The sequence below is a fragment of the Lepus europaeus genome, chromosome 7, assembly GCF_033115175.1.
Source record: "Lepus europaeus isolate LE1 chromosome 7, mLepTim1.pri, whole genome shotgun sequence".
Classification (NCBI taxonomy): Eukaryota; Metazoa; Chordata; class Mammalia; order Lagomorpha; family Leporidae; genus Lepus; species Lepus europaeus.
Window position 1 is genome coordinate 132,169,762 of NC_084833.1, and position 123,517 is coordinate 132,293,278.

Below are 123,517 nucleotides of genomic sequence, written 5' to 3' on the forward strand. Positions count from 1 at the left end.
AAATCCAATTGGAAGAGGATGACACATCCACCTCCCAGTAATGCTTGCCAGAGGTGAAGGTCTGAGCACCCCACACAGCAAAGCTCTCTGCTCTCTGGGAATGGCTGGGGACACCGCGATGTTCTTCTCCAACTATTGCACTTCTGAGGTCCTCAGAGAGCCTTAAGTAGTTGCGGGCCACTTCCTTCTTCAGACCATGATCCACTGCAGAAAGAGGAAAAAAACTGATCAATGAATGTTGTTTCTATGGCCTGAATACAAATGTTTTCTGCCCATGGAATCACTTCCCTTGACTTTACAAGGAAAACTAACAGGAGAGAGGAAGCACAGTGAATTGAGATTTGCTCAACTGAGAAACTGGAGGGTTCAAGTGGCTTTACAGAAAAAAAATCAAATAGCAGAAAAATAAGAAAAAGAACTTGGACATATCACACACTGTGTGAAGTAGGGTTTTGGTTGGTGTGGAGTGTTAATGGTTTCAATAGTTTTGAATATACATGTTAATATTTCTTTGAAAAGAGAGACACAGAGACAGAGAAGTGTTCCATCTGCTGGTTCACTCTCCAAATACCCACAACCAGGGCTTGGCCAGGCCTGAGCCAGGAGCCAGGAGCCAGGAGCCAGGAGCCAATCGTGGTCTGCCACATGGGTAGCAGGGATCCATATATTAGGGAAAACATCTGCTGCCTCCCAAGGTGTGCATTAGCAGGAAGCTGGATGGAAGCTGGGATGGGACTGAATCCCAGGCACTTTGCTACGGGGTACAGGTGCCCAAGATTCTTACTGCTGTGCCAAATGCCTACCACTGGATAGCATGTATTGAGAGCAACCTACAACTTGTACTTTCTTGGCTAGAAAGCTGTTTTTTGAGTTTTGTGTTTAATTCCATTAGTAAATAACCCTGTTTGAAATATGATACTTATTAATTGGGAAATAAGCTATACATCTGAATATTTCAACATAAAACACATGTCCCAATAAGTAATATCTCTAAAGAATGTCCCGACTTCAGCTTATCTGTTCCCAATCTGGGTTTCAAACCTCTGCTGTCTGAACTATTGTCTAGTGCAGGCCTAACATCATTGCACTGCGTTCACAGATCTCTCGCCATTTAATTGTTTTCAGAATCAGGAGATAGCATTGGAATGGGTCTGCTTTTGACAATTTCTCATTTTTGGGGTTGGTCAAATCTTTCTGAGTTTATCAATGATAATAGCTACTTTAGCAGTATGTGATAAATATACTTGGCATATAGGACAAATTAAAAAATCAAGTGCCATATTCAAACTTTAAGAAATGCAGTGAGATGGGGCCGGTGTTGTAGCATAGTGGTTCAGGCTGCTGCCTATGACACTGGCATCCCATAAGAGAGCCAGTTAGTTCATGTCCCAGCTGTTCCACTTCTGATCCAGATCCCTGATAATGGCCTGGGGAAGCAGCAGAAGATGACCCAAAAGTTTGAGCGTCTGCAGAAGATACTCCTGGCTCTTGGCTCCTGGCTTTGGCTGTGCTAGCCATGGTCATTGTGGCCATCTTGGGAGTGAAACAACAGATGAAAGAGCTCCCTTACTGTCTCTCCCTACAAAAATTGCAGTGAACACAGTCAACATACAGTCTTGACTGCCGTGCTAAGAATTGAGCATTGTATCCCTCCTTAATCAAATCACCTGAATATCTTCCCATACTCTGCTTATGTCAGCATGCTTATTTACAAAGTTCAGCTTTGATCACTGTAATGTAAATAAGCAAAGTGAGAAGACACAGTTTCAAAAAAAAACCTATAGGATTTTCAGGGAAGGTGAACGAGATAAAATGGGAAATGGCTCAGGCACAAAAGCAGTGAAGAAGAAGGAAATTAGGGCTGGAAGGATGGAGGCTGAAGCTCACCTTTGAAGTTGTATAGCATCTCTGTGAGTCCAGTGATGTGCCATAACGTCAGCTCTGGGTTAACTGGCTGGGGATTGAGTGTCTGTACCAGTTCTGCTCTGTAAAGAATCACACCAGGGACACTCCAGGTCAAAGGGCAATCACAGGGTCAAGACAACATTACCAGATGCAAGTCCAAAGTATTTCATCAGGGATTTTCCCATTATTGGCTAATAAGAATAAATTTTATTCACTTTCTTTGGAGAAATAAAATTAGTACTTTTATCTAAATTTCACATCAAAGCCATTTGCCTCTTTCTTCTCAGACATTATCCACCCTGTGGAATGACAGTCATTCCATTCCCGCCATACCCCTCACTTGACTTCAGGGAAAGCAGAGATCCTGGGTAGCTTACAGAGAGCAGGGCTTTTAGGCAGAATCTATGGGAATTCAGTCAACAGACATCCCCGACAGTACAGCCAATAGGATCTGCACTGAGCCAGGAGGCTGTGAGTTTTCTGCCAAGCAAGGGAATGGAATTCCAGACTGGCAGCCATGGTCCTGAGGGAGCTGAGGTGGCTGAGGCCCCCATCCAGCCTGCCACTGGGACAGGCTGAGAGGGCAGGACCTGCTCACTGCTGCTCCCAGGAGTGAATCCTCCCTCCTCCTCCCCTGCTGTGGGAATTCCTCTTTCCTGTGGCTTTTTTCCCTTTCCCTCTCTCAAGGGTGGGGCCTCCTCTGGGATTTCTCAGAATAATCTGTCCATAAAGGTTGGTTGGGGTAGTTCCAGAGGAAGGGGAGGAGAGAAGGTGAAACAAAGCCCAGAAAGTCAAATCATTGTTTTTGCATATGTGAATTCAGCCACATCTCATCTGGCACCAAAGAGTAGAAAACCTCAGGATCCCTTATCAAACAAAACAGGAAATAGTCAGGGAGATCCAAGTTAATCACTCAAAACAGAAGCATCTGCTACATCAACAACAGCACAACTTTCTTACACATTGGAGATTCTTACTGTAAACTTACCTTTCTAATACACTCCCCATATCCTGCAAGAAAAAAAATAAAAAAAAAATTAGTCATGAGAACTCTCTCCTCTGTGCTCTATAAAATTCTTGCTTAAGTATTTTTCAATAATGTATTTTCTTCTGATTCTCTGCAAAGAGGTATCAGAGTCTGTTAATAACAGACTAAGAGCTGATCCAAGAAGGACTTCCTCTGTGTGCATTAAGAAGATGGCATTCAGGACGCAGCTGTGCAGCAACGTAAAAAGTTCTAGGTTGCAGGGTCACTCGCCCCCACTCATATTCCAGAGAGAGGTCTGACCTCTACTGACATTTATTGCAAAGCGGGGAAACCTCTGAAAATCAGAGTGCACTGGCATTGATTACCAAAACTTGCTTAGGCAAAGGTCAAGGCCTCAATGTCTTCAGAAAATACTTTTTAGTTTGGGCACCACAGTGTTTATGGAGGCAGGAGTAGGGAATTTTTTTTTTTTTTTGGTCAAGGGCAATTGGATAGTGATGCCATCATACATAGACATTCCAAATTAACAGCTGAGAAATAAATATTCTGTAGATTTTTTAAATTTTCTGGGGTTGCCTCGGCAAGGCCAAAACAATTGGTTTCCCAGACCTTCTATAACACTCTGGACATTCAGCACCCCTGAAGGGCAATATAGATTGAAAATCAATTTAAAAATGTAACCATTTTGTGCTCACTGAGCTCCTGGATAATTTTTCCTACAGTAATTTTCTTGCTTACACTGCAGAGAATTTTATCGAGTGTGAATTATGACAGAGGAAAGCACGCAAATGATTATCAGATTATACAGAACCAAGTGATCGGGCAAAAATAAAGATGCAGGGCAACAGACCCGAATCCTGCCGCGGAATAAGTCGTGATATGTGCAGGTAATATTTTCAGGTTCTTATGACCTTGCCCAGGAAAGCACTTCTTTCCCTGAACAAGGGCTTTCCCGGCTCACCTGCAGTAACTCCAGGTCAGGCTTCCGGCATGCCTCAGCCAGCTCTCTGTACGTTTCTTTCACCTGGTGTTTCTGCTGGGTCATTCTCATCTCACTGTCCTTGAGCTGCTGGGAAATCTCCTGTGCTTCTCTGTGCAGGGCCTGCAGCTGCAGTTGCTCCTCCTCGTAGAGAAGTATATGCAACTTCTGGTACTGAACTTTTATCATCAACTCCTTTATGGACACATATTCCTGTGGAGATATTGGGTTAAAGATTACATATCCTGATGCTGAAGAGAAAATTGGTACTGGCAATATTATTTCTCCATTTGCCTGAGACGCTGACATCCCTAGGAATGCCTCATCAAGTTCCTGCTGTTCCAGTTCCCATGCATCTACTTGCTAACGTGCCTGGGATGGAAGCATTGGAGGACCCAAGTGCTTGGGCATTACCATCCATATGGGAGACCCTGATGAAGTTTCAGCCTCCCATCCTCATTCTGTGCCAGCCACTATAATTTAGGGAATGAATTAGCACATGGATGCTCCCCTCACCCTATCTTTCAACTAAATAAAATTTTCAAAATGTACTTCTCTTCTCCAGACTTTCTGCCTCACCCATGCAAAACCTCTTGAGTACATGCAAGTTTTTTCTGTGCGTGCCTCCTGTAGGTTCTTAGCCTTTTTCTCTGCTTAAATCAAGACTCACCAAAGGATCTCAGGTGTCCCCACTCTTCTCTTTCTCCCTCCTTTTCTGAAGCTTCTTCAGGATTTTGACCCCATCAACTATTTTGACTGTAGTAGTAACCTTCTTAACTTTGTTCTGTTCCTTTGCCTGATTCTTCTAAATAATTAAACATATTTAGGTGCATTCCCCATCATGCAAAGTAGTGTAGAAAGACTTCATTTCCTTCATAGATATGATTCTACTTCTCACTGCTTCTTCATAGCCATACTTAGTGCTGTCTTTAGTGCTGGAGAAGGTTTATGTAAACCTTCAGGGTTGGACTTGGAGTATCTGTGATGATCTATCTCCACTACGCCCTGGTATACTTCTCACTACGTGTCTTGGCTGGCACAGTATTTGTGATTACTGAGTTATCCTTTGAAACCACCACTTCTTCTGGGAGGAAATCACGAACTCTTCATGGTAAGCAGAATTTGCTAAAGCAGTATGGTGATTGTAAAGCATTATAGTAACTGAAGAACATCTTTTTCATTCTTACCTTGAATGAATGTGCCTTTTTAATTTCCTGCATCACATTGTTTTTCAATTCCTGGAAACGTTCCCATAAAGTATTCATTTCCTTTAAAAGTTTTTCCTGCAGAATAATTATGAGATTTAGCAACATGGACTGTATTCTTACATATTTCCCTCCCTTACTTATTGGAAATGGCAGTGTTACTTATTGGAAATGGCAGTTAAGAGACCAGTATTGAGCCTACTAATGTTTTTTTCTTCTGTTCTCTTTTTCTGATAATAGTAAATTTGAATAAAGTAGAGTGGTCACATCTTCCCAAGTTCACCTAATTTGAGTTTTAGCTTTGGGATATTAAAGGTGGTAGAAAATTACAACAAGGCTGTCTTAGTGTAGCGAGCTCATTGGCCACCTGCTAGACCAGTATTCCATGTGGGCACCAGGTCATGTCCTGGCTCCTCCACTTCTGCTCCATCTCCCTTCTGACGGCCTGTGAAAGCAATGGAAGATGACTCAAGTGCTTGGACATCTGACACCCTCATGAAAGACCCAAAAGAGGATCCTGAGTCCCAGCTTCAGCCTGGCCCACCCTCGAAATGAGGACATTTGGGTTAAAAACCTCAAAATGGATGCTAATTCTCTCTCTCTCTCTCTCTCTCTGTGTGTGTGTGTGTGTGTACATCTGCCCTTGAAATAAGTAAATAAATCTTAAAAATAAAAGAAGAAATTATGATAGAGATTTTGAATGAAGTCAATAAAATCTACTGCCTTAGAAACAGTGTTTATGCCACTTGGCTGTGAAGCAGTCACAGTTGCAGCCCAAGCCCAAGTTTCTGCTGCTGACCACTTGCACTGGACCTGCACCGACTGCACATGTGTGGACAGTGCTTCAAAGTGACTCCCCTTCAGGACAGCCCAACCCAATTGTGCCTATGTTGCCACATTGAGCACCACCATGGAAGGACACATTTACATCTTGGGATTCACGGGGAAAAATCACCACCCTCACACTCCCCATTCTCATACATTTCCACTCCATTTCCATAAATCCCCATCTTTCTGTCTAGTTTAGGATCCCAGAGAATCCACATGGCTCTGGAGGCATTACTCACCCGGGACTCCTCAGCAGCACATTCCACCATGGTGTGGCCATGTGTCTCGGGCTGTGGGCATTCAGAGAGAGGCTCACAGTCTAGACTCTTGTCAGCATCATTGAGGATCCCTTCTGCTTCCATCTGTGCCACAGGGTACTGCTCCTGCAACCTGCTGACCTGGTTCAATTGGTACTGTCTGGAAGCAGCAGCCAGCTTCTTGAGCACATCATTGGTTTTGAAGTTGGTCTTCTCTGACATCTCCTTACACATGGGGCAGCACATGGGAGTCTCAGCTTCCTCCCAGCTCAGACAAAGACAAGATCTACAGAAGTTGTGCCCACAGTCTAGGGTGACTGGGTCTAGGAAGAAGTTCACGCAAATTGGGCATGTGAGTTCCCGCTGGAAGACTTGCAACGTGGCTGGATCCATGACTCTAGTAAGATCCTTTAAGAAACAGAAACCAATAAAGTTGTTCTACCCCGATGAGAGAAAGCAAAGCTCTGCATACAGTTTCTCCCCCTACTTGCCCCCATAGAAAAATAGACACCATGAATGGAGATGTCCTGGGTCTACAATCTGACAGAACTAAGAAAGGAATACATGTATTATGGTTGTTTAAAGTAAGAACCTGGGTTGGTACTTGGCACAACAAGTTAAAACCCTGGCCTGCAAGGTCTGCAGATGTCTGGCAGTTTGAGTCCTGGCTGCTCTACTTCAGAACCAGCTCCCTGCTGATTTACCTGGGAAGGGAGCAGAGGATGACCCGTGTCCCTGGGCCATTGCCCCCACCCACAAGGAGTCCCAGAAAAAGGTCCTGGCTCCTGGCTTCTGATTGGGTAAGCTCTGGCCATTGGGACCTTTAGGAGAGTGAAACAGAGAATCAAAGACACTCATTCTCTCCCTGTCTCTACCTCTTTATAAAACTATTTCTTTCAAATAATTAAAAAAGAAACCCTTCAACTAAATAATGAAAAAGTATGTAACAAATTTCTTTGGAGAAATTTAAGATTATGCAAAAAAAACATGAGATGATTCCAAGGTTTATTTTCATTAGCTCATTGGCTTAGAAACAACACAAGATCAGTATTTCTTTCTGAATCTCTCTTCTGCCTCCTCCTCCTACTCCCCCCCTCCTTCATCTTCTCCTCCTTCTCCCTGCCTCTCTCTCTCTCTCTCTCTCTCTCTCTCTCTCTTTCCCCCTTTCCTCTCTGCTAGTCATTGGCTTTAATGGTCACAAAACCACGGGGCTCCATACTAAAATTCTATATCCGCTGTCTTCCAACTCACAGAGGGACTTTTCTGAAGAAATCAATTAAGAGATTAGGATTAATCTAAGGTCATTTGATTTAACCTGTGTTAAGCTGAATGCTCGACTTCTAAAACATTAAGCAGGTGGGTTTCTTTTTTAACTTTAACCCAAGGCCTTTTCTTCAAGTAATAAAATGCAAAAATCATATTCAGTTTGAGAAAATATGATTGTCCCAGAGTCAGTTCATGTCGTCAGAGAGATTGTCACATTCTGGAAATGTGAACAGTCAACTACAGCAATGGGCAGCAATTGCCCTATTGTGTTTTCAATATTTATTTACTTATTTGATGGTTAGAGTCACACAGAGAAGAAACAAAGGCAGAGAGAGAGGGGGAGAGAGAGAGGGGAGAGAGAGAGGTCTTCCATCCACTGTTTCACTCCCCAATTGGTTACAACGGCTGGAGCTGTGTCAATCGAAGCCAGGAGCCAGGAGTTTCTTCTGGCCTCCCATGTGGCTACAAGGGCCCAAGGACTTGGACAATCATCTACTGCTTTCCCAGGCCACAGTAGAGAGCTGGATCAAAAGTGGAGCAGCCAGGACTATATCCAGCACCATTATAGGATGTCGCCACTGCAGGCGGCGGCTTTACCTGCTATGCCACAGTGCTGGCCTCTGCCCAATTGTCCTTTAAATCAAGCCCCCAAAATGATAATGAACACTGGATTTCCTTCCAATTCTAGAATACCCATAGATGCAGATAATGAGGCATGGATGATTCATCCTTATTTTCCCAAAGAGACAGATGTCATATCTTGGGAGCACTTTTCTGTTGGTTGGCTCTACTTTGAATATTTTCCACAATTAGTCTACAAAGCAAGGTAGCACACTCTTAAATAATGGTTTTCAAATTATTTCAACACATTTAGGAATATTTTGATTTGTATAAAGGCTACTATTCACTTCTCAGTGACCACAGGAAATTGGTTCCGCCAGACCTGGGCAGATAGCAAAATTCACAGATGCTCAATCCCTTATATAAATGGTATGGTGTGGAACTTGCTGTGGCTTAGCAGGTAAAGCTGCCACCCGCAGTACTGGCAAGCACATATAGGTGTCGTTTGAGTCCCGGCTTCTCCACTTCTGATACAGCTCCCTGCCTGTGCATGTTATAGAAGGCAGCCCAAGTCCTTAGGCCCCATAGGAGACGTGCAGGAAACTCCTGGCTCCTGGCTTCAGATTGGCCCAGCACCAGCCATTGTGGCCACTGGGGAGTGAACCAGCAGATGGAAGAAATCTCTCTCTCTCTGACTTGTACTTGTGTAAAAATTAAAAACAGAAATCTTTAACAACTTACAATCTAGTAACGCATAAAGACATGGAATACAAAGTCAAATAATTTATCACACAAATCAATATAAACGAATGTTCTAATCATGGATACTTTCCTTACTGATATATTTTCAGATGAGTAGGAAAGCCACAGCGTAGCTTTGAGAAAAACATCTGTAACCTGATCATTAAGCTTATAGTATTTTTGTAAAAGAAATTGAACATGAAAACCCATCCTCTAAATTTGATACTCACAGTGTGTGGTTGAGAAGTCTCACCTTTGGAAGTGCAGATGTGGTTGGTCTTTCAGCTCTCCAATGCACAGCTGCTTCTAGTTCAAGATCCTCTCTTCTGGTCTAATCTACTCTGGGTGTGTCCCCTTTAATAGGATTTCACCTGACCCACCCACCAAACACACTCACTGAGAGAACCTCGGTCTTCAGAACTCATTGGATTTGCATGATGAGGTTACAGGGAAGGTGGGAAAGTGATTCATTGGATTAGCACGGTACAGAAAACAGTACCCAAGGGCTAAGAGACAAGCAAAATGTCGACTGGGTTTGGGAGATGTGGGGAAGTTGACCAGATGCAAATGGTTCCTCAAGAAGTATTCACTGAGGGCTGAGAGCGCCAGGCTTTGGAACAAGCTGACACTGGCAGAACATGAGAGGGTGGTGGGAGAATGGCAGAAGTCTCTGTGGCTCTCCTCTGTCTCAGAGGAACCACCTCTTCCATGCTGCCACTCCCCTTGCAAGACTTTGGTCCTGTTGTAGATTACATCACAAACCTCCTGCACCCATAGTTAGGCGCTTTCAGATGCTGCTCCCTGGGTTGTTCCAATTCTGTGAATGTCTGCCATTATTTTTTTTTCCCCAAAGTGCCCCCAGATCTCTGCTCCATGGTCACAGATGTTTCCTTAAATGGTTAACTTAGGTCTTCTGCATAGTGTGTTAGGTCACTACTGCTCACAATGCTGGCCTTCCATGTGGGAGCTCTGGTTTAGTCCCAGCTGCTCCACTACCAATCCAGCTCCCTATTTTCATGCCTGAGGAAGCAGTGGCAAATAGCCCAAGAGCGTGACCGTCTGCCTCCCACTGGGAGATCTAGTATAAGCTCTGGCTCCTTCCCTGCTCAGACTAAACTATTAGTAATCACCCAGGATACACCATGATATTTCTGTAGAAAATCATTTTACACATTCCACAACAGGATTTTCTAAAGGCTTCCTTGCCAGAATGTCAGCATTTAATGCATATGGCATCAGAAAAATAACAGAGAATTATTAATTTATAAGATACACAATTACAAAAGGCAAAAATTTTATAATTAATTTTAATTTTTTCTCCTTTTTTTGACATATAGAGTTAGACAGTGAGGGAGAGAGAGACAGAGAGAAAGGTCTTCCTTCCATTGTTTTTCACCCCCTAAATGGCCACCATGGCCAGAGCCAGGAGTCAGGTGCTTCCTCCTGGTCTCCCACATGGGTGCTGGGCGCCCAATAACTTGGGCCATCTTCAACTGCCTTCCCAGGCCAAAGCAGAGGGCTGGACTGGAAGAGGAGCAACTGGGATTAGAACCCATTGCCCACAGGGGATGCTGGCGCTGCAGGCAGAGGATTAACCAAGTGAGCCATGGCCCCGGCCCCTGTAATTATTTCTTAGACACATGGACCTGACCTGAGAGCAATATAGGACTGCTTATCGGTGAGTTATAAAATAAAAATTCCTCTATTTTCACGGTTTAAGGTAAAAAACTTGAATCCCTTTCTTTGGACCCAGTCCTCACCTGACGATTGGAATTGGTCCTCTGCAACTTCCAGGGATGGATGCTGGGTATGGTAGGTGTTCTGAGTTCCCGGGGCTCTGAAGGATCAGGAGGTTTCCACAGTCCAGTCAACACCAAGTCTCAGAGCTGAAGAAACCTTGACTGGGTGAGGTCTTTATATGAAGAGGAGCAAGCCTCGCCCTGATGTGATTATTGAGGCACTCAGGCCTGGGGGGAGGGGCACTGTGTCCCATCATCCTTTGGGTAAACTCCTTTCCAGGGTATTTGGTTAACAGCAATTGGATCAATCTCAAATTGCAAAAGTGCTCTTGATTGAAATGCTTAATTATTTGAGAGTTGATATTTGTAAATATTTGAAATCCAGATATCCTCTTATTATACCCACCAAGAGGTTATTATGTCCAAAAGCCTATGTTAATAGAAAGGCAAATTATATTTTGACACTCACAAATCAATACAAGGAAGTTATGAATAGGGTTGGACATATCAATAAATATCAAGGAAAGAACATCTGGAGATATAACACTGAAGAAGCTCCTGGGTCAGCCTGAACAGCCCAAACTGTCCAGCAGTTTGTAGAGTGACATAGCTGATGGGAGATCTCTTTCTCACTGTCTCTCCCCCTCATCCACCAGTGAAGGCTATTTATATATAATAAATTATAAATGATAACTAACTACTCGTGTAAAAGCATTTTAATAAGACATACATTTTTTCTTAGAGTTCCCAAAATTGCTAGTAGTTATGTAGTTTAAATGAAAGGATTTCATTGTTATGTGAAAGAAATCCATATGGGGCTGGTGCTGTGGTGCAGTGAGTTACCACCCTAGCCTGAGGCGCTGGCATCCCATATGGGTTCCAGTTCAAGACCCAGCTGCTCCACTTCCAACCCATCTCTCTGCTATGGCCTGGGAAAGCAGTAGAAGATGGCCCAAGTCCTTGGTCCTCTGCACCCATGTGGGAGACCTGGAGGAAACTCCTGGCTCCTGGCTGAGGATTGGTGCATCTCTGACCATTGCAGCCAATCGGGGAGTGAACTATCTGATGGAATTCCTCTCTCCCTGTCTCAGTTTCTCTCTCTCTCTCTCTCTCTCTCTCTCTCTCCCTCTCTGTCTCTCTGTCTCTCTCTCTCTGCCTCTCCTCTCTCTGTGTAACTCTGACTTACAAATAATTAAACAGATCTTAAAACAAAGAAAACTCTAAAATGCCACTCATTTGGTAATTTCAGTTTCATGAACCTGTGGATGAAAGGATTATGAGAATCAGAGAGGCCCATTTGTCTCGTGAGTGATGATTGATGGATTATGTACATATGAATTGTATAAAGTTAAGCCAGATGCAGAAAGGACCATGGAGCACAAGTGGAAGGTGAAGATCTTATCTAAAGTGACACCAAAATAGAAATGGGACTTGAAATGACAGTGATTATCAGAAATTAAATGGAAACTTTTTTTGTTTTTTTCCAAGATTTTATTCCTTTAATTAAAGTCAGAGAAACAGAGTGAAAGAAAAATAGAGACAAAGAGAGAGAGAGAGAGAGAGAGAGAGAGAGAGAGAGAGTTCACTCCACAAATAGTGGCAATAATTTGGCTAGTCCAAGCCAGGAAGGAACCAGAGCTTATTCCAGGTCTCCAGTGAGAGGCAGAGGGCCCAGCTCTTGAGCCATTTGCCACTGCTTTCTCAGGAATGAAAGTAGGCAGCTGGGCGGGAATTGGTGCCGCTGGGATGGAAACCAGAGCTCCCACATGGAAGGCCAGCCTTGTGAGCAGTAGTGACCTAACACACTATGCAGAAGACCTAAGTTAACCATTTAAGGAAACATCTGAGACCATGGAGCAGAGGCCTGGGGGCCATGTTGGGGAAAAAAATAATGGCAGACATTCACAGAATTGGAACAACCCAGAGAGCAGCATCTGAAAGCGCCTAACTATGGGTGCAGGAGGTTTGTGATGTAATCTACAACAGGACCAAAGTCTTGCAAGGGGAGTGGCAGCATGGAAGAGGTGGTTCCTCTGAGGCAGAGGAGAGCCACAGAGACTGGCACTCTCAGCCCTCAGTGACAATTTCTTGGGGAACCATTTACATCAGGTCAGCTATTCCACATCTTCTCCCAAAGCCAGTCTATATTGTGCTTGCCTCTTAGCCCTTGGGTACTGTGTTCTGTGCCTTTTAAATCCAATGAATCTCTTTCCCACCTTCCCTGTAACCTCTTCATCAAAATCCAATGAGTTCTGAAGACAGAGGCTCTCTCAGTGAGAGGGTTTGGTGGGTGGGTCAGGTGAAATTCTATAAAAGGTGATGTACCCAGAGAAGTTTTGACCAGAACAGATGATGCTGCACTGCCTGTAGTTGTGCATTGGAGATCTCAAATGACTAATTCCATCTGCCCTTTCAAAGGTGAGACCATTCATAGCACACACCTGCATGTTCAATTTGTTTTACAAATATACGTTAAGTTTAGTGGCCAATTAACAGATGGTTCATCAAAGAAAACATGTGGCTTTTGTATTTATTTTAAATGATATCAGTATTGAAAATATCCATGACTAGAACATTCAGATATATTGATCTGTGTGATAAATTATCTGACTTTTAATTCCATGTCTTCATGCATTACTAGGTTTTAAGGTTTACGGATTTCTATTACCAAACACACAACTTACAAAGGAATGCATGCACAGTGTGCTATGCACATCGGAAGCTTCAGAATGTATGGCTTCTACCAAGCATAGAGAGAAGACTTTCAGAAAAATATATTGAGTGTGTTCTGCATATTTAGACATTTCTCTTGTCATTACATCCTTAACATTACTTTACAATGAGAGGATACAGGGGAATCCTATACCATTTATATAACGGATCGAGAATCTGTGAATTGTGGTATCTGCCAACGTCTTGTGGCAGCAATTTCCTGTGGTCACTGACAAATGAATAATAGTTTTTATGGAAATCAAAATAATCCTAAATGTGTCAAGATGATTTGAAAACCCTTATTTTAAGGATCTACTTCCTATCCCTGAAAAACCTTTGCTTTGTAGATTAAATATGTAAAATATTCAAAATAGAGCCCAGGAAGAGAAACGTGCTCCCCAGAAATGGCATCCACCACTTTTCACAGCAGAACTGATTCCTTTGGGGGTCATATAATAGTTTGTTGGAGGGGCTGTCTTGTTTCTTGTAGGATATTAACAGAATGCCTGATCTCTACACAGTAGGTGCCAGTAGTGACAACCAAATATATTTCCAAGCATCAACAAATGTCCTCTGGAGGGAAAGCTACTTCCAGTTGGAATTATTGAATTAAACAATTGGAGAACAAATACAGGTTCTTCAAATCTAGATGAACATACAGGGCAGTAACGCATAAGATCATTAGTAGGTTTACTTATGAAAACATAAGTGTGGGCCTGAGCCATGGCTCACTTGCTTAATCCTCCTCCTGCAGCACCAGCATCCCATATGGGTGCCGATTCTAGTCTCAGTAGCTCCTCTTCCTGTCCAGTTCTCTGCTGTGACCCGGGAAGGCAGTGGAGGATGGCCCAAGTGCTTGGGCCCCTGCACCGGCATGGGAGACCAGGAGGAATCACCTGGCTCCTGGCTTTGGATGGCATAGCTCTGGCCATAGTGGCCATTTGGAGGGTGAACCAACGGAAGGAAGACCTTTCTCTCTGTCTCTTTCTCTCACTGTCTAACTCTATCTGTTAAATAAAAAAAAAATAAGTGCACCAGCAAATTAGTATCATTGAGAAAGGAAACACAAACCAACCGGCATCTAATATGGATGCTGGTTCTAGTCCCAGATGCTCCACTTCTGATCCAGCTCCCTGCTGATATGCTAATTGGGGAGAGTAGCAGAAGATGGTCAAGTGCTTGGGCCCTTGCATCCATGTGGGAGTCCTGGAGAAGCTCCAGGCTCCTGGCTTCTGCTTATCCCAGACTTGGCCATGCACCATTTGGGAAGTGAACCCCTGGATGGAAGATTCTCTCTCTCTCTCTCTCTCTCTCCCTTCTTCCCTCCCTCCCTCCCTCATTCTTTCCCTCCCTCTTTTCCTCCCTCCCTCCCTCCCTTCCTCTCTGTGTCTGCCTGAAATGACACCTTAACAGACAAGAGGGACCCCATCTTGAGAAAGCAACCCCACTATGGATCTCAAGTCTGAAACTAAGTAAGGTCTAAAACTAAGACAATAACAACAGTACACTACATCCTGATTGGCAAAACCTAGAAATCTTCCACTGTCTTTCCAGGCCAAAGCAGAGCACTGGACTGAAAGAGGAGCAGTTGGGACTAGAACCGGGTGCCCACAGGGGATGCTGTTGCCGCAGGCAGAGGATTAACCAAGTGAGCCATGGCCCTGGCTCCTATAATTATTTCTTAGATACATGAACCTTACCTGAGAGCCATATAGGACTGCTTATCACTGAGTTATAAAATAAAAATTCCTCGATAGATGAACAAATATTTAAAACTGAAATCCTTATTCAAATATCACCACTCATATATATATATAGAAATAGAAATATATATAAATATATATATAAAACTACAAGCCGTATATATACACAATATATACAATATACATATACTATATATATTTTATATAAGTATGTATATAATTGTATATAAATATGTATTTAAATAAATATATATTTAAATAATTTAATTTAATTTAATTTAATAAAATAATTTAATTTAAATACACGATATATATACACAATATATATAAATATGTATATGAAACTGTAAGCAACCCAGCACTAGAATCCTCCTTAGTTTAAACAACTACAACGGGGGCTGTGCCATGGTGCAGTGAGGTAATCCTCCGCCTTTGGCACCAGCATCCAATATGGGTGCCAGTTCTAGTCCTGGCTGCTCCTCTTCCAACCCAGCTCTCTGCTACAGCCTCAAAAAGCAGTGCAAGATGGCCCAGGTGCTTGAGCCCCTGAACCTGCATGGGAGACTGGCAGGAGGCACCTGACCCTGCCTTTCATTTGGCATTTCTCCAGTCATTGCAGCCTTTTGAGGAGTGAGCCAATGGAGGGAAGACTTTTCTCTCTATCTCTCCCTTTTACTATCTCTAACTCTACCTCTCAAGTAAATAAATAAAATCTTTGAAAAAAATTAAAGCAACTACAACTGATATTCCACCCAGAATAATAGATGAAGGAAATTCATTATGTGCTCCAAATATAAAATAACAATTAATGTCTATGGAAATAATGACACTCAATAAAATGTTACAATTGTAAATAAATATATACAAACATTAAATGCACGGAAGGTCACCACGAGTAATGAAACTGAAATTTCTACAATTATTACAACAAGAAAAATTACAGGAATTTTAGGAACTAAAAAGAATTGTGGACTTAACAGATATCTACAAAACTTTCCATCCTACAATCACAGAATACATATTCTTCTCACTAGTGCATGGAACATTCTCTAGGATTGACTACATGCTAGTTCATAAAATAAGTCCAAAAGAATTTAAAAAATCAAAACCATACAATGCATCTTCTCATACTGAAATGAACTGAAGCTGGAATCAGCAGCTCAGAATACCTAGAATATACACAAACACATGGAAACTGAACAATATGCTCCTGAATGAACAGTGAGTCATTGAAATCAAAAGACAACAACATGGCTTATCAATATGAATACATTAATAAGCAAAACAGTAGTATATTTGGCACCTGAGATTGGGCCTTTAATAACAGGGATTCCCCAAAATTTATTAAAAAAAAAACAGCAACATAAGAGCTGGCTTCCCAGGGGTAGTAACCCTGTTCATCCTCCATCTCTGCACATCCTCGCCTATCCATGCTCTGGGCTGTAGCTGGGCACCCAGTCACAGCTAAGGGAAGGGGCTCCACTGTCAAAAGCACAGCTGCCCAGGGTGCCCTGTTGCAGCTGGGGGACAGGGCAGTTTCATGTGGCATGAGACCTGGATTGGAGGGTACATACTCCTCTGGCTCTACAGGCTGGGCCTTCCCACTGCTCCAGCAAGGGCCCGGGCTGGGTGCCCTGGTTTGTGCTTGCCTAAGGAAGGGGCAGGGACTGAGACAGCTGAGATGGGATCCAAAACCCCAGACCTTCCTCTCCCCTGTTTTGGGCCTGCTTGGGTGCTCACAGGGACTGAGCCACTCCCACAATGCTTGCCAGCAATGTGTAGTGACTCCCTGTCTGGGCGAATTTCATGAGGGAAGGAGGGAACTTGCCTAGGCAGCTCAGGGCTGGAGCCTGCCCCACCCTGCCAGAGAAAAAGCCACAGCTGCTCTGCTGCTTGTAGGCTTTTCATTCAAAACAGACAAACAGCAGGATTTGGACAGGTGTTTCCAATGGTAGCTTTCAGAAAAAGCATGGATTCGTTTCCTTTTGTGGTCTCTGTCTTTAAGGATGTGGTGTTAGTGCTAATAGAATTCAGAGAGATGAGATTTTCACAGAGGGCTAGCTTCTAAGTGTCCTAAATTGTCTATAATGTATTTTAAAGCCAATTTGCATATTTTTTAAGGTTAAAACTTTAAAAAAAAGCCATTTATTTCTAAAGATGGTTAAAGAGGTTCTGAAAATTTTGGCTTTTCTCCTGGGTTTTTGATTTTTGAATTGAGTGTGCTTTTTCTTTTTTGTTTTTATTAAACTTTTATTTAATGAATATAAATTTCCAAAGTACAGCTCATGGGTTACAATGGCTTCCCCCTCCCAAAACTTCCCTCCCACCCACAACCCTCCCCTTTCCCGTTCCCTCTCCCCTTCCAATCACATCATGATTCATTTTCAATTCTCTTTATATACAGAAGATCAGTTTAGTATAAATTAGGTAACGATTTCAACAGTTTGCCCCCATATAGCAACACAAAGTGAAAAAAAAAACAAAAAATACTGTTGGAGTACTAGTTATAGCATTAAATAACAGTGTACAGCACATTAAAGACAGAGATCCTACATAATATTTTTTTCAAAAATTAATTAATTTTCTATGCCATTTCCAATTTAACATCAGGTTTTTTTTTCATTTCCAAATATCTTTATATACAGAAGATCGATTCAGTATATAATTAGTAAAGATCTCATCAGTTTGTACCCACGCAGAAACACAAAGTGTAAAAATACTGTTTCAGTACTAGTTATAGCATCACTGCACATTAGACAACACATTAAGGACAGATCCCACATGGGATGTAAGTACACAGTGACTCCTGTTGCTGGCTTAACAATTTGACACTCCTGTTCATGGCGTCAGTAATCTCCCTAGGCTCTAGTCATGAGTTGCCAGGGCTATGGAAGCCTTTAGGGTTCGGTGACTTTGATCTTATTCTGATAGGGTCACAGTCAAAGTGGAAGTTCTCTCCTCCCTTCAGAGAAAGGTACCTCCTTCTTTGATGGCCCCGTTCTTTCCACTGGGATCTCACTCACAGAGATCTTTCATTTAGGTCTTCTTCTTTTTTTTTTCTTTTCCATGGTATCTTGGCTTTCCATGCCTACAATACTCTCATGGGCTCTTCAGCCAGATCCAAATGCCTTAAGGGCTGATTCTGAGGCCAGAGTGTTGCTTAGGACATCTGCCATTCTATGAGTCTGCTGTGTATCCCACTTCCCATGCTGGATCTTTCTCTCCCTTTTTGATTCTATCAGTTAGTATTCACAGACACTTGTCTTGTTTGTGTGATCCCTTTGACTCTTAGACCTATCCAAGCCATCGAATGTGAACTGAAATTGATCACTTGGACTAGTGAGATGGCATTGGTACATGCCACCTTGATGGGATTATATTGGAATCCCCTGGCACATTTCTAACTCCACCATTTGGGGCAAGTCCGATTGAGCATGTCCCAAATTGTACATCTCCTCCCTCTCTTTTTCCACTCTTAAATATAACAGGGGTCACTTTTCAGTTAACATTTAAACACCTAAGAATAATTGTGTGTTAATTACAGAGTTCAACCACTAGTACTAGAACAACAACAACAACAACAACAAATACTAAAAAGGATAAAGTATTACATTGTACATCTAGAGTCAGGACAAGAGCTGATCAGGTCATTGTTTCTTATAGTGTCCATTTCACTTCAACAGGTTTCCCCTTTGGTGCTCAGTTGTCACCGATCAGGGAAAACAAATGATATTTGTCTCTTTGGGACTGGCTTAATTCACTCAGCATGATGCTTTCCAGATCCCTCCATCTTGTTGCAAATGACTGGGTTTCATTGTTCCTTACTGCTGTATAGTATTCTATGGAGTACATGTCCCATAATTTCTTTATCCAGTCTACTGTTGATGGGCATTTGGGTTGGTTCCAGGTGTTAGCTATTGGTAATTGGGCTGCAATAAACATTAATGTGCAGATGGCTTTTTTATTAGCCAAATTAATTTCCTTTGGGTAAATTCCAAGGAGTGGGATGGCTGGGTTGTATGGTAGGGTTATGTTCAGGTTTCTGAGGAATCTCCAGACTGACTTCCATAGTGGCCTAACCAGTTTGCATTCCCACCAACAGTGGGTTAGTGTCCCTTTTTCACCACATCCTCTCCAGCATCTGTTGTTGGTAGATTTCTGGATGTGAGCCATTCTCACCGGGGTGAGGTGAAACATCGTTGTGGTTTTGATTTACATTTCTCTGATGGCTAGTGATCTTGAACATTTTTTTTTTTGCTGTAATCATAATCAGAATTTTATTTTTTTTAACTTTTATTTAATGAATATAAATTTCCAGTGTACAGCTTATGGATTACAATGGCTCCCCCCCCCCCCAAACTTCCCTCCCACCCGCAACCCTCCCCTCTCCCACTGCCTTTCCCCTTCCATTTGCATCAAGATTCATTTTCAATTCTCTTTATATACAGAAGATCAATTTAGAATAAAGATTTCAACAGTTTGCACCCACATAGAAACACAAAGTGAAACATACTGTTTGAGTACTAGTTATAGCATTAAATCACAATGTACAGCACATTAAGGACAGAGATCCCACATGAGGAGCAAGTACACAGTGGCTCCTGTTGTTGACCCAACAAATTGACACTCTAGTTAATGGCGCCAGTAACCATCCTAGGCTGTCGTCATGAGTTGCCAAGGCTATGGAAGCCTTCCAAGTTTGCCAACTCTGATCATATTTAGACAAGGTCATAAAGACAGAGTGAGGATAGTAACCAATGATCCTAAGAGTGGCATTTACCAGGTTTGAACAATTATACAGCATGAAGTGGGGAAGAGGACAATCAGTACACACAGGTTGGGAGTAGAGCCATTGGTGGTAGAGTAGAGGTTATGATTATGAAGGAATGAGGCCCAAGTGCACTAGACAGGTCCTAGAACAAAGGACAGAGTCATTATTAGAGGAGCTAAGAAAGGTGCTGTCTAAGCTACAAGTAATTTTTCTGATTGAGAGGCAAATACAACCTGATAGAAGGGGCTTGATAATAATCTGGTGGGCTTTAGGCCTTGTAAATTCAGAGGCCCAGGCCTATCTGTCTCTTCACATGGGGTATATCCTAAGGGAGGTGTGAACCTCCTAGGGGAAGGCACTCTGTTGACTTTCATTACTTGGCTGGCCTGGGAGGAGAGCTGGCCAGGTAAAGGCAGGGGGCATCTCTAACAAGAAATTTACAGTTCTGCCTGCAATGTTGCTGACCCTACTTGACCATCCCCTCAGCTGCAGTGGTCACTTTGGGAGTTGGGCTGAGTGAAGGGCTTTTCAGCTTAGAGCCAATAAGATCTGTGGCTCTGACCTGGGCATCCTTCGACTCCAGGGCAGGTCCATTTCCAGTGATCCAACTCTTGGCAGAGCTGCCAGGGCTCTTCATAAGCTGACTTCTGCTGAAGCCCAGGTTACCACATTGAAAGCCACTGCAGTGGACTGGCCTGTTGGGTCTCCTTGAGGGCAGATCACTGTACAGATCAGCCATTAATAGGCCTGCCACCCATTGCTTCTGATGCCGAGCTTTCCTTTCCTCCTGGTTTGTGTTAAAGCAGACCAGAGGATGCAAGTCAAGGGAGTGCCCGTTTCCCATCTCTAATCTTCGGTGGCCTGAACTACAAGTCTATAGTCACAGGCATGTTCTGTAGTAGTTTTTCTAAGGTAGACAATGCCCATGAGGAAAATTATATTCTCACTTTAAAACTTTCTTTCCCTTTGGTCTGAAAGGGAGGTTTTTTCTACTTACTGTATACTTTGCTGATGGCGAAGTGAATCTAGCTATGAGATTATTATTTAAGTTCTTATTTTGGCTATGCTATTATAGAAAAATGTTAGCCATCTCTTTTATAAGGTCTAAAGGTTAAATTGTGCATCCTACAGATTCCTTCATAATAGAATTAGTTTCCTACCTTGAAGAGAATAGAGAAATGAAAGAACAAGTTGGGCTTAGAATAGAGAAATGAGGGAGCAAGTCCTAGATCGCTTGCTGACAATAGCAATATCACATGAATACTTAGCAAACCGTTTCAACCATTAGATAACAACTTAAGAAAACATTTACCAGAAGGTCCAATGCCTTCTATAAATTTTAAGAATCATGTATTTGAAAACACCTCTTAAATATCTAACATGGTGTAGTTTGTTTAGCCAGTAAACTTAAGCACAACCATCTAAAATGTTTTTAGTTTCTTTCTACCAACAAGTCTAAAACATATGATACACAGATTCAGGTCCCACAAATTAAAATGTATCTTTGATTGATTTTAGCAGCTTAAATTTATGGACAATCTTATCTATAAGCCATTTAAAATAGAACTCTTAATAAAATTTCCCCATGTGGACATACAATATGTACACACATATAACATAGCATAATAGACCAATATAGCAATTTTAATACTAGCTTTTAAAATCTTTAACTCTTCTTGTAAATTGCCAATTGATTTGAATTGCTTTTTCTTTTTAGTAACCTCAGTTAACCATACTTTCTCTCAGTTGGTACTGTTAATACATTATTGGCTTCATCTGTTTACAGAGCCATCCCAAAGTACTGAATACAATAAAAGTGGCTGGAAAAAGTCCATAGGAACCTATAGGAGGACAGCTAAACACAGAACCAACAACGCTTTAGTTTTATGAGCAGCAGATCATATATAACTGTGGATGACAAAAGACTTTAAGTCGCCATGTTTAAAATTATAAACTCATCAGCCAACAAGAGGCACTTGCTTACTTCACAGTATTTTTGAAAGCACCTGTAGGATTTTACAAGTATTTAACCCTTTAGGCCTCTGGGGCTTTCTCATTAAGATAACTATCATGTCTAGTAACACAAGATCATTAGACTTTTTAATTCTCAAACATTTGTATTAATAGCATTTTCCATTATAGAAACTTAAAGTCTGGTACCACAACACATCTTGACAGTCCTTCTAATATAATCCAAATAGGTGTCTTTATACGATGAGAGACATAGGTCCTTCGATTTTTTCAGTTGGGCCCAAACTGGAAAAACCAAAGTCCAGGATTTACTGGAAATTTTAGAGTCCAGATTGTTTGAAACTTTGATTTTTTGAATGCCTGTCAAGAATGCCAAGAAGGCTCAAAATCCAAAATATCTGGTTAAAATAAGATTTCTTAAAATCATGACATAACATAGACCAAATTTGATCATTGTTACAAGGTGATGATTCAAATTTTTGAAAAAAGCACATATTTAAATAACCCATAGCTCTTAATAAAAATTCAGCTGTTTTTGAACAATTAGAATTTAACAGACATCAAGAGAACAGAATAGATTACTTTAACACATTGCTTTAACAGAGCATCAGAGTTTAATTCTATGTCAAAGAGAAATTGAGCTTCCTGTGATCTTTTGCTGTGAGGTTTCCTTCCTTTACCTTCTTTCATATTGGTGACCATGTTTCTGTGTTTCTGTGTGTAACACATCTTTAAGCATCTTTTGCAGGGCAGGACGAGTGGCAACAAATTCTTTCAGTTTCTGTTTGCTATGAAAAGTCTTAATTTCACCTTCATTCACAAATGAGAGCTTTGCAGGATATAGTATTCTGGGCTGGCAGTTTTTCTCTCTCAGTACCTGGGCTATGTCTCGCCATTCCCTTCTAGCTTGTAGAGTTTCTGATGAGAAGTCTGCTGTGAGTCTAATTGGAGATCCTCTAAGAGTGATCTGACGTTTCTCTCTTGCACCTTTTAGGATCTTTTCTTTATGTTTCACTGTGGTGAGTTTGATTACAACATGTCGTGGTGAGGATCTCTTTTGGTCATGTTTATTAGGGGTTCTATAAGCTTCCTGTACTAAGATGCCTCTGTCCTTCTCCAAACCTGGGAAATTTTCTGCTAGTATCTCACTGAAAATGCCTTCTAATCCTTTCTCCCTCTCCATGCCTTCAGGAACTCCTAGAACCCGAATGTTGGGTTTTTCATAGTATCCTGTAGATTCCCGACATTATTTTTTAGATTTCTAATTTCTTCTTCTTTTCTTTGGTTTGCCTGTTTCCTTTCCTGTTCTCTGTCTTCTAAGTCTGATATTCTCTCTTCTGCTTTGCTCATTCTGTTTTTAAGGCTCTCTAATGTGTTTGTCATTTGATCTATTGAACTCTTCATTTCATTATGATTTCTCGTCACTATCAGAGTTTCTTGTTCCACTAGTTGTTTCATTTCATTTTGATTCCTCCTTAATATTTCACTTTCACGAGAGAGATTTTCTATCTTGTCTATTAAGGATTTCTGTAGTTCAAGAATTTGTTTTTGAGAAGTTCTTAATGTTCTTATCAATTTTTTGAGATCCGCTTCTTGCATTTCTTCGATCTCGTCATCTTCATAATCTTGAATTGGGGTGTCTTTTTCATTTGGGGGCGTCATAGTTTCTTCCTTGTTCTTGTTAGCTTGGTTTTTGCGTTTGTTGTTTGGCATGTTGGAGATATTTGGTTTCTTCACTGTGGTGTTTTTCTTGTTACACTATGGCTCTATATTAAGTGGACTGTCTGCTTTCAGTGGAGCCTTAGAGGCTTGAGATGAGTGTGGACTGAGAGCTGTGTTTGGTTCCTCAGGGCTGAGGGTGTGTCAAAGATGACACTCCCAGGTTAGGTGTGGTAAATCTCTCTTTCTTTTTTTGATTTAAAAGGGAAGTAATTCCGCACAGCTGAACGTAATTGGAGGTAGTTAGCATGCAAATGATATACCCACAGGAGCCAGAGATCGGAAGCTCTTTCCCAAGGACCACACAGGGAATCTCTTTTGCCCTCAGTGTGGGCTCCAATTCTCCTGCAGTCTCCCACTTGGTTGCCAAGTTAGATGCTAATCTCCTGTTATTTCACCCCTCCCCACAGAGTCAGGTTTTTCTGCTAGGCTCAGGGCTGGTGCAGACCTGAGGTCGCCCTTCTTATGACGTATGTCCAAAATGGCGCCTGCTCTGTCTTGCTCGCCTTTGAGAGGTGAGCGGAGAGAGAGAAACTTGTGTCCGTATCAGTCACTTTTTTTATTTTTTTCTCTCTCTTCTAGTTAGCCTGGTGAACTTTTCCCCACGGAGTTTCAAGCCTCGTTCCCTCTAGCCTCCTCTTTCCGCTTGCCTGCTGGTATCTCGGGCTATGGAGGTTCGGCTCACCTCGCGTTCCAGCGCTGGTGCGTTGAGTCTGCCGCTGGTGTCCCGAACTTGGGCTCCCACGCTCTCCACGCAGGTCCACTGTGAATCACTAGTTCCGGAAGAGTTTCCTCTGCTGTTTCTTCCCCTACTCTTCCTTGACCCTGCAGTATCTCCACTTATATTAAACTTTCTCTCTCCCCGGACTAAGTGTGCTCCCTGCCTATTCTGCCATCTTGCCGCCCCCTTGAACATTTTTTCATGTGTCTGTTGGCCATTTGGATTTCCTCTTTTGAAAAATGTCTATTGAGGTCCTTGGCCCATCTCTTAAGTGGGTTGTTTGTTCTGTTGTTGTGGATTTTCTTGATTTCTTTGTAGATTCTGGTTATCAACCCATTATGTAGTATAGTTTGCAAATATTTTTTTCCCATTCTGTCGGTTGCCTCTTCACTTTCCTGACTGTTTCTTTTGAAGTACAGAAACTTCTCAATTTGATGCAATTCCAAATGTTAATTTTGGTTTTGACTGCCTGTGCTCCTGGGGTCTTTTCCAAGAAGTCTTTGCCTGTGCCTATATCTTGCAATGTTTCTCCAATGCTCTCTAATAATTTGATGGTTTCGGGTCGTAGATTTAAATCTTTAATCCATGTTGAGTGAATTTTTGTGTAAGGTGAAAGGTATGGGTCTTGCTTCAAGCTTCTGCACGTGGAAATCCAATTTTCCCAGCACCATTTATTGAATAGGCTGTCATTATTGCAGGGATTAGTTTTGAATCTTTGATCAAATATAAGTTGGCTGTAGATGTTTGGATTGATTTCTGGTGTTTCTATTCTGTTCCATTGGTCTATCCATCTGTTTCTGTGAATATAGTTCTGGAAGTTTTAGCCAGAGCCATTAGGCAAGAAAAAGAAATCAAAGGTATACAAGTTGGAAGGAATAATGAAACTATCCCTATTTACAGATGATATGATTATTGAGCGTATCCAAAACACTCACAAAGATATTATTGGAACACATAGAATTTAGTAAATTAGCAGGATATAAAATCAATACCCAAAAATCAACAGCATTTGTATATACAGACTGTGCCACAGCTGAGAAAGAACTTCTATTATCAATCCCATTCACAATAGCTACAAAAATAATACTTTGGAATAAATTTAACCAAGAATGTCAAAGATCTCTAGGATGAGAAAAACAAAATAAAACATTAAAGAAAAAAATAGAAGACACAAAAAATAGAAAAAACTTTTATGTTCATGGATTGAAAGAATCAATAACATCAAAATATCCATACTTCCAAAAGTAATTTATAAATTGAATACAATACCAATCAAAATACTAAAGACATTCTTCTCAGGTCTGGAAAAAAATGATATTGAAATTCATATGGAAGGAAAACAGCAGCTTCCTCTTGTGTGGTGTGGTGTGGTGTTATGGGCCCTCCTGCCTATTCTGTCCATGGAGCTTTCCTGGAGCATCATTCTGAAAAACAGCTGTGAGAGAAAGACAAAAGCCACCTAGCATCAAGGAGTTGTGAGTGGCTTTTCAATGTTCCAGTTGTACAAACTCAAGAATGTGGTTGAAAGAAAAAGAACCAAGGTGATGGGGCAAGTACTTGTTTTCTTACCTTATATGAAAGTGCAGCCCAGGGGTGGCTGGTGAGGTCATTCAGGGAGCAGGAGTGAACCAGTGCATGGGAGAGACTCTATCCTTCTCTCCTTCTCTCCCTCTCTCCCTTCCTTCTTCCCTCCTTTTTCTCCATCAATAAATTAAGGGGAAAAAAATCATATGGAAGTACAGAAAACCCCAAATAGCTAAAGCAATCTTATACAACAAAAACAGCCACAGACATCACAATACCAGATTTCAAAGTATACTACAGGGCAGTTATAATCAAAAGAGCCTGGTACTGGTACAAAATGGATAGACCTATGGAACAGAATAGAAATACCAGAAATCAATCCAAATGTTTATAACCAACTTATATTTAATCAAGGAGCTAAAAACAATTCCTAGAGCAAGGACAGTCTACTCAACAAATGGTGCTGGGAAAACTGGATTTCCACATGAAGAAGTATAAAGCAAGACCCCTACCTTACACCTTATACAGAAATCCACTCAACATGTATTAAAGACCTAAACATATGAACTGACACCATCAAATTATTAGAGAACATCGGAGAGACCCTGCAAGATATTGGCATTGGCAAAGACTTCTTGGAAAAGACCCCAGGAGCACAGGCAGCCAAAGCAAAAATTAACAACTGGGATTAGTTCAAATTGATAAATTTCAATACTGCAAAAGAAACAGGAACGTGAAGAAGCAACCAACAGAATGGGAGTAAATATTTGCAAATTATGCAACTGACAAAGGATCTACAGAATCTACAAAGAGATCAAGAAACTCCACAACAACAAAACAAACAATCCACTTAAGAGATGGGCCAAAGACCTAAACAGACATTTTCCAAAAGAGGAAATCGAAACGGCAAACTGACACATGAAAAAAGATAGGATCACTATCTATCAGGTAAATGCAAATCAAAACCACAATGAGGTTTCACCTCACCCTGGGTAGAATGGCTTTCATACAGAATTCAACAAACAACAGATTCTGGTGAGGATATGGGGACAAAGGCACACTAATCTGTTGTTGGTGGAACTGAAAAATAGTAAAGCCACTGTGAAAGACAGTTTGGAGATACCTCAGAAACCTGAATACAGCCCTACCATATGACCCAGCCATCCCACTCCTTGAAATTTACCCAACAGAACTTAAATTGGCATAATAAAAGACCTATCTGCACCTCAACATTTTCTGCAGCCAAATCACAATAGCTAAGACATCGAATCAACTTAAACGCCCATCAATGGAGTAATGGATAAAGAAATTATGGGATACATACTCTATGGAATACTACACAGCAGTAAAAAAAATGAAATCCAGTCATTTGCAACAAAATAAAGGAATCTGGAAAACATCATGCTGAGTGAAATAAGCCAGTCCCAAAGGGGCAAATATCATATGTTCTCCTTGATTGGGGACAGCTAACTGAATGCCTAAAAGGAAACCTATAGAAGTGAAACTGACCTTAAGTGAAACAATGAGTTAGGCCGGCGCTGTGGCTTAACAGGCTAATCCTCTGCCTTGTGGTGCTGGCACACCGGGTTTTAGTCCCAGTCAGGGCGCTGGATTCTATCCTGGTTGCCCCTCTTCCAGGCCAGCTCTCTGCTATGGCCCGGGAAGGCAGTGGAGGATGGCCCAAGTCCTTGGGCCCTGCACCCACATGGGAGACCAGGACAAGCACCTGGCTCCTGGCTTTGGATCAGCATGATGCGCCAGCCGCAGCAGCCATTGGAGGGTGAACCAATGGCAAAAAGGAAGACCTTTCTCTCTATCTCTCTCCCTCACTATCCACTCTGCCTGTCAAAAAAAAAAAAAGAGAAACAATGACTTGATCAACCCTTGTCTTGACTATCAAGGAACAGTTTACTATTTTATTCTATTTAGTGTTTTCTTTTTCCATTTAATACTATTGGTTGAACTCTTTAATTAACACACAATTATTCTTAGGTGTTTAAATTCCACTGAAAATTGATCCGTGTTCAAAATAAAAGTGCGAATAAGAGAGCACATTCTCACTAAGACTTATTCCTAATGGTAGAGCTAGAAACGTGCCATGGGACTTCAAATCCCATTAAGTTGGCAGGTACCAAAGCCATCTTACTATTTAAAATGATCAGTTTAAGTTCATAATTGATCATGAAGATAAAATTAAGTGTCAAAGTATTCACATAAGTAAGACCAGTGTCTGCTAATAATAATTGATAGAATTAAAAGGAGAGAACAATTCAACATGGGAATCAGGATACACAGCAGATGCACGGAATGGCAAATGCCCTAAACAGCACTCTGGCTTCAGCATCAGCACTTAAGCCATCTGGATCTGGCTTAAAATCTCATGAGAGTTTCTCAGGCATGGAAAGCCAAGACACTGTGGCAAATAATGACCTAAATGGAAGATCTCTTTGAGTGAGATCTCAGTGGGAAGAATGGGCCATCAAAGAAGGAGGTACCTTTCTCTGAAGGGAGGAAAGAACTTCCACTTTGATTATGGCTTTGTCTAAACAAGGTCAGAGTTTGTGAATTAAGAGGCTTCCATAGCCTTGGAAGCTCATGACAAGAGTCTAGGGTGATTACTGACATAAATAAGAGTGTCAATTGCTAAGTCAACAGCAGGAGTCACTGTGCACTTACTCCCCATATAGGATCTCTGTCCTTAATGTGTTGTTCTATGAGAATTAATGGTAAAACTAGCCTTCAAACAGTACTTTATACTTTGTGCTTGTGTGGGGGCTATCTGTTGAAATCTTTACTTAGTATATACTAAGATGATCTTCTGTATATAAAGATAATTAAAAATGAATCTTGAGGCTGGCACCACAGCTCAATAGGCTAATCCTCTGCCTGAGGCACCAGCACCCCAGGTTCTAGTCCCGGTCTGGGTGCCAGATTCTGTCCTGGTTGCTCCTCTTCCAGTCCAGCTCTCTGCTGTGGCCCAGGAGTGCAGTGGAGGATGGCCAAAGTCCTTGGGCCCTGCACCCCACATGGGAGACCAGGAGAAGCACCTCGCTCCTGGCTTCAGATCAACACTGTGCACCGGCCACAGTGGCCACTGGGGGTGAACTAATGGAAAAGGAAGACCTTTCTCTCTCTGTCTCTCTCACTGTCCACTCTGCCTGTCAAAAAAAAAAATCTTGATGTGCATGGGATGGGAGAGGGAGTAGGAGATGAGATGGTTTTCAGGTAAGAGGGTGGTTATGGGGGGGTCCACTATAATCCAAAAGTTGTACTTATGAAATTTATATTTATTATATAAAAGTTTTCTTAAAAATGTATATACCACTGAAAGTAATTTGCAGATTCAATGAAGTCTTAATCAAAATATCACTAATATTTTACTCAGATCTATAAAAAAGTTTCTAAAATTTATATGGAAATACAAAAGACCCAAAATAGCTAAAGATAACTTACAAAACAACAATGCCAGAGGCATCACAATACCATATTTCAAGACATTCTACAGGGTAGTTATCATCAACATAGCATGATATTGGCAGAAAAACATATGTGTAGAAAAATGGAACAAAATAGAAATGCCAGAAATCAATCCATACACCTACAAACAGCTTAATTTTGACAAAGGAGCTAAAATCAATCCCTCAAAAAAGTACAGTCTCTTCTATAAATGGTGATGGGAAAATTGGATCTCCAAGTGCATAAGTATGAACCAAGTCCTCTACTTTAAAACTTACACAAAAATCCACTCAAAATGGATGAAAGACCTCAACAAATGACACAATACAATCACATTATTAAGAGCACACATTGGCAGAACTCTCTAAGACATTGGCAGAGTCTTTACGTGAGAAAGACTCCAGAAGCACTTGAAATCAAAACCAAAGTTAACTAATGGGATTACATAGCTGAGAAGCTTCTGAATGCAAAAAAAGCACTCAGCCAAGTGAAGAGGCAACCAACAGAATGGTAGAAAATATTTGCAAACTATATAATTGATAAATGGTCAATATCCAGAATCTACAAATAGTTCAAGAAATTTAACAACAATACAAACAATCCAGTTAAGAAACAGGCAAAGGACTTGAATAGGTATATTTGAAGAGAAAAAATTCAAATGGCCAACAGACAGTTGAAAAAAATGCTCAAGATCACTAGCATTAGAGAAACACTAAATTAAAACAATAATAATCAGATTTTTGCTTTACCTTAGTAAGAATGACTCGCATACAAAATCAACAAATAACAAATGCTGGCAAGGATGTGGGTAAAAAGTATACTAATCCACCTTTGGTGGGAAATCAAGGTGGTCAAGCCACTATGGAAGACAGTATGAATATACATCAGAAATCTGAATAAAAACCTAAAATATGATCCAGCCATCTCACTCTTTGGAATTTCTCCAAACCAAAAGAAATCAGCATATTAAAGAATTATCTGTACCCGCATGTTCATTGAAGATCAATTCACAATAGTTAAGATACAGAATCAACCCAGATGTCCATCAACTGATAACTGCATAAATAAATTATGGTATATATACTATGGTGCAAAACTAAGCTGAAAAAAGTGGAATTTTGCACTTTGTAATAAAATGGATGCAACTTGAAACCATTATATTTAGTGAAATAAACCAGTCCCAATAACACAAATGTCATCTTTCTTCTCTAATCTATGATAACTACAATATAATGTATTGGAATGACATGGGCATTCTAAGGTTCCTTGATTGTTTACATTCCATGTAACTTCTGTTAAAGAGCAGTGTTTATTCTTCATATAATTTTTTGTACTCTTTGCTTAATGTAGTGTTAACCTTATGAGTACAACAAATTTTATGAGCATAAAGTAAATTGAAAAAAGGATCTTTGTAAAAATTTAAAGTAAGAATACATCAGGGAGGAGGAAGAAGAGTTGGAGCTTGGGTGGTAGGGAGGTTAAAATGGGAAATGTCACTGTTTTTCCAAACCATTCTCTCTCTTCTCTCTCTCTGTATATTTGATATACATGAAAATTGCAAAACTTAAATACAATTTAAAAATAAAATAAAAACAATATTAGAAATTTATGGGATATAATCTTATAACTTAATATATTAGTCTTAGGAGTTCCTGAATGTGTGAAAAGACAAAATTGTTTGGAAGGCATTCTCCATGAAATGATTACAAAAACCCATCTTGATTTGGAGAAAGAAGTGGATGTCCAAATGCAGGAAGCACAAAGTACCTCTAATAGACATTATCAGAAAAGATCTTCACCATTGCAGTCAAACTTTCATCAGTGAAACATAAAGAAAATATTCTTAAATATGTATGGGAGAAATGCCAGATTACTTTCAGAGGCTTTCCAACTAGAATCACCAGAATCTGAACAGGTGAGGAGAGAATGGAGATATATAACTCAAGTCTTAAGAGAAAAAAGAAACTGAAAATCCAGAATACTTAACCCTGCAAAACTTTCATTTATGAATGAAGGTGAAGTAATGGCTTTCCAAAACAAACAGACATTGAAACAATTTGTCATTATTCATCCAGTCTTACAAAAGATGTTTCAGGATATGCCATACATAGAAACACAGATAGTCATCATTATGAGAGAATGTGAAGACAGAAAATCTCACAGTGAAAATACAAAGGAAATAAAAAATAAACAATAGGAATATTTGTGGAAAATGTCAGGGCCAACTCATTACTTATCAATAATATCCTTGAAAGTAAATGGCCTCATTTCTGCAGTTATAAGATACAGACTGGTTGAGATTAAAAATCAAGACCCATCAATTTTCTGCCTTCAAGAATCACACCTTATCAACAAAGACAAATGAATGAAAGGATGGAAAAAGATATTTGGTGTTAATGAAAAAGAAAAAAAGCAGTTGCATCCATCCGAATATCAGGAAAATTGACTTTAATGCAAAAACTGTTAATAGAAATAAAGAAGGATATTATGTAATGATGAAAAGATCCATTCAACAGGATCATGTAAATAAAATAAGTGAGCATAAACCCAATTATAAGGAGTCTGGGTATTTGAAGAAATGCTAATGAGTACAAAGGGAAACAGACTCCAATACAATAGTAATGGTGATGTCCAACATCCTACTTGCATCAATGAACAGATCTAATAAACAAAATCAATGAATAAATAACAGAGTTCACTGACACCATGAATCAAGTGGACCTAACTGAAATATGGAGAACTTATTACCCCACACTTGTAGAACACAACATTTTCTCATCTATATATGGAACTTTCTCTAGGATAGATCATTTACTAAGCCACAAAACATGTATCAGCAAATTCATCATAGTATGCATCTTCTCAGACCACAAATGAATGGAGTTGGAAATCAACAACTCAAGAATCTCTAGAACATATGAAAACACATGAAGGGTGAAAAACATGCTCATGAACGAATAGTGGGTCATAGAGGAAATCAAAAGAGAAATAAAAAAAAATTCTGGTACAAAACGATGATAAGACAACACATTGAAACTTAAAAGACATGATGAAAGCAGTGCAGGGGCCAGCATCATGGCTCACTTGGTTAATCCTCCACCTGTGGCGCTGGCATCCCATAAGGGCACTGAGTTCTAGTACTCAAAAAGTAATCTATAGAGTGAAACTGACATTTTGAATTGTGATTTTTAAGAGCACTTGGCTCTACTGTTGAGGTTTAGTGGTTTTGTTTTTGTTTTTATTTTCGTTCATACTGTTTGTTTAACTCTTTACTTAGTGTATGCCTAATCTTATAAGCATATCAAATGGAAAGTAGATCTTTGTAAAAACAAAAATGGGAATAGGATAAGGAGGAGGAAAAAGGGTGGGTGTGTGTGAGGTAGGGTGGGAAGAACTAATATGTTCCAGGATCTTTATGAACTATGTGAAATTGGCATACTCTAAATAACATTTTAAAAAATGAAGACTTCTATTTGTGGTCCTTTTTATTCTCATGATAAAACATTTTATGCACATAGAGATGTAGAGAATAGTGTATAACTTTGTACTAGCATTCAGACCACTCAAATACCCCAGATGGTTTAGTCCATTTCTGATGTAAAGATTTCAATGGTTAAATTCTTGTACACCTTTTCTTTTTTTTTTCATTTTTGTTTTTTTACAGGCAGAGTGGATAGTGAGAGAGAGAGAGACAGACAGAGAGAAAGGTCTTTTTGCCACTGGTTCACCCTCCAATGGCCGCTGTGGCCGGCACATCGTGCTGATCTGAAGCCAGGAGCCAGGTGCTTCTTCTGGTCTCCCATGTGGGTGCAGGGCCCAAGGACTTGGGCCATCCTCCACTGCCTTCCCGGGCCATAGCAGAGAGCTGGCCTGGAAGAGGGGCAACCGGGATAGAATCCAGCACCCCATCCAGGACTAGAACCCGGTGTGCCAGCGCTGTAAGGCGGAGGATTAGCCTGTTAAGCCACGGCGCCGGCACGTACACCTTTTCTTAAAAGCTGTGTTTATTCAATATCTAGTCTCTGGATTTATGGTTGTACATTGGCATTTCTAAGAAGCCATGGTTGACCCCACCCAGAGTGTTTTCTCTGTTGGATCATCACAGTTGAGATGCTGTATACCTGACCACAGGGCAGACACATAAGAAACCATGGTCCTTTACCCTAAGAGGAATAGGAATTAATAAAATTATACAATCTTCAGGATTTTTAAAAAGATTTATTTATTTGAGAGCTTCTTTGGAGGTTCTAGCATGGGAGTGCAGCTACTCATATACCCTTGACCAAAGACCAGTTCTCCTCTAGCGGGGAAGGGCATCCTCTTTGACTGAGCGCGCAGCTTCGGGAGGGATGCACATGGAGTGGTGAGGGAGGAAGGGGACACCCGCTTAGCCAGCCAGATCAGCCGAATCAACCCTGGCGATCAATGGGTGACAGATGTCGCAGCCAGATCAGCCTCACATCCAAGATTTATTTATTTGAAAGTCAAAGTTACAGAGATGGTGAGGCAGAGGGAGAGAGAGAGAAGGGGGAGAGAGAAAGGGTCAAGAGAGAGAGAGAGGTCTATCATCTGCTGGTTCACTTCTCAAATGGCCACAATGGTTGGAACTGAGCCATTCTGAACCCAGGAGCCATAAGATTCTTTTCAGTCTCCCATGTGGGCGCAGGGGTCCAAGCACTTGGGTTATCTTCTGCCTTCCTAAGCACATAAATAGAGAGCTGCATTGGAGGTGGAGTAGCCAGGACTTGAACTAGCACCCATGTAGAATGCCAGAACTACAGGTGTTAGCTTTACCCCCCACTACACCACAACAGTGGCCTCAATGTTTAGTTTTTGTTAATCTTGAAAGCAGACTCAGAGGTGCAAAATGACTTTCTACCTAATGGTCTAATCCCTGAAGGCTCATAACAGCTGGATCAGGAAAGCTTAAAGCCAGGAGTCTTGAATTCAATCTGGGCTTCCCATTTGAATGGAGTGATCCAAATATATAACCCATCACCTGCTGCCTCCCAGTATGTGCATTATCAGGAAGCTATAATCTGAAGTGAAGCTTGACTCAAATCCAGGTATTCAGACTGGGGTGTGGACATCCTAAGCACTTTATTAAGCACCGTACAAAAGACTTTTCTCCAAATCAACCCATTTTCAATCTGAATTCATCATATAATGCTCATTCACAATATTCCATCACTTCAATCTTGTGACCAATTGTTTCTTTTTTTTTTTGACAGGCAGAGTGGACAGTGAGGGAGAGAGACAGAGAGAAAGGTCTTCCTTTTGCCATTGGTTCACCCTCCAATGGCCACCGCGGTAGGCGCACTGCGGCCGGTGCACCACGCTGATCCGATGGCAGGAACCAGGTGCTTCTCCTGGTCTCCCATGGGGTGCAGGGCCCAAGCACTTGGGCCATCCTCCACTGCACTCCCTGGCCACAGCAGAGAGCTGGCCTGGAAGAGGGGCAACCAGGACAGGATTGGTGCCCCGACCGGGACTAGAACCCGGTGTGCTGGCGCCGCAAGGCGGAGGATTAGCCTAGTGAGCCGCGGCGCCGGCCAGACCAATTGTTTCTATTGAGTGGCCCCGTGTGACCTGTTCTTCATCACCAGACATTTTTTGCTACAACAAACCTACAAAGCTCTTTCATTCTTCTGGATTCATCAGCTTCTTAAAGTTCACTCATATTAACAGGCTTATAAAAATATCAGAGACAATATCTAGTGATATACAATGATCTCAGACTCCAAATCTCAGGACATCAGTTGACACCAATTTCTTGGCTGAATACAGTTCAAAGTGATATGGAGACCAGCTGGCTCACATTAGCCAACAGTGCTTTCTTCTCTGAACTTTCTTCCTCTTCTTACATTTCCTATACACTCACTCTTTCTCTGGCATCAAGTCCTACATAAGACACTCATACATCCTACTGTCTCAACTTTGTTTTGCAGAAAAATAAAACTAAGATGGAAAGAAATTCAAGCAGGTCAAAACATCCCCTACTCTGATCAAGTCATATGTAATAAAATGAAGCCCATATGGAAATTCAGGCTCTTTCAGTATAAAGTAAAACAAGACACCATGCTAGTAAATGTATAGTTACCTGGCTATGCCATCATCAGTCAGCAAACTGAACTGTGTCTCACTTAATAGAATCCATAACACATGTAGGAATCAAACACCAAATCTAAAAATCAGAGAAATTAGTAGACTTCCGAATTTAACTGTACTCTTCCTGTCCCTCAAGGTTATTTGTAAATAAAATACATGCCAATGAGGTTTAGAAGAAAGGAATTTATTGAGGCTCTAGTGATTAAAAACATTAGAAAAGCAATAATCACATTATTAATAAATAGAAGTTAATTAGAAAAACAATAATTTCATCTAGACTTAAGAAATGGCTTCTAAAGGCACACCACATTATTTATAGTCTAACAATGATGGTTATAAGGAAATAACTGTCATGTGTTAATACTTATACATGGATCAAGGAGCTAATGATTAATATGTTATTGACCCTACTAGCAAGTTTCTGTCAAGTTTCCCAAATCTGATCAGTCTTTGATTTCTACCACAAGATTGTGCTCATCTGTCTCATGGAACTTCATGATTCAAATAACAAGAGAATCTCGTTGCCTATTGTTACTGTCAAAAATAATAACTCACTTAATGACTTAAACAATGGAAATGTATACTATCACTATCTGAAGGATGGACATTAAATCATGTTCTGGCTCAAGCTGAAATGCAAGGAGGTCTGTGCTTCCTCCAGTCTCTAGGAAATCTCTGCCACTTCCAGCTTCTGGTGGCACCTGTCATTGCTCACAGTTATATCACTTTCCTTTTTATCTGCATGATGATATCAATTTTCATTTTCATTGAGTATAAACCTCTATTTGCCTTTGGATTGTGAAAACAATTGTGATTGTAGGCAGGACTAAATGTAAAACCCAAGTTAACCCAATCACATATATAATATAATCACATATATAAATATATATATGTAATTACATATATAAATTTTTTCAACATAATATTCCAAAGTTAAATGATAAAAACATAAACTTAGTTAAGAGCCTAGAAAAAGTCCTCAGTCAAGCACTATTGTGGAAAATTAGTTAACATGGAAGCTGTCCCAAACAAAACAGCAGTCCAGCAAACCACTCAACCTCACTGAAACTGCCTACAGCCACACCGTTCATTTTCTCTTAAGTCTCTGATTATACTGAGATTTAACTTGATGAACACTTGGAAGAAGCTGAGGGGAATTGAGCAGGGATAATGAATTCTTCCCAATGGGTTGTATTGGAGCTGGAAGAGATGACATGCAGGATTGTCCTCCAAATAGGAAATAAAAGAGTTATTGCAGCTAGAAGATCATCACACCATTTGTAGCCCAGTAATCAAGGAATGGCCATGCAAACTGGGTAAATTCTCCATCCTGAGTATAAAGCAAGAACTGAGCTGAATGTGAATCTGATTAAAATTCAGAAAGGACTATGTAAAAATTGGAAAGAGATGAAAACACACATTTAATAAAACTGAGCATCACCTTTGGAGGGGAATACGACTAAAAAATAACAAAATCATTGTAAAGTTACATTAATACATAAGTGCATTCATGTGCATGCTTCTCTGTTGCAAAGGGATCGACTTCTTTCCAAGTTCTTTTCTCTGGGCAAGACAGAATCAAAGGAAGAAAAGTAGAAAAAGGGGGATCATTTATGAAATAATTTCAAAGGGATTGGACACTCAAAAAAAACACAAAAATTCAGATAATGAGCATTGCAATTTATAGAATTTGAGGTTGCCCTTTATAGAATGAGGGTGATGTGTGGGACAACTTCTACTTGAACATTCAAAAAGATCTTGGATAGTTTCAGACATGCACATGGATAAATTGAAAATTATCATATGAGTATACAGGTGACCACAGTTTAATTGCCTCTGCTAGATACAACATTCACCATCCAGGACTGGAGAACAATATTATGGCTGGAACACATGTCAGATGACGTGCCTGTGGTCACATCATGGTTTGTACTACAATAATGTGAGGAAAGAATCCTAGGCAGACAACAAAACTGCTATACAACAAGTGACTTTGTAATTGATGAAGAGGGTATTCCAAATGACTATTTATGATAACTGTTAACTTATTTGTTAGCAAAATTTATAAATGAAAGCACAACTCATTTAGTTGGTCCCACTTTAATTGGAAATTAAAAATGCAGCTTGTATAACAATATAATTTCTGGATAATGGTTAACCAGTTTGCCACAATTCATCATGTGAATTGCCTAATAATTGCTGAGGTGAGGTTACACCAAATAATTTTTCCAGACACACTACATTTTCAGAGATTCCTCTGTAATCCTGCCAAGTTTTGCAAAATTTTGGATTAGAGTAAAGGGTTTTCCAAATACATTACAGTCATAGGATTTTTCCTTTGGTGAGTTCTTAGTTAAACATTGGCAGATGACTTATGGTATTCTCATTTCTGATCTCTTCATGGGAACTGAATACTTATTCATTGGAGAGGGATTTTTTTAAACATTCAATACATTGATTTTTTTTACCCCTTATGACTTCTCTGATGATTTCTGATATCTAGTTTCCAGCTAATGGTTTTATCATATTTACTACATCCAAAGGATATCACCTTTTGTGCATTCTGTATCTATGTAAGTTTGAATTCCAGGAAAATATTTTTTCTGCATTCATTACACTCCTAATAAAACTCTTGTGTGATTCTATGATGTATAATGATTGATTTCTGACAATTTTTTTTCACACTAATAATATTTACAAGCTTTCTCCCTTATGAGAGTACCTGTTGTAATGGTTGTGATTTCCAGCAAAAGGATTTGTCACAATGGTTTCTTTGATTTGGGGAAAAAGCTTCTCCACGTTCAGTATGTTCTTAAGGTTGTTCCCTTGTTTCAATGCCATGTGTTGAGACATTACTTTACAACAAAAGGCTTTTACATTCATGAATTTCCCTGTGAATTCTATGATGCTATAAAATGTGATTTTGGCAAAGAGATTTCCAACATTCATTGCATTCTTGAGGTTTCTTCCCCACGTGAATTCTCTGATGTCTGATGTGATGTGACTTCTGGAGAAAAGATTTTCTACATGCATTGCATTCAACAAGGTTTTCCTCTATATAAATATGATTGCAGAAGTGTGTTGAATTTTGGTTAAAGCTTTCTTAACTCATTACATTCATAAGGTTTCTCCCTTGCGTGAATTCTTTTATGTTTTATGAGGTCTGACTTATGGTAACAGGCTTCTCTACAGTCATTGCATTCATAAAGTTTCTCCCCTGTGTGAATTCTGTGATGCATTATAAGTTGTCAATTATGGCCAAAGGCTCTTCCACAGTCATTGCATTAAAAAGACTTTAATCCTGTGTGAATTCTCTGGTCTGTTATATGTTGTGATTTATAGCAAAAGAATTTTGCATAGTCATCACATTTATGAGGCTTCTCCCTTGTGTAAATTCTGATGCTCAATGAGGTCTGACTTTTGGCCAAAAGCTTTTCCATAGTCAATACCTTCATAGAGTTTCTCCCCTGTGTGAATTCACTGGTTGTGTTTTGATTTACAGCAAAAGGCTTTTCCACAGTCATTATATTCATGATGTTTCTACCCTGTGTGAATTATCTGATGAATTGAGTTGTGACTAATCCTAAAGGTTTTTCCACAGAACATTCATAAGGTTTCCACCCTGTGTGAATTCTATGATGTTTGATAACATCAACCTTTTGGACAAAGGCTTTTCTACAAATATTAAATTCGTAAGATTTCTCTGCTGTGTGAATTGTTGAAAGTATTATGGGGCTGGCCAAAGGCTTTTCAGTCATTCATAAGGTCCCCCCCACTTTGTGAATTTTCTGATGTTTCATGAGGTCTGACTTAAAGCTAAAGGCTTTTCTACAGTTATTACATACATAAGGTTTCTCTTCTGTGTGAATTCTCTGATGTATGATGGGGCCTGACTTCTGGCAAAAGGCTTTTCCACAGATATTCAGTGATTACATCAGGTGTTTCTCATGTGCGAATTTTCTGATGTTTGATAAGGGCTAGCTTATGGCCAAAGGCTTCTCCACAGTCATTACAGGTTTCTCCCCTGTGTGAATTCACTGATGTATTATGAAGCTTAACTTCTGAACCGAGGTTTTTCTAGTCATTACATTAAGATTTCTCCCCTGTGTGTATTCTCTGATGCTTGATGAGATCAGACTTCTGGCCAAAGGCATTTCCACAATCATTACATTCAAAAGGTTTCTCCCTGTGTGAGATCTCTGATGCACTGGAAGTTTGATTTCCAGTGAAAGGCTTTTCCACAGACATTATATTCAAAAGGTTTTTCTCCTGTGTGAATTCACTGATGTTTACCAAGGTCTGACTTGCATAAAAAGGCTTTTCCACAGTCATTACTTACACTCATAAGGTCTCTCTCCTGTGTGAATTTTCTGATGCATTATGAGGTTTGACTTGCGGTCAAAGGCTTTTCCACAATCATTGCATTCATAAGGTTTCTCCCCTGTGTGAATTCTCTGATGCATTGAGGCTTGATTTCTGACCAAAGACTTTTCCACATTCATTACATTCAAAAGGTTTCTTCCCTGTGTGAGTTCTCTGATGCATTACAAGGTTTAACTTCCAGTTGAAGGCGTTTCCACAGTCATTGCATTCATATTGTTTTTCCACTGTGTGAATTCTCTGATGTTTGGTGAGGTCTGACTTCTGGCCAAAGGCATTTTCATAGTCATTACATTCATAAGACTTCTCCTCTGTGTGAATTCGCTGATGTTTGCCAAGGTCTGACTTGCACAAAAAGACTTTTCCACAGTCAACACATTTATGAGATTTCTCTTCTGTGTGAATTCTCTGGTGTGGTATGAGGTGTGATTTCAGAAAAAAGGCTTTACCACAATCATTACATACATGAGGCTTCTTCTGTGTGTGAATTTTCTGATGTCTAATGAGATCTGACATCTGGTGAGTGGTTTCTCCACATTCATTACACACATGGGGGTTTTCCTGTATGTGAGTACTGTGATGGATGGTATGGAAGGATTTACAACTGGATGATTTTCCAAAAGATTTATATGCATAGGCTTTTTTCTCTATGTGTGGTCTCTGATTTATTGCAAGTTGTGATTGGTAAATGAGAGCTTCCACATAACTAATATATTCATAAAATTTCTCTGTTATGTGGGTTTGTTGATCTATGCTGAGGTTAGAATTTTTAGGGAAAGGTTTTACTATTTGAGCTGTTTTTCCAAAACTGATAGTATACTTATGACAGGTTTCTCTTAAATGAACTCTGTTAGATTTATAGAATATCTTCTTCTTTGTCAAGATTTTCCCTTGTCCAATATGTTCAAATGGCTCCTTAACAGTTTGAATCTTGTAATGCTAAGAGGCTCACAGATCTGGAGTAAGGTCCCAGATATTTTATTGGCATCAAATTTCTCTCCAGCTTGTAGCTTATCAAGTCCACTGGGGGGTATACATTGGAACATACATTGCATTCCTCAGGTTTCATTCTTGAATAATTTCCCTTTTTGATAATCAGTTTTGGAATATGGATTGAACTTACATTAAGTGTTTTTCTTAATTCAACTCTCTTGGGAGTGGTTGTCTTGTTATTTTTCATAACATCCTGATTCAGATTTTTGTCCTGACTTTCCTGGTTGGTCTTAATCATGTCATCCTTTTTCATGGCAACTGAAATGAGAAAAAAAAAAACAACCATATCAGTGAAACATAATTTTCTCCTGGCATATTCATGTAAGTAGAATGAAGCTATTTTTTATCCAAATAGCATAGATTTTTAACAAAATTGCTACAAGATGTTCATATGAAAAATATATAATTTTTTCTCCTTAACATTAATATATTAAATTGTGCAAATAGATTTCCTGATGTCAAATCATGATTCTGCTTACTACCTGATTTTTTTTCAAGTATGGCAGAATTGCTTTTGTGGTAAGATGTGTGTGAATTCAATGCTTAGGAGACCTGCATCCCAAAGTAGGGCCATTTGATTCCTGGCTGCTCTGCTTCTAATACAGTTCATGTGCTTGAGACCCTGTAATACACCAGTGTAGACTAGGGATTTCCAGGGCTTTGGCTTCATACTAGTCCGACCTTAGTCTTGTAGGCATTTGGAGAGTGAGCTAATAGATCTCTTTCTCTCCTTCCTCAAATGCCTTTCACAAAGATGAAACAATTATATATGATGTTAAAGAATGGACAAATATTAAGTAAAACTTCACCCATGCTTAGAAACCATTTTTTCCCTGTTCTTTTTCTCCCATTTATATTTATAAAAATATCGTCTCTGGTATTTCAACCATAAATATGGGAAAGTTTTACTGCATCATTTACTTGCAGGTGGAGAAGAATGAAATGTGTCTGCACTCTAAGCAGGACCACATTTAAGAAATGACACTTTAATCTGTTTTTATCTCTTGTTCAGTCTTTCTAGGAAAACAAAATTTGTGAAATTTTTCAAAATAAAAACTCTGCTTTTATCTGCACTCTATGACAGCTTCCACATATTCCTATGGAAACCTGATGTCTTCAGCTTCTTATAACTATAATAGGTACAGAAAAGTCCCAAGATATCCCCTTGGGAATAAATTCCCTACTGTTTTATAGAATTTGTTTCTGTATCTCAGGGTGTGTCCACCTTCTTTGAAAATGTTTTGTAACTCATTCTGAAATCACCAGCACTGGCTATTTCCTCTTAATTCTTTCTCTAAGCACTCCTGTGTGATAATTTGAGTTTCTGGGGACTTTTGACCAGTTGTCTCCTATTTTCACTTCCTATGCCCTTTTATCATTTTGTTGTTTTTCAATGATGTTGAAAAAATAAGAATCCATACTTCAAACTCTTCTTCTAAACAAATCTGAGCCGTTCAAGATGAACCCTTGAGGTTACTTGACCTTGTTACTCAGAATTTCATGACTTTCTTGATGAGTCTAGGACACTTTATTTTCATGTCCCTATATAAGTTCATGATTACCTTTATGAATTCTGATATCACAGCACAGAGGCTTACTCCAGATCATTTTTTAGCATTCACTTATTTTTTTACTTACTTGAGAGTGAGAGAGACAGAGAATGTGATACAGAGAGAATGAAATAGAGGGTTGCCAGCCACAGGCTCACTCCTCAAATGTTCCCAACAATTTAACACTTTCTTATTTATTTGAGAGACAAAAAAGAAAAAGAGACTAAGAAAGGGAGAGTTCACATTTATTGGTTCTGCCCTGAGATGCTTAAAATATTCAGTTATGTGCATGGCCAAAGCCATGAGTGGGAACTCAGTTGGAGCAATTAGTAAGAAATAAATTTCTGTAATTGCCCAATTAACAAGCACTGAAGGAATTAATAAATGCTTAAAGGAAAAGGTAGAAAAGTGTAGAGAAGGACAAGTTAGAATTTGGGAAATGAATCTAACCTAGAAAAAAGCCTTCATAACAACAAAAAAGATTGGAATTTTTTTTTTAAATCAAAGAACATCTTCACCAAGAACAAAATAATTATGGAGATATTGGTATCCCTAAATACTCTACAATGCCTGTGTCTGATATACAAAACCAGCTGTCATCAGCAGTAAGTCTTGGGAAAAATTCATGGAAAGAGCACAGTCAACATCTGCTGCACTGTTTTTGCCTTGGCCTCCCTACCCAGTATGTGCAGACTGACCTGGAAGGCTCTGATTTAGGCATTCTTCCACCATCCATGGCACTACTTCTTGCTCCAACTTGGAAATCAAATCAGGTTTGGTCATGCAGTATCCTAATAATGGAAACAATGTAAGACTTTGTGAAATAAATATCTTGGGTTATTTAAAGAACTACAGCTTGGTCCAGGTGCTAGGCAACAAATGTTCCAATTTGAATCCTTTCCTAGATGGAAGACATTCAGATTATTCATGTTCTCAAATTCCATACCTGTCAATAATTAAACTTTTTAATTTAATTAACTTGTTTGTAAACTAGCAAGAAAGGTTCCCATTTGGTATGTGATGGGTGTCACTTACCCAAGGAGAAAGAGATACTGTAGGTCTCCAGCATCACATCCCTGTACAGGATTTTCTGAGCATTATTCATATTCTGCCATTCCTCCCAGGTGAAATACACAGCCAGGTCTACAAATCGTATCATCATCTGTAACAGAACACTTCTGCTCAGCATATCAACTCTGTCACAAAACAAGCATTCACAGAGTTGTATATCTTGTATATGGGAATGAAGAAAGAAGGAAAGGATGAGGTTTCATTTTAGACTTGAACTTTTAGACAGCCACACAGAAGTGTTCAACAGGGAGTCAAACTTAATGTATAAAAGCCATAAAAAATGTCCCAGCTGGAGGGATACAGGAGTTTTGGATCACAAAGGGCCACATCTGTCAAGGGGAATTATACTACAGACTGAAAGGGATACAATATTGACCCTTGGATGAGTAGTGTTCAGGAGAAGAATATAGAAGTATTCAGGGAAAAAGACAATGACCCATCACTGAAGCTATGATCGAAAAGAACAGAGAAGAATTTCCAGAAAAACATCATTCACATTCACTTCAAATATGGCAAAGAAAAGACATTTTAAAAGAGAGGCCAGGCATTTAGCTTAATGCTTATCATGCTAGCTAAGATACACTAGTTCTACCTCTTAGTGCCCAGCTTGGATTTCCAGTGCCAGGTCCAATTCCTAGCTCTCAGAATGAGGGAGGCCTATACTACATTCCTGACTCCTGCCTCAGTCCTTCCCCACTTCTTTTTTTTTTTTGACAGGCAGAGTGGACAGTGAGAGAGAGAGAGACAGAGAGAAAGGTCTTCCTTTTGCTGTTGGTTCACCCGCCAATGGCCGCTGCGGATGGCGCATCTCGCTGATCCAAAGCCAGGAGCCAGGTGCTTCTCCTGGTCTCCCATGGGGTGCAGGGCCCAAGGACTTGGGCCATCCTCCACTGCACTCCCGGGCTTTCCCCACTTCTGTTTGGTATGATTATTTAGGGAGTGAATAAGTATATGGGAGCTGTTTATCACTTAGTCCATCAGCTTCTTTCTCTGCCAAGCTCCTAAATATTTTGAAATAGGAGAGAAGATTCAAGCAAGAAAAAGAATAGTAAATAGCTTTTGGCTTTGTCTATGCATATTCTGCTAATACAATTTTGAAGAACTGAAATAACATTACACCAAATTAAAGTGAAACAATGGAATTATTTGCCCAAAAACAGATCTTGGGAGTCTACATTTACGACTGAGAGAAATGCACAAAGATTTATTTAAGAACCTACAGTTGGCACCAGTATTGTGGTACAATGGGTTAAGCCTCCACCTACACTGCTGGCATCCCATGTGAGCAGACACCATGAGTCCTGGCTACTCCATTTCCAATCCAACTCCCTTGATAATGTGCCTGAAAGAGCAGTCAAAGATGACTTGAATATTTGGGCCCCTTCCCAAATATGAGAGACCAAAATGGAGTCCCAGGCTCCTGGTTTGGCCTGGCCCAGTCCAAGCCATTGCCACCATTTGAGGAATGAACCAGTAGATTGAAGATATCTCTTTCTGTCTCTCCATCTCTCCCAATTTCTGTAATTCTGCCTTTCAAACAAAAAAAGTCTTAAAAAATAAAATAGCCTGCACTATATTCTTTTCCTCATATTCCTGACCTCATCCCTGAATCAAGCTCAGCTCCTCAAAACTATTAGACTGTCTTACTCTAACAATTCAAAAACAAACTTAACTGATTTGTGTTTTAGTAGTAGATAACTCTTACCCTTGCAGAATGCTAAATATTTATTTCCAGGATTGCATTAAAACACTCCTCACTACATCATTTATTTGACAATAAAGATTGTTTCAGACACCATGACCCCCATTTAGCATATTGTACTCTAAGTTACCACTCAAATCATGTAACATATGTTTTTCTATGGCAAGAGAAAGACAAAAGACCAAATTGTCTTATCTTAAATGACTATAATGTTTCATTACCATGCCACATTCATCATTCATCTTGTTTGTATATTCCCTGAGAATAATTTTATGTGTATTTTTATTTTAATTAATAAATTCTTATAAATTTCCTGAAATGAAAACATAACAAGCTAAGGAATATTTTAGAAAACCACTTACAGGTGAAGCATTAATTTTCTTTGCTCATAGAAATGTGTGCAGGTGTCAGAACCACACCTGGAAGAGAAAGTGAATGGAAGGAGTTAAAAGAAGTCTTTATCTGGTTTCCTTCTACATTGATCTATAAAAAAACAATAATATGATAGAGTAAATAAAGAATAATTAATACATTACCTGAGAAAACATAAACTTCACAGTGGAGGGATAAAACTTTAAACACAGAAATGCATAATAATGTGCACCCACTTCTATTAATTGGCAGAGATTAAACTGAAGTTATCATTGGTTCAATGAAAGCATTGTCTAATTTTTAAAATAATAATATAGTGAAAAATAAAACATTAAGGGTTATTGTTCAAATAAATGAAGTTATCAAAGAGATAAGCATTATGTTGTCACTAAAATGTATATTTACTGTATATTTACTGTAGTACACTTTTCCAGTAATGATTCCAAATAACATTCCCTGTATTCATCCCTTCACAAGACCTTGTATTTCACCATTTCACTTGCTTTACCCATGAGATATTAATAAATGTGACAGAAACAGATAGTTTGCAAAAATATTTGCTTTCTCAGATTTTCCTTACTTGACAAAATTATCTTCTGGAAAACTCTGGGTCCTGCCTGTGGAACAGGTATAATCTAGCCAAGATTCACAAAAAATCACCATTTGAGTGACTGCTCCAATCTTGATTCAATTCTAGTTTCCTGCAAAAGCACATCCTGAAGAAAATCACCTGAAAAGCGATGTCTCAAATAGGTGTTAGCCTTTGAGCTGTGTTGGAGACTTGAATTGAGCTATTTTTTAAATAAAATTACTTATTCAAAAATCAGATAAATCTTCTCTAAACCAAGATCTTCCAGTTTAAAGTCACCACAAATGCATCGTGTCTATAGATATGCTTACTGTGAACATAACATGTAATGGAAGGTGGGATCCATATGGTCTCTTGCCAAATAGAGTCTCCATGATTCAGACAGGACAGGGCACCACCTCTCAGCCACACACACACAGAGAACATATTCCTGGCAACAAGGTATCTGGAGAAAACACAAAAGAGGATGCCTTGCCTCCAAACTGGCTGTGTCACGACATTTCACTGTGTCACGACAGGGGAGAAGAAAATTAGACCTGGATTCAAATAGCACCAAATCTCTTTGCTCTTACTGAATCTTAAACTTTTTGTCATATTTCTTCATTTCCTGTATGTCTTTTGAATTTACTATAACAGCTTCTTGTTTAGATTTTAAGTAATTCTTATAAATTTTACTAAAAAAAGTGTCCCTACTGCTACTCACTGTCATGCTTAAATTCTATACATCATTCAATTTAATGCTTATGAGCATAGTTAATTAATGATTATATTTGTAATTGCCACATATGATAAATTTAGTTAATTTACTTATTTTTAGTTAAAAGAATTAAACTCAATCAAATATTAGTCTCAGAACTGATTCATGGTATAATTTATGTGTTCTGGAGGCTTTTCAGATGTTGATTACACTTGCCTTTAAAATACAGTTTTTAAAAATCCTGTGAAAGATAACTCCATGTGCACTAAACTGGTAAAATCCAGGGCATGTGTTGAAAAACACACATAATGGTAAATTTGGAAAAGCTGGTAAGTATTATAAATGGTTGGCAAAGAGCTTAAAAACCAACAATGACTCACTATGTCATTATTTTAGTATATATAAATGCTGAGAAAATCAGAAGTGTTTGTTAAAATTTCTTTTTTTTTCCTTTGTCACTGAAGTCTTTATTCTCATGGATGTTACTGAAAGATTAACCATATAATTCCCATTCAAAAAGAGAACAATTTGAGACTGGAAAATTCTGTTAAAAAAAGAGGAACAGTCTGCTGTGTATCCCGCTTCCCATGATGGATCGTTCTCTCCCTTTTTGATTCTATCAGTTAGTATTAGCAGACACTATCTTGTTTGTGTGATCCCTTTGACTCTTAGACCTATCACTGTGATCAGTTGTGAACTGAAATTGATCACTTGGACTAGTGAGATGGCATTGGTACATGCCACCTTGATGGGATTGTATTGGAATCCCCTGGCACATTTCTAACGCCACCATTTGGGACAAGTCCGATTGAGCATGTCCCAAATTGTACATCTCCTCCCTCTCTTTTTGCCACTCTTATATTTAACAGGGATCACTTTTCAGTTAAAACTTAAACACCTAAGAATAATTGTGTGTTAATTACAGAGTTCAACCAATAGTACTAGAACAAAACTAAACAAAACAAAATACTAAAATGGATAAAGTATTGCATTGTACATCAACAGTCAGGACAAGAGCTGACCAAGTCACTGTTTCTCATAGTGTCCATTTCACTTCAACAGGTTTCCATTTTGGTGCTCAGTTAGTTGTCAACTCATAGAATGGCAGACGTCCCAAACAGCACTCTGGCCTCAGAATCAGCCCTCATGTGGGATCTGTCCTCAAATTTCTACTACAATGCACTAGATTTATGATTTTCAGAATCTACTTGCCTATATATAATGTAGTTCTGTGCTAGCTTTGAGTAGCAGAAAGGCTTTTTTTTGTTGTTTATTAAAGATTTATTTTTTATTTTAGAGGTCAAGTTACAGACAGAGAAGAAGAGATAGAAAGAGAGGTCTTTTAGCCACTGGTTCACTCGCAAAATGGCTGCAACAGCTGGAGCTAGACAAATACAAAGCCAGGAGCTAGGAGCTTCCTCCGGGTCTCCCATATGGGTGCAGGGTCCCAAGCACTTTGGTCATCTTCCACTTCTTTCCCAGACAATTAGCAAAGAGCTGTATTGGAAGTGCAGCAGCAATGACTAAAATCAGCATTCATATGGGATGATGGTGCTTCAGGTGAAGGTTTAACCTACTATGCCACAGTGTTGGCCCAGTGATAAATTTTAGTAAGACATCCTTCATGTAGATTAGTCTATAATATTGTAATATTGTAAGGTAAGGTTTAGGTTTTATTTTCCACACATCAGTATTTATCTTTTGGCAACTATAAACATTGAATATCATGTATATGTATTTATATGTACATATTTTGTAGCTGCAGATTTTGTCATTCTTTCTAATACTCTTTTTTTATTAAACATTTATTTAAGGAATATAAATTTCCAAAGTACAGCTTATGGGTGACAATGGCTTCCCCCTTCCCATAAATTCCCTCCCACCTGCAACCCTCCCCTTTCACGCTCCTTCTCCCCTTCCATTCACATCAAGATTCATTTTCAATTCTCTTTATATACAGAAGATCAGTTTAGTATATATTAGGTAAAAATTTCAGCAGTTTGCCCCCATATAGCAACACAAATTGAAAAAAAATACTTTTGGAGTACTAGTTATAGCATTAAATAACAGTGTACAGCATATTAAAGACAGAGATACTACATAATTAAAAAAAAATTAATTTTCTATGCCATTTCCAATTTAACACCAGGTTTTTTTTTTCATTTCCAATTATCTTTATATACAGAAGATCGATTCAGTATATAATTAGTAAAGATCACATCAGTTTGTACCCACGCAGAAACACAAAGTGTAAAAATACTGTTTCAGTACTAGTTATAGCATCACTGCACATTAGACAACACATTAAGGACAGATACCACATGGGATGTAAGTACACAGTGACTCCTGTTGCTGACTTAACAATTTGACACTCCTGTTCATGGTGTCAGTAATCTCCCCAGGCTCTAGTCATGAGTTGCCAGGGCTATGGAAGCCTTTAGAGTTTGCTGGCTTTGATCTTATTCTGATAGAGTCATAGTCAAAGTGGAAGTTCTCTCCTCCCTTCAGAGAAAGGTACCTCCTTTATTGATGGCCCCGTTCTTTCCGCTGGGATCTCACTCACAGAGATCATTCATTTAGGTCTTCTTCTTTTTTTTTCCTTTTCCATGGTATCTTGGCTTTCCATGCCTACAATACTCTCATGGGCTCTTCAGCCAGATCTGAATGCCTTAAGGGCTGATTCTGAGGCCAGAGTGTTGTTTAGGACATCTGCCATTCTTTGAGTCTGTTGTGCATCCTACTTCCCATGTTGGATCCTTCTCTCCCTTTTTGATTCTATCAGTTAGTATTCACAGACACTTGTCTTGTTTGTGTGATCCCTTTGACTCTTAGACCAATTATGAACTGAAATTGATCACTTGGACTAGTGAGATGGCATTGGTACATGCCACCTTGATGGGATTGTATTGGAATCCCCTGGCACATTTCTAACTCCACCATTTGGGGCAAGTCAGATTGAGCATCTTCCAAATTGTACATCTCCTCCCTCTCTTTTTCCACTCTTAAATTTAACAGGGATCACTTTTCAGTTAAAATTTAAACACCTAAGAATAATTGTGTGTTAATTACAGAGTTCAACCACTAGTACTAGAACAAAAACAACAACAACAACAAATACTAAAAAGGATAAAGTATTACATTGTACATCTAGAGACAGGACAAGAGCTGATCAGGTCATTGTTTCTTATAGTGTCCATTTCACTTCAACAGGTTTCCCCTTTGGTGCTCAGTTGTCGCCGATCAGGGAAAACAAATGATATTTGTCTCTGTGGGACTGGCTTAATTCACTCAGCATGATGTTTTCCAGATTCCTCCATCTTGTTGCAAATGACTGGGTTTCATTGTTTCTTACTGCTGTATAGTATTCTATGGAGTACATGTCCCATAATTTCTTTATCCAGTCTACTGTTGATGGGCATTTGGGTTGGTTCCAGGTCTTAGCTATTGTGAATTGAGCTGCAATAAACATTAATGTGCAGATGGCTTTTTATTTGCCAAATTAATTTCCTTTGGGTAAATTCCAAGGAGTGGGATGGCTGGGTTGTATGGTAGGGTTATGTTCAGGTTTCTGAGGAATCTCCAGACTGACTTCCATAGTGGCTTAACCAGTTTGCATTCCCACCAACAGTGGGTTAGTGTCCCTTTTCCCCCACATCTTCTCCAGTATCTGTTGTTGGTAGATTTCTGAATGTGAGCCATTCTCACCGGGGTGAGGTGAAACATTGTTGTGGTTTTGATTTGCATTTCTCTGATGGTTAGTGATCTTGAACATTTTTTCATGTGTCTGTTGGCCATTTGGATTTCCTCTTTCAAAAAATGTCTATTGAGGTCCTTGGCCCATCTCTTAAGTGGGTTGTTTGTTTTGTTGTTGTGGATTTTCTTGATTTCTTTGTAGACTCTGGTTATTAACCCTTTATCTGTAGTATAGTTTGCAAATATTTTTTCCCATTCTGTCGGTTGCCTCTTCACTTTCCTGACTGTTTCTTTTGAAGTACAGAAACTTCTCAATTTGATGCAATCCCAAATGTTAATTTTGGTTTTGACTGCCTGTGCTCCTGGGGTCTTTTCCAAGAAGTCTTTGCCTGTACCTATATTTTGCATGTTTCTCAAATGCTGTCTAATAATTTGATGGTTTCAGGTCGCAGATTTAAGTCTATAATCCATGTTGAGTGAATTTTTGTGTAAGGTGAAAGGTATGGGTCCTGCATCAAGCTTTTGCATGTGGAAATCCAATTTTCCCAGCACCGTTTATTGAGTAGACTATCCTTATTCCAGGGATTAGTTTTGGATCTTTGATCAAATATAACTTGGCTGTAGATGTTTGGATTGATTTCTGGTGTTTCTATTCTGTTCCATTGGTCTATCCATCTGTTTCTGTACCAATACCATGCTGTTTTGATAACAACTGCCCTGTAGTATGTCCTGAAATCTGGTATTGTGATGCCTCTGGCTTTGTTTTTGTTGTACAAGATTGCTTTGGCTATTTGAGGTCTTCTGTGTCTCCATATGAATTTCAGCATCATTTTTTCCAGATCTGAGAAGAAGGTCTTTGGTATCTTGATTGGTATTGCATTGAATGTATAAATTGCTTTTGGGAGAATAGACATTTTGATGATATTGACTCTTCCAATCCATGAGCATGGAAGTTTTCTCCATTTTTTGGTATCCTCTTCTATTTGTTTCTCTATGGTTTTGTAGTTTTCACTGTAGAGATCTTTAACATCTTTAAGTTTATTCCAAGGTATTTGATTGTTTTGTATGTATTGTGAATGGGATTGATCTTAGAAGTTCTTCCTCAGTCGTGGCATTGCCTGTGTATACAAAGGCTGTTGATTTTTGTGCATTGATTTTATATCCTGCTACTTTGCCAAACTCTTCGATGAGTTCCAGTAGTCTCTTAGTAGAGTTCTTTGGGTCCCCTAAATAAAGAATCATATCATCTGCATAAAGGGATAGTTTGAGTTCTTCCTTCCTGATTTGTATCCCTTTCATTTCTTTTTCTTGCCTAATAGCTCTGGCTAAAACTTCCAGAACTATGTTGAATAGCAGTGGTGAGAGTGGGCATCCCTGTCTGGTACCAGATCTCAGCGGAAATGCTTCCAACTTTTCCCCATTCAATAGGATGTTGGCCGTGGGTTTTTCATATATTGCTTTGATTGTATTGAGGAATGTTCCTTCCATACCCAGTTTGCTTAGAGTTTTCATCATGAAAGGGTGTTGTATTTTATCAAATGCTTTCTCTGCGTCTATTGAGATTATCATATGGTTTTTCTTCTGCAGTCTGTTAATGTAGTGTATTACGTTGATTGTTTTGCGGACGTTGAACCATCCTTGCATACCAGGGATAAATCCCACTTGGTCTGGGTGGATGATCTTTCTGATGTGTTGTTGCATTCCATTGGCCAGAATTTTATTGAGGATTTTTGCGTCTATGTTCATCAGGGATATTGGTCTGTAATTCTCTTTCAATGCTGCATCTTTTTCCGGCTTAGGAATTAAGGTGATGCTGGCTTCATAGAAAGAATTTGGGAGGATTCCCTCTTTTTCGATTGTTCTGAATAGTTTGAGAAGAATTGGAGTTAGTTCTTCTCTAAATGTCTGCTACAACTCAGCAGTGAATCCGTCTGGTCCTGGGCTTTTCTTTGTTGGGAGGGCCTTTATTACTGTTTCAATTTCTGTGTCAGTTATGGGTTTGTTTACGCTTTCTATGTCTTCCTGGCTCAATTTAGGTCGGTTGTATGTGTTCAAGAATCTGTCCATTTCTGATAGATTTCCCTGTTTGCTGGCATACAAGTCCTTGTAGTAATTTCTGATGATTCATTTATTTCTGTGGTGTCTGTGTTATGTTTCCATTTTCATCTCTGATCCTATTGATTTTGGTCTTTTCTCTTCTTTTTTTAGTTAGTTGGGCCAATGGGGTGTCAATTTTGTTTATTTTTTCAAAAAACCAGCTCCTCATTTGGCTGATTTTTGGTAATGTCAATTTGGATTCAATCCTGTTGATTTCTTCTCTGATTTTAATTATTTCTCTTCTCCTACTGGGTTTGGGTTTGGTTTGCTGCAGATTTTCTAGATCCTTGAGATGACTTGAAAGCTCATCTATTTGGTGCCTTTCCAATTTCTTGATGTAGGCACCTATTGATATAAACTTTCCTCTTAGCACTGCTTTTGTTGTATCCCATAGGTTTTGGTATGTTGTGCTGTTATCCTCATTTACTTCCAGAAAATTTTTGATTTCTCTTTTAATTTCTTCTATGACCCATTGTTCATTCAGGAGCATGTTATTCAATCTCCATGTGTTTGCACGTGCTCTAGGGATTCCCGAGTTGCTAATTTCCAATTTCATTCCTTTGTGGTCTGAGAAGCTGCATGGTATGATTCCAATTCTTTTGAATTTGCTGAGACTTGCTTTATGGCCTAGTATGTGGTCAATCGTATAGAAGGATCCATGTACTGCTGAGAAGAATGTAAAGTTTGGATGTAGGATGAAAAGTTATTAGATATCTGTTAGATCCATTTGGGCTATAGTGTCATTTAAATCTACTGTCTCCTTGTTGATCTTCTGTCCTGATGATCTGTCTATCTCTGAGAGTGGAGTATTGAAGTCCCCCAGTATTATTATATTGGGGTCTAAGTCTCCCTTTAAGTCCCTTAACAAGTCTTTTAAATAAGCTGGTACCCTGTAATTAGGTGCATATACATTGATAATCATTATATCTTCCTGTTGAATTTATCCCTTAATCATTAAATAGTGCCCCTCTTTGTCTCTCCTAACAGTTTTTGTGGTAAAGTTTATGTTGTCCGATATTAAGATGGCTACGCCCACTCTTTTTTCATTTCTGTTGGCATGGTATATCTTTTTCTAGCCTTTCACTTTCAGCCTGTATGGATCATTGTTGGAAAGATGAGTTTCTTGTAATCAGCAAAAAGATGGGTTTTGTTCCTTAACCCACTCAGCCAATCAGTGTCTTTTAACTGGACAGTTCAGGCCATTAACATTCAATGTGACTATTGAGAAGGAGTAACTTTGCCCTGTCATTTGCCAAAGATTTTTCCTAATATATGGTTTGAGACTCCTGTGATCTTTTGCTGTGAGGTTTCCTTCCTTTACCTTCTTTCATATTGGTGACTGTGTTTCTGTGTTTCTGTATGAAACACATCTTTAAGCATCTTTTCAGGGCTGGACGAGTGGTGACAAATTCTTTCAGTTTCTGTTTGCTGTGAAAGGTCTTTATTTCACCTTCATTCACAAATGAGAGCTTTGCAGGATATAATATTCTGGGCTGTCAGTTTTTCTCTTTTAGTACTTGGGCTATATCTTGCCATTCTCTCCTAGCTTGTAGGGTTTCTGATGAGAAGTCAGCTGTGAGTCTAATTGGAGATACTCTGAGAGTAATCTGGAGTTTCTCTCGTGCACATTTTAGGATCTTTTCTTTATGATTCACTTTGGTGTGTTTTATTACGACGTGTCTTTTGGTCATGTTTATTAGGGGTTCTATAAGCTTGATGCAGGACCCATACCTTTCACCTTACACAAAAATTCACTCAACATGGATTATAGACTTAAATCTACGACCTGAAACCATCAAATTATCAGAGAGCATTGGAGAAACCCTGCAGGATATAGGCACAAGCAAAGACTTCTTGGAAAAGACCCCAGGAGCACAGGCAGTCAAAACCAAAATTAACATTTGGGATTGCATCAAATTGAGAAGTTTCTGTACTTCAAAAGAAACAGTCAGGAAAGTGAAGAGGCAACCGACAGAATGGGAAAAAATATTTGCAAACTATACTACAGATAAAGGGTTGATAACCAGAGTCTACAAAGAAATCAAGAAAATCCACAACAACAAAACAAACAACCCACTTAAGAGATGGGCCAAGGACCTTAATAGACATTTTTTGAAAAAGGAAATCCAAATTGCCAACAGACACATGAAAAAATGTTCAAGATCACTAACCATCAGAGAAATGCAAATCAAAACCACAACAATGTTTCACCTCACCCCGGTGAGAATGGCTCACATCCAGAAATCTACCAACAACAGATACTTGAGAGGATGTGGGGAAAAAGTGACACTAACCCACTGTTGGTGGGAATGCAAACTGGTTAAGCCACTATGGAAGTCAGTCTGGAGATTCCTCAGAAACCTGAACATAACCCTACCATACAACCCAGCCATCCCACTCCTTGGAATTTACCCAAAGGAAATTAATTTGGCAAATAAAAAAGCCATCTGCACATTAATGTTTATTGCAGCTCAATTCACAATAGCTAAGACCTGGAACCAACCCAAATGCCTATCACAGTTGACTGGATAAAGAAATTATGGGACATGTACTCCATAGAATACTATACAGCAGTCAGAAACAATGAAACCCGGTCATTTACAACAAGATGGAGGAATCTGGAAAACATCATGCTGAGTGAATTAAGCCAGTCCCACAGAGACAAATATCATTTGTTTTCCCTGATCGGCGACAACTGAGCACCAAAGGGGAAACCTGTTGAAGTGAAATGGACACTATAAGAAACAATGACCTGATCAGCTCTTGTCCTGTCTCTAGATGTACAATGTAATACTTTATCCTTTTTAGTATTTGTTGTTGTTGTTGTTTTTGTTCTAGTACTAGTGGTTGAACTCTGTAATTAACACACAATTATTCTTAGGTGTTTAAATTTTAACTGAAAAGTGATCCCTGTTAAATTTAAGAGTGGAAAAAAGAGGCAGGAGATGTACAATTTGGAAGATGCTCAATCAGACTTGCCCCAAATGGTGGAGTTAGAAATGTGCCAGGGGATTCCAATACAATCCCATCAAGGTGGCATGTACCAATGCCATCTCACTAGTCCAAGTGATCAATTTCAGTTCACAATTGATGGCTCTGATAGGTCTAAGAGTCAAAGGGATCACACAAACAAGACAAGTTTCTGCTAACATTAACTGATAGAATCAAAAAGGGAGAGAAAGATCTAACATGGGAAGTGGGATACATAGCAGACTCAAAGAATGGCAGATGTCCTAAACATCACTCTGGCCTCAGAATCAGCCCTTAAGGCATTCGGATCTGGCTGAAGAGCCCATGAGAGTATTGTAGGCATGGAAAGCCAAGATACCATGGAAAAGGAATAAAAAATAGAAGAAGACCTAAATGAAAAATCTCTGTGAGTGAGATCCCAGCGGAAAGAACGGGGCCATCAATAAAGGAGGTACCTTTCTCTGAAGGGAGGAGAGAACATCCACTTTGACTATGACTCTATCGGAATAAGATCAAAGTCAGCGAACTCTAAAGGCTTCCATAGCCCTGACAACTCATGACTAGAGCCTAGGGAGATTACTGACGCCATGAACAGGGGTGTCACATTGTTAAGTCAGCAACAGGAGTCACTGTGTACTTACATCCCATGTGGTATCTGTCCTTAATGTGTTGTCTAATGTGCAGTGATGCTATAACTAGTACTGAAACAGTATTTTTACACTTTGTGTTTCTGCGTGGGTACAAACTGATGTGATCTTTACTAATTATATACTGAATCGATCTTCTGTATATAAAGAGAATTGGAAATGAAAAAAAAAACCTGGTGTTAAATTGGAAATGGTATAGAAAATTAATTAATTTTTTAAAAAAATATTATGTAGTATCTCTGTCTTTAATGTGCTGTACTCTCTTATTTAATGCTATAACTAGTACTCCAAAAGTATTTTTTTTCACTTTCTGTTGCTATATGGGGAAAACTGTTGAAATTTTTACCTAATATATACTAAACTGATCTTCTGTATATAAAGAGAATTGAAAATGAATCTTGATGTGAATGGAAGGGGAGAGGGAGCGTGAAAGGGGAGGGTTGTGGGTGGGAGGGAAGTTTTGGGAGGGGGAAGCCATTGTAACCCATAAGCTGTACTTTGGAAATTTATATTCATTAAATAAATGTTTAATTAAAAAAAACAAACAATGAAATCCAGTCATTTGCAACAAGATGGAGGAATCTGGAGAACATCATGCTGAGTGAATTAAGCCAGTCCAAAGGGACAAATATCATATATTCTCCCTGAGTGCCGGCAACTAACTGAGCTCCAAAGGGGAAACCTGTTGAAGTAAAATGGACACTATGAGGAACAGTGACTTGATCAGCTCTTGTGCTGACTGCTGATGTACAATGTAATACTTCATCCATTTTTGTATTTTTTTCTCTGTTTTGTTCTAGTACTATTGGTTGAACTCTGTAATTAACGCATAATTATTCTTTGGTGTATAAGCAAAACTGAAAAGTGATTCCTGTTAAATATAAGAGTGTGAATAAGAGAGGGAGGAGATGTACAATTTGGGACATGCTCAATTGGACTTGACCCAAATGGTGGAGTTAGAAATGTGCCAGGGGATTCCAATACAATCTCATCAAGGTGGCATGTACCAATGCCATCTCAGTAGTCCAAGTGATCAATCTCAATTCACAATTGATGACTCTGATAGGTCTAAGAGTCAAAGGGATCACACAAACAAGACAAGTTTCTGCTAACATTAACTGATAGAATCAAAAAGGGAGAGAAAGATCTAACATGGGAAGTGGGATACATAGCAGACTCAAAGAATGGCAGATGTCCTAAACATCACTCTGGCCTCAGAATCAGCCCTTAAGGCATTCGGATCTGGCTGAAGAGCCCATGAGAGTATTGTAGGCATGGAAAGCCAAGATACCATGGAAAAGGAATAAAAAATAGAAGAAGACCTAAATGAAAAATCTCTGTGAGTGAGATCCCAGCGGAAAGAACGGGGCCATCAATAAAGGAGGTACCTTTCTCTGAAGGGAGGAGAGAACATCCACTTTGACTATGACTCTATCGGAATAAGATCAAAGTCAGCGAACTCTAAAGGCTTCCATAGCCCTGACAACTCATGACTAGAGCCTAGGGAGATTACTGACGCCATGAACAGGGGTGTCACATTGTTAAGTCAGCAACAGGAGTCACTGTGTACTTACATCCCATGTGGTATCTGTCCTTAATGTGTTGTCTAATGTGCAGTGATGCTATAACTAGTACTGAAACAGTATTTTTACACTTTGTGTTTCTGCGTGGGTACAAACTGATGTGATCTTTACTAATTATATACTGAATCGATCTTCTGTATATAAAGAGAATTGGAAATGAAAAAAAAAACCTGGTGTTAAATTGGAAATGGTATAGAAAATTAATTAATTTTTTAAAAAAATATTATGTAGTATCTCTGTCTTTAATGTGCTGTACTCTCTTATTTAATGCTATAACTAGTACTCCAAAAGTATTTTTTTTCACTTTCTGTTGCTATATGGGGAAAACTGTTGAAATTTTTACCTAATATATACTAAACTGATCTTCTGTATATAAAGAGAATTGAAAATGAATCTTGATGTGAATGGAAGGGGAGAGGGAGCGTGAAAGGGGAGGGTTGTGGGTGGGAGGGAAGTTTTGGGAGGGGGAAGCCATTGTAACCCATAAGCTGTACTTTGGAAATTTATATTCATTAAATAAATGTTTAATTAAAAAAAACAAACAATGAAATCCAGTCATTTGCAACAAGATGGAGGAATCTGGAGAACATCATGCTGAGTGAATTAAGCCAGTCCAAAGGGACAAATATCATATATTCTCCCTGAGTGCCGGCAACTAACTGAGCTCCAAAGGGGAAACCTGTTGAAGTAAAATGGACACTATGAGGAACAGTGACTTGATCAGCTCTTGTGCTGACTGCTGATGTACAATGTAATACTTCATCCATTTTTGTATTTTTTTCTCTGTTTTGTTCTAGTACTATTGGTTGAACTCTGTAATTAACGCATAATTATTCTTTGGTGTATAAGCAAAACTGAAAAGTGATTCCTGTTAAATATAAGAGTGTGAATAAGAGAGGGAGGAGATGTACAATTTGGGACATGCTCAATTGGACTTGACCCAAATGGTGGAGTTAGAAATGTGCCAGGGGATTCCAATACAATCTCATCAAGGTGGCATGTACCAATGCCATCTCAGTAGTCCAAGTGATCAATCTCAATTCACAATTGATGACTCTGATAGGTCTAAGAGTCAAAGGGATCACACAAATAAGACTAGTTTCTGCTAACATTAACTGATAGAATCAAAAAGGGAGAGAAGGATCCAACATGGGAAGCGGGATACATAGCAGACTCATAGAATGGCAGATGTCCTAATCAGCACTCTGGCCTCAGAATCAGCCCTTAAGGCATTCGGATCTGGCTGAAGAGCCCATGAGAGTATTGTAGACATGGAAAGCCAAGACACCCTGGAAAACAAACAAACAAAAAACCTAAATGAAAGATCTCTGCAAGTGAGATCCCAGTGAAAAGAATCGGGCCATCAAAGAAGGAGGTACTTTTCTCTGAAGGGAGGAGAGAACATCCACTTTGACTATGACCCTGTTGGAATAAGATCGAAGTCAGCGAACTCAAAAGGCCTCCATAGCCTTGGAAACTTATGACTAGAGCCTAGGGAGATTACTGACGCCATAAACAAGAGTGTTGAATTGTTAAGTCAACAACAGGAGTTACTGTGTACTTACTTCTCATGTGGGATCTGTCCTTAAATTAGGGTCCAATGTGAAGTAATGCTATAACTAATACTGAAACAGTATTCTACACTTTGTGTTTCTGTGTGGGTCCAAACTGATGAAATCTTTACTTAATATATACTAAATCAATCTTATGTATATAAAGATAATTGAAAATGGATCTGGATGTGAATAGAATGGGAGAGGGAGTGGAAGATGGGAGGGGTGTGAAGGGGAGGGAAATTGTGGTGGGGGGGAAGCCATTGTAATCCATAAACTGTACATTGGAAATTTATTTTTACTAAATAAAGAATTAAAAAAAGATTCATTGGTGCTGGTGCTGTGGCATATAGGGTAAAGCCACTGCCTGCAGTGCTGGCATCCCATATAGGAATCAGTTCGAGTCCCGGCTGGTCCACTTCCAATCTAGCTCTCTGCTATGGCCTGGGTAAGCAGTAGAAGATGTCCCAAGTTTCGGCCACTGCACTCACATGGGAGACCAGGATAAAGTTCCTGGCTCTTGGTTTCAGATGGGTTCAGCTCCAGCCATTGTGGCCATTGGGGAGTGAACCATCAGATGGAAGACCTCTCTTTCTCTTTCTCTTTCTCTTTCTCTTTCTCTTTCTCTTTCTCTTTCTCTTTCTCTTTCTCTTTCTCTTTCTCTTTCTCTTTCTCTTTCTCTTTCTCTCTCTCTCTCTCTCTCTCTCTCTCTCTCTGCCTCTGCCTCTTTGTAACTCTGCCTTTCAAATAAATAAAGAAATATTTAAAAATTCATTAAAAAAGAATCATTTACTTTCTGCACATTAATAAGTTCTTACGCTCTGCTGCATTAATGTCTCTTTAAGATTATAAATTCATAATACATTGGCTTTTTCCAAGTTAACTTCTAACCTTATAGGAATATAAACTGCCAGCACTTCCACCAGTTTGAGATTAATACCTACAGAGACAAAAACTATAAAATCCAAGAGAATTAGGCTGGTGCCATGGCTCAATAGGCTAATCCTCCACCTGTGGCACTGGCACACTGGGTTCTAGTCCCAGACAGGGCGCCAGATTCTGTCCCCATTGCCCCTCTTCCTGGCCAGCTCTTTGCTATGGCCCAGGAGTGCAGTGGCGGATGTCCCAAGTCCTTGGGACCTGCACCCGCATGGGAGACCAGGAGAAACACCTGGCTCCTGGCTTTGGGCCAGTGTGATGCGCCGGCCATGGCGCACTGGCTGCGGCGGCCATTGGAAGGTGAACCAATGGCAAAAGGAATACCTCTCTCTCTCTCTCTCACTGTCCACTCTGCCTGTCAAAAAAAATCCAAGAGAATCAAATGAGAATCAATCATTAAAGAACAAGGTTCTGTTTTCACTGGAGTAGGCCAATTAGAACACACTTTAATAAAATGACATTTTAAAAGTCAATCCTAACCATTTTCTTACTTAGAATTTGAGATAATTTCATCCCTCTACTCATGATTCAACTATAAATTTTAATTCCGTGTGTGTGTGTATGTGTGTGTGTGTGTTGTGTGTTGTGTGTGTGTGTGTAAGTGTGTGGGAAACATGTTAGGAAATCTTTTGAAATTAGTTATTTTATTCTCTAAAGAGTTACAACAGTGGCTGACGCTGAGCACAGCATGTTAAGCTGCCATGTGCAGTGCAGGCATCCAATATGCACAATGGTTCAAGTTCTGGCTGCTCCACTTCTGATCTATCTCCCTTCTAATGCTCCTTGGAAAGCAGAAGATAGCCAAGTGCTTGGGACCCTGAACTCACATAGGAGACCAAAATGAAGTTCATTGCTCCTGGCTTCAGCCTGGTCTAGCACTGGCCACTGCAGCCATTTGGAGAGTAAATATGGAATCTCTCTCTCTCTCTCTCTCTCTCACTCTCTCTCTCTCTCTCTCTCTCCCTCCCTCCCTCCCTGCCTCCCTTCTGACTTTCAAAAACCAAAGAAAGGAATAACAACAATTTATTGGGTAGCTAGAATGATTTTGGTATTCTTCTAACCATGTTCCCTTGGATGAGAAAGACTTTGACACAGCAGTTTTCAGGAGATTTATTGGAAAAGGCTGCTTGGAGCAAAAAGCAAGATCAGCAAATGAGAAGCTGAGCCATGATGCAGTCACAACAGAAGCCTCAACTGAACTCACAAGAAGATGTGAGATTGCAATGCCCCTTCAGAAAAAGAGATAAATTACCAATTTGAGATAAAAGCAAGACTTTGAACTTCAGCCAGTCCTTAGGAATAGTAGCCACTCAGGAGAACAGAACTATGAGTGACATGGAGATAATATCTAGGAGGGGACTCAGAGGAAGACCATTAAGATCTAACACTACTGGCATGTGGCAAAATAAGGACAGTATATTTTTCCTGATAAACTCATGTTGGCAGCAAGCCACAGAACAAGTTTTATTAGAGTATTCTCATAACAAACTTATGAAATGAATAATTTTATCATGGCTATTTTATAGATGTGACAAATGACCTTAGAAAGTTTAAAGCTTAAGTAACATATAATTCATATAGTGAATTGATAATAAGGTCAATATTGGAGTTCTTATGTCTGTAAATTTTCCATTATTCCTCATTCTCTCTGAAAGAGGGAGAGGAGAAAAAAGGTCATACACAGGGGAGGGAGTGAAGCTTCTACAATATGGTACAAGGCATGGCATGCAATGGACTAAAATTTCACATTGTGGCATCTATGATATTATAATCACCCTGACAAGACCAAGAGTTCAATTGCAAATGTGAGGCCTAATTATGCACCTTCCTCTTGGTTAACTTTCAGAAGGAAGTCATCCACATATTGTCACAGGCGGGTGTCAGGTAGTAGTAAGAGAGAGCAGTTAGAAACTGTCAACACAATGAACTGGTGGTAGACTACTGAATCATGCCTTAGAAGCTTCATAAAGCTGTATCTTGGCCTCCAAATGTAAAAGTGAATAGCACTTGTTACAGACACCAAAAAAGACATGGATTCCACATCAGTAATAGCAAACTTAAGGCATAGGCATCTGAATATCTTAGAAGATACTGACAATGTCTGGTAAAAGGCACCATGACCTTGCTGAGGTTGTGGTAATCAGCAGTGTGCCTCCTTTTCTCCAGCTTTGACAAGGGGCAAGACTGATGAGTTACAGAGATAAATTTCAAAACACATGCTTTCAATGTGTGGTGATTAACTGAGGCAATTCCTATCATGGCCTGATTGAGTGGTGATGCTGTAGAGGGGCTTGAACTGTGCAGGCTCCTAGTGGGCATACCCCATCAGTACAAAGCATAAGGCTTGGTGGAGAAGAGATGTTCCAGACTGTTCATGCCAAGCAAGAATCAAAAATGGTAAATGAGAGGTGGGGAGGAGCAACATGGGGGTCCATAGTAAAAGGAAGAGTCCTGCCTTAATATGTTGACCATGCAAGTTTCCTAAGGGCTTGTCATCCTCTTTGCCAATGACCCAGCAGGGGTGCATCACCACACTGATGAAGTGATGCCTGATTCAGTTCCCAATAAGGTCACAATTATCTATGCTATGGGTCTAGTAAATGGGTGATTGTCACCTACAGGGGAGCCTGTGGGGTGTATGAATGACTGTGCCAGGGGAGCCACATCAGTGCCAAGGGGTGTCTGGAGCAACACATGAGGTTGACCTGAAATGAGCCAACTTGGGTACCCCTTCAGGACAGCATCCAGTAGTGATCACTTTGATGTGAATGGCCAGATTGGGTACCAGCATATGGAAAAATGGATGAAGAGATTTCAGGGAGAAAGCTCCTGGTGGTACAATGCTAGTTGCATAGTTTTGGGTGGCAAGAAAGCACAGTATGAAGCTGCTGCTGTGAACACTTCATTGGGTGGTTGTGTTTGGGTATTTTCTGGGGTGTTGAGGGTCTGCACAGCTTAACTTCAGGGACTATGGCCATCAGGGCCAAGAGAGTTGTTTTGGCCTGTGGTAGGAGTCCTCTTAAAATAATAGAGGGGTGAGCATTGGGGAGCAGCATGTAAGATGGCTCTTTGGAGACCCACATCCTATATTAGAGTGTGTGGGCTGGAGTTCCACTCCACTTCCAATCCAGCTTCCTACTAAAGTGTACCTTAGGAGGTACCTTAGGTTCCTATCATCCATACTGAGTTCTGGGATCTCCATATCACAAAACCTGATGTTTTCACATCACAGCCTCACTCAATCTCAAATACTGTGAACAGTTGGAGAAAGTAGAGTGGGTGAGAGATCTCTGTGCCTTTAATGTGAATAAAATGAATTTTCAAAGTTTAAGAAAACCTCCTGCATCCATGTGGTAAGACTGGGACTATTCCAGTTGAGCCCCTTTCCCATGGGGATGGCAGCTGCATAGACTAATTGAAAAATGCCTAAATGCCTCTACTTAGGCATCACTGTTTGACATAAAGAAATTCATGATGGAATTTGCTATGTTCACGAATACACACTGCAGCAAAATAATACCTTATGTCCAACCACTTTGCACTGAGGACCCCTTCAACTGTGCTTCTCAGATGATATGAGTCTCTCATGTGGGTTACAGGGACCCACATACTTCAGCTATCACTCCCTCTAAAAGTGCATATTAGCAGAAAGTTGTAATTGGAAGCACTCCAATATGGGATGTGGGCATACTAAGCAGGGTTGTAACACAATGCCAAATGTGGATCCCTCCATGAATTTCTGAAGTGCTTCCATATATCCAAGGCTTTCAGAGAAATGAGACAGAGCCTCCTGGGTCCAGCCTCTTTACTAGATAGTCCCTGCTTCTCCCCAACATCCCACACTGCTTCACATGTGTCTCTCTGTGCATGCTCACTTCTGAGGTCTTTTCATGCAGACAGGGAAGAGCAGCAGAGCATAGCAGAATGGGTCTGGGGGATGGGCAGATTAGGGAAAAACTGGGCTCTGACAGTTTCTGCCTGCTTCCTGCCCAGCTAGAGGCATATCATGGTGGGTGTTGGGTCCAGCAAGTGACACCACAGTTACCAAGTGGCCACTCAGTGCTCAGTGACCACATCTGAAGTAGAGGCAAACTGAACATCCACATGACAAAAATTGATATATAATATTATATTACACCAGCCATGAATTTCAACTTAAAATGAATTGAAGGCTTACAAAGAAGACCTGAGAATTTAAAACTCCTTACAAATGGAAGCAAATTCATTCACATTATTCTCAACAATGACTGTTCAGATGTGACACTAAAAGCACAGGTGACAAAAGCAAAGATTAGACTACAAAAAATCTAAAAAACATTCTGCATACTAAAGGAAAAACTGAACAGATAAAACAAGAAATGGAAGAAAATATTGCAAAACCTCAGTCTGATTAAGGGAGTAATACAATGAACACAGGCAACTCAAAAGCAAATATTACAATAAAAACACACAAAGGATTGTTCAGTTTTTCTGCTGAAGATACACAAGTAGCCAACAGATAACTGAAAAGGGGCTCAACAACTGCTAATCAAGAATACATTGCTAATCAAGACCATAATGGTTATCACCTCATATATGTTAAAAATGACTATTATCCAAAAGTAAAGATAACATTGGACTAGATGTGAAAAAAAGGGTTGTTGGATGTGGAAAAAAAGGAATAAATTATTGGTGGGAATGTAAATTTGTACATCAATACAGAAAACATTATGTAGATCTTCAATCACAGTTAAATACAGAACATATGACAAAGCAATCTCACTACTACACATGTATCCAAAGGAAATCAAATCAGTATCTCAAATAGACATCTTTATCTACACTTTCATGTCAGCATTATCTACAAAAACAAGATATAGAAACAACATTGTCAACGGATGAATAAAGAAAATGTGATACACACACACAAACACACACATAAGAATCACAGTCAACCTTAAAAAGGAAATCCTGCCATTTTGTCAAAATACGGATCCAAAAATGTGAATGTGGACATTAGGCTATTAAATAATGCACAGAAAGATAAATGCCACACAATCTCACTCATATGTGTTATCTAAGAAAGTCACACTTAATCACAGAACAGAATGGTGGTTGTCGGGGCTGAGAGTGAAGGAAATGGGAAAATGCTAGCTGAACACACATTTGCAGGTATGAGAAAAAATTAACTCACGATCTTAATATTCAGCACAATAACTAGATGATTACACTGTTATATACTCACTACTTACAAATGTCTTAGGTATTCTTTTAAAAACACAACAATGTAAGGTGATGGATGTATTAAATTGTTAATTGCTAATCATTTCATGATGTATAGGTACAAGAGGACTCTAAGAACTTAACTAATAATCTCATAGCTAGATTCACATCGCCATCAGAGAAGTATACAGTAAGTAGAAAAAAAAAACCTCCCTTTCAGACCAAAGGGAAAGAAAGTTTTAAAGTGAGAATATAATTTTCCTCATGGGCATTGTCTACCTTAGAAAAACTACTACAGAACATGCCTGTGACTATAGACTTGTAGTTCAGGCCACCGAAGATTAAAGATGGGACACGGGCACTCCCTTGACTTGCATCCTCTGGTCTGCTTAACACAAACCAGGAGGAAAAGAAAGCTAGGCATCAGAAGCAATGGGTGGCAGGCCTATGAATGGCTGATCTGTGCAGTGATCTGCCCTCAAGGAGACCCAACAGGCCAGTCCCCTGCAGTGGCTTTCAATGTGGTAAGCCTGGGCTTCAGCAGAAGTCAGCTTGTGAAGAGCCCTGGCAGCTCTGCCAAGAGTTGGATCACTGGAAATGGACCTGCCCTGGAATCGAAGGATGCCCAGGTCAGAGCCACAGATCTTATTGGCTCTAAGCTGAAAAGCCCTTCACTCAGCCCAACTTCCAAAGTGACCACTGCAGCTGAGGGGATGGTCAAGTAGGGTCAGCAACATTGCAGGCAGAACTGTAAATTTCTTCTTAGAGATGCCCCCTGCCTTTACCTGGCCAGCTCTCCTCCCAGGCCAGCCAAGTAATGAAAGTCAACAGAGTGCCTTCCCCTAGGAGGTTCACACCTCCCTTAGGATATACCCCATGTGAAGAGATAGATAGGCCTGGGCCTCTTAACTTACAAGGCCTAAAGCCCACCAGATTATTATCAAGCCCCTTCTATCAGGTTCTATTTGCCTCTCAATCAGAAAAATTACTTGTAGCTTAGACAGCACCTTTCTTAGCTCCTCTAATAATGACTCTGTCCTTTGTTCTAGACCCTGTCTAGTGCACTTGGGCCTCATTCCTTTGTAATCATAACCTCTACTCTACCACCAATGGCTCTACTCCCAACCTGTGTGTACTGACGGTCCTCTTCCCCTCTTAATGCTGTATAATTGTTCAGACCTGGTTAATGCCACTCTTAGGATCATTGGTTACTATCCTCACTCTGTCAATTTGTTGGGTCAACAACAGGAGTCACTGTGCACTTGCTCCTCATGTGGGATCTCTGTCCTTGATGTACTGTACATTTTGATTTAATGCTATAACTAGTACTCAAACAGTATGTTTCACTTTGTGTTTCTATGTGGGTGCAAACTGTTGAAGTATTTATACTAAATTGACCTTCTGTATATAAATAGAATTGAAAATGAATCTTGATGTGAATGGAAGGGGAGAGGGAGCGGGAGAGGGGAGGGTTGCGGGTGGGAGGGAAGTTATGGGAAGGGGAAGCCATTGTAATCCATAAGCTGTATACTGGAAATTTATATTCATTAAATAAAAGTTAAAAAAAAAGTTTATGAAAAAATGTAATTAAAGATAATGTAAATTGTCCATAACTTTTGTAAGTCCCCTCACATGTCAAAACATTAGGTTTCATATCTTGAATACACACAAATTTTGTCAATCATACTCTGTCAATCTTGGAAAAATTAAAACAAGCAAAAAGAAACTGACTCCTTTATTAAAATATAAATCCAAAATAACTTAGTAAACTAGACATATCTTTGGGATTGGGAAGGCTTTCATGGAACAGAAATAATTTTTTTAAAACACACATAAATTTGAGTAGCCAAAATTTCTATTTTGAAAGTGACAATACAGATGGCAGCCTGTCAGGGGAGCCTGTAAGGGTTAAGATGATAATTCCCAAATTATAGGGTCCTCCTGCCCTTCTAAAACCTGGATAAATAAAAACTTCTGTTGTTTCCTTACCCAATCTATGTTGCTGTGTTGTTGTTAAGAGAACTAAAGTGATACCCCCTAGAAAAAGCTGTGCGAAGAGGTCAGCATCCTGGAAGAGACCCTGAAACCAACGTGTTCAGAAAACTTGGGAGAACCAGGTCCCCATGGGGAAGGAAGGAGGAACCAAGGGCTGCATAAATGACAGCTCCTGCTCCACATGAACCCCATACCCAGAGCCCACATTCTCCCTAGTGAGCACCCCCGTCCTCACAGCAAAATCTGGGGTGACGTGGAGCCGCTGCCACACAGCTACTCATCTATGGCTCCTGGGTCCGAGAAGTCTCGTTAGCAGGGAAGGAGCAGGGCGTCGGGGGTAGCGGGTGCTGGTGCAGCCCCCAACCCATGGATCTGAGAGGACTGAGTGAGGCCGTGTACCAGCGCCCACAGATTCTGGAGGCGCTTATCCTCCTGGCCTTCGGCTCTGCCTTCCCACTCTGTACACTGCGGTCCACACACTCACCATGTCGGCTCTCAGCTTCCTAGATGTCCAGCGTCTCGGTTGAGCAAAGGTGGAGAGCCGCAGAGTCCGACTTCCCTTGCGAGCCTCGGGAGCCTCGCGGCAGCAGAGACCTCTCCCTCTCCACGCTCCACCTCAGATTGTGATGTCAAGACCCCGCGGGATGACTTTTCATGGACGTCACCATGCCTGAATGGACAGCTTGCATGGCCTTGAGCGAAGCAGCTTCACAGAAGAAGAGCCGATCAGCATTCCCCCAGAGCATGGACCTGCAACCTCAGGTGGTGCTGGATGGGATCAGCTGGAGGGCCTCTCACCTCTGCACTCCTGCTGCTCACAGGGCCACCCAGTGTCACCCAGTCCTTCTCCCTGGTGGGTCCTGCCTGGAGCTTGTGGTAAGTAACATGCTTCAGGTCTGTTTATCAGCTTCTGGGCCTTTCTTTTTCCTCATATTTCTGCTCATTTTTCTGATGGGTCTTTTGTAATACTTTTTGATGTTGATTTGAAGAATGCTTAAAGACATCACATGAGTTAATCTTTTTTTCCTTTTCTTCTGTCAATATTTGTTTTCCACTCTGCCCATTGACCTTTACTATTTTTTATTTGTTTCTTGCTGGTACATGGTAATCTAGTAGATTTTAAAAATATTAATCTTTCTCACAGTCTCATTAAAATCATTTTTCAATTGTATCTGTTTTTAGATTTTATGGATTCTCTCTAAATAAATATCTCCAATTTATTGTTTAGAAATTGATCTTTACTCCTTATTTTTCTTTTTGCTCTTTCCCCTTCCCTTGACTACTCCCCAGTAAGAAGTTGGAGACAGTGGAGGCATCCTGGTCTAGGTTTACTTACAGGGAAAAAGCTATCAATGATCCTGTATTAATTGTGTTGTTTGTTATAGAATCCTTTTAAACAATATTAATCCCAATAAGAAAGCCACTGATTTTTTACTATGCCACTAGCAGATTTTTAATTACATGCTAATTTATAAATGCTTCTCAACATTTAATCTAAATGGTCATGTGTTTCTCTCGAGTTTTTTCACCTACCTGGAAAATATATATGTCTCATTCAGAAATGTTAACCACTTTTTGCATTTTTTCTTATGTGGCACTTGTTATTCATTATATTTTCATATGTGGTTTTATTTATTATAAAAATACTAAGAATATATGCATCTGTTTAAGAAAGAGAGGCTTATACTTAATTCATATTTCAGGTTCCGGTCAACTTGCATCATTATCAATGTAATGCTGGCTTTCTAAAAAAATCTGAAAATGTTCTCTGCTTATTTATATTTCAGTACATATGGGAAATATAGGCATGGTTGTTTATTCCTTAAATTGTTTGGAATACTTTGTTTCTATAATTGAAGTTTTACTCCTGAAACTTTTATTGGTTAGTAGTCTTCAAATTAGGATTCAACTTTCTCGGTTTAACTTGGAGTTTTCCTATTTTACATTTGTTATATTGGATTTTGGAAATTTATATTTGTGTTTTTGGAATTTGATTTTCAAAGTGTTGTGGATTTTGATCTCTAGTAAAATTTGTACTCATAAGAGTTTTACAAATTTTTTCTAGCATCTTGACAACGCAATATTCTCTGTGAAGAATTGTTTTGTTTTGTTTTATTTTGTTTTGTTTTGTTGACAGGCAGAGTGGACAGTGAGAGAGAGACAAAGAGAAAGGTCTTCCTTTTGCCATTGGTTCACCCCACAATGGCCGCTGCAGCTGGTGCGCTGTGGCCGGCGCACTGCGGTGATCTGATGGCAGGAGCCAGGTGCTTATCCTGGTCTCCCATGGGGCACAGGGCCCAAGGACTTGGGCCATCCTCCACTGCACTCCTGGGCCATAGCAGAGAGCTGGCCTGGAAGAGGGGCAACTGGGACAGAATCCGGTGCCCCGACTGGGACTAGAATTCGGTGTGCTGGCGCCGCAAGGCAGATGGTTAGCCTATTGAGCCATGGCGCCAGCCAAAGAATTGCTTTAATACCTGAAACTTATTCTTCCCTGTGTTACTTTAATTACTTTTACTCATAGTTTATTAATTTTGTTAATAATAATGCATATATCATTTGTGGTACTTTTTAAATAACATTTCATATTATGACATAAATACACTATGGAATACTACTCACAGTGAAAATAATGAAATTCTGTCTATTGGAAAAAAAAATGGGTGCAACTAGAAACCTTCATCTCAATGTGAAATAAGCCAGCCCCAAAAAGATAAATACTGTATGCTTTCCCTAATTAGTGGTAAATAATAGAGCATAAAAATGTAATATATAGGAGTGAAATTGATTTTAAGCTTCAGTGATTATTTACAACCCTTATCTCTTATGTTGAGTAATATTTTTCCTCATACTATTTGTTAAACTCTTTACTTGCTGTATGGTAAATCTTATGACTAATAAGAAGAGTGAAAAAAAATCATGTCTACTATATCATTTTGCTTGCTTTTATTTTATATACTTTCCTCTTTTTCTTTTTTTTGAGATTTTATTTATTTATTGAAAAGATAGAGTTACAGACAGTGAGAGGAAGAGACAGAGAGAAGAGTCTTCCTTCCATTGGTTCACTCTCCAAATGGCCACCATGGCCGGATCTGCACTGATCTGAAGCCAGGAGCTTCTTCCAGGTCTCCCACACGGGTGCAGGGGCCCAAGGACTTGGGCAATCTTCTACTGCTATCCCAGGCCATAGCAGAGAGCTGGATTGGAAAAGGACTAGAACTGATGCTCATATGGGATGCTGGTGCCACAGGCAGAGGATTAACCTGCTGCATCACAGTGCCTGCCCCTCATGTTTTTCTTTTTAATTGTTGAGAAGGAGTTGTGATGATTGATTTTTAGTGTTTCATTCTAATATAATCAGGGTATAATTTTCTCTAGCATGGATTTATCTACAGCCTATTTATCCCCTCCTCTCTTTCTGAACCTTGTATGTGCAGATCCTGTCCACCTCCCAGTGTATCCACTCCCATGTGCCTATGGATTACAAGTATTTCCATTCCTATGCCTGATACACATTGGTTCTAATTAGTAAATTATTGCTTCATCCATTGGAGAATAATTCTTCATATCTATATTACCAGATAATCACAGTATATCAACTACAGTTTACATATCTGTAAAATGGCTAGAGTTCCTGCAAATAGATCATGTTTGTGCAAAAACTTGAAATCCATGTATACATTTTTTGTATAATACACATTTTCTATGGCCCAGTGCTGGCCATTGCAGCCTTCTGGGGAGTGAACCAGCAGATGAAAGGTATCTCCCCACCCCTGGTGTAACTTACTTTCAAATAAATAGTCTTTAGAAAAAGAAGTTTGGGGGGCCGGCACTGTGGCTCACTTGGTTGATCCTCCATCTGCGGTGCCAGTATCCCATATGGGCACTGGGTTCTAGTCCTGGTTGTTCCTCTTGCAGTCCAGCTCTCTGCTGTGGCCTGGGAAGGCAGTGGAGGATGGCCCAAGCCCTTGGGCCCCTGCACCCACATGGGAGACCAGGAGGGGGTTCCTGGCTCCTGGCTTTGGATCGGCGCAGTGCCAGCTGTGGCGGCCATTTGGGGAGTGAGCCAGCGGAGGGAAAACCTTTCTCTCTGTCTCTCTCTCTTACAGTCTAACTCTATCTGTCAAATAAAAAGAAAGAAAGAAAGAAAGAAAGAAAGAAAGAGAGAGAGAGAGAGAGAGAGAAAGAAAGAAAGAAAGAAAGAAAGAAAGAAAGAAAGGAAGGAAGGAAGGAAGGAAGGAAGGAAGGAAGGAAGGAAGGAAGGAAGGAAGGAAGGAAGAGAAGTTTGGGAAGAGATTAAAAATGTAATATAGATGGTTCTTATCTAATGAGGGTTCAGTTAGGTATTTTCTACTTTTTGATGGTGCAAAAATGATACATATTTAATAGAAGCCATATTTACAACTTTAATTGTGATTTTTCCTTAGGCTCATAATCTATGCTATGATGCTCTCTCTGGCAATTCTGGGCAGTGGCAGCAGGTCACAGCTCCCCATCATCAGCCACATGATCATGAGGGCAAGCAACTGATCCTTTACATGTGATGTGTTGTTGAGGTCTAATATTCAGTAAAACAAGTTACTGAATGATTTTTTTCTTTTAATGATTTTTCCAAATTCTTAAAAAGAACAACATAAAATTGAAAAAAAAAAGAGAGAGAGAGAAAGCCTGTGGATCAGTGAAAGACAAAGTAGAGCAGGATGAGCTGCAGGCTGGTTTTGCTGTTTCTACACGGATCCTTGGGAGTCAGGAGACCCCTTTCCTTTTTTCTTTGCCATTGCCACTTGTACTCTTTTTTATTTCCCCTTGGAAGTCCTAGAGTCACACTCTTGGGAATCAGCACCATCTCCACCTCCCCAGCAATCAGCTTCTGTTTCTGCTTGTTCCTGGAGCCCTAGTTACCAACAGGACCTCGAAGCTTCTGCTTTGCAGCTCCTGTGATGATTCTTTCTGATCTTGGTGATGTCCATGCCTTCTTTCTTTACTGCTTCAGCAGCGCCATCAGGACCTTCACCACCCAAGTATGCATCTGGTTTCACTTTCACTCATGGGCCAGGTTGTCACAGGAGATGGGGGGAACTGTTGACTTGGAGGGTTGTGTTTGGCAGTCCATGGCCCATTTCTTGGGCTTTGGAGGTGTGGTGCTTTATGTGGCCTCTTTTCTACTTGCATCAGGAAACAAGATCCCTGCTTGTTGGGACTGTGTCTTCTCCTTGATATCTAGGGAAGCTAGTGGGCAGAGTAGAGGTAACTGGAAGGTTAATGTCCAACCTGGGAGTTGCCTTTGACTCCAGAGAACAGGCCAGGGTAAGCCCATGGTTATTTTCTCTCATTTATCCCCCCTCAGTGGGGTTTGAACCTAACCTGGGGGCTGAGTTGGCCATCAGGGGCCCTTCAGATGCCCCTTGCCTCCATGAAGAACTGTTTCTGCTCTTCTCACTATTGTCTGAGCTCCAAGGTCTTTGGTTTTGGGGTTCCATGAAGGAAGGACACTGGAATGCTGACCCTTTGTTTTTCCAAGCTTTTGGGGGACTGTAACCTGGACAGGGGCATTCTGGGGATTCATACCAGATATTTTTCCCACAGCACCATCAACCCATTTGAAGACTGGTTGTTGGAGGCTAAGCCTCACTGCATTTCTGACAAGGAGCTTCAGGACAGCTTGGTCAGCAGGAAGGAAAACAGACCCTTGTTTGTCACCTGTGTGGATGTTGCCTCCTTTTTCTTGCCTCTTATAGTCAGCTGACTCTTGATGGGTGCTGGACCCAGGGACTGTCTTGGGTGGCCAGTGGGTATTGCACTGGTTTTAATGTCAAGAGCCAAGGTCTGCATTATCAGGATTGTGCCTCCATTCATACTCTTTGAGAAGCTCCTGGCTTTGCTCTCTGAGGCTCAGACCTTCCTCAGGAAACTCTCAGCCTAGGCTTGCACAGAAGTAACAGCTGGACCAGCTAGATTATAACCAGCATCAGCAAAAATCAGAGGGATTTAATCACCTGGCTCAAAGACAACTCTTCTTCACTGCTCTCTGAAGCTGCTTTGCCTCTTCTGTCAGGATTCTAGGGTCAGGATTTTGCTTCTGCAAGTTTTGGAGTTACTGTCCTTGTGACAGAAGACCTGGTCCAGATTCATGGCTCCAGGTGTTTTCCCTTCAATGTCTGCCTCTTCACTGCTCCTCTGAGTCATCCTCTGACTTTGCCACCTGTCCCAATACTGCCTGCCCAGGGGACACCAGCCAGACATTTCCCTGAGTGCCCATGCCCACAGTGGTTACAGGTCTGCCCTGGGAGTTTTTCTACAAGGGTTTCCACCGAGTTAGTTAAGTCACAACTGCCACTGTTTCCCTATTGTCTCTGACTACACTGTGCTCTCTCTCTCTCAGGGAATAGAAATGTAAATCTCAAACATTTTTGCCTGTGGCCTCTGGTCAACTGAAATAGCAGTTGTCACTCCCCAGCAGACTTAAGTTCTATCTTGTGTAATTCAGAGAAAGAGATTTAAAACCATGACACATGGGGCCAACGCTCTGGTCCAATGTATTAAGCCACAGTCTAAGGCACTGGCATCCCATATCAGAGTTCCCAGTTCATTTCTCAACTGCTCCACTTCCAATCCTACTCCTAATAATGTGCCTGAGAAGGAAACAGAGGATGGCCCATGTGCCTCCCATGTGGGAGACCCAGATGGAGCTCCAGGCTCCTGGCACTGTCCTGGCCCAGCCCCAGCTGTTATAGTCATTTGAGGGAGTAAATCAGTGTATGAGAGTTCCCCCACCCCTTAACTCTGCCTTTCAAATTAATAAATATACTTTAAAAACCCGCCATAGGTAGCAAAGCAGCCAGAATTATGTATGGTATTCTGAATTGTCTTGGTAGACTAAAGAAAGTACCAGAGGATAGGAGTTTTTCTAGGGCTGGCATCTTGGCATTGCTCTGTTTCTAGGATCTACATGTGCATTTAACTCATAGTAAATGCCCAATGAAAATGATCTTTAGTTAATATAAAATTTTAGTTACCTATAGTGACTCAATGACTAGGTTTGGTTAAACATATATCAAAATAAATGTTGTGAACTTGCACGTTTTTCATCCTTTATAGATCAGTGTGTTCCTGTTGGGAGGACTCTGTGGCCAACCAGTGGAAAGAGGCCACATTTGATAGGATCAGTGTCGTAGAATAATTGTGTGTGTGTGTTTTATGTGTGTGTATTTAGCATTGCTGCAGCTGGGTGATGCTCACATAGAGGTTTTAGTCTATCTTTGTACATGTTTGGAAACATCTATAAAACAAACATTTAAAAAATACAATGTGTGGGAGTGACATTGTGGTACAGCAGGTAAGTTGCCACCTAAAATCTTGACATCCCATATTGGTGCCTGTTCATGTCCTTGCTGTTTTACTTCCAATATAACTCTCTGCAAATGGCCTGGGAAAGCAGTGAAAGATGGCCCAAGTGTTTGTGCCCTTGGAACCTATGTGAGAGACCTGGATGAAGCTCTTGGCTCCTGTCTTCAGCCTTGCCCCACCCTGGACATTGTGACCATCTGGGAAGAGAATAAGCAGATGGAAGACCTCTGTCTCTCTCCCTATGCAACTCTGACTTTCAAAGAAATAAATAAAAATCTTAAAAAAAGTGTGCACAGATTCCATGCATCAACAAAATGAAAAATTTGAGCTCTCTTATCCCATCCACCTTCACCAGGAGAGGAAGTTTCCCTGCAGAGATGTTGACAACATGTCAGAAGATGAGAAGAGGTCAGCATTGTGGCCTATTGGGTTAAGCTGCCACCTGCAATGTCAACATCCCATATGACAAATGATTCAAATCCCAGCTGCTCCAGTTCCAATCTAACTTTCTGCTAATGTACCTAAAAAAGCAGCACCCATGTGGAAGACTTTGGTCTCCTACACCAATGTGGGAGACCTGGAAGAAACTCATGAATCCTGGCTTCAGTCTTGCCCAGCCCTGGCCTTTGGGGAGTGAATCTGTGGATGAAAGATCTCTATCTCTCCATCTCTCTTTGCCTTTCAAATAAATAAAACAAATATTAAAAAAGGAAGATGACAAGGTTTTCAGATATGTCACTCTGTGCCAAGTAGTGTATGATACCTAAAACAACAGACTATAAGCACTATAATTAAATATCAATATATGAGTTTGTGTCATTGGAATGGGCTCTGGAGTCAGACAACCATATTCAAAAACTCAAATTTCCTCTGTTGTTTTAAGCTTGTAATTGAGTTCATTACTTAATTAACCTATGCCTTATTTTCTATATATGTAAGGTGGGAATAATTAGAATTTGGGGGAAAATTAAATCAGATATATGTAAAGGAGATAGAACAGTGCTTGGTTCATAATTGACTGCCAGTAGTTGCTGCTGTTATCCTGGGAGAAGGAAGTGGGAGGAATCCCAAGACATGTTCAGTTCCATGGATTGAAGGACCATGGTGGATTTCTTCTATTTATTTATTTATTTATTTATTTATTTTTTGACAGGCAGAGTGGACAGTGAGAGAGAGAGAGAGAGAGAAAGGTCTTCCTTTTGCCGTTGGTTCACCCTCCAATGGCCGCCACGGTAGGTGCGTTGTGGCCAGCGCACCGCGCTGATCTGATGGCAGGAGCCAGGTGCTTCTCCTGGTCTCCCATGGGGTGCAGGGCCCAAGCACTTTGGCCATCTTCCACTGCACTCCCTGGCCACAGCAGAGAGCTGGCCTGGAAGAGGGGCAACCGGGACAGGATCGGTGCCCCGACTGGGACTAGAACCCGGTGTGCCGGTGCCGCTAGGCGGAGGATTAGCCTATTGAGCCGCGGCACCGGCCTGGATTTCTATGAAGTAGTAATACTGATGCCAGCTAGATATCATGACCAATAGTATCCACTGTACCAACTTCATTAGAACTGGAGTGTTTGAAGTTCAGCTCTTCCCATTTTGGTCTATGTCCTCAATAGCTTGTTGTGATGACACAAGAATAGTGAAGTTCAAAGTAGCTGACAGAATGGATTGTAGAGAAGCATTCTGACTCACAGAAGGAAGGCAAAGTGGCTTGACTCATGTTGGAGAATCAATAAGGCTGTCTTACACACTTGGCAGAGATGACAATTTCCCACTTAGGCAGTCGCATGGATGCTGGGAAGGCCTTAAAGCCTCTTCCCAAATTCATCCTATACATTGATTGATGTCTCATATTTCCTTGTGAGACTCAATCATTTTATTTAAATGTGTAAGCCTTGTCAAAATGCACATTTCCTGATAATGTTACATTTTGAGTCATTCTAAGACTTTTATACTTTATTCTAAATAAATATTCAGATAATTTTGATATGTTTACATATATGTGTGATGTGCAAAGAAACTTGATAATTCCTGGATGTCTTTGGAGAAAAGGTGGTGAGGACATTACAGAAATAGGTGCAATGTGGAGAGACTGAAGGCCAGAAATCACTGCTTACATTTCACTTCTCTTTAGAGAGCTAGTTCTGGGTAAATGCAGTGGCCACACAGTTACAAAGCTCAGTAAATAGGCCTTCAGAGCCAATGTTGAGTAGTAGCATGGAACATGGACTCAACCACCTGGGATTTTATTCTGGCTCTGCCAGTTTCCTCTTCCTTAACCAGCTTACTTAATGAATCTGTTTTCTCATGTGTAAAATGTGGGTAATAAAATTCTATAATTCTTAAGATTTATGTGAGAAATAGAGGAGTTAATCTTTCTAAAGAGCTTAAAATAGAGGCTAGCATGCAGGAAAATCTTGGTAAGTTTTAGAAACACATTTAATTTACTTGCTATGGTACATATTAGAGAACACATATGTTGAACTGCCACCATTAATGTTGGGATGGAATGAGGGATGATGTAAGACATGAAAGGGAGAAAATGGCTTCTGCCCTCATATAACTTCCAGTTATTTGGGGGATGTTGTATTTTATCAAATGCTTTCTCTGCATCTACTGAGATAATCATATAGCTTTGATTCTTCAATTTGTTAATGTGATGTATTACAATTATTGATTTGTGTATGTTGAACCACCCCTACATACCAGAGATAAATCCCAGTTGGTCTGGGTGAGTGATCTTCCTGATGTGTCGATTGTCTAGTATTTTGTTGAGAATTTTTCATCTATGTTCATAAGTGATATTATTTTATCACTCTCTTACCAGCACCCATATCAGATGCCAGCACTGCAGGTGGCAGCTTTACCTGCTATGCCACAGTGCTGGCCCTGATAACAATGATCAAATTTTTTCTATATAATGTCATGATGTAAAGGGATCCTATTTTGACCAGATATTTTGGATTTTGAGCCTTTTTGGCATCCTTCGCAGGCATTCAAAAATTCAGTTCCAAAAATTTTGGACTTTGGTATTTCCAGATAGGCCCCTGGAAATATCAAAAGACATGTCTCTCATCTTGTACACACACCAAATCATCAGGCTATTTGGGTTGTATTAGAAGTACTATCAAGATATGAAGTGGTGCTAAATTTTAAGTTTTGATAATATAAAATGCTACCAATACAAATGTCTAAAGGTTAAAGTCTAATGATCTTTTGTTACTAGATATGATGGTTATTTTAATGAGGAAGGCCCAGAGGCCTAAAAGGGTTATTTCTCTTACAAAATCCTACAAGTGATTTTTTAAAAAATATTGTATGGAGTAAGCAAGCACCTCTTGTTGGTTAATAGGTTTGTAATTTTAAACATGGCTACTTAAAATTTTTGTCATCCACAGTTTTATATACCATTTCTGCTGGTCATGAAACTAAAACATTGTTGGTTCTATGTTTAAATGTGTCATTTTAGGTTTAAAAGGACCTCTTTTTCCCTGACCTCTATTGTGTTCAATACTCTGGGACAGTTCTGTAAACAGATAAAGCCAATCACGTACTACAGGTTCCAACTTCACAAAAGTTTGGTTAATTTAGATTATCAAGAGCAGCATGTAATTCTAAACGGTTGTTGATAGGCCGGTGCCACTGCTCAATAGGTTAATCCTCCGCCTGCGGTGCCAGCACACAGGGTTCTAGTCCTGGTCGGGGTGCCAGATTCTGTCCTGGTTCCCCCTTCCAGGCCAGCTCTCTGCTATGGCCCGGGAAGGCAGTGGAGAATGGCCCAAGTGCTTGGGCCCTGCACCCCATGGGAGACCAGGAGAAGTGCCTGGCTCCTGGCTTCAGATCAGCGCAGTACGCCGGCTGCAGCATGCCGGCCGTGGCAGCCATTGGAGAGTGAACCAATGGCAAATGGAAGACCTTTCTCTCTGTCTCTCTCTCTCACTGTCCACTCTGCCTGTTAAAATTTTTTTTTAAAATTAAAAAAAAATTTAGAAATGGTTGATGATAATAAAGAAAAGCTAAAGATTTTAGGAAACTATTAATAAAACTGCTTCATTGTTCTGTCTTGTATGTTGTGTTATATGTGTGTATATATTGTACACCTACATAGAAAAATTTAGTTAGAGCTCTGTCTTAATTAGCCTATAAATGAAAGATTGCTTATAAATTTAAACTGCTAAAATTAAATCAAAGACACATTTGATTCATGTGACCTAAATCTCTTTGTAAGATGTTTTAAATCTATTGGCAGAAAGAAACTAAAAATGCTTCATATGTGTGTGCTCAGTTTGCTGGCTAAGCAAGCTACACTGTGTTAGATATTTAAGAGATATTTCCAAACATATGTATTAAAATTTATAAAAGACATTAGACATTCTAGTAAATATTTTCATAAACTGTGATTTAATGGTTGTAACCGCTGTTGCCTCATTTCTCTATTGTCTTTAAGATGGGAAACTGACTCTGTGCTGAGGGATTCTCTGAGACATAGAGTTTGATTTTTAGATCTTATGAAAGGAGTGGCTAATGTTCTCTACATAATAGCATAGCCAAAATAAGAGCTTAAATTGTAACTTCACAGCTAAATTTACTTCACCATGGGATCTCAAATCCCCTTGGGTTAGATAGTGAAAGTGACATCTTAAGTTTTGATATAATTATACAGATTAGATTAAGTTTTTTTCCCCACAGGCAGAGTTAGACAGTAAGAGAGAGACAGAGAGAAAGGTCTTCCTTCTGTTGGTTCACCCCCCAGATGGCCACTATGGCTGGCTTGCTGTGCTGATCTGAAGCCAGGAGCCAGGTGCTTCCTCCTGGTCTCCCATATGGATGTAGGGCCCAAGCACTTGGGCCATCCTCCACTGCCTTCCCAGGCCACAGCAGAGAGCTGGACTGGAAGAGGAGCAACTGGGACAGAATCCAGCACCCCAACTGGGACTAGAACCAGGGGTACCAGTGCCACAAGCAGAGGATTGGTCTAGTGAGCTGTGGTGCCAGCCCTAGATTAAGTTTTAAAATGACCCTTTTGGATTGGATTAAGTTTTAAAGTGGTCATATAGATGGGACTAATTGTTAAACTGATCATAGCAATAGAATTAATAGTATTATAAAGGAGTAAATGCTCCAATATGTGAAGCAGTCCATACAGCAGACTCATAGAATGGCAATTGCTCTAAGTAACACTCTGTGACCTCAGAATCAGCCCTAAAAGCATCCTGGTCTTCTGGTCTGGCTAAAAGTCTCACAAGAGCATTTCAGGTGTGGAAAGCCAGGACACTTGTGGGAAAAGTTGTCCCTTCATGAAGAACCTCCCTGGGTGAGACTCCAGTGGAAAGAAATGGTCATCAAAGAAGGATGCACTTTTCTCCATGGGGTGGAGAGAACTTTCACTTTGCTTATGGCCTTCTTTGAATTTTGACAGAATCTTTAGATTCAGAAGGCTTTCATAGCCTAGGCAGCTCATGTCAAGAGCCTCAGGTGGTCACTGATGTCACACATAAGAGTGTTAATGGTTAAATTAGCAACATGAGTCACTGTGCACTAACTTCCTATGCAGGACCTTCATACTATGCTTAAGGAACAGAATGGGGAGTATGGTCCCCACCATGAGCATGTTAACTGTGATTCTTTTGCCTTAAAGATGATCTTTAGTGCAACAAAATAACTTAAATTTAAGGCCAGTATTCATATTTTAAAAAACCAGTTTTGTTAATGAAAAATAAAGGTAGACTACACATTTTGTAACAATCCTGGCAAAGAAGTGCTCATCGTTCAAGAAAGGACCCATGTGACTGTTCCCCAGGTCCAAGGAAATCCTGGGATGCTTTTCATTAACCTTATTGTCCTGTTGCAAAAGGAAGAAATATCCCCCTGTTCCCTCAGCAAGGTAGAATGGATGACCTCCCAAATTAAAACCCAGGAGATCTAAATAAAAGCAGTTATTTTGGCCTTAGGGTTCTTTAAAGATCAACCCTTTAATCTTATTGCTGATTCTTGATGTTATAATTTATTGTTTCATTTACCACATGCTCAAATTAGTCCTGCTGTGAGAAGTCAGATGGGTTAATAGGCAATCAGTGTAGTCTCAATGGAATTGGGGGTGTAAAATGCTTCCTTTCTCCAAAAAGTTGTCCTTAGCAAGGTTAGAATTACCTGCCTGCCCAGTCTTTGGAATCTCACAAATTTACCATGAGAATGGCAGGCAAGTAGTGAGCTCATATTGGCTCTTATTGTTTAACAACTGTTACTCCTAAAGTAAAGATACCTGTAGGAAACCCTGTGTTGTTATCCTGTTTTTGGGATTGTTATCACCCATCTTCCTAGAAGAGCTTGCCTATTTTTAAAAAAAAACTGCTAAGGCCATCGCTGCATTTAGAGTTAATTCAAATTCATGAAGGTGTTTTACAAAATTATGCTGCAACAGATAGACCAGTCTAAGTTTAAAAGTGATAATATAAATAACATCAAGTACCTGGTAAAAAAAAATAGAATTAAAAAGGAAGGACCAACATGGGAAGCAGTTCACACAGCAGACCCCTAGAATGACTTTTGTAGTAAATAATGTTCTGACCTCAGAATCAACCCTTAAGGCTTCCTGTCAAGCTGAAAGGCCTGCAAGAGCATTTCAGGCATGGAAAGACAAAACTCTGACAAAAAAAATATCCTACACAGAGGATCTCTGTGAGACCTCAGAGGAAAGAAAAGATCATCAAAGGAGACACTGTTCTCTGAAGCAAGAAGAGAACATCCTCTTCGCTTATGGACATGTCCAAATACCAATGGTGTCTATGGTCACAAAAGGCTTCCATAGCCCTGGCAGCCCATGACAAGGGCATCAGATGATCACTGACATCATAAAAAGAGTGTTAATTGTTGAAGGAAAAACAGTAATCACTGTGCACTTGCTCCCCAGGTAGGACCTCTGTCCCTATTGAATTGTAATATAAGAATCAACTGCAAATTCTCTCCCTAAACTGTACCCTACATGTTGTGTGTTGGCATGGGGGCAAGTTGTTGAAATCTATGATTAGCATAGAGTTGGTCCTCTGTATATAAAGTCCTACTAAAAATGATCCATAATGAGGAAGGAGATGGGAGAGGGAATGGTAGGTGGGATGAGAGGGGGATGGAGGGTTAGGGGGAAAGAACCACTGTTCTGCTAAAGTTGTATCTGTGTAAAAATGAATTCATTAAATTAAAAAATTGTGCTGCTATTGATTATTTACCACTTAAACATCAAATTGGATGACAATAATTTCCAGGATTGTGTTGTTTCAACATCACAGATAATTCTAATTTAATTCAAAAGGAAATGGATAACATCAAAAATGAAATTTCTCATTTAAATATTAAACCTGAAGGTCCCCCCAAGGGAATCCCGGAAGGCAGCGGCCAGCGGCTGCGGGAGCCGGCACCTTCCTCCTGACTCTGCCTGCCTTCGGGGTGGCCAAGCCGCCTTGTCCCCTCCGCGAGGGCCTGCTTTGCTGCGACGTCGTGACAGCCTCTGACCCCATAGGGAATTCTTCGCTAGCTTTGCGCCCACCCCTTGCTTCCAGGCAGGCTCAGGGCCCGAGAACCCTGTGGCCGCCATGTTAGCCAGCTTGGAAAAATAAATCAGACACACCTGAGGCAGAGCCGCCGCCAGCCAGCGACCGCCCCGTCGCCCTCAGGTGCAGCTACTTGGGCTCTGCCTGCACGTGGTTCCGGCGCAGCCTGGCTAACTACTGCTAGGCCCGGTTCCCCAGCCTCTTTGCAGGCGATTCCCACCGATGGACTGTCTCCAGGGGAAGAGAGAGGAAGAATTGTAAGCCGAGGTGTGCGGCGGGAGCCAGCCGGGCGGCGGAAGCGGAGCCGTGTGCGGCGGGAGCCAGCCGGGCGGCGGAAGCGGAGCCGTGTGCGGCGGGAGCCAGCCGGGCGGTGGAAGCGGAGCCGTGTGCGGCGGGAGCGGAGCCGTGTGCGGCGGGAGCGGAGCCGTGTGCGGCGGGAGCGGTGTGCGGCGGGAGCGGTGTGCGGCGGGAGCGGTGTGCGGCGGGAGCCGTGTGCGGCGGGAGCCGTGCCACAGAACCTCGCCAGCGCGGGAACCAACGGAGGAGGGTAAGACCTCAGAAATCCAAGACATTGAGGGGGGAGGGAAACAGAGGCCTCACCCTTCACTCAACAAGCAAAACAAAGAGCACTGCGATTTTACATATCTAAAGCGCAGCCAAACTCAATAACTTTAGCAAAACTGGAGAACACATTGAGGGCTGAATAAACTCTTGGTGTGGTCCCAGAGGTAGATCAAATGAATACTAACAGAGGCCAGATTTCAACTACCCTCAACTCCACTCCCAACTGAGTCAAAAAAAAAAAAAAAACCATAAATTATCTCCAACATGCCAAACAATAAACATAGAAGCCGAGGTAACAAAAGCAAGGAAGACACTATGACGCCCCCAAATGAAAAAGACACGCCAAAGCAAGATTATGAAGATGAAGAGATAGAGGAAATGCAAGAAGCAGATCTCAAAAAAGTGATAGGAACATTAAGAAATTCTCAAAAACAAATTCTTGAGCTACAGAAATCCTTAATGGACAAGGTAGAAAATCTCTCCCGTGAAAATGAAATATTAAGGAGAAATCAAAATGAAATGAAAAAACTAGTAGAACATAAAATTGAGATAGTGACAAAAAACCTCAATGAAATGAAGAACTCAATAGATCAAATGGCAAACACACTAGAGAGCCTTAAAAACAGAATGGGTGAAGCAGAAGAGAGAATATCGGAATTAGAAGACAGAGAACAGGAAAGGAAACAGTCAAATCAAAGAAAAGAAGAAGAAATCAGAAATCTAAAAAACACTGTCAGGAATCTACAGGATACTATTAAAAAACCCAACATTCGGGTTCTAGGAGTTCCTGAAGGCATGGAAAGGGAGAAAAGATTAGAAGGCCTTTTTAGTGAGATACTAGCAGAAAATTTCCCAGGTTTGGAGAAAGACAGAGGCATCCTAGTACAGGAAGCTCATAGAACCCCTAATAAACATGACCAAAAGAGAACCTCACCACGTCACGTCATAATCAAATTCACCACAGTGAAACACAAAGAAAAGATCCTAAAATGTGCAAGAGAGAAACGCCAGATTACTCTCAGAGGATCTCCAATTAGACTTACAGCTGACTTCTCATCAGAAACCCTACAAGCCAGGAGAGAATGGCAAGATATAGCCCAGGTACTAAGAGAGAAAAACTGCCAGCCCAGAATATTATATCCTGCAAAGCTCTCATTTGTGAATGAAGGTGAAATAAAGACCTTTCACAGTAAAGAGAAACTGAAAGAATTTGTCGCCACTCGTCCAGCCCTGCAAAAGATGCTTAAAGATGTATTACATACAGAAACACAGAAACACGGTAGCCAATATGAAGGAAGGTAAAGGAAGGAAACCTCACAACAAAAGAACACAGGAATCTCAAACCAGATATCAGAAAATATCTTTGGCAAATGGCAGGGCAAAGTTACTCCTTCTCAATAGTAACATTGAATGTTAATGGCTTGAACTGTCCAGTTAAAAGACACCGATTGGCGGATTGGGTTAAGGAACAAAACCCATCTTTTTGCTGCTTACAAGAAACTCATCTTTCCAACAATGATCCATACAGACTGAAAGTGAAAGGCTGGAAAAAGATATATCATGCCAACAGAAATGAAAAAAGAGCAGGCGTAGCCATCTTAATATCGGACAACAAAAACTTTACCATAAAAACTGTCAGGAGAGACAAAGAGGGACACTATTTAATGATTAAGGGATCCATTCAACAGGAAGATATAACAATTATCAATGTATATGCACCGAATCACAGGGCACCAGCTTATTTAAAAGACTTGTTAAGGGACTTAAAGGGAGACTTAGACCCCAATACAATAGTACTGGGGGACTTCAATACTCCACTCTCAGAGATAGACAGATCATCAGGACAGAAGATCAACAAGGAGACAGCAGATTTAAATGACACTATAGCTCAAATGGATCTAACAGATATCTACAGAACATTTCATCCTACATCTAAGGACTTTACATTCTTCTCAGCAGTATATGGAACCTTCTCTAGGATTGACCACATACTAGGCCATAAAGCAAGTCTCAGCAAATTCAAAAGAATTAGAATCATACCATGCAGCTTCTCAGACCACAAAGGAATCAAATTGGAAATTAGCAACTCGGGAATCCCCAGAGCACGTGCAAACACATGGAGATTGAACAACATGCTCCTGAATGAACAATGGGTCATAGAAGAAATTAAAAGAGATATCAAAAATTTTCTGGAAGTAAATGAGGATAACAACACAACATACCAAAACCTATGGGATACAACAAAAGCAGTGCTAAGAGGAAAGTTTATATCAATAGGTGCCTACATCAAGAAATTGGAGAGGCACCAATAGATGAGCTTTCAAGTCATCTCAAGGATCTAGAAAATCTGCAGCAAACCAAACCCAAACCCAGTAGAAGAAGGGAAATAATTAAAATCAAAGAAGAAATCAACAGGATTGAATCCAACAAAACATTACAAAAAATCAGCCAAACGAGGAGCTGGTTTTTTGAAAAAATAAACAAAATTGACACCCCATTGGCCCAACTCACTAAAAAAAGAAGAGAAAAGACCCAAATCAATAGGATCAGAGATGAAAAAGGAAACATAGCAACAGACACCACAGAAATAAAAAGAATCATCAGAAATTACTACAAGGACTTGTATGCCAGCAAACAGGGAAATCTATCAGAAATGGACAGATTCTTGGACACATACAACCTACCTAAATTGAGCCAGGAAGACATAGGAAACCTAAACAGACCCATAACTGACACAGAAATTGAAACAGTAATAAAGGCCCTCCCAACAAAGAAAAGCCCAGGACCAGATGGATTCACCGCTGAGTTCTACCAGACATTTAGAGAAGAACTAACTCCAATGCTTCTCAAACTATTCAGAGCAATCGAAAAAGAAGGAATTCTCCCAAATTCTTTCTATGAAGCCAGCATCACCTTAATTCCTAAGCCAGAAAAAGATGCAGCATTGAAAGAGAATTACAGACCAATATCCCTGATGAACATAGATGCAAAAATCCTCAATAAAATTCTGGCCAATAGAATGCAACAACACATCAGAAAGATCATCCACCCAGACCAAGTGGGATTTATCCCTGGAATGCAAGGATGGTTCAACGTTCGCAAAACAATCAACGTAATACACCACATTAACAGGCTGCAGAAGAAAAACCATATGATTCTCTCAATAGACGCAGAGAAAGCATTTGATAAAATACAACACACTTTCATGATGAAAACTCTAAGCAAACTGGGTATGGAAGGAACATTCCTCAATACAATCAAAGCAATATATGAAAAACCCACGGCCAACATCCTATTGAATGGGGAAAAGTTGGAAGCATTTCCGCTGAGATCTGGCACCAGACAGGGATGCCCACTCTCACCACTGCTCTTCAATATAGTTCTGGAAGTTTTAGCTAGAGCTATTAGGCAAGAAAAAGAAATTAAAGGGATACAAATCGGGAAGGAAGAAGTCAAACTATCCCTCTTTGCAGATGATATGATTCTTTATTTAGGGGACCCAAAGAACTCTACTAAGAGACTATTGGAACTCATCGAAGAGTTTGGCAAAGTAGCAGGATATAAAATCAATCCACAAAAATCAACAGCCTTTGTATACACAGGCAATGCCACGGCCGAGGAAGAACTTCTAAAATCAATCCCATTCACAATAGCCACAAAAACAATCAAATACCTTGGAATAAACTTAACCAAGGACGTTAAAGAACTCTATGATGAAAACTACAAAACCTTAAAGAAAGAAATAGAAGAGGATACCAAAAAATGGAGAAATCTTCCATGATCATGGATTGGAAGAATCAATATCATCAAAATGTCTATTCTCCCAAAAGCAATTTATACATTCAATGCAATACCAATCAAGATACCGAAGACATTCTTCTCAGATCTGGAAAAAATGATACTGAAATTCATATGGAGACACAGAAGACCTCGAATAGCCAAAGCTATCTTGTACAACAAAAACAAAGCCGGAGGCATCACAATCCCAGATTTCAGGGCATACTACAGGGCAGTTATTATCAAAACAGCATGGTACTGGTACAGAAACAGATGGATAGACCAATGGAACAGAATAGAAACACCAGAAATCAATCCAAACATCTACAGCCAACTTATATTTGATCAAAGACCCAAAACTAATCCCTGGAATAAGGACAGTCTATTCAATAAATGGTGCTGGGAAAACTGGATTTCCATATGCAGAAGCTTGAAGCAAGACCCATACCTTTCACCTTACACAAAAATTCACTCAACGTGGATTAAAGACTTAAATCTACGGCCTGAAACCATCAAATTATTAGAGAGCATTGGAGAAACCCTGCAAGATATAGGTACAGGCAAAGACTTTTTGGAAAAACCCCAGGAGCACAGGCAGTCAAAACCAAAATTAACATTTGGGATTGCATCAAATTGAGAAGTTTCTGTACTTCGAAAGAAACAGTCAGGAAAGTGAAGAGGCAACCGACAGAATGGGAGAAAATATTCGCAAACTATACTACAGATAAAGGGTTGATAACCAGAATCTACAAAGAAATCAAGAAAATCCACAACAACAGAAGAAACAACCCACTGAAGAGATGGGCCAAGGACCTCAAGAGACATTTTTCGAAAGAGGAAATCCAAATGGCCAACAGACACATGAAAAAATGTTCAAGATCACTAGCAATCAGAGAAATGCAAATCAAAACCACAATGAGGTTTCACCTCACCCCGGTGAGAATGGCTCACATCCAGAAATCTACCAACAATAGATGCTGGAGAGGATGTGGAGAAAAAGGGACACTAACCCACTGTTGGTGGGAATGCAAACTGGTTAAACCACTATGGAAGTCAGTCTGGAGATTCCTCAGAAACCTGAACATAACCCTACCATACAACCCAGCCATCCCACTCCTTGGAATTTACCCAAAGGAAATTAATTTGGCAAATAAAAAAGCCATCTGCACATTAATGTTTATTGCAGCTCAATTCACAATAGCTAAGACCTGGAACCAACCCAAATGCCCATCAACAGTAGACTGGATAAAGAAATTATGGGACATGTACTCCATAGAATACTATACAGCAGTAAGGAACAATGAAACCCAGTCATTTGAAACAAGATGGAGGGATCTGGAAAACATCATGCTGAGTGAATTAAGCCAGTCCCAAAGAGACAAATATCATTTGTTTTCCCTGATCGGCGACAACTAACTGAGCACCAATGGGGAAACCTGCTGAAATGAAATGGACACTATAAGAAACAATGACCTGATCAGCTTAGGTCCTGACTCTAGATATAGAATGTAATACTTTATCCTTATACTTAGCGTTTCTGTGTGGGCACAAACTGATGAGCTCTTTACTAATGATATACTGAAGTGATCTTCTGTATATAAAGAGAATTGGAAATGAAAAAAAAATAACAACCTGGTATTGAAGGGGAAATGGCATAGAAAGTTAATTAATTTGAAAAAAATAATCATGTGGGTTCTCTGTCTTTAATGTGCTGTACATTGTTATTTGATGCTATAATTAGTAATCCAATGGTAGTTTTTTTCACTTTGTATTGCTATATGGGTAAAATGTTGAAAACTTTACCTAATATATACTAAGCTGATCTTCTGTGTACAAAGAGAATTGAAAATGAATCCTTACATGAATGGAAGGGGAGAGGGAGCGGGAGAGGGGAGGGTTGCGGGCGGGAGGGAAGTTACAGGAGGGGGGAAGCCATCGTAACCCATAAGCTGTACTTTGGAAATTTATATTCATTAAATAAAAGTTAAAAACATCAAAAAAAAAAATAAATAAATAAATATTAAACCTGAATGGTGGCAATTGGGATTCTGGCTGCATTGGCTGCTGCACTTTGTGGTACCAGTTATTATGGTCCTCATCCTGTGTTTGATACATGCACCATCTCATGCATACCTAATCTAGATCTATGCTTAAAATAAAGAAAAGGGAGAAGTAGAGGATGCTGCCTAAGTGTCTCTCAGGAGAGCACACTCCCCTGAAGTTAGAGGCATAGCCACAGTTTCTGATATCCACCAAAAGAGGCTGGGGAATGGGCACACTTACCCTCAAAGGAATGTGGCAGCAGAGACAGCAGGGGGCTAATGGACATTAATTGGTACCTGGGATGTTTTCCAGAATTTGTAGACTTCCAAGTATTTGAATGGACCTGTGTTTGAAGATTTACACCACTGCTCTGTTCTCTGTCATGGATCAACAGACTGGATTCCTTTCCCACCTAAAGTTGTACACCAACTGTGCCTATGTGCTTGCTACCTTGTAGACTTGCTGGTATCCTCTAATAAAAAGTGCTGGCCAGAGCAATCTGGGGAGCACTCTGTATGTGAAAATGTCTGTGTTCTGTCTCATTCATTTTTGAAACCCCACACATTAGATGTATTGAAAGTTTGTTTATTTGGTACCTTTCCAATTTTTTGATGTAGGCATTCAATTGTTCTTTTTTTAACTTTTATTTAACGAATACAAATTCCCAGTGTACAGCTTATGGATTACAATGGCTTCCCCCTCCCATAACTTCCCTCCCACCCACAACCCTCCCCTCTCCTGCTCCCTCTCTCCTTCCATTCACATCAAGATTCATTTGCAATTCTCTTTATATACAGAAGATCAATTTAGTATAAAGATTTCAACAGTTTGCACCCACATAGAAACACAAAGTGAAACATACTGTTTGAGTACTAGTTATAGCATTAAATCAAAATGTACAGCACATTAAGGACAGAGATCCTACATGAGGAGCAAGTGCACAGTGACTCCTGTTGTTGACCTAACAAATTGACACTCTATGGTGCCAGTAACCACCCTAGGCTGTCGTCATGAGTTGCCAAGGCTATGGAAGCCTTCTATGTTTGCCGACTCTGATCATATTTAGACAAGGTCATAAAAGACAGAGTGTGGATAGTAACCAATGATCCTAAGAGTGGCATTTACCAGGTTTGAACAATTATACAGCATTAAGTGGGGAAGAGGACCATCAGTACATACAGGTTGGAAGTAGAGCCATTGGTGGTAGAGTAGAGGTTATGATTACAAAGGAATGAGGCCCAAGTGTGCTAGACAGGGTCTAGAACAAAGGACAGAGTCATTATTAGAGGAGCTAAGAAAGGTGCTGTCTAAGCTACAATTAAGTTTTCTGATTGAGAGGCAAATAGAACCTGATAGAAGGGGCTTGATAATAATCTGGTGGGCTTTAGGCCTTGTAAGTTAAGAGGCCCAGACCTATCTATCTCTTCACATGGGGTATATCCTAAGGGAGGTGTGAACCTCCTAGGGGAAGGCACTCTGTTGACTTTCATTACTTGGCTGGCCTGGGAGGAGAGCTGGCCAGGTAAAGGCAGGTGACATCTCTAAGAAGAAATTTACAGTTCTGCCTGCAATGTTGCTGACCCTACTTGACCATCCCCTCAGCTGCAGTGGTCACTTTGGAAGTTGGGCTGAGTGAAGGGCTTTTCAGCTTAGAGCCAATAAGATCTGTGGCTCTGACCTGGGCAACCTTCAACTCCAGGGCAGGTCCATTTCCAGTGATCCAACTCTTGGCAGAGCTGCCAGGGCTCTTCACAAGCTGACTTCTGCTGAAGCCCAGGCTTACCACATTGAAAGCCACTGCAATGGACTGGCCTGTTGGGTCTCCTTGAGGGCAGATCACTGTACAGATCAGCCATTCATAGGCCTGCCACCCATTGCTTCTGATGCCGAGCTTTCTTTTCCTCCTGGTTGGTGTTAAAGCAGACCAGAGGATGCAAGTCAAGGGAGTGCCCATGTCCCATCTCTAATCTTCGGTGGCCTGAACGACAAGTCTATAGTCACAGGCATGTTCTGTAGTAGTTTTTCTAAGGTAGACAATGCCCATGAGGAAAATTATATTCTCACTTTAAAACTTTCTTTCCCTTTGGTCTGAAAGGGGAGGTTTTTTTCTACTTACTGTATACTTCACTGATGGCGAAGTGAATCTAGCTATGAGATTATTATTTAAGTTCTTATTTTGGCTATGCTATTACAGAAAAATGTTAGCCATCTCTTTTATAAGGGCTAAAGATTAAATTGTGCATCCTACAGATTCCTTCATAATAGAATTAGTTTCCTACCTTGAAGAAAATAGAGAAATGAAAGAACAAGTTGGGCTTAGAATAGAGAAATGAGGGAGCAAGTCCTAGATCGCTTGCTGACAATAGCAATATTACATGAATACTTAGCAAACTGTTTCAACCATTAGATAACAACTTAAGAAAACATTTACCAGAAGGTCCAATGCCTTCTATAATTTGTAAGAATCATGTATTTGGAAACACCTCTTAAATATCTAACATGGTGTAGTTTGTTTAACCAGTAAACTTAAGCACAACCATATAAAATGTTTTTAGTTTCTTTCTACCAACAAGTTTAAAACATATGATACACAGATTCAGGTCACACAAATTAAAATGTATCTTTGATTAATTTTAGCAGCTTAAATTTATGGACAATCTTATCTATAAGCCATTTAAAATAAAACTCTTAATAAAATTTCCCCATGTGGACATACAATATGTACACACATATAACATAGCATAATAGACCAATATAGCAATTTTAATAATAGCTTTTAAAATCTTTAACTCTTTTTGTCGATTGCCAAATTTGAATTGCTTTTTGTTTTTAGTAACCTCAGTTAACCATACTTTCTCTCAGTTGGTACTGTTAATACATTATTGGCTTCATCTGTTTACAGAGCCATCCCAAAGTACTGAATACAATAGAAGTGGCTGGAAAAAGTCCATAGGAACCTATAGGAGGACAGCTCAGCACAGAGCCAACAACAATTTAGTTTTATGAGCAGCAAATCATATATAACTATGGATGACAAAAGACTTTAAGTTGCCATGTTTAAAATTATAAACTCATCAACCAACAAGAGGCACTTGCTTACTTCACAGTATTTTTGAAATTACCTGTAGGATTTTACAAGTATTTAACCCTTTAGGCCTCTGGGGCTTTCTCATTAAGATAACTATCATGTCTAGTAACACAAAATTATTAGACTTTTTAATTCTCAAACTTTTGTAATAATAGCATTTTCCATTATAGAAACTTAAAATTTGGTACCACATCTCATCTTGACAGTACTTCTAATATAATCCAAATAGCCTGATTATTTGGTTTCTCTATAAGATGAGAGACATAGGTCCTTCGATATTTTCAGTTGGGCCCAAAATGGAAAAACCAAAGTCCAGGATTTACTGGAAATTTTAGAGTCCAGATTGTTTGAAACTTTGATTTTTTGAATGCCTGTCAAGAATCCCAAGAAGGCTCAAAATCCAAAATATCTGGTTGAAATAAGATTCCTTAAAATCATGACATAACATAGACCAAATTTGATCATTGTTACAAGGTGATTATTCAAATCTTTGAAAATAAGCACCTATTTAAATAACCCATAGCTCTTAATAAAAATTCAGCTGTTTTTGAACAATTAGAATTTAACAGAGATCAAGAGAACATAATAGATTACTTTAACACATTGCTTTAACAGAGCATCAGAGTTTAATTCTATGTCAAAGAGAAATTGAGCTTCCTGTGATCTTTTGCTGTGAGGTTTCCTTCCTTTACCTTCTTTCATATTGATGACCATGTTTCTGTGTTTCTGTGTGTAACACATCTTTAAGCATCTTTTGCAGGGCAGGACGAGTGGCAACAAATTCTTTCAGTTTCTGTTTGCTGTGAAAAGTCTTAATTTCACCTTCATTCACAAATGAGAGCTTTGCAGGATATAATATTCTGGGCTGGCAGTTTTTCTCTCTTAGTACCTGGCCTATGTCTCGCCATTCTCTTCTAGCTTGTAGGGTTTCTGATGAGAAGTCTGCTGTGAGTCTAATTGGAGATCCTCTAAGAGTAATCTGACGTTTCTCTCTGGCGCATTTTAGAATCTTTTCTTTATATTTCACTGTGGTGAGTTTGATTACAACGTGTCGTGGTGAGGATCTCTTTTGGTCATGTTTATTAGGGGTTCTATAAGCTTCCTGTACTAAGATGCCTCTGTCCTTCTCCAAACCTTGGAAATTTTCTTCTAGTATCTCAGTGAAAATGCCTTCTAATCCTTTCTCCCTCTCCATGCCTTCAGGAACTCCTAGAACCCAAATGTTGGGTTTTTTAATAGTATCCTGTAGATTCCTGACAATATTTTTTTAGATTTCTAATTTCTTCTTCTTTTCTTTGGTTTGCCTGTTTCCTTTCCTGTTCTCTGTCTTCTAAGTCTGATATTCTCTCTTATGCTGCGCCCATTCTGTTTTTAAGGCTCTCTAATGTGTTTGTCATTTGATCTATTGAATTTTTCATTTCATTATGATTTTTCATCACTATTACAGTTTCTTGTTCTACTAGTTGTTTCATTTCATTTTGATTCCTCCTTAATATTTCATTTTCATGAGAGAGATTTTCTATCTTGTCCATTAAGGATTTCTGTAGTTCAAGAATTTGTTTTTGAGAACTTCTTAATGTTCTTATCAATTTTTTGAGATCCGCTTCTTGCATTTCTTCGATCTCATCATCTTCATAATCTTGAATTGGGGTGTCTTTTTCATTTGGGGGCGTCATAGTGTCTTTCTTGTTCTTGTTACCTCGCTTTTTGCATTTGTTGTATGGCATGTTGGAGATATTTGGTGTATTCACTGTGGTGTTTTTTTCTTTTTATACTGTGACTCTAGAATAAGTGGACTGTCTGCTTTCGGTGGAGCCTTAGAGGCTATGATGAGTGTGGACTGAGAGCTGTGTTTGGTTCCTCAGGGTTGAGGGTGTGTCAAAGATGACACTCCCAGGTTAGGCATGGTAAATCTCACTTTCTTTGTTTCTTTTTTTCTTGATTCAAAAGGGTAGTAATTCCGCACAGCTGAACGTAATTGGAGGTAGTTAGCAGGCGAATGATATACCCACAGGAGCCAGAGATCAGAAGCTCTTTCCCAAGGACCACGCAGGGAATCTGTGCTGCCCTCAGTGTGGGCTCCAAGTCTCCTGCAGTCTCCCACTGGGTTGCCAAGTTAGATGCTAATCTCCTGTTATTTCACCCCTCCCCCCACAGTCAGGTTTTTCTGCTAGGGTCAAGGCTGGTGCAGACCTGAGGTCGCCCTGCTTATGAAATATGTCCAAAATGGCGTCTGCTCTTTGTCTTGCTCGCCTTTGAGAGGTGAGTGGAGAGAGAGAAACTCGTGTCCCTATTGGTCACTCTCTCTCTCTCTCTCTCTTCTAGTTCATCTGGTGAACTTTTCCCCACAGGGTTTCAAGCCTCGTTCCCTCTAGTCTCCTCTTTCCGCTTGCCCGCTGGTGTCTCGGGCTATTGAGGTTCGGCTCACCTTGCGTTCCAGTGCTTGTGTGTTGATTCTGCCGCTGGTGTCCCCAACTTGGGCTCCCACGCTCCCCCTGCAGGTCCACTGTGAATCACTAGTTCCGGAAGTGTTTCCTCTGCTGTTTCTTCCCCTACTCTTCCTTGTCCCTGCAGTATCTCCACTTTTATTAACCTGTGTCTTGCCGAACTATCAATGTGCTCCCTTCTTTTTCCGCCATCTTGCCGCTCTCCCAGCTCATTATCGGCATTCAATTGTTATAAACTTCCCTCTTGCACTACTTTGGCTGTATTCTATAAGTTTTGATGTGTTGTGTTATCTTCATTCATTTCCAGAACTTTTTTTTATTTCTATTTCTTCAATGACCCACTATTCATTTAGGCACATGTTCTTCAGTCTCCATGTGTTTGCATATGTTTTATAAATTCTTGAGTTGTTAATTTCCTCTTTAATTCCATTATGGTCAGAGAAGATGCATGGCATGATTCAGATTTTTTAAGATTTCTAAGACTTGCTTTATGGCCTAGCATATGGTCTATAACATAGAATGTTCCATACAATGATGAAAATAATGTGTCTTACAACTGTGGAATGAAAAGCTTTGTCAATATCATTTAGGTTTACTTAATCCATAATATCAATTAGTTCTGTTGTTTCTTTGTTGATTTTCTGTCTAGTTTATCTGTCCATTGAGGAAAATCAGTGTTGATGTCTCTCATTACTATTGTATTGGAATCTATGTCTCCCATTAGATCTGTTACTATTTCTTGTAAATAACCAGATGCCCTGGCATTGGATTTTAAACATTTATTATTTTCTCACCTTATGTTGAATTGATCACTTAATCTCCACATAGTGCCCTTCTTTGAATCTTTTAACAATATTTTGGTTAAAGTCTATGTTGTCTGATATTAGGATGACTACACTTGTTCTTTTTTGTTGTTTGTGTTAATTTATTTGACAGGTAGAGTTATAGACAGGGAGAGAGAGAGACAGAGAGAAAGGTCTTCCTTCCATTGGTTCATTCTCCAAATGGCCACTGGTGCTGCACCAATAAGAAGCCAGGAGCCAGGTGCCTTCTCTTGGTCTCCCAAGTGGGTGCAGGGGCCCAAGCACTTGGGCCATCCTCTAGTGCTCCCTTGGGCCACAGCAGAGAGCTGGACTGGAAGAGGAGTGACCAGGACTAGAACCCAGTGTCCCTATGGGATGCCAGCACCACAGGCAGTGGATTAACCAAGTGAGCCATGGCGCCAGCCCCTTTTTTGCTTTCCATTAGTGTGGGATAACTTTTCCCATTCTTTCACTTTCAATTTGCATTTCTCCTTGCTGCTGAGGTGTGTTTCTTGTAGGCAGCAAATAGACAGGTCTCGATTTTCAATCAATTCAACAAGTCTGTATCTTTTAATTGGAGAGTTCAGGCCATTTACATCAAGGTTATGATCAATAAGTAATGGCTTGGCCCTGGCATTTTTTTCTATATATATTCATATTGTTTGCTTTATATTTCTTTTGTACTTTTACTGCCTTCATATTCTTTCATAATGAAGTCTAACTTTCTGTGTTTCTGTGTGTAGCACATTCTTAAGGCACTTTTGTAAGGGTAAGCGAGTGGTGACACTCAATTTCTGTTTGTTATGGAAGCTCTTTATTTCACCTTAATTCATAAATGATAGCTTTACATGGTACAGTATGCTGGGTTGACTGTTTTTCAAAGACTTGTATTATGTCTCTCCATTCTCTCTTAGCCTGCAGAGTTTCTGATGAGAATTCAGATGTGAGTGCAGTTGTAGACCCTGTGAGAGCAATTTGGTATTTTATGCTCATTTTAGAATCTTTTCTTTGTGTTTTATTGTTGAAAATTTGATTGTAATGTGTTTTGATGAAGACTTTTCGTGTCATGGCTATAGGGAGTTCTGTGTGCCTCGTGTACTTTGACTTCTCTTTTTTTTTCCAAATTAGGAAAGTTTTCTGTAATTATTTCACTGAATATGTTTTCTAATCCATTTTCTCTTTCCACACCTTCAGGAACTCCTAAGACCCATAAGCTGGGTCCTTTGATAGTATCCCAACAGTCTCCAACACTGTTTTAAATTTTTCTGATTTCTTCTTTTTTGTTGTTCTTACTGAAAAATTCCCAGTGATTGTGTTCTAGCTCAGATATTCTTTCTTCCGCCTCAACCAGTCTGTTGTTAGGACTTTCCACTGCCTTTTTATTTGACATATTTAACTCTTCATTTCTAATAATTTATTTTGGTTTCTCTAAAAATCTCAACTTTATGGAACAAGTTTTCTTTCATGTCATTTATGAATTTCTTTCATTTTTGAATTTTTTCTCATTGCTTCTTTTTTTTTTTAACAGGCAGAGTGGACAGTGAGAGAAAGAGACAGAAAGAAAGGTCTTCCTTTTTGCCATTGGTTCACCCTCCAATGGCCACTGTGGCCAGCACTTCTCACTGATCTGAAGCCAGGATCCAGGTGCTTCTCCTGGTCTCCCATGCGGGTGCAGGGCCCAAGCACTTGGGCCATCCTCCACTGCCTTCCCGGGCCATAGCAGAGAGCTGGCCTGGAAGAGGAGCAACGGGATAGAGTCCAGCGCCCCAACCGGGTCTAGAACTCGGTGTTCTGGTGCCGCAAGGTGGAGGATTAGCCTGTTAAACCACGGCGCCGGCCTTCTCATTGCTTCTTAATCCTTTGATTAATTTTTTGAATTACATTTCAGGTATTTCATCAACCTCTTCATCTTCAAAGTCTAATATTGAAGTGTTTGCATTCCTTTGGTGGAATTATGTTGTTTTCTTTTTTCTTTATCTTGAATTTCTGCATTTATTTTTAGGCATTTGTGGATACATTTATTGGATTTTTCCTCTGATGGATTATTTTTGAACTATGCCTCTGTGGCTTAGCGGAGCATCTGCTCTTTTAGTGACTACCCAGATGCTTGAGCTGGGTGTGTCCTGGGGGCTCTAGTCTATGCTCCAGGATGGAGTGAGTATCCAGGGTCACACCCATTTTGGACATGGTATGTTTTCTTAATTGTCAACAGAAGGGAGGGAATGATCACCTGTGTTGGCATCATCACACCCTTCCCTCCTCTGTTCTAAGGTGTTCAATGCCTGAGTGTTAGGCCCCAGTGGGTGTAACCTTCACCTATGCTGGTATATGAACTGCACAAAGGATGAGCACAGATCCTGCTGCAATGTCCCACCCTAATTAGGGAGATCAGAGTGTGTGGAGCTATAAACAGTAATTACCCAGAAAACCAGCAACACCCTGTACTCTCTCAGTCACAGGGTTCCCATAGTGTCATCCCACAAGGCACAATCACAGTCATGTTGTACATAGGATCCACTCTGCCCCACTAGCATGGCCCCATTCATAGAGAGGCAGAGATGTTCCCAGAGCCAGCTGCATGTGAGTATACTGCATAGATGGTTTGAACCTCGTGCCAGCAATACATTGAGAAGCTGCGGGCACATCACAGTTGTACATGGGTGCCCAGCCCCCATAAAACCAGCAGACTCAAAGACAGTGGGAAACATGGATTTTTCCCTCTGGTAAAATCCCTGGATCCCACATGTGCACAATACACACTGGCTGCAGCCTTAATCATTTCAAAATCACCCCTTCTTCCCACCAGTTACTGGGCACATACAAGAGTCTCTTCAACTGTTGCTAATGTCAGCATAGCACCTTATCTGCCCCCATTGCTGGGAGCTCGCAAGATGGCATCTGTCCTTGCTAGTTTCTGGACAAGTGCACAAGAGCTGCTATAGCTGCTAAGTACTTATGTACAAAATGGCACCCACCCTCTTTCAGTTGGTTTCCAGGCACTGTTGTGTGTGTGAGGGAGATAGATGGGTAGAAAGAATTATGCCCCTTTTTTTCCTGGGTGAGCATGCACCCTGTTCCCCTCAGGTCTCCGGGCCAGATTCAAAGTGTAGTCTACTAGGCTCTCATTCTGACTATATCACCAGTGTTACAGGGTGCTGCAGTCTGATCACACCTCACCCTCCAAAGCTGGTACTTTCTCCAGCTCTTGGCTTCTGGGGTTATGTGGTGTGTCTGTGCACATTGCTGCACATCTGCACCTTCCATACAGATCCACAATGTCTCTCCTCCTTCCACAGAATCTTCACTGAAGTTTTCCCTCCAACTCACTCCTGAAAATGCACTTTCTTCACCTTTTTTATTATTTTCTTCTAGCCTAGTGTAGTCTGATCTTTCTCTATTCTGCTACATTGGAATCCCTGGCAAAATAAATTTTGATTTGAAGTGTATAATTATTTAGATGTTTGTCATGATTATCTTTGAAATGAAGTTTAAAACTTGAAAAAAATAAATTTTGGGGGCCAGCGCTGTGGCACAGTGGGTTAATGCCCTGGCCTACAGTGCCAGCACCCCATATGGGTGCCAGTTTGAGACCTGGCTGCTCCACTTCCAATCCAGCTCTCTGCTATGGACTGGGAAAGCAGTAGAAGGTGGCCCAAGTCCTTGGACCCCTGCACCCAAGTGGGAGACCCAAAAGAAGCTCCTGGATCCTGGCTTCGGATCAGCACAGCACCAGCTGTTGCAGCCAACTGGGGAGTGAACCAGTGGATGGAAGATCTCTCTCTCTCTCTCTCTCTCTCTCACTCTTTCTCTCTCTCTCTCTCTCTCCTCCCCGCTCTCTGTGTAACTCTGTCTTTCAAATAAATATATAAATTTTGGTAAATAAATGTTGGTAAACATTCTTCCAGTATGAGCATAAGTGAAATCATGATATGCAGTATTGAAGCACAGAATAAAAACATATAATAAAGCTCTTTTTGTAAGAAAAAAGATGTTGATCAAGATATGTAGCATAATGTTAAAGAATAAAAAAGTCAATTATGACATGAAAATGATTATACGCTTCCACAAAATCAAATTTAAAAATTAATTCTCAAGGTTGGTGTTGTTGTGTAGCACATAAAGCCAGTGCCTGCAGTGCCAGCATCCCACATTGGTGCTAGTTCAAGTCCCAGCTGCTCTACTCCCAATCCAGCTCTCTGATATGGCCTAGGAAAGCAAAAAATGGCCCAAGTCCTTGGGCCACTGCACCTGTGTGGGGACACCTGGATGAAGCTCCTGGCTCCTGGCATCAAATCACCCCAGCTCCGGCCATTGCAGCCAACTGGGGAGTGAACCAATGCATTGAATCTCTCTCTCTCTCTCTCTCTCTCTCTCTCTCTGCTTCTCCTTTTCTCTCTGTATAACACTGACTTTCAAATATATAAATAAATCTTTAAAAAAGAAAATTGGCTGGCACCACGGCTCACTACGCTAATCCTCCACCTGTGGTGCCCGCACACTGGGTTCTAGTCCCAGTCGGGGTGCCAGATTCTATCCTGGTTGCCCCTCTTCCAGTCCAGCTCTCTGCTGTGGCCTGAGAGTACAGTGGAGGATGGCCCAAGTGCTTGGGCCCTGCACCCGCATGAGAGACCAGGAGAAGCACCTGGCTTCTGGCTTCGGATCAGCATGGTGCGCCAGCCACAGTGTGCCGGCTGCAGAATGCTGGCCACGGCGGCCATTGGAGGGTGAACCAATGGTAAAGGAAGACCTTTCTCCCTCTCTCTCTCACTGTCCACTCTGCCTGTCAAAAAAAGAAAAGAAAATTAATTCTCAAAGTTATTAATGTTACTCCAGTGTATATTCAGTATATCAGACTAAAATGATAATGTTGGGAATTTGCCCACTATGGTATTCAAAATGTATGGTGTTTCAATGTACTGTATGTATCCAATTAGACCAAACATTCTGCACTTTTTATTTGATAAAGCTGGTAATCCTAAATCCTAATTGCTTGAAATGACAGCACCTGGTGCCATGAAATTTAAAAATAATTATTTTAGGTGTGAATTTTGTACTGGAGGTCTGGTGGACAGTGCTGCTGATCTGGGCCAGTTCTGGCTAATCTTGCCTGATCTTCTACAAAATCCCAGTCTGCTATTATAGGATGGCCTTATATTTTTATGTCAATTTGCTCACCATTGAGTGGATGTTTGGCACAGATGTTAAATCACTATTTGGTGTTCCTTCATCTGATACATGAATGCCTGGGTTTACATCCCAACTACTTCTGGTTTGTGCTGCTGTACACTCTGGGATGCAGCAAATGATAACTCAAGTGAATGGCTCCTTGCTCCTTTCATGAGAGGTACTCGTTGAATTCCTCTCTCATGATTTATCTGACTTAGCACTTGGTATTGTGGACATTTGGAGAAATGAACAACTATTTCTCTGTATCTGTATGTGCCTTTCAAGAAAATAAAAAATTTAAAACAAATAAATTCAAGTTTGTTTGATATTTGTGTACTTGAGGCAATTTTATCTTGCTGCTCACTATGAGGCTTGAGAACAAATGGGAAAAATTACTTCAGGTTGGAAATAAGCACATGCATGTTAGCATTTTTATTGAATTCTTAACAGTGTCTATGTTTTATGGAACCATTAGTTCAAGTGATAAAAACTTACATATCCGAAGTCATGTCAACACATCTAGTCATTAAACTAGAAAGACTCATAGGTTATTGTGCACCCCATATCTGCTAAAATATAGCTTTTCTTATTATTTTATGATCTTTGAACCATTACTTGTCAATATTGTCCACTATAATTGCTAGAATTTAGCCCCTCTTGATGGTTACCTCAGCTAGATCTGAGTTTCCCAGGAATCCTTCTGATTCTTGTCTTTTCTGCTTTACAACATTGAGTTGGGACACAGAACCCTAAGACATTGCCACCTCAGTGCCCACAGTTTCCCTCATAAGTATATAGTTGTCCTGTAAACTGTCCTGGATGGTTTTCAGGATGACCACAGTCTGTCTCAGATAGGAAGTTGCATTGCTCTCCCAGCCAACTAAACTGTTATAGTTGACTTTCTAACTTCCCACAAAACACCTCAGAGCAAGTTTTACAATTACCAAGAACTTACTGAAGATTTTGAGATAAGTAGGAACATAACACAGGCACATCCCTGCATATCCATCAAGGAAAAAAAACCAAAGCTGCCCCATAAGCCTACATCAAGTTAGAATACACCACCATCTTATATTGTAATGATTCCATTGACTACACCAGGAACACCAGACTTTGGAAATCTGCATAATTTGACTGTAGTCTCAGATAGGAAGAACAGTTTCATGTTTGTTTGTGTCTTAAGCACACTTACGAGGCCTACCCTGAAATTCTTATTTTCTGGATCGTATTTTTTCCAAGATGGTGACTCCCCTTGGTCCTTCTTTAAGAGATTTTAGCCTGACCCCCAGAGACTCAGGGACCCACTGGCTCCTTTCTGACCATTGGCCACAATTAAGGAATAGATGTCTTTAACCCTAGGACACAACCTATATAATGGTGCAGAAAAAGGCAAGTTCAATCAGGCACAGAGTGAGACCTCAGAATGGCCCTCCCCTTGTGCAGAAGAGGCCTCAGCACTGCATAAACCACAACTACCTCACATCCAGCTCCATCCCTGCCAGTCACCCTGGATCACTCACCGGGTCAGTCAGCTCTAATCTAATGTTCACCAGGATGAGCACTGTGATGGCAGCCAGAAACAGGGTCCCAACCCTATGGAGACCTGTCTTATCTCAAGGCAGGTGTTTCTAAAAATGGCCTCACAACTAGGATGAGATGCAGACCAATGACTCACTGCAGGACCCCCAACCCATCTATGACTAGGCAGCAGCTCACATCCTTCTCCTCCCTCGGCCCCACCTGCTTCCCTCCTTTGTAATGCTGCAACCAACAAGGAGACTCAGGTGAATGACCAGAGGCACTTGGAGTCTTGGGGCAGCAGGGCAGCCTGTCTGTCCTGAGGGATCCCAGGGCCCTGTGACCACAGGCACAGAACAAGGTTGGATTCTTCCTCCTTTGTGGAGTATCCAGGTCTGTAACTGCTCATCCTTGGCCATGGTGTCTGCTCACCCTTTTGCCTACTACATCTTCAGGGCCCACATCTGCTAGAAGCTACAAGACAAAAACATGTACATAGAACAATACTGCATAACTGCAGGGAACTACCCCTCACAGAGCTCTTGTCCATTTCATCAAAGGAAGATTCAGATCCACAGACAGGTGTATGACACCTGGAGTCTAGTTTCCAGACTTCTTTAAAGTACAGGGGCAGAGGGAACATCAGACTAAGGGTCTTTGTCCAACTTCTTTGACACACAGGAAGACTGTTCCTAACACAGACTGGGTTCAGAGTCTCCTCCAGCAGCCACATTTTCCATCATAAAGGGCCATTCCCATCACATTATAGGTCATGAAGTCTCTGAGTCTGGTGTACCCACAGCTCTGAGATCACTGTTGACTACAATGGCTCCCTAGGGACTCATGTCCCTCCACAGACCCATATCAAAGGGAAATTTGCACCCATCCCACAGGGTCAGAAACAACTATATTCATATGCAGTATACAGTGGAAACCACTGGGGGTACAGCAAATATCACCTTCCTCATTAGCCAGGAGAAGTCAGGGCCACATACCTTGTAGGGACTGTCCCCAACTCAGCAGGAAATGAAGAAAGCAGGTCCCAGCCACCTGTGTTCTCCTGTGATGAATGAGCTTCCTAAACTTAAAAAAAAAAAGCTCCAAGTCAGTAAGCCTCTAACTGCAGTAGAACACAGAGGGGTGCTAGGCAACAGTGACATCATGGAACCAGCCCTGTCACAATGGTACACTCCACAGATACTAGGGCCAAAGTCAGCCTCCTCAACACACTGAATAACCAAAATCTCCAGGGATAGATCTTGGGGTCTCTCTAGGAAACGGGCAAAAAGTAAGATCTGCGGTAGGTATTCCATGTGACCAGCTATACCAGTGCCTTCTACACTTGCTATACAAGGTCCCAGGTTCCTGCAAGCCTCTACCTCAAACCCATCCTCCTTCCCCCAATGCAATTATATTTTGTAACAGATTTTTAAGCCCTTTTAATTTGGAATCAAAATTTTTGCAGTGAGTCCCCACACAAACCTGCTACATCTTCCTAAGGTTCCCATACTCTGCATCCATTCCTTCAATAAGAACTGAGTAATACAACGGTAAAACCTCCTCCACATAAGAGTCTTCACACCAGCCCTGCTGATCCAATCTGATGCCTTCTGCTCTAGTACTGCCCCATCTCTCTTGTGCTGTCAATATTGGGCTCCAGGGAGTCCTCCTGGAAGGGTGGAAAGGGGAGAGTGTAACTGAGCACAGCCTGCCTGGGATCTTGAGCTGTACAATCTGTATGAAGAACAGGGACACTTTTCTTGATGCAGGTGAGGGGTTAAGGGGTGGATCACTCTTACTTTTCCTGACACTCATGTGCCCAACACTAAGGCTGATGTTGAGAGTACCTAGGATATCTGCACACTGGGAGGACCCTGACTCAGAGTGGCAGACATCCCTGTCACAAAGAGCAGCCCCATCTCTCCAAGTCCTACTCTTCTCCTGTTCTCTTCTAGCCCTGCAGAGGCAGCAAGAGACTGGTCAGTTTTCTGTAGGTTGACAAAGTAGCTCCTGCTCTATTCCAGCTGTTTCTTGCTCTCCCCACCCTGGACTGCATTCCCCTGTGTAGTTCATGGTTGTGCCACTGTGCATGTGGATAAAATAAGTCCATGAGTATCCTGTGGGTGTGTATGTTCTACCACTCTAGCAGGGCCTTGCTGATTCATGCTCAATGTACAAAACTCATTGTCACTGTCACCTCTTGAATGAGACTTCCATCAGAGTTGCAGCAGGTGCCTCCCGGTTTTCCCAGCATACTCCAGGGGCCATCATGGGGAGGTACATGGGAGTTGGCAGAGTCTGAAGCCCTATTAGGAAACACCTGTTACTAGGGGGATCTAGGTAGTATGGTAGGAACAAAAAAATAAGTCACAGAATTCTACTCATATGTGAAATATAATAAAGCTGATCTCAGAAGTTGGGGTATTTGGATAGTTACCAGAGTCTGAAGCGACTACGGTGAGAGAGGATAGGAAAATGTAAATGGTACAAGCGATAGTAAAATCCTACACTACACATTGGGGATGAAAGTTCTGTTGTTGCATTGCACAGTAGAGTGACAATACATAATGATAATGCTTATTTTATTTTAAGTAAATGTTAAATGTTTATTTAGATACTATGCTCCTAAATCTGCATTTATGAAATAAATGAAATTTGTTTACCATAAGAAATTTTAAAACAAATGAAAATTAATAGAAAGAACTTAGGGTATTTTCACCATAAGATATGATGTATTTGGGGATGACGCTGTGGCGTAGCAGGTAAAGCTTATCCTGGTCTCCCATGGGGTGCAGGGCCCAAGCACTTGGGCCATCCTCCACTGCACTCCCTGGCCACAGCAGAGAGCTGGCCTGGAAGAGGGGCAACTGGGACAGGATTGGTGCCCTGACCGGGACTAGAACCCGGTGTGCCGGCACCGCAAGGCAGAGGATTAGCCTATTGAGCCATGGCGCCAGCCAATAATTTAAAATTAAAAATAAATAATTTGAAAACAACCCCATATTTGCACAACCAAATACATAGAGATCACAGCAGAATAAAAATGAAATATAAAACAGATTACAATAGAAAAATAGTTTGAAAATAAGGACACATTAATATTTAGAATTTAAATGATTTTTTCTCGAAAGATTTTTGGATGATAATAAGAGAATATTTGGAAAATATAAAATAAACTGAATGTACTAGAAGAAACCCCAGCAAGGAAGGTGAGTATGCAAAATTCAATGAAATATGTTTTAAGAACAAACAAATTAAATGAAATAAAACTATTTACAAAAGCATTAAAAATAGAAACTACTTGGGAACAAATAACAAATATTATGTAATACCCCATGCTATGAAAAACAAAATATTCATGATAGTATATAAAGAAGATCCAAATGAAGTGGAAAGTCATAATACCTGCATTGACTATAAAACTCAATGTCATTGTGGTCATTGTCATGCAGTGGGTTAAGTTGCCATTTGGGGTGCTAATGTCCCATAGTAGTCTACTTCTGATCAAATCCCCCCTCCACATCTGATATAACTCTCTACTACTGTGTCTGGGGGACAGAAATGATATACTGAGTGCTTGGGCCCCTGCCACGCATGTGGCAAACCTAGATAGATTATTGTGGTTTTGAGTTTTGTTTTGTTTTTATCTTTGTTTTGTTTTTGGCTTCACATAGCTCTATTACAAGTATTTGGAGATTAAAACTACAGATAGAAGATTCATTTCTATTTTTTCCTCTGTCACCCTGACTTTCAGACAAATAAAGCTAAGAAAATTCAGTAATTCGGGACATGAATTTCCCCAAATTTATTTTAAAATATGAAGAAATGCCATCACAATTCCAACAACTCTCTCTCTCTCTCTGTATCCTCATGAAAAATCACCTTCTAATTGAAAAACATACTTTAAAATGAAAAGGACATAAAACAGTAAAGCTAATTTTAAGAAAGATCAAATATTGTGATTTTCAACTACCTCATACCAACAGTTAAAATGGGAGAATGACATTTTGGCATAGTGCATAAAGCTGCTGCCTATGGTGCTGACATCCCATAAGGGTGCCAGTTCATGTTCTGGCTGCTCCACTTCCAATCCAGCTCTCTGCTAATGCACTTAGGATAGCTGTGAAATATGGCCCAAGTGCTTGGGCCTCTGCATCCACATGAGAGACCCAGAAGAACCTCCTGACCCCTAGCTTCAGCCTGGCCCAGCCCTGGCTGTTGTGGCCATTTTGGAAGTAAATCAGCATGTGGAAGATGTCTCTTCTCTCTCTCTCTCTCTCTCTCTCTCTCTCTCTCTCTCTCTCTCTCCCCCTCTCTCTCTTTCTCTCTCTCTCTCTCTCTCTCTCATGTGTGTTTGTGGAGGGTGTCTCCTTGTCTCTCTGGAACTGTTTTTCAAATATATGATTACTAGAGTCCAAAAACTGACCTGAACATTTCATTTGATGATATTCAACTAATGCACTCATGTAATCAAAGTGTTAAAGGTTAAAGCTTCAGTGAATGACATACCACGTAGAACCCCAAGTCATCCCATAAGATTATATTGACAAGTAATGGCATAGACCTTGACTTGTGTAGATATGTTTTGTGATGTTCATCAGTAACAAAATTACCTAATGATGAATTTCCCAAAATGTATTCTCATTGTAATACATGACCATTACATGGAAGCCACTTACTTGGGGAATAAATTCACCAAAATTTGAATTATGTATTTATATTCATTTGATTTGAAAAGCAGAGAGAGATACACACAGAGAGAAAGATATAGAAAGAGAAATAGAGGGGCCAGCAGTGTGATGTAGAGGGTAAAGCCACCCCCTGCAGTGCTGGCATCCCATATGGGCTCCAGTTCAAGTCCTGGCTGCTTCACTTTTGATCCAGCTCTCTGCTATGGCCTGGGAAAGCAGTGGAAGGGCCTTGGGCCCCTGCACCCATGTGAGTGAGCCAGAAAAATCTCCTGGCTCTGGGCTTCAGATTGGACCAGCTCCAGCCTTTGTGGCCATTTGGGGAATGAACCGGAAGATGGGAGATTTCTCTGTCTCTGCCTCTGTCTCTGTTTCTCTGTAATTCTGCCTTCCAAAAAAAAAATAAATAAATCTTTTTAAAAAGAGAGGAATGGAGAGGGAGATACAGTGACAGAAGAAGATCTTCCCTATGCTGCTTCATTCCCCAAATTATTGTAACAGCCTCACAGTGCCTAATTAAAAATCATAGCCCTGGACTCATTCCAAGCTCCTGTATGGATAGTAGGATCCAAAGTGCAGCCAAAAGTTGCAAGCAGGCATTTGGATATGAATGTAAGTATCCCAAGCAGCATCTTACTTGCTACATGAAATGCCCACAGCCAAGCCAAACTTTTTTAAATCGGACATATGAAGAACTCTAATAATTCAATAATAATAAAACAGTAAGTCCTAGGATACATGAAAAATACTTCAAAAGATGTTTTAAAGGAGCTTTGTGTATGCCTACTAGTGTCAAGAAAAGAAACTCAACATAAGTCCTATTAATGGAAGTTCAAATTAAAACACTTTCACATATCAGTAAATACCAGCAGACTGACTAAATTTAAGAAGACTGAGGATACCAAACATTGGTGAGGATGTGGACTCACTGAAACTTTCATTTATTGCTGTTCAGAATATAAATGGAACAACATTTGGTGGCAAATTTACACAATTAAAACACATATTACATGGGTTACCAACTGCACTTCTATGTATTTTCCCAAGAGAAAAGAAAAAAAATACACACCAATATTTTTACAAGAATTTCACCGAAGATTTATTCATAAGGGTCATTAATTAGGGATTAAAATTTTGTATCACCTAGAGTAAATTTATAGAACCACAGATATTCTCATCATTGAAAAATGTTAAAAACACCATCCTGGAGAAAATGTGGTAAGGTGGTTGTCTTAGATAAGGGCTATTTGAGGGAGTGAATCCAAAGGGAGCTTTCTGGAATGATGGAATTATTAGAAATCTCAAGTGTGGTGGTTACACTAATGTTTATATTTATTAAAACTCACTCAACATTGTACTTTGAAGGGATACATTTCATTATCATAAATTATATTTATACAAGTGCTAAAAATAAGGCATAAACTAAAAGGTGCATAAATTTGGTATTTTTGGAAAACTATAGAGATATACACTTGTCACCTAATGCATGAGCAAAAGTCCCCCAAATTGAAAATGTTTTCATGAGGAATTAGCTCCCTCACAGATTTCTGTGTGGAATTCAAATTGTCACAGCTTCTGTGGAAGTGAACATGAAGATTTTTAGGAAACTCTCTGTTCATTATGTTTTGATGCAATGATCCCACATACAGAAAATCTGTCCCATAATTATTTAAATTGACAAAAATAAGGATGATTTCTCTCTCCATCTCTCCTTCTATGTCACACTGTCTTTCAAGTAAATAAATAAACCAATAAAATTTTAAAAAGAAAATGGAAAAGGAATGTAGCAAAACTGCATATCATGTGTTAATGTGATATATATAAATAAAATTATAGTCACATGAAGGAGAGAATATGTATAGCGACAAAACCAGATGAAAACATTATTTTGGTTTTTCTATGCCAAAATTCTATGGCTTTTTTATATGTCAAATTTCAAATTTCAATGACCGTTATGTCCCTTGCATTTCCAAATATTTTAAATTAATATGAGAGAGAGAGAGAAAGAGAGAATAAGTCTTCCATCTGCTGATCCACTTCGGAAGTGCTCACAACACTTGGGGCGAGGTAGACTGAAGCCAGGAATCTAGAATTGAATTTAGGTTTCCCATGTGGATGCAGGGACCACATACCTGCTGCCTCCCAGGGTATGCACTGGTCAAAAGTAGAGTTGGAAATAGAGCCTGGACTCAAACCCAGCTACTCTGATATAGAATGTGGTCAACCCAAGTAGTGGTGGGAAGTAACATTGTGGCAGGGATGGCAGGGTCAGTGCCAGGATGTCCAATGTGGCAAGGACAGGTGGTAAGGAAGGCTGTGACAGGATTTCAGGTGGCATCAGGGACATTGTAGATACCAAAGAGGAAGATTTGCATGGAATATAACTCTCATTCAAACTCCACATGCTGTAATCAGGGAGGGCCCATGGTCTGGCCTTCTGGTTTGGTGTTGCTCTTATTGGCTCCATAAAGACCATGTGGCTATGCCTGGGCATGACAGATCCCCTGTCACACTGTTACCAGATCTGGTACCTGCTCCAATCACCACCATTTGCCAAGGCTAGAGGAATGCTTTCAGGAACATATCAGCTTTGTGAACTTGGAACTTTCTATACCATATGGATAGCAGTTGCTGCCCATGTCCTGGACCTCAGCACATGTCATTGTCATATTTTACATAAGATCACATCAGGGGAACCATCATCCTGACCTTGATTTGACATCTGCAGTCACAGCCCTGTTGGCCTGACAACTGCACCTGGGTGGGATGGGAGGAGAGGAACAGCTGCTAATGAGCCCAGCTGGCTGGAAACTCCATTTCAACTACCACACCTTGGTTACCATGGGTTTGGCAAGCTGTTTTTTAGTAAATTAAATATTTTCGGAAATGAACCAGTGTCAGTTGACAGACTTCCTGAAAAAAACCAGCCAGGTGGGCTCAGCCAGCAACCCCTTCTCTCCTTAGACTCAGAGTCTCAGTGGTGAGGGGTAGCCCTGATGAGTAGCCAGAGAAGATTGAAGGCAAGCCCTAGGGGGCCCTCTCAACCAGACTTTCCTTCACATTTGAATGTATAACCCATCCCACCTGTCAGAAGGCCTCCACCCTTAGGCCTTGCTTTCTGCTGTTATGCTGTCTCTCAGGCCTGCAGGTCCCTCTCCCACCACACACTAAGAGCTGGAACAGGTGGCCTGGAGGGAAGGACAGACACCATGGGCCACTTGGGGTAGACACAGAAACATCAATATCTGCCATAGAAGGTGTCCCATCCTCTTCACTCACAGCTAATGTTAAGCCCATTTCCCTCCATATACATGGCTTGCTACAGTCCCTACTGCCACGACAGCATTTTGCCCCCTCCCATCCATGGAAGGGACCAGGCAGAGACCTCATACTCCAAGTACAGGAAAAATAAATAGAGGAAATATATGTTTTGAACAATAAATATGGTATCTAGAATGTAACACTGCATGACATTTAAAAATGTTACAAAAGCACTTTTATAGAATTATAATCAATATATATCAGTTGGATACAGTAACACAATGGAAACCAGTAACTTTATTACTGTTATTGATTCTGAAACAGACAATGAAGATAGACTCATTTATTTGATGGGAGGAATGTCTCTGAAAGAGTGGAAATTGAAATGATACCACACACTGCCTTTAAGGGTGAATACACACGTAACTGAACAACAAGGAAGATTGTTTTTCACTAGGTTGATGTCTCAAATTAAAATGTCTAACTCATTAAAGTTAGAACATCTTATCAACCCCATCACACCACACTCCTTGTCAACCTCCCAAATTCACCATCTTTGTATATTAGGAAAATGATTTTTTTGACAGGCAGAGTGGACAGTGAGAGAGAGACAAAGAGAAAGGTCTTCCTTTGCCATTGGTTCACCCTCCTATGGCCGCCGTGGCCAGCACGCTGTGGCCAGTGCACCACGCTGATCCAAAGCCAGGAGCCAGGTGCTTCTTCTGGTCTCCCATGGGGTACAGGGCCCAAGGACTTGGGCCACCCTCCACTGCACTCCCAGGCCATAGCAGAGACCTGGCCTGGAAGAGGGGCAGCCGGGACAGAATCCAATGCCCTGACCGGGACTAGAACCCGGTGTGCCGGCGCCACTAGGTGGAGGATTAGCCTGTTGAGCCATGGCACCAGCCAGGAAAATGATTTTTACCTAAAAATATGCACACTATAGGATAATCATTTTTATTTTCAATGTTTATTTTGATCTTCTGCTTTCTTTCAGTTTGTCTGTTTTTGAATAATTTATTTTCCATCCATAATCAGATTTTTAGGCCCTATGCTTTTAATGTTAATTTTCCATGTAATACCTTCAAATGTATTAAAATTGTATTGTTATTTTTCAATACATTTTTGCCTTTTTAATTTTATTTTTGAATAAAGAACAAAGAGCTAACTTTGAACATTTTGCTATATTTTTTCATGTGTATCAACAAGACTTGCATAAAATCTGTTAGCTTATCTTGCTTAATAGCTGCTACTGTAATTCACAATACTTGAGCAAAAATATCTGTTGTGATGTATTTTCTTGGTAACTAAGATGAAAGTGGAAGTCATTGAGATAATTTTGTTGGAATGTTGATTATAAAGGAGGAAGTTTTACCTGCAAAATCATTTTCTTTATTCCTTCCTAGAACACAGATAGTGTGTTGGTCATATATGTAGCCATGAGATAAGAGTATGGAGACTATAAGCCACATGGTCATGATCATGTTAATCTTACACTCTCAGACTACTGTATTATCCCCAGATCATATAATTTGTGGAGCTTGTTAGAAAAATACAAATGATTTACAAAAGCCCATGAGTTCAATTATCTATTATACTCAATCAGGTTTATTCTTAACTGAATGGAAACAATATTTTATTTAGTTATTTATTTATAATCATTATCAATCACCCTCCTTATCTCTTACCCAGGTTGTCCATTATGGTAATTTAGTCCCCCACAAATGATGCATGAAGCCCCTCTGGTATTAGGGAAAATACTTCCCAGTGTCTGTCCCCCTCAGCTTCAACACAATCCTAGCATTACTTCAGGAGCATAACTGTGAAAGATTTACCAAATCATATAGATATGTTGTACACTATAATATTTTTAGAGTCTAAAACGATGCTTGTTGTTCCTCTTTTCTATTAAAAGAGACAGTTGGGGAAGCAGGACACACAGCAGACTCATGGAATGGCAAATGCCCAAAACAGCACTCCTGCCTCAGAATCAACCCTTGGGACATTCGGATCTGGCTAAAAGGTCCATGAGAGTCTCACAGGCATGGAAAGCCATGACACGATGGCAAAAAACAATCTAAATGAAAGACCCTGGTGAATAAGACTCCAGCAGAAGGAACAGGCCATCAAGGAGAGAGGCACCTTTCTCTGAAGGGAGGAAGGAACCTCCACTGTGACACGGCCTTGAATAAACAAGTTCAGAGTCTGTGAACTCAAGGACTTCCATAGCCTAGACAGCTCATAGTAAGAGTCTCGGGTGATTGCTGACGTCACAAATAAGAGTGCCAATTGTTAAATCAACAACGGGAGTCACTGGGTACATGCTCCCCACATAGGATCTCTGTCCTTAATGTGTTTTACTATGAAACTTTAAAACACTACTAATCGAACAATACCCTATGCCTTGTGTGGTTGTGTGAATGCAGCCTGTTGAAATCCTTGCTTAGTATATACTAAGTTGATCTTCAGTATATGAAGGTAATTGAAAATGAAACTCGATAAAGGGTGGGATGGGAGAGGGAGAGGGGAGGGCCACAGGAGGGAGGGAGGTTGGGGGGGAAGCCACAATACAAAAGTTGCACTTTGTAAATTCACATTTATGAAATAAAAAATTAAAAAAGAGACAGCTGATTATAATTAATTTAATCAAAACAACAAGATTATTTTTACTTCAATATGACTTTACTATTGTGGTTTTTTCCTACAATAAGCAAACGTGTAGAGAAAGCAATTGTCAAGACATTTCTTAAAATTTTCCCTTTAAATTAATAAATAGATGGCAGTCAGAAAGCTAGAGAAATTAAGAAAAGGTATTATAATTTAAATAAATACCTATTGGAGACATACTAATACTTGCCTGTTAATTATACGCATTCAATTCTTGCTAGTAATGCCTGGCTTATTTTGTTATCACTTATTTTTATCCACAAAATAATTGTAATCATAGCACATCAGGTTAATCTGACACTTAGAGTGTACACAGCAATCCACCTTCCTGATAATTCACTTGTGAGGAAGCAGATAGTGGCTCAACTAGATGGGTTCCTCCCACAGACACAGGAGACCTGGATTGAGTTTCTGCCTCCTGGCTTTGGCCTGGCCCAGCTGAAGCTATTTAGGGCACTTGGGAATGGAACTAAAAAGAAGATTCATTCTCTTCTCTCTCTCTCTCTCCCCCCCTCTACCTCCCTCTCTCTCCCTCTCCCCCTCTCTCCCTCTCCCTTTCTCCCTCCTTCCATCTCTACAATTCTACCCTTTCAAAAAAAATAAATAAATGAATACTTTTTTTTGGCAGGCAGAGTTAGACAGTGAGAGAGAGAGACAGAGAGAAAGGTCTTCCTTCTGTTGGTTCACCCCCAAATGGCTGCTATGGCCAGCATGCTGCAGCGATCCAAAGCCAGGAGCCAGGTGCTTCCTCCTGGTCTCCCATGTGGGTGCAGGGCCCAAGCACTTGGGTCATACTCCACTGCCTTCCTGGGCTGCAGCAGAGAGCTGGACTGGAAGAGGAGCAACTGGGACAGAATCCAGCCCCCAACCAGGACTAGAACCCAGGGTTCTGGCACTGCCGGCAGAGGATTAGCCTAGTGAGCCATGGCACTGGCATGAATACTTTTTTGAAAAGATTTATTTTATTTGAAATGCAAAGGCAAGAAAGAGGTCTTCCATCTGCTGGTTCATTCCCCAAATGGCTGCAGCTGCTGCAGCTGCACCAATCCAAAGGCAGGAGTCAGGAGCTTCTTCCATGTCTCCTGCACTAGTGCAGGGGCCCAAGCACTGAGCAATCTTTGACAGCTTTCCCAGGCCACAGCCGACAGCTGGATCAGAAGTGGACCAGCCAGGACATGAACTGGAGCCCATTGGGAAGCCAGCACTGCAGGTAGCAGCTTTATCTGCTATGCCAAATGCCAGCCCCAGTGAACACAATTTTAAAATAATACATTTTTTAAAAGTTGGCGGTATTGTAGTGGCAGCAGCTGGCTTCCAGGAAGCTCACCAATTATTAAGAGACTGGCCCTGCACATTGCTACAGTGGGCTGGGCTGAACCGCTGTGCCACAGGTCCTTTTAGAATAAATCATGGGATTGAGCTTCATTCAGATGTAGTGGAATACGCCAAGGAAAAACTGGAGAGCTTTGTCAAAAATAATAGCTTTGATAAATTTGAGTTCTGTGAACCTGCATTTGTAGTTGGTAACCACCTCTAGAAATGTCTTACAGTTATCAGTATGATCGAATTTATTGTGGTGCTAGGGTCCAAAAAGGCCATGAAAACTATGTGAAAATTTCACTGAATGTGGGAGGCACGCTAGTCATGCCTATAGAAGATCAGTTAACACAGATTATGTGACCGGGGCAAAACACTTGGGAAAGTAAAAATATCCTTGCTGTTTCATTTGCTCCACTTGTGCAGCCAAGTAAGAATGGTTATGGCAAGCCTGCTTCTGTGGGACTCCTCCCTGTGCTGTCAGGAACCTGCAGGACTTGGCTTGTATTTATATTCACAGCCCACTTAGAAATTTCATAAACAATGAAATGCAGGCCAAAAGGTTCCACCCAAAAGGAAAAGAAAGAGAGTGAAACAGAATTAACAGGCACGTCCTTGTAGGTAATCAGCTTATGCCTCAGCCTCTTAGTGAGGAGGATGAGAAAATGGAAGATCCCAAAGAAGAGGAGAAAGATCACAGTGAAGCTATGAAGCCAGAAGAGCTGCCTCAGAATTCATGGAGAAAGAAAATCATCAGCTGCCCTCCCTGAGTCTTTAAAAGCTTAATTGGCTGGCACCGCGGCTCAGTAGGCTAATCCTCTGCCTGCAGTGCCGGCACACCGGGTTCTAGTCGGGGCACAGGATTCTGTCCCGGTTGCTCCTCTTCCAGTCCAGCTGTGGCCCAGGAGTGCAGTGGAGGATGGCCCAAGTGTTAAGGAGACCAGGAGGAAGCACCTGGCTCCTGGTTTTGGATTGCTACAGCCCGCCAGACGTGGCAACCATTTAGGGAGTGAACCAATGGAAGGAAGACTTTTCTCTCTGTCTCTCTCACTGTCTATAACTCTACCTGTCAAATAAATTTTAAAATATTTCTTAAAAAGAAAAAAAAAAGGGCCGGCACCATGGCTCACAAGGCTAATCTTCCCCCTGTGGCACCGGCACCCCAGATTCTAGTCCTGGTTGGGGTACCGGACTCTGTCCCGGTTGCTCCTCTTCTAGTCCAGCTCTCTGCTGTGGCCTGGGAGTGCAGTGGAGGATGGCCCAAGTGCTTGGGCCCTGCACCCGCATGGGAGACCAGGAGAAGCACCTGGCTCCTGGCTTCGGATCAGTGCAGTGCTTTGAACTACAGCGGCCACTGGGGGGTGAACCAATGGAAAAGGAAGACCTTTCTCTCTATCTCTCTCTCTCACTGTCCACTCTGCCTGTCAAAAAAAAAGCTTGATTGACATGTTTTACAGACAAAAAACAGATTGAGAATAAAAAATGCCTACTGATAATTCCTGTAGACTTGAGCATGCAGCATTTGTTAGGAGTTAAAATAACTATTTCTTTCATCAGAGTGAATTTTAGGGAGGAAAAAGTATAACTTGTTTCTGTTAGTAACAAAAATAATGTACTGAGACATTAAAAAGAATCCCTTTTATAAAATCTATTTTTTTTAAACCTTGGGAAAATGCTGCTGTATAAGAGTCACCCACAATGCTGGAGCTCTTAAACCAAATACTTTTTTTATTTTATTTATTTTTTTTATTTCTGACAGGCAGAGTGGACAGTGAGAGAGAGAGAGACAGTGAGAGAAAGGTCTTCCTTTTGCCGTTGGTTCACCCTCCAATGGCCACCGCGGCCGGCGCGCTGCGCTGGTCTGATGGCAGGAGCCAGGTGCTCATCCTGGTCTCCCATGGGGTGCAGGGCCCAAGTACTTGGGCCATCCTCCACTGCACTCCCTGGCCACAGCAGAGAGCTGGCCTGGAAGAGGGGCAACCGGGACAGAATCTGGCTCCCCGACCGGGACTAGAACCTGGTGTGCCAGCACCGCTAGGTGGAGGATTAGCCTATTGAGCCATGGCGCCGGCCAAACCAAATACTTTTTACACTGAACTATAGAAAAATGATCCTTAATAGACCTTGAAAATCGCCAGAGTCAAGATAACCTCACTAACTTTAAATACTGAAAATATAAAGGAGCAATAAAAACTGAGGGTTGTATTAAGTGTATACTTTTTTTTTAACAGATAGAGTTAGAGAAAAAGATCTTCCTTCCGTTGGTTCACTCCTCAAATGGCTGCCACAGCCAGAACTACACCGATCTGAAGCCAGGATCCAGATGCTTCCTCCTGGTCTCCTACACACTTGGGCCATCCTCCACTGCCTTCCCAGGCCACAGCAGAGAGCTGGACTGGAAGAGGAACAACCGGTACTAGAACCTGGCACCCATATGGAATGCCAGTGCTGCAGGCAGAGGATTATCCTAGTGAGCCATGGCACCGGCCCCAAGTATATACTTTCTAATATTCACTTGCTGTGCTCTTAAAAACCTCTGAGAAAGCAGATATCCCCACCCATCCACACCCCCCCCCCACACACACAGGTCTTTTGGCAACAGATTAAAAAGCAAAAGTTGCAGAGCTTTAAAATTTCATGAAACTTGTGTTTTTTAAAAGACAAATTACTTCATATGTTGCATTATTATTGCACTCATATATTACCTGGAATATATTTACAGCAACTCAGAAATAGTAATTGCAACAAAAGTAAGGTAAATAGGTCTACAGAGCATTTGATTTCCTTATAAGATAAGTTTTCATAGAGGAAATAAAATAACTGCAATTCAAATCAGATTTATATGCTTAAGAAACAGGCAAAGAACTTGAACAGATGTTTTTCACATGAGGAAATTCACATGGTCAGCACATGAAAAAATACTCAGGATCACTTGCCATCAGGAAAATGCAAATAAATACCAAAATGAGGTTTCACCTCACCCCATACAGAAATCAATAAAAAATTAATGCTGATGAGGATGTGTGGAAAAGGGTACCCTAACCACTATTGTTGGGGTTGTAAACTAGTACAGCCATTGTGGAAGACAACCCAGATGTCCATCAACCAATGACTGGATATAGGAAATGTGATACACACACACTATGGAATACTATTCAGCTGGAAAAAAGAAATCCTGTATTTTGCAATAAAATGGATGCAACTGAAAACCATTATATTTAGCGATATATGCCAGTCTCAGAAAGACAAATACCATATTATTTCCCTGATCTATGGTAACTAATAGTATACACAAAAAGTTTTTATATGAACAAAAATGACATTTTGATATTCAATATTTGTTTACAGCCTTGTCTCTGCTTTTGAGGAACAGTGCTATTCCCTGCTTACTCTTTGTTGAATTCTTGACTTAGTTTAGGGTTAATCTTATGAGTGTAATAGATTATGAAAATGGATTATGAAAACTATAGCATAAGGAAGGAGGAGGAAGGGTGACAGCATGGGTAGGAAGTATCCCTGCATGCCCAAATTTGTATATATGAATTCTGTTTACCTTAAAAAATAAATTAAAAGGGACTGGCACTGTGGTGCAGTAGGTTAATTCTCCACTTGCAGTGCTGGCATCCCATATGGACGGCAGTTCTAGTCCCACTTGATCCTCTTCCAATCCAGCTCTCTGCTATGTCCTGGGAAAGCAGCAGATGGTCCAAGTGCTTACTCCCCTGTACCTGTGTGAGAGACCAGGAAGAAGCTCCTGGTTCCTGGCTTCTGATCAGCTCAGCTCCTGCCACTGAATTAACCAGTGGATGGAAGACCTCTCTCTGTGTCTCTCCCTCTCACTGTCTATAACTCTACCTGTTAAGTAAGTAAATAAAATCTTTAAAAATTAATTAATTAAAATGGAAAAAAGCAAAAAGTATGTGAAACCAAATCAGATTACTCTGCTGGAATTTCATCAATGACTTTTAACTTCCCATTAGAGTTGTAATTGTGCTGCTCATTCTAACACTTAGGAATGATCTTTCTTCCTAACATTCCTCTATTAAGTGGACACCTAGAATTTAGTAACCAGAGGTAATTAGGAAAAAAATCTCATGAGCACATTGTGTGGGATTAAACAGAAACTTTAATTTTGGTTCTAAAGAGCAAAAGGCTAGTATATGCCAAGGTAATCTGATGTAAAGATGAAGAAAATGATCATAATGGGCAAAGAGTACACAGAAACATCTCAAACAATCTGGAATTATGTCAGTGTACTACATTTTGGTGAGGATCAAAGATGTAGTTAAAAAAGAGACCAAAGAGTAAGAAGAGTTACTGACTTTGTAAAACAAAGACAGTGATCTTGTGATGAAGAAATTAATGTTTTAAACAATTCAACCATAATTCCAAGTTCTGATATTTGCATTTTAGATATGAAAATGAGGCTGACTATATATATATATATATATATATATATGTATAGGCACACACATACATATATATCTATTTAAAGATTTATTTGTTTTGAAAGTTAGAGAGTGAGGGAGAGACAAAGCGGTAGTTCTTCCATTTGCTGGTTAACTCCCTAGATAGACACTATGGCCAGCACTAGGCCAGGCTGAAGTCAAGAGCTAAGAGCTTCATCTAGGTCTCCCACATGGGTGGGTCATGGCCAAATGAGCCATCTTCTGTTGCTTTTCCCAGGTCAGTAACAGGGAGCTGTATTGAAAGCATAATAGCTGGGACATGAACCCGTGCCCATATGAGATTCTGGCATTTCAGGTAGTAGCTTTATCCACTATGTCACAACGACAACCCCACAAAAATATTTTTAAGTTTTTAACATCATAAGAATTTTTATTTGAAAATAACATATTCTCATATAAATCACATTACGTGCCTATGCCCTATATTCTTGACCTTAAATTCCAAACAGGATCAAATCTAGTTAAGGTAAGAAAGTAGACCATGGAATTATTGGGATGACCTCGATGGGAATTCCCTTATGCCACTAATCCCTGACACTCTGAATCTTTCCTGAAATCAGCGATCACAATGAAGTGACTGGCATAGCCTGCCACGATCTTCCCAAGTCAGGCAGCCTCTCTGGGTGTGATCCAGGTCACTGAGGGTTAAACCATACAGCAGCATGCGCTGCTGGGCCTGGGAGACTTTGTCCCTTCTGCAGGGTTTGAGCAAATATACTGGTGACAAGAAGAAAAGTGAGGAGAGTGAAACACCTCGGATATGCTTTTGTCTCCACAGCTGAGAGTGAAACAGGAGCAACTAAATCTTGTCTGTATTCCCACTTCCTCCCAGGCTGCGGGGCCAGGACCCACCAGCAGAGAGTGCTGAAGGCTTATTTCATGTCTCTTACTTCTTGTTATCATTGAAGGTGCCAGAAGTTATTTATCCTTAACCATCCCCTCTACCTGGGTCAAATGTGTTTAAACGATTATTGTTCATTCAAAATGCACACTAATAGAAAACAATCAATAATATAATATTATACATTTGCTAATGATCTAAAAAAGGCTACCAATGACAAGGACAACAAATAATCATTGGTTTAACTTACAGTGATTTTTTTTTTTTGTAAGACGTCTAATTAGAAGTTACAAACACTTTATGTTCAAGCTCCCCTTCAGACAATGTGGCTGTTGGGCCAGGAAGAACTGGTGGGGCAAGAAGCTGGGGAGCGACTGAAAGAGCGAATACGGAGAGGCCCAAAAGGAGAAAGTGGAGAAGCAGGAGGGGAGCCCGGCCCAGCCGAACAGTCTCCTAGGAGAAGAGGGGCCGGCACAGGGAATGGTGGCATCTGAGGAGGACACGGTCACTGCTGGTCAGGGCGCCCCTCACTCCCCCAGGCTCCGGGTGGTGAGGAGCGTGGCCCGGCTCTCTGTGCAGCACCCACCACTGCCATGGCTGCCCCCATAGCACAAAAAAAAGGTGCGGGTTCAGCCTGCCTGGGCTCCGCATCAGGCTCGCCCCACTGTCTTCTAACTTTACCTCAGGACTTGGTGCCAAAGCGGCCTTCAGACAAGGTCTATGACTGGGAAGCAGCAAGCAGCGAGGCCCCGCTCTTGTAGTAGGCAGGTGCAGGGAAGATACTGGAGAGGAGGGCGGCCCCGGAGTGCCGCCGGAGTCACAGGGACGGAGGCGTGTTAACTGTCAGCGTCTCTGACCCTGGTGCCATCGCTGCCCCTGTAACAGGGAAGAGGCCAACGTTCCTCTTCCCGGCTCAGTGTCGCCCCGGAGAAGGGCGGGTGAGCACGCCATTGGCTCATGGGAGTGAGTTGGTCCATCTGGGCCCCTGAGTGTGGGCCAGGGTTCGGACAGTGTGGCCCCTGGTACACCAGGGCTGGAAGTGACGCAACCCGAGGCCTCAGAGCGTCATAAAGCCTAGCAGACACTGTGGCTGTGATCCAAGCTCTGAGCCGAGGGCAGCGGGGAAGGACTGCTGGGCGCCAGGAGCCTCTGCTGGGCCTCCCGTCGCATGGATTTCTCAGGCGCTAAGGAAACCTTGAGAAAAGAAGTGGGGACCCTCGCCCGCGTGCTGATTTGTGCAGCCTTGCCACAGAACAGAACGCCTGAGATTGGATCGGCAGTGGCTGCTGTCCTGGGTAGGTATGGGGACTTTTTGTTAGTTCCTGGATGCCGAGGTTTTTTTTTTTTTTTTTTTTAAGATTTATTTATATTGTTTGAAAGAGTTACAGAGAGAAGGAGAGGCAGAGAGAGAGAGATAGAGAGAGGTCTTCCATCTGCTGATTCACTCCCCAGTTGGGCACAACAGCCTGAGCTTCACCAACATGAAGCCAGGAGCCAGGAGCTTCTTCCAGGTCTCCCACATGGGTGCAGCAGCCCAAGGACCTGGGCCATCTTCTTTGCTTTCCCAGGCCATAGCAGAGAGCTGGATCAGAAGTGGAGCAGCTGGGTCTTGAACCGGGGCCCATATGGAATGCTGGCACTGCAGGGGCTTTACCCACTATACCACAATGCTGGGCTGGCCCCATTTCCTGGCTGCTGGTTTTTATTTCGTCTTCAAAGACCCAAGATTGTGTTACAGGTAATCCTTATACATCTCTGCCTCTTCATTAGGATTGTCTCTTGTCTGGAAAGGTGCAGCAGGTTTTGATCTTAGACATGCAGGCTGCACCTGCCTTCATCCTCATGCTTTGTATGTCACAGAATCTATACCAATAGATTATTTCCCCTCTGTATTTTCTTCCACATTAGGAACAAATACTGACTCCAAGATGGATGAACTAACTTTTTTTCCTTCAACACTTCCCATTGGAGCTTTTTATCAGCTTCCCCCACCCAACCTGTCCATAAGCTTATAATATTTCTGTTTGATAGGAAATGCTTGAAACACACCTGTTTTCTCTTCCTGCTTTTTCTAACCTTGCAGAGTAGGGAAAAAAGCTAGATTTGTGTAACTTCAGTGTGAACCATAAATCCTGAGACTGAAGAGAGTCAACAGATGTTACTGTCAAATCATTTTCTGGTAAGATTGTTTTCCCTAATTTATATGCAAGGTGCCTAAAGTAACACAATATTTGTATCATGAATCCTTAAAAACAGCACTCCAGTGTGCTCGTTTACTCGAAAGAATTAAGTTTTTAATATTAAGTAATTCTTCCAGATGTAGTGTAAAACTTACATATGAATGAGAGGGTTTTGAGATTGAACTTGTACTAGATTTTAAGATAGATAATGTTTTTGTGTTACTTATAAGTTTCTGATTTCTTTCATGTAATACTAGCTGGGAATGAAGTCCTGTTACTTCCATTTTACTGAGGTGCTGCAACTGACCCAGATGAGAAATGTGCCCATGTTACAGGTGTAATAAGTGAAAACATGGTTGCGATCTAACCCCTTGGACATGTCTGTTCAGGCAAACAGCTCTATCAATTTACCCCATTTGTAACAGTGTTCAGATTTTCTTTTAAAAACTAGTTGTTTAATATTGAAAATATTGTCAAGGATTCATAACCTTTATTTGTTTGCCCAACTCTTGTTTCCCTGGAAGAAGATACACATGTATGCATGCACACAAATTATGCATAGTGTCAGCTGAAGTCAGCACTGCTGTGGGCCATTTATTGTTGCTCTTGTGTTTTGATTAGAAGTCTTTTTAATGAGAACTTTAAAAAGGTTTGTGACACTTATTGTTTTATGGTAAAAAAATACAAGTGGTATGGCAATGTGTGTGTTCCTGTTAAGAATGATCCAAGTTTTTGTTAGCAGTCTTTGAAATGAAAGAGTTTGACTAGGGAGTTACTTCAGAACTGCCAGGCTCCTAGAGGTTTCTAAAGCAGTAAGTGTTGGGTGAGGCAGTGCATGTGCACTTAGCATCACAGGTAATTCTGATGCGCACTGATCTCATTCCAAACATCCATGACAAAAGATAGCAAAACTTTGGATGTTTCACCTTCTGAAATGCAGCTTAGGAACTTTTAAAATCTTTGATCCTTTTAGGAAATTATGTATTGATAGGTCAGTGCTAAGTGATGATACATCCAACAATCCTCAGCCCTTTTACCTTCTAACCACACCGGGACCCTATGGGATGTGCTTTGTTTCTCTGAACCCTTAATACAGTACCTGGTGCAGAGTGAGTGTGACTCGGATAGGAATGCTTTTCCCAAGGACATTGTATGATGAGCGATATTTCATTGTTCCAATGTGTACAGATGAACTCAGTTAAAACATGGTTTGGTGACTTCCTTGAGCTAGGATGTAACCACGGATTCCTTGCCCAGAGTTCAGTGGATTGACCCCTTTGTTCTCTCCATTGTACCAGTGATTCTCTGGGCAGATCTTTTTGACAACACTTACCAGGCTGTTCTATCATCAATCTGATTGATTTTTCTGCCAACTATTGAGCCAGAACTGTATTGTACCAATTTATTTTGCACAGAATAAACATTTTGCCATCAAATGTTATTTTAAATCTGTAAATAACAAATATTGAGTCAATGAAAATAAAATTTTGATTAGACAGTGGTTGTAGATGTGCTAAATTTCTCAAATTATTATAAAACAAAATTTTTCTTGTAAATGTTCTGATTTTGTGTGCATAAATATTTTTAATGTAAATTAATGACTGATAACTTTTGTAGTCTTAGATGGGAGATTTAACACCTTCATATGTATTTGTCTACAAGTTTATAGCACTGTTCTGTAATAGTACATGTTTATTACTATAATAATCTTATCAGACATGTAATCTGTAGAATTGCATATGGCTGTAAAATAATTTTAAACATCAAAAATTTAGAAATGTGAGGCTAGCAGTGACCTAGAAGTTTGGGGTGAGGTTCAACTAAGAATGGCTGTCCAAAGGCAAGTCCTATGGTGACAGATAATAGGAACTTTATCTTGGACTGGAAGTTTGTGTACACAAACATAGTCAAGTGAACATGGCTATCAAAATGATCCCAGGCATGGTGGACACAGGTCTGTTCATCAACATGGCTGAAACAGTCTTCTTTGGGATGCAGGAGGGTAAGTGAATGTGTGGCAGAAACCCTTCTGTTGACCCCATGAGGAGCAGATGTGTTCACCTCGATCTCCAGCCCACATTCAGGATTGACATGCCTTTCTTGGAGCCTTTGCCTTAATATATCTTTGTGTGGGTGGAGGGACTAAATCCAATCTTCTCTAGTACTGCTACTATATGTCTTTTTAAACAGAAATTTAAAGATACATATTTTACTATTGAAAATATTCATTTTAGTGGGAGACACAGCAGACTCATAGAATGGCAGATGTCCTAAATAGCACTCTGGCCTCAGAATCAGCCCTTAAGACATTTGGATCTGGCTCAAGAGCCCATGAGAGTATTTTAGGCATGGAAAGCCAAGACACTTTGAAAAAAAAGACCTAAATGAAAGATCTCTGTGAGTGAGATCCCAGTGGAAAGAACAGGGCCATCAAAGAAGGAGGTACCTTTCTCTGAAGGGAGGAGAAAACTTCCACTTTGACTATGACCCTATCGGAATAAGATTGATGTCGGTGAACCCTAAAAGCTTCCATAGCCCTGGCAACTCATGACTAGAGTCTAGGGAGATTACTGATGCCATAAACAAGAGTGTCAAATTTTTAAATTAACAACAGGAGTCA

At 40.6% G+C, this 123,517-nt stretch overlaps 2 protein-coding genes and 1 pseudogene across 2 annotated transcripts in view; 1 reads left to right on the forward strand and 2 right to left on the reverse strand.

Annotated features, from left to right (window-relative positions):
• The window catches only part of LOC133764049 (tripartite motif-containing protein 64-like), a 6,845-nt gene extending 290 nt beyond the window's left edge, over positions 1-6,555 (reverse strand). The window contains exons 1-6 of the mRNA XM_062197684.1: positions 6,145-6,555; positions 5,060-5,155; positions 3,855-4,085; positions 2,894-2,916; positions 1,888-1,985; positions 1-204 (exon numbers count right to left, since the gene is read on the reverse strand). The exon at positions 1-204 is cut by the window's left edge and continues 290 nt beyond it. Of these exons, the coding sequence (XP_062053668.1) occupies positions 1-204; positions 1,888-1,985; positions 2,894-2,916; positions 3,855-4,085; positions 5,060-5,155; positions 6,145-6,555 (1,063 nt within the window). The remainder of the gene's footprint in view (positions 205-1,887; positions 1,986-2,893; positions 2,917-3,854; positions 4,086-5,059; positions 5,156-6,144) is intronic.
• A 32,357-nt stretch (positions 6,556-38,912) lies between these two features.
• Positions 38,913-43,236, reverse strand: LOC133764050 (zinc finger protein 84-like). Its single transcript, XM_062197685.1, has 6 exons — positions 43,113-43,236; positions 42,776-42,868; positions 40,744-40,785; positions 39,895-40,328; positions 39,703-39,798; positions 38,913-39,050 (listed from the first exon to the last, which is right to left on the reverse strand). Exons 1-6 carry the CDS (start codon positions 43,234-43,236, stop codon positions 38,913-38,915), a joined length of 927 nt encoding a protein of 308 aa, XP_062053669.1.
• A 24,617-nt stretch (positions 43,237-67,853) lies between these two features.
• On the forward strand, positions 67,854-114,177 carry LOC133764051 (protein-L-isoaspartate O-methyltransferase domain-containing protein 1-like; annotated as a pseudogene).
• The last annotated feature ends 9,340 nt before the right edge of the window (positions 114,178-123,517 follow it).

What these genes read in the sequence shown, in the direction of transcription:
- LOC133764050 (XM_062197685.1), bottom strand. Translation starts at nt 43,236, where the DNA reads ATGATACGATTTGTAGACCTGGCTGTGTATTTCACCTGGGAGGAATGG. An exon ending in CCTAAATCAGAGCCTTCCAG is followed by an intron (nt 40,786 to 42,775) that starts GTCAGTCTGCAC and finishes TTCTCATTTCAG; the next exon opens with TTGCCATGAAAAAGGATGAC. An exon ending in AATGTGTTGACTGTGGAAAA is followed by an intron (nt 39,799 to 39,894) that starts GTCTTTTTGTGC and finishes GCCTTTGGCCAG; the next exon opens with AAGTCAGACCTCACCAAACA.